A 111,912-nucleotide genomic window follows, 5' to 3' on the forward strand; every position below is an offset into this window, starting at 1 on the left:
CTTGTAGACTTAATATTTTGAACCCCACCCCCCTGCCATACTAGTTTAAACTCTTATTTTTGGTGGGGACAGTCTATACATTTAGGATCTAGCTTTTTAGTGCTTTCCACTGGTTTTCCATAGATTTATCCTCTAGTATGCTGTCCAACCCACCTCAGCCAAATCCTTTCTTATTCCTGCAAAATTTGCCTCCCCCCAGTTCAAAATTTTTATCTCTGCCCTTTTTCATGGTAATGCTAAATCTAAGTGAATTATGATCACTATCCCTGATATGATCGCCAACTGTCACTTCACCCACTCGCCCTTCTTCGTCCCCAAGATTAGGTCTAGAATCTAATTTCCTTTCATTGGGTTTGTCACTAATTGGTTTTAAAAATTCCTAAGCACACTGCATGAATATTTCTCCCTCAGTGCCCCTTACGTTGTTTGAATCTCAGTTGATATCTGGATAATCAAAGTCTCTGACTATTATTGCTTTCTTGTTCTGACAGGCAGAAATTTGCCTACATATTTGTGCTTCTATCTTCCTTTTACTAATTGAGAGTCTGTAGTATACTCCCAGTAGTGTGACTGCCCCTTTTTTATTTCTATGTTCAACCCATAAAGCCTTGTTTGTTGACCCATTTAGTACATCATCCCTTCTCACAAATGGAATTGGTTCTTTAACCATCAGTGCTACTCCACCTCCTTTTTTCCTCCCACTCTGTTGTGTCTGAAGACTATATTGAGGGATATTGAGCTGCCAATTTTATTCCTCCTTTAGCCAAGTTTGCGTTATAGCAATAACATTCTGCTGCCATGTGTCAACCTGTGCCCTTAACCTGTTTACCTTGTTTGTAATACTCCTTGCACTGAAGTATAAACAGTTTAACCCCATCAATTTCCCTTGCTGGACACTTTTTAAACTTTGCTTCTCCTGTAACTCAAAATCTATCGCTACATCTTCTACATCACTTGCTAATCTTCTATCTCAATTGTTCTGAACCTGACCTATCTAATCCTATTCTTGGGATCCCAGCCCCTGGCACACTGGTTTAAATACTCCTCAACAGAACTAGCAAAAGCCCCCACAAGGATATTGGTCCCAGCTCTACCTGGGGACAACCCGTCCAGTTTGTATAGGTCCCACCTTCCCCAGAACCAGTCCCAGTGCCTTAAGAATCTAAACCCTTAAACCCTTCCCTGGTACACCATTTCTGCAGCCAAACATTCATCTGATCTATCCTCTTATTCCTGCGCCCAATAGCTAATGACACTGGGAGTAATCCTGAGATTACTCCCTGTGTCATGAGGTATCGGGCGGCATGGTGGCACAGTGGTTAGCACTGCTGCCTCAGCAGCAGGGATCTGGGTTCAATTCCCGGTTTGGGTCACTGTCTGTGCGGAGTCTGCAAGTTCTCCCCGTGTCTGCATGCATTTCCTCGGTGCTCAGGTTTCCTCCCACAGTCCAAAGATGTGCAGGTTGGGTTGATTGGCTATGCTAAACTGTCCCTTAGTGTCAGGGGGTTGAGCAGGGTAAATGAGGGTTAGGGGAACAGGGCCTGCGTGGGATTGTAGTTGGTACAGGTAGAGGCCCAAATGGCCTCCTTCTGTACTGTAGGGATTCTATGATTCCACTACATTTGAGGTCCTGCTTTTCAATTTATCTCCTAACTTCCTGTACTCAGCTTGAAGGTTCTCATCCCCTAGTGTACCTATATCATTGGTACCAATGTGTACCACAACCACTGGCTATTCACCTTCCTTCCCCAGAATGCCATGCAGCTGCTCCATGACCCACTGGACCCTGGCACCATGGAGGCAACAAACCATCCTTGATTCACGTTTGTGGCCACAGAAGCGTCTGTCTGTGCCTCTAACTATTGAATCCCCAATCATCCTATAGCCCTGCTACTCGTTTTCCTCTCACCCTCTGAGCAGCAGAGCCACCCACTGTGCCGTGAACTTGACTGCTGCCGGGTTGTATATTCTTCTTAAAGCATGTATTTTAAGATATGGTTGAGATTCCAATTATAGATAGGAGCTGCTTGTGAGCTGCAGGACTGGTTTTAATTTACGTTCATGTTCGAGTCATTGTTTTACATGGATCCTAATCTTCTATTTTGTACCTCCTAGGTTAGCTTGACTCACTCTGTCCTGCTGAGTATGAGTTGCGTAAATTAACAGATGGAAATAGCAATGCGCTGCAGGTGTTGGCTGAGGCTGTGCAGAACAACCTGAGTTCTAATCAATATGTGGATGTGCGAGGAAAACACCTACTGGAGTACCTGCTGCTGATCGCTATCCAGTGACGGTGCTGGAGCCTGTGCACAAGGATGACAAGTGAGGACAGATTTGTACTGTCTGTCTTGTCTTGAAAACAAACAATGGTTGCAAGAGCCAAAATTGAAGCACACACAGGCTGCAAGTCAGTTACTGGCTGAAGAAAAATTACAAAAGAAAAGCACACACAGGCTGCAAGTGAACTCACTGGCTGCAGTGAACTGGGAACACAGACAATGGATGCAAGTAAATTATTCTAACTTGAACATTTTGCTACTCTTTAGGCCTCATGTATTTCCTTTTATCTTTATATACAAGTGAAAGGATAAAGGATTTACATAAACTTCCCATTGCAAACCTATTTTACTTATTTTTACATTTCATGAACAGGGCTGTATTTGAATTCTTAATTTTTTTTGAAGCTGTGCCAGCTTCCTTGAAGCAGGTAATGTCTGTTGGTGGCACAGTGATTAGCACTGGTGCCTCACAGCGCCAAGGACCCGGGTTTGATTCCTGGCATGGGTTACTGTCCGTGTGGATTTTGCACATTCTCCCCATGTCTGTGTGGGTTTCCTCCGGGTGCTCCGGTTTCCTCCACAGTCCAAAAATATGCGGGTTAGCTGGATTGGCCATGGTAAATTGTCTGTTAGTGTCAGAGGGATTAGCAGGGTAAATATGTGAGGTTATGGGGAAAGGGCCTGGGTGGGATCGTTGTCGGTGCAGACTCAATTACTTATGCACTGTATGGATTCTATCACTTCTACCACATGTGAGGGGTGAGGAGGCATAATTGAAAGGATAGAGTCATTCTGAAAATGATTGTAGGGCTTCTGTTAAACAGCTGAAGGCTGTCAAGGTGCAGGTAAGGGCCCAGGAGAAAGAAAGAGAGAATTTTCCATTACTGCCCCTTTTGGCCTAACAAGGACCTCCTTCCACTCCAAATTCTTGGCAGCCCATGGCAGCAGTGGGAAAGAAATCATGTGAGCTGCCTGCCCCTACTTTCCTTTTATAATTCACAAACAGGAGGGTGTTTGCAGGGCAGTTAGCAGCATTCCTGCCTAGGGTAGGACAAGGGAAATCTGGGTAGGAGTACAGATGCAGTGGTATAGTGGAGGAAACTCAAGTTTAGATAGTCTTACTCTAGTATCCCTGATGGCATTGCGAGTATCTTGTCCCCAATACTTCTGACAAAGGTAAATTGATACTTGAATGAATGGTAATCATGAATTTGTAATTCAGACTTATCCCATCTGTCAAGGCTTTCTTCTTCATGAACCATTCACAGCTCTATCCAGATCATTTTAAAGCTGTGTATTGATACAGCATGAACTGCTTCATTTGAGAGTTTATTCTATGTATCAGTTACACTAAGGTATTTTTTTCCCCTGATTTCTTGTCTCGATCCAGGCATGTTAATTTTATCCTGAGTCATCAAGTCCACTCAAAGTCCAAATAAATAATGACATATCTATATTGGCTAATTGCTGGTCAGAGTTCAGCAGGAATATGCTGTTTTGTTACCTGAGGAACAAACTGCAAGTCTTTCTCAGGCAGTTTATGATGCTTCTCAATTTGATCTGAAAGATCAATATAGAGAGAACCTATAGAGAAGATATGTTTCCTCAGTGCTGAAGCTCTGCCTCTCTGGTAGGGCATGTGATTGGGCATGTGATTGAAAAACTGGAAACTAACTTGGTCATGAAATTCATTCACATTCAATTACAAACATACAAATATCAAGCAGGCCAATACAAAAAATAAATATGTGACCAGAATTCAGTCATAACAATATATCAGAATAAACTACAATGAAGTACAAAAATAATTTGCTATGATGTAAAATGGTTTCTCAAGTCTTTTTTGTAATATGCAAATTCTCAACAGCTTTAGAGTTAAGAGTTTAAAACTATTAAAATCCTTGAGAATAATGAAGATATCCACAGCTGAGTTAATTTACAAATGGGATAACATTATTAATGGTAGGGAGGCTTAGGGATAGCTAGGACTATACAAATAAGATTGATCTACTGCTACATTTTGGTCTCATTTTAATCGTCTGAATTTTCTATCCTTTGCTTTACTGCGGAGTTACTTGTATTCGATAGGAAAGTAGTTGGAAATGACTGTTTTCCCAAAAAATGTTCTTTGGGCAGCAGCCTTATGTATAGGAGAGAGTCTTTCCAATGGAATTGAATCCCTATCAATACCACAAGTTTGTCAGAATGAGGAATTCATACACAGCTGAGTATCTTCAATATGAATACAGACTCCGGGAATTTCAAGGTTAAACTTTTTCCGTCTCTTATCCCACCTATCAAAGTCCAAATAGGAAGGGCCTATTTTGTCGAGCAATCAATTGCCCCAAAGTGGGTTCCTGAGAATTGTTTTGTCCAGAAGAATCAGATAACTGGAGGGGTACAACAATAGTGGGATGGGCAGGAAAATCTACTGAAAAGTATAAGCATTGACTGAGGGTACAGGACAATCTGGAAGTCATGGACAGGGAAAATGGAATACGAGAATGGAAAATAGAAATAGAAACATAGCAAATAGATACAGGAGTAGGCCGTTCAACCCTTTAAGCCTGCACCAGCATTCATTATGATCATGCATTTTCATTTTCCCACTCGCTTTCTGATGCGCTATTCAAACACGAGGCTTGAAGCTCAGTAAATGAAAGGCTTTTATTTACTATAACGAAGCTACCAGAACTTATATACACTATCCCAGACTGAAGGGGTCCCGGCCAGAGCAGGGACTCTTATACCTCTCCCAGGAGGCGGAGCCCGACTGGGATGTGCCACAACACTACAACCCCACCCTAACCCCAACAGCAACAATAGCACAACCCAACAGTAACATATGTACATCCTTGTAGTACTGGCCAGCCCCTGGCTCAGCACTATCCAGTGGGAACCAACGATGGTTCACCACATTCACCCCTCCTTTGAGAACAAAGGCCGGCGGGGTACAAAAAACAGAATAAAGTGTCAGCAGTCTATACGTTCAGACGGTCAGGGGGACCGCACCGTCGTTGTGACCTCCTCAATACCGGCGGTGACACCGGAGTAGGCACTTGCGGTGGCGTTCTCCCCAAGGCGGCGTCCAGCTGTTCTTCCACGGACTCACAGGCCGGTTGACCCTGAGGTGACGGTAGTCCAGGGGATCCTGACACGCCCTGCGGTGGCAACCATCTTCTGGGCTCAGGCAAGCTGTACATGGGAGTAAAATGGTTAAGCAATGGTCCCGATGCTGCCCGCGCCGTGTCCGGGGAAGAAACAAGAGATAAAGGGTTTGTTACAGGGGGTATGGGAGCGACAGGGGTTGCTACGTCCCCTGCTGGCGCCAGGTCTCGGATCGAGACCGTGTCCTCTCGCCCGTCAGGGTATGCCACATAGGCATACTGAGGGTTGGCGTGGAGGAGATGGACCTGTTCGACCAACGGGTCGGACTTGCGGGCCCTTACATGTCGCCGCAGGAGGACGGGTCCTGAGTACGTCAACCAAGACGGTAATGAGGTCCCCGAGGAAGACTTCGGAGGGAATGAGAACATCCTCTCGTGGGGAGTAGCATTGGTTGCCGTACACAGGAGGGAGCGAATAGAATGGAACGCATCAGGGAGCACCTCTTGCCAACGGGAGACTGGAAGACCTTTTGACTTCAACGCCAGTAAGACAGCCTTCCAGACAGTAGCATTCTCGCGTTCCACCTGTCCATTACCCCTAGGGTTGTAGCTCGTGGCCCTACTAGAGGCAATCCCGTAGGAGAGCAGGAATTGCCTCAAGTCATCGCTCATGAACGACGAGCCCCTGTCGCTATGGATGTAGCCGGGGTACCCGAACAGGGTAAAGAGATCACAGAATGACTTGATAACCGTGGCAGCGGATGTATCAGAGCAGGGAACAACAAAAGGGAACCGAGAGTACTCGTCAATGATATTGAGGAAGTACACATTCCGATCTGTTGAGGGAAGGGGGCCCTTAAAATCGACACTCAGTCTCTCGAAGGGACGAGTGGCCTTGACTAAATGTGCCCGGTCAGGTCGGTAAAAGTGCGGTTTGCATTCCGCGCAAACCCGACAGCTCCTTGTTACTGACCTGACGTCCTCCACCGAGTAAGGCAGGTTGCGGGCTTTTATAAAGTGGTAGAGCCGAGTGACCCCAGGATGGCACAGGTCATTATGGAGGGCGTGCAAACGGTCCTCCTGTATACTAGCGCATGTTCCACGCGAGAGGGCATCCGAGGGCTCATTGAGTTTCCCTGGACGATACATGATGTCGTAGTTATAGGTGGAGAGTTCAATTCTCCACCGCAAGATCTTGTCATTCTTGATCTTGCCCCTCTGCGTGTTGTTAAACATGAATGCCACGGACCGCTGGTCCGTGATCAGGGTGAACCGTTTTCCCACCAAGTAATGGCGCCAGTGCCTGACGGCCTCCACAATGGCCTGGGCCTCCTTTTCCACCGCTGAATGCCGAATTTCGGGGCCTTGGAGGGTGCGGGAAAAAAATGCGACGGGCCTGCCCGCCTGGTTAAGTGTGGCGGCCAGGGCGAAATCAGATGCATCGCTCTCCACCTGAAAGGGGATGGACTCGTCTACAGCGTGCATCGTAGCTTTCGCGATGTCGGCTTTCAATTTATTGAAGGCCAATCGGGCCTCTGGCGTTAAGGGAAAAGTCGTGGACTTAATGAGCGGACGGGCTTTATCCGCGTAGTTGGGAACCCACTGCGCATAATAAGAGAAGAAGCCTAAGCATCTTCTCAGTGCTTTTGCACTAGCAGGTAAGGGAAGTTCAGAAAGGGGGCGCATACGGTCTGGATCAGGGCCAATGACCCCGTTTTCCACCACGTATCCTAGGATGGCTAAACGGCGCGTAAGAAACACACACTTCTCCCTAGGTCAAGTTCAGGCGAGATGCAGTGCGTAGGAAGTTTAGGAGGTTCGTGTCGTGGTCCTGCTGGTCATGGCCGCAGATGGTGACATTATCCAGGTACGGGAAGGTAGCCCGCAGCCCGTTCTGGTCCACTATTCGGTCCATAGCACGCTGGAAGACCGAGACCCCATTGGTGACACCAAAGGGAACCCTGAGAAAGTGATACAAGCGACCATCCGCCTCAAAAGCCGTGTATTGTCGGTCCTCTGGGCGAATGGGGAGTTGGTGGTAGGCAGACTTGAGGTCTATGGTGGAGAACACCCGGTACTGCGCAATCTGATTGACCATATCAGATATGCACGGGAGGGGATACGCATCCAGCTGCGTATATCGGTTAATGGTCTGACTGTAGTCAATGACCATCCGGGGTTTGTTCCTGCTCTTGACCACCACGACCTGCGCTCTCCACGGACTAGCACTGGGTTGTATGATCCTTTCTTTGAGGAGCCGCTGAACCTCAGATCTAATGAAGATCCGATCCTCAGTGATGTAACGCCTACTTTTAGTCGCGATGGGCTTGCAGCCTGGCACAAGATTCTGGAACAAGGAGGGTGTGGTGATCTTCAGCGTCGAGAGGCTGCAGGCGGGGCGCGTTGGGCAATTTGGAGGCTGCTGCTGTTTTCCCACTGCCAGTGAAGGGAGTGGCCCACCGTACTGTAGGATTACACTCCTCAAGTGGACCATGAAGTTTAGTCCGAGAAGTATTGGCGCGCAAAGATACGGCAACACAAGGAGCTTGAAACGCTCGTAAACTGTGCCTTGCACCTTCAAGGTTACCACGCAACTCCCTAGCACGGCAACAGACCAGGACCTTGATGCCATAGAGATTGTCTGTTTGGCAGGTTGAATCTGGAGTCCACACCGCTTCACAGTGTCTGGGTGGATAAAGCTCTCAGTGCTCCCGCTGTCAAACAGACAATAAATCACGTGGTCATTTACCTGGATATTTGTCAAGTCTATGAGGCTTGGCCTGGTCCAGGATAATCGACGCCACCGTTGGTTCATGAGCGCCACTGCAGGCAGCTGAAGTCGATGAGGAGGACCCCTGCTGGTCGTTCGTGGTCAGTGTCGACCAACATGGCTGCCCCCATGAGTCGCACGTGGGTGAGGGCGCCAAACTCAGCGACCCCTGGTGGTCATACTCCTCCGACTCCGTCGACCGTAATGGTGTCGTCCTGGTCTCGCACGTGGACGAACCCCGCGACGACTTCGACGACGAAGACCCGAGCTCTGAAGAATCGCAGGCCGCACTGCCGTTCCTGGGTTTAGATCGGCACACTTTTGAATAATGCCCTTTTTTACCGCATGCGGCGCACAACACAGCTTTAGCGGGACACTTTTGCCGCGTATGCTTCACTCCTCCACAGAAATAGCACCGCGGGCCGCCCGGGGCTGCTGCCGTCGTCTGGCCCGAATGGGAGCACGCCATTACACAGCATTTCGAACCCGAGGGACGAGGAGGGATTTGCGACTGCTCCTGCTACGTTGTCTCCACATGGTCCTCCGGATATAATACTAAGCTTTTGGAGGCCGTCTCGAGCATCTCTGCTAACTCGATGGCCTGGGTAAGATTAAGGTTACCCTTCTCCAACAGTTTAAGTCGAATGTACGACGATCCGACCCCGGCCACAAACGCATCTCAGGCGAGGTCGTACATGCTCTGCTCAGCCGACACAGCTTTGCAGTCACAGCCCCTGGCTAGCTGTAGGAGCTCGTTCGCATAGTCCTCCATCGTTTCGCCAGACTGCCGTCGTCGAGTGGCTAGGAGCTAACGAGCGTGTATCTCATTAGGTGGTTTGGTATAGCGCTTCTTCAGAAGCTCGAGGGCCTTAGGATAATCGGTGGCCGCACGGATCGCGAGGTAGACAGTGTCGCTTACCCTCGCATGGAGGACCCGGAGTCTGTCATCATCTGTGGTGACCGCTGCGGAGGCTGCCAGGTAGTCTTCGAAACACTTCAGCCAGTGGTCGAAGGTGTTAGAAGCGCCCACCGCACGTGGATCTAGCGTAAGGCGTTCCGGCTTCAGAATTTGCTCCATACTCTTTTTTTTTTCTTGACGAGAGTTTAACGATAGTAAATAAAATTGATGCGCTATTCAAACACGAGGCTTGAAGCTCAGTAAATGAAAGGCTTTTATTTACTATAACGAAGCTACCAGAACTTATATACACTATCCCAGACTGAAGGGGTCCCGGCCAGAGCAGGGACTCTTATACCTCTCCCAGGAGGCGGAGCCCGACTGGGATGTGCCACAACACTACAGTACAAAGGTGTAACAACCCCACCCTAACCCCAACAGCAACAATAGCACAACCCAACAGTAACATATGTACATCCTTGTAGTACTGGCCAGCCCCTGGCTCAGCACTATCCAGTGGGAACCAACGATGGTTCACCACACTTTCTCTACCTATGCCTTGATCCCTTTAGCCGCATGGGCCACGTCCAGCTCCTTCTTGAACATATCTAACGAACTGGCCCCAACAGCTTTCTGTGGTAGAGAATTCCACAGGTTCGCAACTCTGAGTGAAGAAGTTCTTCCTCATCTCAGTCCTAAATGGCTTACCCCTTATTCTTATAGCTCATGAGTCGACTGATGAAGCTTGGGTTAGAAACCATTCACGTACACACAGTTGATAGGACTTCTGATGGTGTAAGCAGGGATTCTGACCCAGTAAGAGCTTGCCAAAACTTAAAAAGGGAAGTAGGCATCGCAGCCTGACTCGGCAGCTGAGTAGAGCGCAGAGTGCTGAATTATTACGACAAAATAGCAGAAGCAGGAGTCCCCACGACCAAAAGATTTTTGTAATGGCTGACAAGTTAGGAGATAAAGCTATATGGGAGGCTAAACAAAGGGAATTGGACAGTTGAAGGGAGTTTGGTATGTAATTCAGAAGTCCCAAATAGGGGTCAGTCAACATTATCAAATAAGTGGGTCTGCGCGGAATAAGTTCTATCGGATGGTACTTATGAGACCACGGCTAGGTTAATTGCCCAGGAATATGAAGAGTGCACAGCAGATAAAGAAATTAGAGTGGACTTTTCCAAAGCAGTTAAGGTAATTTAGAATTTTCTCATGGTCTTTTGGTGATGTTTTTGTGGGAATGTAAATCATTAGATATAAAAGCTGCAATCCTGGTCATCCCAGTTGTAAGAGTACATCAATGTTTTCACTAATTAGTTCATCTTTTTGTAATTCATCAACACACATTTTCCTCCAAAGAAAAGGAGTACTGAGAATTTGGAAATTGAGTAAGTGCATATATGGTTTAAGCATTGCTTCTAGAGTCGTACTTTTCAGTTAGATTGGGTTGTCTGCAACTGAAGGCAAATTCTGCCATGCTTTACTGGTATCATGGTGTGAACCTGGCAGGTATCTTCTAGATGGATTTGAAGACTTCCTGTAGGGTGGCACTAGCGAGTTTCAAAACAGAGTTGTTGACAAGATTAAGACAGACTTTAATGTTGGTTAAATTGACTACTGGGGCCTTGTAATGTCCTAATAATGTTAGGGGTTGTGGGTTTTAACAGAAAGAAAATATGTGGTTTGCACACATAGATTCGAACTAACCCATGTTTTGTTGACAGAGCTGCTCTCTGCACTGCACAGAATGAAAAACTGAAAGTAAAACAGCAGACTCTGCAAATACTCAAATTGCATCACCGTCAAATGATGTGATCATCTCTTAAAGCAACCTGCAAGCCTTTTAAATATATAACATCACTCCCCCCCCTTTACCTCTGTGGTCATGATAACAAATTACTGCAATGTCATACATACAATCAATACTGTAGATACAGTACTCTGCATCATTAATCATTACACATAGTCAATAAGAAAGTCGATCAGGTGGATGTTTTTCCTCTTTGGTTATATATGTTCTGGAATTTGGCTGTCCTTGACCCTAGAAGTATGATTTGGAACTTCAGGAGATACCACTTCTGTTCAAACTCATTTTACATCGTTCTCACTCGGCATAGCAGCTGCGACGTAATCATCAGGGAAAACAGATTCAACTAAGTAATCCATAGGAGTATTCACAACATTATGGATTAAAGAAGTTGAGAAATCATTTCAACATGACAATAGTTGGTCAGCATGGCATCGCCAAACTAGATCATCTTCAGTTTGAACTGTAAGAAATTGGGCCTGTTCTTGCTAAAACTAAGACTGGTACCCATTTCTCACTTGTGGCATAATTACATACTAACATTCGATCTCCCTGTTGAAATGAGCGTTGTTTTGCCCTCACGAGAATCACTCAGTTTTTCGCACTAGACACTGCAATATTTTGGTAAGATTCTGCCCAATGACTATCAATATCACAGATCAGTAGCAAGAGTGAATGAGCCTTGATGAAAGCCCATCTCCTTCTTAAACACTTAAAAATAAAGAATAAATGGGACAGCAAAATGAATGTGACTTCTGACATATGCTTTATTTTACTTGCAATGGCACAGCATGCTCTAGGATGATGGGATTTCATACATGACATGGTCTGTGGACAGAGTCAATAAGAAGGCAAGTTGCCAAAAATAGTTTTGGATACTCCGAGGATATCAGCTCTATTATAAATCTATTTTCCATCTGACAATATATTTTAAAACATTTTAAAGTTTATTTTAATATCTAAAAGGGGATGTGATGAATCTCTTGTCTTAAAGGGTCCTTTTCAGGATTAATAGTGTACAAAGAACAAAGAAAATTACAGCACAGGAATGCCCTTCAGCCCTCCAAGCCTGCACCGACCATGATGCCTGACGGAACTAAAACCCCCTACCCTTCCGGGGACCATATCCCTCTATTTCCATCCTATTCATGTATTTGTCAAGATGCCCCTTAAAAGTCACTATCGGATCTGCTTCCACTACCTCCACCGGCAGCGAATTACAGGCACTCTCCATCCTCTGTTTAAAAACCTTGCCTTGTACATCTTCTTTAAACCTTGCCCCTCACACCTTAAACCTATGCCCCCTAGTAATTGACTCTTCCAGCCTGGGAAAAAGCTTCTGACTATCCACTCTGTCCATGCCTCTCACAATCTTGTAGACTTCTATCAAGTCACTCCTCAACCTCCGTTGTTCCAGTGAGAACAAACCAACTTTCTCATAGCTAATGCCCTCCATACCAGGCAACATCCTGGTAAATATTTTCTGTACCCTCTCCAAAGCATCCACATCCTTCTGGTAGTATGGCGACCAGAATTGAACACTATATTCCAAGTGCGGCCTAACTAAGGTTCTATAAAGCTGCAACATGACTTGCCAATTTTTAAACTCAATGTCCCAGCCGATGAAGGCAAGCATGCTGTATGCTTTCTTGACTACCTTCTCCGCCTGCGTTGCCACTTTCAGTGACTTGTGTACATATACATCCAGATCCCTCTGCCTATCAATATTCTTAAGGGTTCTGCCATTTACTGTATACTTCCTATCTGTATTAGACCTTCCAAAATGCATTACCTCACATTTGTCCGGATTAAACTCCATCTGCCATTTCTCCATCCATGTCTCCAACCGATCTATATCCTGCTGTATCCTCTGATGGTCCTCATCGCTATCCGCAAATCCACCAACCTTTGTGTCATCCGCAAATTTACTAATCAAACCAGTTACGTTTTCCTCCAAATCATTTATGTATATTACAAACAGCAAAGGTCACAGCACTGATTCCTGAGGAATGCCACTTGTCACAGCCCTCCATTCAGAAACGCACCCTTCTACTGCAACCCTCTGCCTTCTATGACCAAGCCAGTTCTGTATCCAACTTACCAGTTCACCTCTGATCCCTTGTGACTTCACCTTCTGCCATGAGGGACCTTTTCAAAGGCCTTACTGAAGTCCATGTAGACAACATTCACTGCCCTTCCCTCATCAATCATCCTCGTCACTTCCTTGAAAAACTCGATCAAGTTAGTGAGACACGACCTCCTCTTCACATAACCATGTTGCCTCTCGCTAATATGTCCACTTATTTCCAAGTGGGAGTAAATCCTGTCCTGAAGAATCCTCTCCAATAATTTCCCGATCACTGACGTAAGGCTCACCGGCCTGTAATTACTTGGATTATCCTTGCTACCCTTCTTAAACAAAGGAACGACATTGGCTACTCTCAAATTCTCTGGGACCTCCCCTGTAGCCAGTGAGGATACAAAGATTTTTCTCAAGGCCCCAGCAACTTCCTCTCTTGCCTCTCTCAGTATTTTGGGGTATATCCCATCAGGCCCTGGAGCCTTGAAGTGTATTTAAGAACTTCTACAAATCAACAAAAATATTAAACTCTGATCAGTTTAATCTTTATTGAATATTATCTTTACATTGCTGATAAGGAACTCACAGTTAATCACTGTTTACAAAAGCCCTGCAAATCCTTTGTTATGGAGGTCCATATGTGTATCAATGTTTGCTTGGATCTCCAACTCCTGATCTCCCTTCTTGGCCACACAATGGCTTCTGCACCAGTTTTCAGAGTCTTTTGAAGCGTAATTTTTAAAATGGGAGTAACAGGAGAATGGAACTAGTCAGTATTGGTGCAGTTAGCCCACATGACACAATCAAGTATCCAAATGCTCAAAGTGAAAGTTTGCCAGATTACAACGTTACAAATAGATCTCTTTGGGGCTCGTAATAAACTTTCAGGTTGAGTCAAGTGTACTAGTTGATATAAGGTGGATACTGGTGGGTGTTGTGCACTAGAGGTCAGTTGGTCTACATTGTATAGCTTCCAATAATGGGTTAAGGTGCACCATGGGGATTGATGGGTGCAGGATATACAGTGGATGTGTTCTGTGTAGGATGCACAGTGGATATCAACAACTGTGGTGCGCAGTGATTATTGGTCAGTGTAAGTTGCACAAAGAATACTGATCACATCACATACTGAGAATGAATGAGTCGAGGAGTTAATGATTCTGACCCTCTGTGAGCATTAACAGGTGTAATGGGCACAGCTGTAATGGCCACAGGTATATAGTGCACATTGAGTATCAGTGGGTGTAGATCACCCTTGAGGGACAGTATGTATATGGTGCATTTGCGTATTAGTACTATTGGGTGTACAGCACATATCAATGCAAGCATGGTACACAGTGGGTAATAGTGCATGTAAGGTGAACAGCAAAGATTAAGGATGAGTAGATATCGAGTATACAGACAGTGTCGGTGGCTATAGGGTGTACAGTGAGGATGAGTAGATATAGGATGCAAAGTGGGCATTGGTGAATTAAAGAAAGATAAACCAGTTAGTGAATACATTGATGTAATTTTATCACAGGGTTGACTTCAAACATTTTCCTGTAACACCTTTACTGCCAACAATAATAGGGAGCTCAAGCAAGAAACACACACATACAAAAAAGTCTTCCCTGCCCCACACAGCTCTTCATTCCTGCTCTTCTGGAGGAGGTTGTTCAAGAGCTGTCAAGATGGCCTTCAAAATGGCAGCACAAGCAACAGCTCCTGGGTCAGGTCTTGTGAACTGAGCTGAAGAGATGTAACTTGCCCGTCCTGCCTTTGCTATCATATCCTTGGTAGCTTCTGCGCCTGCTTCAGCTTTCTGGAAACAGAGACAAGGGATGAAATTACATTCATTTCTCAATCCCACAAAGCTGTCTCAACCCATACTGCTCATTCTGGTCCGGAGATCCACATTCAGCAAGTCTCACATCATGTGCTGTATTAATTTGCGATCCAACTAGTTTCACTCAATTATTAGCCATGAGGCAAACATATGTACACCAAGGAACATCGTATTTGAGTATTTAATTTTATTCAGACAGAGGACATTAACAGCAGATTCTTTTATGTTCCGATGTATAAGAAGAGACTGAACCTGTGGTGGTTGGGTTTGCAAGTGCGCGTTTCATTTCTGTTGATAAAGTGTGTAAAGATTAGGCTGCAGTTCTATCCTTCACTACTTGGCTTTCTAAAGGTGAAGTTTGGAAACTAAGAAAATACTTTGTAGGTATAAAACTAAACTCCAAATGGAAAATGGCAGAAAGCAAGTAAAATGTATTGGGTATGATTACCTAGTTGGCTAGAAGGTGGTGCAGAATAACACCAACAGTGCAGGTTCAATTCTGGCTGAGATAGACTTAGAGTGGGATTTTACGGCCTTGCTCAGGTGAGACTGGAAACGACGATTTACATTGTCGGACCCTCGCCCACTCCAGTTCCGTGGCGGGCGAGGTGGTAGAGTTCCGGCCTAAGGATCTGCCTCCTTGCTGTGCTTGAGAGTAGAAGGCAATGGCAAAACCACCACTGACATAAACTGCCAATAGCTTAGGATGAAGTATCAGCAGACAATGAGCTAATAACCTGCCTTTGGCAGAGCACGTATATCATACCATACCATGATTACCCTCCGATGATCTTGGAGTCTGTACCAAGTGCATGTGGAAAAAATGAAGTGAATACGTGGACACAGGTCACTACTCTGCTAAGGTTACACAAGGGACATTGTCACTCTCCACAAAAAGTAAAATTTGAAGTAAAGTACTTTGTGAGATGGTTGCTCACCAGTTGCTTAGTGATGAAGGTTTGGACCTTTATTAAAAAGTTCATGAATGAAAACTACTGTTATATGCCGAAACAAAATACACAGGTTCACCTTAACTATAACCCAGACGCTCAGGAGTATTCTCTCCCAATGTGGGTGCTTTTGCTGAGTAATGTTCACTGGAGCCTGAAGACAATTTTGGACTTGTAGCTGAAAGTGAGTAGACTTCAACTTAAGTCGAGCTCGGTGAGACTGGGTTCAGCATTCGTTGACGTGGAGAAGGCTCATTTAAAGTGGTGAAATCTTTTGGAGAGTCAATGCAGACTCGATGGGCCAAATGGTCTCCTGCACTGTATGGATTCTGTGGTTCTTTGGAAGTCCGGAGAAGAGTTGCCATACATCACAAAGTCCAAGACTTTGGACAATGTTAGGCCCACTCGAGTCACATTCTTGATTTGCACTGAAGTGATATGTGTGTTCTCCACATGTGCAAAGTAGATGATGTCTTTTTGAGCAGTGTTCCTATGGCTGACTGGTAGGGGCAGCCTTGAAAGACCATCTGTATTGCCCTGCAAGGTAGATTTTCGATATTTGATGTCATATACATGAGCATTCAACATCAATGCCTAATATGGAATCCTGTTTGCAGCTAAAGAAGGGATACTTGAGTGTGGACTGAACATTGAGGTGAATGGTCGATGATCAGTCAGGAGTGTGAATTTCAACAGGCACTGGCGAAATTTCTGGATTCCGAAAATGATCCCCAGTACTTTACGTTCAATTTGAGCATATTGGCTCTCTGCTTTAAAGTCTGTGAAGCAAATGCTATGGGCCTCTCCACACCAGAGGAAATTATATGTAAGAGAACGGTCCCAACTCTATATGGCAATGCATCACATGCACGTTGTAGAGGTAAGAAGGAATCAAAGGGTGTCAATACCTCAGAATCTGTCAGCACTGCTTTAGCTTTGAATGCAGCATCACAGACTTCTGTCCATTTTCAGGTTTTGTTCTGACATGGAGGCTGCAATCTTCCCAAAAACTAACTAAATGTCATAACGAAGTGAAAACTGGAGCAATACCGACGCATACTGGACCCCAATCACAGAATCTACAGTGCAGAAGGAGACCATTTGGTCCGTCGTCCCCCTTTTAGTTGTTTTGTGGGAGAGTGCTGGCTCTGGGGGGGGCGCAGGGTCTAAACACACTGGTGAGCTCGGCTGCAAAATGATCAGGTGCCATTTTGAAAGGTGCCCGATTTCAGTGCACAGGGAGAACACCCCCACCCCCAACGCCCCCAAACATCAGCGTTATGTATCCCCTCCCTGACACAAATTGCTGGCATTGGAGCCCTCCCAATGGGTCCCTCATGATTCCCAACATGCCTCCCTTCACGACCCCCAACACGCACCCTCCCCTCATGACTCGTGACAAACCCCTTTTCATGGTCCACTCCTGTGCGACCTCCCCCTCCGCCCCCCCCCCGCACGATCCCACCTGCATAGCCCCACCCCCTTGGCATTGCCCCTGGCACTGCCAGTATGCCAGGTTGGAACTGCCAGATGGGCACTGCCCAGTCATGTCCCTGACCACCGAGAGGTTTCAATGGCCAGCCATGTCCATGAGCTCCCAGTGTGGCCATCACACCTGGTCTTCACTAGTGGAGATCGGTAGTGATTCCCGCCAGGTTTGCACTGTACCTGAGGGTTGGAAGATCCTGGGAGCTGGGAGAATCTAGCTTTGAACAGGCTATGCATATTTAAATGCTACTGTTGTAGGGAAATATCCCTTACCAGTGCAGAATAGAAGTTGAGTCGCAAATCAAGGTTCAAAGCGTGTCTTTATTGTACAATTACTGGGATCCCAGGGAGACCCCCGTAGCCAGCTCAGAAACAGTGGCTTGGCCACGTTGATCTCAATTAAATCACATCAGCTCTGGATCTTTATAGGGATCCAAATTCGCGCGGGAACATTTGATTATGCTTTTTTACACAATGTATAAAGTGGTCTGTCAGTTTCAAAAGTCCCTAGGAAGTTTCATCGATTAGCATTTGTATGGTGTGTGTTCGTGTTAATGGGATTACTTGGTCCTGCCCCGGTGTCTAAATGCGTTTCCCATTATCATCTCTATGTGTCCTCTTATTTGAATTGATCCTATTGTTCCGTGTCTGTGTTTCCTGCTTGTGAGATTGAGTGTTAATGTCATCCTGTCCTGTTGGGTGTCTGGAGTATTTCATTCTTAACCTTTTATCCTTATCTCTTAGTTTATCAGATTTTTATGTCTGCCTTGGCCGAATTGGTAATATTTCAGTGATAGCTTGGTTTTGATAACCCACTCTATGTCTCGTTTCATAGGGATCTTGATCGTCCTTGGCCAGTTTAAAATGCAGCTGCGCGCTGTTGCTAGGCAGATTAGGGATCTTCCGTAGTTTCTGAAATTCGTGAGTCTCTCAGCTGTGCAGGGGGGGACCCGATTGAATATCCATCCGGGGGTGCCCCTCTGCATTGTTGGCCCGTTATGAGTGGTGCCAATTAGTCCAATATGTAAATATGTTTGATGATACAAATATGGTTTTCTGGAAAATTTCCTCCTTCACTACTTTAAATATCATAATCAACTTGCGCCCTTTTTGCTCCATGGCCCACTGAAACAAGGCTGCAACTGACGCTATTAAAAAAGGCACATGGCAATATCTGTACATTCCCTGGTGAGTTATGATGGTAAGATATTCTTGTGACTTCGTGTCAATTTGCATAGTAAGCCTGGCATAGGTCCATGGATTGTTGAGCACACAACACAGGGTTAACAGTAACTTTGAAATCTCCACAGATGCTTAATAGAGCCATCTTTCTAGAGCACTGGAATAATATGTTGCCCATTCATATGGGGGACAGGTACCAAGACATAACTAGCATAAGGTCACTTTATCTGAATGCTCGTAGCATTCAAAATAAGTTAAATGAGTTGACGGCACAAATCATTGCGAACCAGTATGATTTGGTGGCCATTACAGAGACATGGTTGCAGGATGGTCAGGACTGGGAGTTAAATATCCAGGGGTATCAGACTGTTTGGAGGGACCGACAGGAAGCTAAGGGAGGTGGTGTAGCTCTGATATTTAAGGATGACATCAGGACGAGAGTGAGAGATGATATAGGTTCTATGGAAAAAACGATTGAATCCATTTTTGTGGAAATTAGAAATAGTAAGGAGAAAAAGTCACCCATAGGCGTAGTCTATAGGCCACCAAATAATAACATCATGGTGGGGCAAGAAATAAACAAAGAAATAACTGATGCATCTAAAAATGGTACAGCAATTACCATGGGGGATTTTAATCTACATATCAATTGGTCAAACCAGGTTGGTCAAGGCAGCCTTGAGGAGGAGTTCATAAATGTATCCGTGATAGCTTCCTTGAACAGTACGTAATGGAACCTACGAGGGAGCAAGCTATTCTAGAATTGTCCTGTGTAATGAGACAGGAAAAATTAATGATCTTACAGTTAGGGATCCTCTCGGAAGAAGTGATCACAGTACGGTTGAATTTAAAATACAGATGGTAAAATTCAAAACCAGTATCTTGTGCTTAAACAAAGGAGACTACAAAGGGATGAGAGAGATTTTGGCTAAGGTAGACTGGGAGCAAAACCTTTATGGTGGGACAATTGAGGAACAGTGGAGGACTTTCAAAGCGATGTTTCACCGTGCTCAGCAAAGTTATATACCAGTGATAAGGAAGGACTGTAGAAAAAGAGATAATCAGCCACGGATATCTAAAGAAATAAAGGAGGGTATCAAATTGAAAGAAAAGGCATACAAAGCGGCCAAGATTAGTGGGAAACTGGAGGATTGGGAAATCTTTAAAAGTCAACAGAAAGCCATGAAAAAGACTATAAAGAAAAGTAAAATGGATTATGAGAGTAAACTAGCTCAGAATATAAAAACAGATAGCAAAAGTTTCTACAAATATATAAAACGAAAAAGACTGGCTAAAGTATATATTGGTCTTTTAGAGGATGAGAAGGGGGATGTGATAACTGGAAATGGCTGAGGCATTGAACAGGTATTTTGTGTCAGTCTTCACAATGGAAGACACAAATAACATGCCAAAAATTGATGACAGGAAGGCTATGGCAGATGGGGACCTAGAAACTATCATCATCATGAAAGAGGTAGTGTTGGGCAAGCTAATAGGGCTAAAGGTAGACAAGTCTCCTGGCCCTGATGGAATGCATCCCAGGGTACTAAAAGAGATGGCAGGGGAAATAGCAAATGCACTAGTGGTAATTTACCAAAATTCACTGGACTCTGGGGTGGTTCCCACAGATTGGAAAACAGCAAATGTGATGCCACTGTTTAAAAAAGGAGGTAGACAAAAGGTGGGTAACTATAGGCCGGTTAGCTTAACTTCTGTAGTAGGGAAAATGCTTGAATCTATCATCAAGGAAGAAATAGCGAAACATCTGGATATAAATTTTCCCATTGGGAAGACACAGCATGGGTTCATGAAGGGCAGGTCATGTTTCACTAATTTGGGGGAATTCTTTGAGAATATTACATGCGCAGTGGACAATGGGGAACCTGTGGATGTGGTGTATCTGGATTTTCAGAAGGCATTTGACAAAGTGCCACACCAAAGACTGCTGCATAAGATAAAGGTGCACGGTGTTACGGGTAATGTATTAGCATGGATAGAGGATTGGTTAACTAACAGAAAGCAAAGAGTGGGGGTAAATGGATGTTTTTCTGGTTGGCGATCAGTGACTAGTGGTGTGCCTCAGGGATCAGTGTTGGGACCGCAATTGTTTACAATTTACATAGATGATTTGGAGTTGGGGACCAAGTGTTGTGTCAAAATTTACAGATGACACTAAGATGAGTGGCAGAGCAAAGTTTGCAGAGGACGCTGAAAGTCTGCAAAGGGATATGATAGTCTAAGTGAGTGGGTGAGGGTCTGGCAGATGGAGTACAATGTTTGTAAATGTGAGGTCATCCATTTTGGTAGGAATAACAGCAAAATGGACTATTATTTAAATGGTAAAAAATTGCAGCATGCTGCTGTGCAGAAGGACCTGGGTGTCCTTGTGCAAGAATCATAAGGAGTTGGTTTGCAGGAGCAGCAAATAATTAAGGAGGCAAATGGAATTTTGTCCTTCATTGCTAGAGGGATGGAGTTTAAAAACAGTGAGGTTATGTTGCAGCTGTATAAGGTGCTGGTGAGGCCACACCTGGAGTACTGTGTACAGTTTTGGTCTCCTTACTTTTTATACTGGCACTGGAGGGGGTGCAGAGGAGATTCACTAGGTTGATTCCGGAGTTGAGAGGGTTGTTTTATGATGAGAGACAGAGTAGACTGGGGCTATTCTCATTGGAATTCAGAAGAATGAGGGGAGATCTTATAGAAACATATAAGATTATGAAGGGAATAGATAAGATAGAAGCAGGGAAGTTATTTCCACTGGCGGGTGAAACTAGAACTAGGGGCATATCCTCAAAATAAGGGGGAGCAGATTTAGGACTAAGTTAAGGAGGAACTTCTTCACACAAAGGGTTGTGAATCTGTGGAATTCCCTGTCCAGTGAAGCAGTTGAGGCTACCTCATTGAATGTTTTTAAGGCAAGGATAGATATATTTTTGAACAGTAAAGGAATTAAGGGTTATGGTGAGCGGGCGGGTAAGTGGAGCTGAGTCCACGAAAAGATCAGCCATGATCTCATTGAATGGTGGAGCAGACTCGAGGGGCCAGATGGCCTACTCCTGCTCCTAGTTCTTATGTTCTTATAATCTATCATGATCAGATGCCCCAGGTCAGCTTTGACTTTTGGTCATGTGGCATAAGGCATGGTTCTGGCCTTTAGAAATTTTAGTTGAGTCAGCTTTGATATTCAATTTTATGGCAATTCCCTCATGCTCCAAATCTTTGAAAACAACAGCATGTTTTTTTTAATAACAGTTCACAGTGATTCGAAAGGGTGTTTATCGTTCTCTTTTTTACTCGTCAGGGACTTTCACTCTCTATGTTTTCTGTGCTTCGGAAGTCCCGGTGGGCTCATGGTGCGATCAGGCCCCTTTATTTCCATTAATAATTTTGTTTCATTAGCTCTTCAGGTTGTTTTGTGAGTGACCTTTTAAAAAAACTTAAAGCAACAGCGCTTCTTATTGTCTTTTTTTTAATCTTCCAAACAGCTGCAATTTTTAAAAACTTGTACTTTACAGTTTCCTTTTATTTTTGAAATCTGCAGGTTTCTTTTTGTTGCCATCTCTGCAGGTCCCCTGCCAGCCTTTATCTGCAGGCCAGTACAAATCCAACATGTGGTTCAGTTGAAAAATAAAGTCTCTTTCTTTAGTTTCGTTTTTCGACTGGTATTACCGCAAAAGTCTGTCGTTCTCATTACCAGTCTGTTATGTTTTAATCCTGGGATCATTTAAGATCAATCAATACACATGTAGACACAGGAGGTGATTAACACTGCAACTGTGGTATATTACTTCAGCAATTGAACTAACGAGAAAACATGGATCCTACAATCCCATAATGAGCTGGCTTTCAAAGTACAGCAAACCAGATAACACCTGTCCTCACTTATCATCCTTGTGCACAGGCTCCCGCACTGTCACTGGATAGTGATCAGCAGCAGGTGTCCTAGTAAGTGTTTGCCTCTCACACCCACATATTGATTAGAACTCAGGATGTTCCTTACCTGCACAGCCTCAGCCAACACCTGCAGTGCATTGCCATTTCCATCTGTTAATTTACGTAACTCATACTCAGCAGGACAGAGTGAGTCAAGCTAGCATAGGAGGTACAAAATAGTACAGATTAAGATCCATGTAAACAATCGAACATGAACGTAAATTGAAAGCAGTCCTGCAGCTCACAAGCAGCTCCTATCTGTAATTGGGATCTCAATCATATTGTTTAAGAAGGACATACAACCCGGCATTTATCTAGCCACTTTAACACAGGAACTGTCACAAGGGCTGGAATTTTACCAGCCCGCCTGCCACAGGACTCGGAGCATGGGAACGACTGTTGACCTTGGGCGGGATTTTAAGGTTTTGGGATGAGCAAGGCCATAAAATCCCGCCCAAGGTGTTTCACAGGTGTGATTCAGACATAATTGGCCATGCTAAATTGCCCCTTAATGTCAGAACGACTAACAGGGTAAATAAGTGGGGCTATGGGGATAGGGCCTGGGTGGGATTGTCGTCAGTGCAGACTTGATGGGCCAAATGACGACCTTCTGCACTGTGGGACTCTATGATACACTTATTTGGCGATAAACCACTTTGGGATGTTCAATGGTAGTAAATGGCACTGTATAGATGCAAGTCTTTCTTGTATTTGTAATATTATTTTTCTTGGTATTGAGAGACAAGTGAGACTACTCAATTCAAGCAGCAGGACTCACCATGGTTCTGTCTCCAAGCTCTGCACCTCCATATCTGTGGAACAAAAATGAAGCAAATTAAATAACAGGTGGCAAACACCAAGTCACATTAAACACACTTGAGAGAAAGAAGCAGCGAAAATTTGAAGCAAACTTCTTAAAAATATTTCTTCCTGCAAGAAAGTATGATAGAATATTGGGGTCAACGTGGTGTTTGGAGATTCTGAGATCAAAATTCTGAGAATGAGACAATAATGTAGTGGTTATGTCACTGGATTAGTAATGCAGAGGCCCAAGTTATGCTCTGGGGACATGGGTTCGAATCCCACCATGGCAGCCAGTGAAAGTCAAATTAAGTGGTGAATTGATAACTAGTCTCAGTGATGGTGACGTGAAACTATCACTGATTTTTGTAAAAACCCATCTGGTTCACTAATGTCCTTCAGGAAAGGAAATCTGCTATCTTCATCTGGTCTGGCATATTTCTGACTCTGGACCCACAGCAATGTTGTTGATTTTTAACTTCCTGCTGAAATGGCCGAGCCAAACCACTCAGTTCAAGGACAATTAGGAATGGGCAATAAATGCTGGCCTTATCAGTGATACCTACATCCTCAGAGTTCTGGAATGAATGTGGATCAGGCAGAGGTTGGAAACTCCTATAGATAAGATTTCTGGGTTCAGGCGAATTTTGAAGTTTGTAAGTTCCAGAATAGATAGAGTAGAACCAGCCTACCCAGCCATTCCTGTTGGCTGTACGATTACATCTTTTGGTACAATGGGGACATAACATTTGTAGTAAATTCCCTGCTTTACATGTTTGGATACAGAGGACCTGTGAACTTCACTTGCTCATCCTTGTCAAGAAGATTTTAAATACCTTTCAAAACCTACCTATTAGTGTTCTTGCACGCAAAAAATCCAGCTAATCTTTGGAGATTCCTCAAAAGTCTGTAAATGTGCACAATTAGCACAAAGCTTCAATGAGGATCAATTTATTCTGGAGGGATTTGATTTATTATTGTCACATGTATTAACATACAGTGAAAAGTATTGTTTCTTGCGCGCTATACAGACAAAACATACCGTTCATAGAGAAGGAAACGAGAGAGTGCAGAATGTAGTGTTACAGTCAGAGCTAGGGTGTAGAGAAAGATCAACTTATTGCAAGGTAAGTCCATTCAAAAGTCTGACAGCAGGGAAGAAGCTGTTCTTGAGTCGGTTGGTACATGACCTCAGATTTTTGTATCTTTTGCCTGAAGAAGGTGGAAGAGAGAATGTCCGGGGTGCATGGAGTTCTTAATTATGCTGGCTGCTTTGCTGAGGCAATGGGAAGTGTAAACAGAGTCAATGGATGGGAGGCTAGTTTGCGTGATGGATTGGGCTACATTCATGACCTTTTGTAGTTCCTTGCGATCTTGGGCAGAGCAGGAGCTATACCAAGCTATGATACAACCAGAAAGAATGCTTTCAATGGTGCATCTGTAAAAGTTGGTGAGAGTCGTAGCTGATATGCCAAATTTCCTTAGTCTTCTGAGAAAGTAGAGGCGTTTGTGGGCTTTCTTAACTATAGTGTCAGCATGGGGGGAACCAGGACAGGTTGTTGGTGACCTGGACACCTAAAAACCTGAAGCTCTTGACCCTTTCTACTTCATCCCCATTGATGTAGACAGGGGCATGTTCTCCTTTACGTTTCCTGAAATCAATGACAATCTCCTTCGTTTTGTTGACATTGAGGGAGAGATTATTGTTGCCGCACCAATTTACCAGGTTCTCTATCTCATTCCTGTACTCTGTCTCATCATTGTTTGAGATCCGACCCACTACAGTGGTGTTGTCAGCAAACTTGAAAATCGAATTGGAGGGGAATTTGGCCACACAGTCATAGGTGTATAAGGAGTAGAGTAGGGGGCTGAGAACATAGCCTTGTCGGGCACCGGTGTTGAGGATGATTGTGGAGGAGGTGTTGTTGCCAATCCTTACTGATTGTGGTCTGTGGGTTAGGAAGTTCAGGATCCAGTTGCAGAGGGAGGTGCCGAGGCCCAGGCCTCGGAGTGTGACCAGTTATCCGGGCAGGGCCTGCTTCTAACGTAATGTTCTTAAATCATTAGGTTGTGGAAACTTGATATGCACAATGTAATTTGCACTTCATATTTAACAGTCCAAAGATGTGCGGGTTAGGTTGATTGGCCAGGTTAAAAATTGCCCCTTAGAGTCCTGGGATGCGTAGGTTAGAGGGATTAGTGGGTAAATATGTGGGGGTAGGGCCTGGGTGGGATTGTGGTCCGTGCAGACTCGATGGGCCGAATGGCCTCCTTCTGCACTGTAGGGTTTCTATGATTTCTTCTATGAACAATCTTTTGTGGTGGTTATGCTGATAACAGGGTGTGGAATTCGCTTTCGGATGTCGGATCAAAAACTGATGAGACACAGGTTTCTCCGCAAACCTTCTTTATTGCATCGGAGGAGAGATCGCTAGACCATGCGCATCAAGCATGGGTTCGTGAGTCTCTGTCTGGCTTACAAAATAGTAAGAAGTTTAACAACACCAGGTTAAAGTCCAACAGGTTTATTTGGTAGCAAAAGCCACACAAGCTTTCGAAGCTCTAAGCCCCTTCTTCAGGTGAGTGGGAATTCTGTTCACAAACAGAGCTTATAAAGACACAGACTCAATTTACATGAATAATGGTTGGAATGCGAATACTTACAACTAATCAAGTCTTTAAGAAACAAAACAATGGGAGTGGAGAGAGCATCAAGACAGGCTAAAAAGATGTGTATTGTCTCCAGACAAGACAGCCAGTGAAACTCTGCAGGTCCACACAACTGTGGGAGTTACAAATAGTGTGACATGAACCCAATATCCCGGTTGAGGCCGTCTTCGTGTGTGCGGAACTTGGCTATCAGTTTCTGCTCCAAGTTCCGCACACACGAAGATGGCCTCAACCGGGATATTGGGTTCATGTCACACTATTTGTAACTCCCACAGTTGCGTGGACCTGCAGAGTTTCACTGGATGTCTTGTCTGGAGACAATACACATCTTTTTAGCCTGTCTTGATGCTCTCTCCACTCCCATTGTTTTGTTTCTTAAAGACTTGATTAGTTGTAAGTATTCGCATTCCAACCATTATTCATGTAAATTGAGTCTGTGTCTTTATAAGCTCTGTTTGTGAACAGAATTCCCACTCACCTGAAGAAGGGGCTTAGAGCTTCGAAAGCTTGTGTGGCTTTTGCTACCAAATAAACCTGTTGGACTTTAACCTGGTGTTGTTAAACTTCTTACTGTGTTTACCCCAGTCCAACGCCGGCATCTCCACATCATTACAAAATAGTTTCAGTTATACACGACGGAGATACATCCACATACTTCTGTTAGCCAATAAGGGCATAGCTGTATTGTTACATTTTGATTAGATTACTTTCAAGAACAAAAGGCGATAGCCACGTAAGGACATGGCTATTAAAGTTTCTGATTAGATTACTTTCAAGAACAAAAGGCCAATCGATAAGGCCCTGCCCTCCGAAGCCAGAACCACAATTACCTATTAGCAGTTTCTTTAACGTGATCATTAGTTTTGGTGAGCCTTGTCGCCCTCGCCTCAGGCCCTTTCCATAACCAGTTTATCCCTCAACTGATTCCTAGTTACGCATCCCAATTTTAACCCATTCCTCTTCTCAATCTACCTTATACACATTCTCAGGGGAACAGTGCTAAGACAGAAGATCCAGGTCAGCATCTACTGGCTAATGGAAAGATATGAGAAGTCAAATTCACAGGAGTACAAGGAGACCTGCTCCTTTCACAGTTCATGCATAAAAATCTTAATTCTCCACCCAAAATGTCCATATTCCCTCAAACTAATATAGTGATATCATTATAAAATGCCTTTTTTGCTAATTCTTCGTATATGAGCAGCCATTGACAAAGCTTGTTGTTGTTTATTGGTCACTGAGTGTTTTCGGTAGTGATAGATCTTCCTCATGAACTATTGCTGCCTATGTCGTGAAGATGCTCCCACGATGCTATTGGGTGGGGGCTTCTAAGATTTTGACCCAGTGACATGAAGAAATGATGATATATGTCGAAGTCGGGATGCTGTGTGACTTGAAGGGAAACATGGACCTGACGGCATTTCCTTTCATCAAACTGTCGCTAATTTTGAAAGTGCTGCCAGAGAAGCTTTGAAAAGTAGATGCAGTATATTGTGTAGATGTAATTTTCTGCAGCCATGAGATGATGGAGGCAAAGGCAGTGGATATTTAGATGAAATGACAATCAAATAGACTCCTTTGTCCTGGATGGTGTTGAGTTTTGTTGGAATTGTTCACATTCAGGCAAGTGAAAAGTATTGCATGAGTTTTGTTGGAATTGTTCACATTCAGGCAAGTGAAAAGTATTGCATCATTGTGTCTTGCAAGTGGTAGAAAACACTCAGGAGTTAGCAAGTGAGTAGTTCTCAAGTTTTTGCTGCACTTGTATAGTGCTCACTGTTTTGTGATTTAGGACTATAATTTAAAATGCATAATTAGGTACATAATTCAAAAATTTCTCTGCTCATGGAAGAAGATATGAATGACTACTTTCAGTGGATTCAAGACGACAGATTTTCCTGTCAGGTGAAACATGGGGGAATTTTACCTGAACCAGTGGAATCACAAACTTTCAGAGCGCTGCTTTTTCCTCAGGTGAGTGGAGAGTTGGGTTCACAAACATGGCATATATAGACAGACGCAATTTCAAGATAATGGTTGGAATGCGAGTATTTACAAGTAATCAAGTCTTTACAGGTACAGACAATGCGAGTGGAGAGAGGGGTAATCACAGGTTAAAGAGGTGTGAATTGTCTCAAGCCAAGACAGTTAGTAGGATTTTGCAAGCCTCGGCCAAATGATGGGGGTTACATATATTGTGACATGATCCTGGTTGAGGCCGTCCTCATGCGTGCAGAACTTGGCTATCACCCACATCATAAATTCAATGGTGCATCCATAGGTTTCACTGGTTTCTGAAACTTGCTACTGAAACTTGAAACTCACCAATTTTCTAAGCTCACCATTGAAACCAAGTCTAAAAGTGAATGGCAATTCACAAACCCATTAAAAGTCAGGCAAATATATTCATGAATCATGCTCACAGCTTCTTTCTTACTGACCGTAGAGGAAGGATTTGTTGTAGCTCAAAGTTAATTTCTACACTTTGGAGGTATTGAGACTCAGATCAGAATGAAGGTGCTTTGGTTGTCTTAGATTGAATTTTGAACTAAGAGCAAAATGACTATCAGCAGCAATAACAGCCTACTATGGGAAGACCTTCAGGTGATGAGCAGAGGAGAGTGGCACAGGGGTCGAGCTTGCAGGAAGCACTAGCATAACAGAGCTCACAGGCAAAGGGTCAGCTTCCTTGACTTCCCTGAGATTGTAGTATCAGGTGCTGGACATCTGCAGAAGACCTGCTGGACAAACTACTGAAGCCTATGGTGTGGTAGAGTGAAATTTATATTACAATTGGATGCATAATGCAAAAAGCAGTCATCATGTTCAAGTTCAACTTACGGTGCCTGGACATCAGGAGGCAACCTTCAGTACACAGATGGAGTTTAATCCAGACAAATGTGAGGTAATGCATTTTGGAAGGCCTAATACAGATAGGAAATATACAGTAAATGGCAGAACCCTTAAGAGTATTGATAGGCAAAGGGATCTGGGTGTACAGGTACACAGGTCACTGAAAGTGGCAATGCAGGTGGAGAAGGTAGTCAAGAAAGCATATGGCATGCTTGCCTTCACCGGCCGGGGCATTGAGTTTAAAAATTGGCAAGTCATGTTGCAGCTTTATAGAACCTTAGTTAGGCTGCACTTGGAATATAGTGTTCAATTCTGGTCGCCACACTACCAGAAGGATGTGGAGGCTTTGGAGAGGGTACAGAAAAGATTTACCAGGATGTTGTCTGGTATGGAGGGCATTAGCTATGAGGAGAGGTTGGAGAAACTTGGTTTGTTCTCACTGGAACGACGGAGGTTGAGGGGCGACCTGATAGAAGTCTACAAGATTATGAGGGGCATGGACAGAGTGGATAGTCAGAAGCTTTTTCCCAGGGTGAAAGAGTCAATTACTAGGGGGCACAGCTTTAAGGTGCGAGGGGCAAGGTTTAAAGGAGATGTACGAGGCAGATGTTTTACACACAGAGTAGTGGGTGCCTGGAACTCGTTGCCGGGGGAGGTAGTGGAAGCGGATGCGGTAGTGACTTTTAAGGGGCGTCTTGACAAATACATGAATAGGATGGGAATAGAGGGATATGGTCCCCGGAAGGGTAGGGGGTTTTAGTTCAGTCGGGCAGCATGGTCGTTGCAGGCTTGGAGGGCTGAAGAGCCTGTTCCTGTGCTGTAATTTTCTTTGTTCTTTGTTCTTTTGTTCACACTAACTTGGGTTTCCAGAATGATCATGATAAGCTGCAACATTGCACAATAGTGAGATTGCAGCTACAAGAGTAAGAAGGCACTGATAACACATTATCTCCAGACAAATCTGTAGGAAATGGGTAAGATGGCCACTTTAATGCAGCATCAGCCACTTATATTGCCCCAAGGATGCCAGTGATTCCCTTTTAGCTATAAGATTCAATTAATTACCACCACATCCTTACTAATTGCTTGTTTACAATGGATCATCATTAAGCAGTGTTTCAGTATTTTACATTGTACTGAAATAAGACAAATGGTATGTGTTGACTAATATCTGCTTTGTCAACCATTTTGAAACTGGATGCCATATCAGCCTTCTTCGAGTGACCAATTATTCCTTTATAATGATTACCAACACCTTGAAATGTCTTCCTTAATCATTCTTCATATTCTTGGGTAAATACAGCAAGCACACTTTTTACCATCTTTAATGTAATAAAACATCTCAAAGGGTTGCACAAGGGCAGTAAAAAACAAAATTTGACACCAAGCCACGTAAGGAGAAATTAGGGCAGGTGATCTAAAGTTAGATCAAAGAAGTAGGTTTTAAGGAATGTCTTTAAGGCTGAAAGTGAAATTGAGAAGTGGAAGGGTTTGGGGAGGGAATTTCGCAACTTAGAGCCCAGGCAGCTGAAGGCACAACTACCTAAAGTGGAATGATTAAAATCAGGGATGCTCAAGAAGCCAGAATTACAGAAGCCCAGATATCCTAGAGGTTTGTGCAGCTGAAGGAGATTAGAAAGTTAGGGAGGGACAAGGACATGGAGGGATTTGAAAGCAAGGATAAGAATTTTGAAATCAAGGTGTTGTTTAACTGGGAACCAGTGAAAGTCACTGAGATAGAGGTGATAGATGAATAGGATTTGGGACACAAACAACATAGTTTGGTTGACCTCAAGTTAGGAATGGTACACTATGGGAAGCCAGCCAGGGGTGTGTTAGAATAAGTCCAGCAGTAATAATGGCATTGATGGGAGATTTGGGAGATGTGTTGGTGGAAATATCATTGTAAAATAGTGAAAGCACAGATGTGAAGTTGGAAGTCCATCGCGGGCTTAAATATGACTCAAAGGTTGCAAAAAGTCTAATTCAGCCTCAGCTGTGCAGAGAGGGAAATAGCAAGAAACAATCAAACAGAATTGCAGCCTACTCCATGGCATTTATTTGTTTTAAACCATTTTAACCTCACTATGACAGAGCGTGCACACACTGACCTCTTTAATGCTTCAATTCCAGAATTCAAAGCCACTGCCCAGTCAGAGGCATTGTTGTTATCTTTCAGCCTTTGTGCTGCTGTCATCAAAGCAATACTGTACAGCTACAATAGAAAGGGCATGACATTATAGATAGAGTGCTCCTAACCACTAAAACAATATCAGACTACAGGAAATTCACAATTCATTCTCACTGTGTGAAGTGGAATGACTCTTTTGAGGTGAAATGGAAAATAACTTATTAAATAGTGTTAATTTCAGACTGATGAGAGGTATTCCATATGACCGAGGCCAGAATTGTGCCACCAACAGCTGTCTCATTAGTTCCAAAATTTATCCCATTAGTATTGTTCAGACAGCTGCTTTATCCATTGAGACTTATTACACAGTAGAGAAGATGCTTGCATTCATTCTTGATAGTTCAACCAGAGATGGGCTTTCCCACTTCAAATAATTAATATATGACAATAACCGCTTTTCTTTGTGCTGTATATGACATCAGCCAATGGAGATTTTTCTTGCTGATTCCCATTTACTTCAATTTCCTAGGGCTCCTTAATGCCACACTTAGTTGGATGCTGCTTGGCAAGGCAGTCACTCCTATTTCAGCTCTTGAATTCAGCTGTTTTGTACATGTAATGATATGTGAATCCAAGTGGTCCTGGCACCCAAACTGATCATTATTGGGTAGTTAAGTGCCACTTGATAGCAGTGTGGACAAGAGCTTCCATTACTTTGCTGATGATTGAGAATAGGCTGAAAGGATGATAATTGGTTGGATTGGATTTGCCTGATGTTTGTGGACAGGACATATCTGAATAAATTTCTACTTTGTGGCTAAAACCAGTATTGTAGCTGTACTGGAACAACTTGACTGGAGGCATGACTGGTTCTGGAGCACAAATCTTCAGCCTTCAGCACCTCAGCCAGGATATTGTCAGGCCCTTTGCTGAACCCAGTATTCTCAGCTGTTTCTTCATTTCACTTGCAGAGATGTAAAAACTGACTTCTGGGATGATGGCGATCTCTCGGTGAGGCCAAGTGGATCATTCACTCTGAATGAGGATGTTTGCAAGCACTTCACCCTTGTCTTTGGCACTCACCTGCTAGACTTGGCCTAAATTGTTACTCCTGCAATATTAAGAATTCCCATCCATAGTGTGCAGCAGAGTCAATCAGTGTCAGTACAGGCAAGTAAGAGAGCACAGTCATTAGAAATACTGTGGATGAGAGAGATAAAAAGGAAAGTTCTAATTAACTGAAGCAGCAGGAAAAGGGTGCTAGATTGAATTTGGGAGATAGAGGGAATGAAGAATAGTGCCAGCTTGAAACCGAGGTGACAGAAGTAATGCCAGGTTAAATTGTGGGGAAAGGAAGAAAAGTACCAGCTAGAATTGGGAGTGGGTGAAGAAAGATTTAGAGAAAAAGAATCTTCACTAAAACAGAAGCAATCCTTTGTTACTGTTAGGTAATGCTTAACATTGGGTTTAGTACCCAGGCACTGCTGGTAAGAACTATGCCAAATTCACTTTACATAAGACCATTCCAGCTGAAAAAGAATGTTCACTTCATAAGCTGGAGTTAACATGAGCTGAGATTAGGTGTCTTGATGGGTTCCTGCACAACTGAGCTTTATGTAATTCAAAAATTTCTCAACCAAGTATGTTTTTCTATATGTTGAAGTAAAAAAGTGTTTTCTTCCTTTCATTTCAAGGACCCCTATCAGTTTGCCTCTGAAACTGTCAAGCAGCAGGCTGCTTCTCAGACTCTGAAAATATTGTATCAGTCTTAGCTATGAGAAAGAGAACAAGAGCGGTCCAATTTAGACTGCAGTTTTTCTTTTGAAGTGAGTAAGAAACAGTCCTTAATGGAAGTTGGCATGTGGAGAATAGCATGTTTGATTTCATACCCCACCAATATAATGCCATATTTGTATCGTGTAATACTGTTGCCATTTCTTAATCACTGATATTGTTGATATCATGGCGCACAGCTACTCATGTTTGAGAAATCGAAAGGAAAATCCGGAAGCAATATGACAAGCATAATGTTTATATAGACCTTCCTATGTTGCTCAGAAACTTCTCCATGCACTCCACATAGAAGTGCAGTTATGCAGACAAAAGGAAGTAGGACGTACAAACAGCAGTCAGATGATAAAAAAAAGTTAACTTGTTCTGGTGGTAAGGGAAAGAATCTTGGCTGTGTCACTGGGTAAAATTTCTGATGCCCTACAATTCACACGTCATACTAACTTGGACATATACCGGTGCTCTGTCACAGTCACTGGATCAATCTCCTCGAACTTTTAAAAATAATAAGATGAAGTGTTTATGGCAGTGGTTCCCAAAGGGTGCGGCGCGCTACACTGGTGCGGCAAGAGAGGATGGCAAGTGTGGCAGGAAGATTCAAGGACAATCAAAGAAACATTTAAACATGGATTAGATATTTTTCCAAAGTGATTTTTTTATACTTTCTGGATGATCCATGATCATATTATAAAGAAGTTGCGTTCTATGTTATGAATCAAGCACTGCTAGGAGTTGGTTTTTTTTTGTTTTTGAATGTATTTCTTATCAATAAAAAATTTGGTGTGGCGCGAGCAAATTTTTATTCTGAAAGTGCGGCCCAGTGAAAAAAGTTTGGGAACCACTGCTCTAGAGGGTTGTGGATAATCCATCAATTAATACATTTAAGGCTGAGATGAACAGATTTCTGGTCTCACAGAATCAAAGGATATAGAGAGCAGTTGAAGTTGAAACCCAAGATCGGCCATGATTGCACGGAAAGGCGGAACAGGCTCGATGGGTCATGTCATCTACTTCTGCTTCTATTTCTTGTGTTCTCATATGATGCATTTTTAGCATTACACATTTTGAATGACCAAAAATTTGACTGAGTTACCTGATTTACTGATTGTCCACAAAAAAAATTATAGTTCTTTGAGCACAACCATAGGGTCATTTGTTGCTACTGTACTTCATGTTTTACTCTACATGCTGATTGGAAATAGAATTATCATTTAGACTTACCGCACCTGATGTCCCACCCATATGGTCTCGTGTCAACTTGCCTAGGCATAAAAGAAGCTGATGACCATTTCCAGGAACTGCATCAGATGTCAATAAGTTCTTAATGGCTGTAAAAAGGAAAGATTCTCAGATGTCAAAACGTTTTACAAACAAGTCTACAACTCCTTAATGTGAAATAAATATGTCACACAACTTATTATAGCATAATTTAGATACACCTGAACTTTCTCAATTTCACACTGCATGTTCACTGTAACAATGATATTTACCATCCCTCTTCTGTAAACCTTCCTTGCTTCTGATTTCATTTATTACTTTTCATTCTTTTTGGTAACTTCCAAATCTGTCTGTTCCATTTTACATGTGGTGATAAAATAGGCATACAGCCCTTCAACTGAGGGCTGAAATTGCATCACATTGCTACAGTCTGATAAATTTAATCATTCACATTCCCACATTGAGCTTTCTCTGCAGGAATTGCACAATGGGAATTCAAGCATCAAAACTGGAAGATCTTGTAGGATTGTTAATCCATTAGAAACCCTCATGGCCCGTTGAGCTCTCCACCCAAAGCATCACTATGTATTCCGAGCAGCAAAGCTTTTTGCCAGGAGCACAAGTTTCTAAAAATGCTTCCATACTCCAACAGATTGCATTGGGAGGAGAACTAGGCAATTAAGAAAATGTGTAGGAAATGTTGTATCATGATGTTGGTAAGCGTTAAATAAAATGCATTAGAAGCAGTCACTGTTGCCTTTCTTAAAACCTTCTTAAACAGCCTCGCTGACTCTGTTGGTAAATGCAATGCCCATTATACTGAAACATACTGAAAAAAGGCTAAAATTTCAATTCCCATTCCATGCTGACTAGACTAAATTCAGTGGTAGCATTCATTGTAATTGGCTGGATGAAATAATAAACATTCCTGCACTTGATTGCTTTCCACTGATTTCTGCTGGAAAGTGGGTATGTACATGGATGTCAGCTGAGGATAGAATCTGCAACAGCTCACAGGTTGAATAGGTTGCTTGCTGTCTGCACTCACACATTAAAGTTTATTTATTAGCGTCGCAAGTAGGCTTACATTAACACCGCAATGAAGTTACTGTGAAAATTCCCTAGTCGCCACACTCCGGCGCCTGTTCGGGTACACTGAGGGAGAATTTAGCATGGCCAATGTACCGAACCATAAACAGTAATTGCTTGAATGAGGTACTGGAGAACACCCAGCTTCTGTAGATCTGTACTCAACAAAAGGAAAAAATAACTTTTGAAAAAGAGCTTGATGTTTGAATACAGAATTTAGTGTATAATGTACAATGTTCCTGATGGGCAGCAGTCTGCAGGCTTTGTGTGATAAATTAACACACTTACATGACCATGGAAAAATAATTAAAATGGGCAGCATAATGAAGGGGGTACAAACAAAAAATGAAATTTAAAGGGAACATTGATAAGAGATGTTCAAATATTGTGTATAAAATTATGTTCTAGAGACTTTAGAAACATGTGACCATAAAAATTAAGAAAAGGAAGTTGTCAGTGGATTAAATGGGTTGCACACACTGTATAATGCAGGTGGTAGGCCTTCTATGAATCAAATTGCCTTAATTCCAATTCCTCATTTGCACAGCAATGTAAAAACTTTCTGTGCTTTGCAATGTCCATTTGAAAACAATTCAATGACTAAGGAAGCAAAACATGAAACTCACAGGTTACGTTATTTTATTTTTGAGGGAAGGATAGGAGGGCATTAACATTTAGAGACCTTTCTGAGTAAGTTGCTTGGAGCCACTAGTCAGTGTACAGATATTTCTCAAAGGAAGGGACTGAGTTGATAATTTGGCACGGTTTAAATATATTTGAAGGTTCACATTGTTGGCGTTTTAGTTCTTCATTACTGAATCATCCACTAATATTGCTAACTTTCTGTCATCATTTGTTCCCAAATGCCCAGAGTAACATTTTTTCAGTAACTGACCTTGTGCTGCCTTTGCATGTGTGATACCACAGTCACCATCTCCTGCTTCCCTATCCAGTTCATTCAATAGTTCTTCTTTTTGAAGCAGACTGGTGGAGATCATGTCCAAGACTGATCGCACCTTATCCATGAAAGGACCTGTGAAGCATTTGAAATTGAATATAAGACGTGGGCTTTAAACGTGGTTCACTGTAACTTTCCATATGTTAAAATAGATGGCAGTATGCTTTCATGAAGGACATTACAGTGGAAAGGCTTTGGGGAGTCAGGAGATAAATTGCTTGCCACAGGATTCCTAGCTTCTGAACTGCTTGTGTAGCCATGATATTTGTATGGCAGTCCAGCTCAGTTTCTGATCAATGGTAACATCCAGGATGTTGATAGTGGAGGATTCAGTGATGGTTATGTCATTGAATATAAAGGGGTGATGGCTAGATTCTCTCTCCTTGGAGACGGTCATTGCCTGGCACTTGTGTGTCGCATAAATGTTGCTCAGCACTTGTTAGCCCAAAACCAGATATTGTCCAAATCTTGCTGCATTTGGACATAGACTGCTTCAATATGAGAGGAGCTGTGAATGGTGTTGAACAATATTCTGGCATTTAGTACTGTGATGGCTGCTGTACTTCAACTCTCCACAAATAAACATGATTGTATGACTTTATTTGAGAGGGTAGAACTTTGTATGAGTGCTATTAGCCACATTTGAGTCAACTTCCTATGCTATTTTCAATTTGGAACAATCCAGGTACATAGAGAACTATAGCATATTGGTAATGCTTGTGGAGTATTGATTCAGAGACCTAGCATAATGTTCTAGGATCATGAGTTTAAATCCCATCAGGTTAGTAAACAAGTGTTAACTAGTGCAGAGCACCCTTGTCTTTGTTAGTGGGGCCTGAGGTGGGATGTCTGCAGTCACCCATAGAGCCTGTCCAGCAGAGAGATGATGTGGAGATGCCGGCGTTGGACTGGGGTAAACACAGTAAGAAGTTTAACAACACCAGGTTAAAGTCCAACAGGTTTATTTGGTAGCAAAAGCCACACAAGCTTTCGAAGCTCTAAGCCCCTTCTTCAGGTGAGTGGGAATTCTGTTCACAAACAGAGCTTATAAAGACACAGACTCAATTTACGTGAATAATGGTTGGAATGCGAATACTTACAACTAATCAAGTCTTTAAGAAACAAAACAATGGGAGTGGAGAGAGCATCAAGACAGGCTAAAAAGATGTGTATTGTCTCCAGACAAGACATCCAGTGAAACTCTGCAGGTCCACGCAACTGTGGGAGTTACAAACAGTGTGACATGAACCCAATATCCCGGTTGAGGCCGTCCTCGTGTGTGCGGAACTTGGCTATCAGTTTCTGCTCAGCGACTCTGCGCTGTCGTGTGTCGCGAAGGCCGCCTTGGAGAACGCTTACCCGAATATCAGAGGCCGAATGCCCGTGACCGCTGAAGTGCTCCCCAACAGGAAGAGAACAGTCTTGCCTGGTGATTGTCGAGCGGTGTTCATTCATCCATTGTCGCAGCGTCTGCATAGTTTCCCCAATGTACCATGCCTCGGGACATCCTTTCTTGCAGCGTATCAGGTAGACAACGTTGGCCGAGTTGCAAGAGTATGTACCGTGTACCTGGTGGATGGTGTTCTCACGTGAGATGATGGCATCTGTGTCGATGATCCGGCACGTCTTGCAGAGGTTGCTGTGGCAGGGTTGTGTGGTGTCTTGGTCACTGTTCTCCTGAAGGCTGGGTAGTTTGCTGCGGACAATGGTCTGTTTGAGGTTGTGCGGTTGTTTGAAGGCAAGAAGTGGGGGTGTGGGGATGGCCTTGGCGAGATGTTCGTCTTCATCAATGACATGTTGAAGGCTCCGGAGGAGATGCCGTAGCTTCTCCGCTCCGGGGAAGTACTGGACAACGAAGGGTACTCTGTCCACTGTGTCCCGTGTTTGTCTTCTGAGGAGGTCGGTGCGGTTTTTCGCTGTGGCGCGTTGGAACTGTTGATCAATGAGTCTAGCGCCATATCCTGTTCTTATGAGGGCATCTTTCAGCGTCTGGAGGTGTCTGTTGCGATCCTCCTCATCCGAGCAGATCCTGTGTATACGGAGGGCTTGTCCGTAGGGGATGGCTTCTTTAACGTGTTTAGGGTGGAAGCTGGAGAAGTGGAGCATCGTGAGGTTATCCGTGGGCTTGCGGTACAGTGAGGTGCTGAGGTGACCGTCCTTAATGGAGATGCGCGTGTCCAAGAATGCAACTGATTCCGGAGAGTAGTCTATGGTGAGCCTGATGGTGGGATGGAACTTGTTGATGTCATCATAGAGTTGTTTCAGTGATTGTTCACCATGAGTCCAAAGGAAGAAAATGTCATCGATGTATCTAGTGTATAGCATCGGTTGAAGGTCCCGTGCGGTGAAGAAGTCTTGTTCGAACCTGTGCATGAAGATGTTGGCATATTGAGGTGCAAATTTGGTCCCCATGGCTGTTCCATGTGTCTGGATGAAGAACTGGTTGTTGAAGGTGAAGATATTGTGGTCCAGGATGAAGTGGATGAGATGTAAAATTGCATCTGGAAACTGGCAGTTGTTGGCGCTGAGCACTGAGGCCGTTGCAGCAATGCCATCGTCATGGGGGATGCTGGTGTAGAGTGCCGAGACATCCATTGTGACGAGGAGCGCTCCTGGTTCAACTGCTCCATGTGTGCCAAGTTTCTGTAGGAAGTCCGTCGTGTCGCGACAAAAGCTGGGGGTTCTTTGTACAATGGGTTTCAGGATGCCCTCGACATAGCCGGAGAGGTTCTCGCACAGGGTCCCATTGCCCGATACGATGGGACGGCCGGGTGTGTTTGCCTTGTGTATCTTCGGGAGGCAGTAGAGATCTCCAACGCGGGGAGTACGTGGGATGAGAGCACGGAGGGTGTTCTGAAGGTCCGGATCAAAGGTCTTGATCAGAGTGTTGAGTTGACGGGTGTGTTCTTTGGTCGGATCTGCAGGTAACTGTCTGTAGTGTTCCTCGTTGTTGAGTTGTCGGTACACTTCTTTGCAGTAATCCGTTCTGTTCAGTATGACGATGGCCCCTCCTTTGGCTGCTGGTTTGATGACAATGTTGCGGTTGGTCTTGAGAGCGTGGATGGCGTTACGTTGTGCTTGGGTGATGTTCGGGGCTGTCTTGTGAGTGCGGCTGATGAATTTGGTGTTGACGCACCTCCTGACGGCTTGGGCATACATGTCAAGTCGAGGGCAGCGGCCTTCCGGAGGAGTCCAATTCGACTCTTTCCTCTTCGGATGCACTGCGGATCTCTCTGTCGGCTGTTCCGGTTCATTGGCTGTCTCATTGTGTTCGTTGTTGGCCTCTTGGGGTTTGTGGAAGAACTCCCTCAGCCTCATTCGCCTGATGAATTCCTCTGTGTCTGCTGCGAGACTGATGGGGTCTATTTTGGTGGTGGGGCAAAAATTAAGCCCTCGGCTGAGAACTTCGATTTCATCTGGTTGAAGTGTGTAGTCGGACAAGTTGACAATGGACTTCCCTGCAGTGGTACTGTTTTCTACTGTGGTACCAGGGGAGGCTTGGTTGCTGCTGGTGGTGATGCCGAGTTTCTCAAGTTTCCTGTTCTTGGTAAATCGAAGTACCCCCTCCAAAGCTAATATATCCTTTCTTAAATAAGGGGACCAAAATTGTACACAGTACTCTAGGTGCGGCGTCACCAGTACCCTGTACAGTTGCAGCATGACCTCCCTGCTTTTATACTCCATCCCTCTCGCGATAAAGTCGTGGGTTTGAAAGTTGCTATCAAAAGATCCTTGGTGAATTACTGCAGACATTTTGTGGATTATAGAAACTGCTGACACTGTTCACCAGTCGTGAAGGGAATGTTTCAAGCTGATGGATAGGGTACCTAATCAAGCATGCTGCTTTGTCTCGGATGGTATCTAACTTCTGGAATGCAGTTGGAGTTTCATTCATTCAGACTGTCTGAGAGTATGCTACCACACTCCTTACATGCACCTTGTAGATGGTGGACAAACCTTGGGAGTCATGAGGTGAATTACCCCTCAGCTGTGTTAAACTGATGAACAATCACTAGATTATCTTTGAAGTGTAGCCACTGCTATTTTCAAGAGAAATGTGGCAGCTAGCTTGTGTACAAGACCTCATAAACAGAAAATAATATAAATGACCAGATAATCTATTTTACCAGTGTTAGATGAGGCAGGAATCTTGAGAGGACTGTGATTATAACCCTCTCTCCTTTTTCTTTTGACTCTATTCGCTCTTGCTCTTATTCTAACTATTATCTCTTTTGTTGTCTATTGGAACTTTTCTCACCCACCACACTTGCTCGTGTATGGTACAGTCATATTTCATTCTGCACGAACACTCTCACAAACCACATGAACAATGTGACCAGCATCTACCTGACCCGGGAAGTGTATCTATGTTCTCAGGTTCCAAAGATGGGGCATTCAGAGTCTTGCATTTCCTTGTCAAACGATGTTTCCCTGCATTGGGCCAGCCAGGAGCTGAAGTATGTGAGTCTATGACAAATAAAGAGCAGAATTTTGTTGCAGAAAAATATATCTGAACAGGCACATCAGAATGATGCATTTCGCATCACTCACTGACACTATAAAATTGTACCTAGTAACTTAAAAATTGCCCTTCTGCTTCCTTTATGATGACTTTTTTAATTTTCTCATTCAAAGGATGTGGGCATCGCTGGCTAGGGCAGTATTTCATTGCCTATCCCCAAGACCTGGGTGTCCTTGTGCACCAGTCGCTGAAGGTAAGCATGCAGGTGCAGCAGGCAGTAAAGAAAGCAAATGATATGTTGGCCTTCATTGCGAGAGGTTTCAAGTACAGGAACAGGGATGTGTTGTTGCAATTATACAGGGCCTTGGTGAGGCCACACCTAGAATATTGTGTGCAGTTTTGGTCTCCTTTTCTGAGGAAGGATGTTCTTGCTCTCGAGGGAAGGTTTAGCAGCTGGTTCTGGGGATGGCAAGACTGATGTATGAGGAGAGATTGACAAGGTTAGGATTGTTTTCGCTGGAGTTCAGATGAATGAGGGGGGATCTCATAGAGACTTATAAAATTCTAACAGGACTAGACAGGGTAGATGCAGGGGGGATGTTCCCGATGGTGGGGAAGTCCAGAACCAGGGGTCACAGTCTGAGGATTCGGGGTAGACTATTTAGGATAGAGATGAGGAGACATTTCTTCACCCAAAAGTGGTGAGTTTGTGGAATTCATTACCACAGGAAGTAGTTGATGCTAAAACACTAAATGTATTCAAGAGACGGCTATATATAGCACTTGGGGCGAATGGGATCAAAGGTTATGAGGAAAGAGCAGGATTAGGCTATTGAGTTAGACGATCAGCCATGATCGTGATGAATAGCAGAGCAGGCTCAAAGGGCTAAATGGCCTCCTCCTACTCCTATCTTCTATGTTTCTATGACCCTTTAGAAGTGGTGGTAAGCTGCTTTCTAGACTGCTGCTGTCTGCAATGTAGGTGCAATCACAGTGCTGTCAGGGAAGGAGTTCTAGGATTTTAACCTGGCGATGGTGAAGTAACAGTGATAATTTCCAAGTCAGGATGGTGAGTGGCTTGGAGGTGAATCTCCACGTGATGGTGTTCCATTCCCATGTATCTACATGTCCTTCTAGATGGTAGTGGTCATGGGTTTGGAAGGTGCTGTCTAAGGAGCCTTGGTGATTTCCTCCGTGCATGTTGTAGATGGTACACACTGCTGCTACTGTTCATTGGTGGTGGAGGGAGTGAATGTTTGTGGAAGGGATGCCAAACCAGCGGCTGGATTGTCCTGCGTGGTCTCAAGTTCCACGAGTGTTTTTGGAGCAGCACTCACGCAGGCAAGGGGTGAATATTATATGACTTGTGCATTGTAGATTATCAACAGGCTTTGAGAAGTCAGGAGATGAGTTACTCATCATAGGATTTCAAGCCTCTGACCTGCTCTTGTAGCCACAGTATTTGTATGATTAGTCCAGTTGAGTCTTTGGTCAATGGTAAGCCCCAGGATGTGGTAGTGTGGGATTCAGTGATGGTAATGTCATTGAAGTTCAAGGGGCTTAATGAATGTTATCATAGACCATAGAGACTAATAAAGTCCTGTGTCTCACTTTTGATCTTATATGAGGTACCATGGAGGTACTATAGAAACAGCTCGAATCTCTTAACCATTACTAGTTGACATATAAGATTATGAAGGGAATAGATAGGCACTTATGTAGAAAACTGGTGACAAAGGATTAAGCTCAGCTATAGTACCATCCCTACAGCTGAATGCCCTCAGACCCTCAAAAGACACTGACAAATCAGTCTCAAAGCATAGTGAGCCACTACTCAACCAACCATACTGCATGAGTTAGTGCCTTCAAGAGAATATGAACAATAGGTAAAATTCAATTGAAAGAACAAAGGTGGAAAAGCTAAACAGCAGCTGAAACTCACCATGGGGATTGAAATGCGTGAGCAATCCATAGCTATTGCTTCTGATGCAGACAGCATACCAACTTCACACTGGCTATTAATTTTTATGTGTTAAGCATACTGTTGAGTGACTACACATCTCAGCAGGAGCTACACATTTGTTTGAGGCTAGCAACACTTTAAGATCACCTGCTGTACTTAAAAACATATGAAAATAAGGACATAAGAATGAGGAGCAGGAGCAGGCTATCTGGCCCCTCGAGCCTGCTCCGCCATTCAATAAGATCATGGCTGATCTTTTCGTGGACTCAGCCCTACTTACCCGCCTGCTCACCATAACCCTTAATTCCTTTACTGTTCAAAAAATGATCTATCCTTGCCTTAAAAGCATTCAGTGAGGTAGCCTCAAAACTGCTTCATTGGACAGGGAATTCCAGAGATTCACAACCCTCCTCAACTCAGTCCTAAATCTGTCCCCCCGTATTTTGAGGCCATGCCCCCTAGTTCTACTTTCACTTGCCAGTGGAAACAACTTCCCTGCTTCTATCTTATCTATTCCCTTCATAATCTTATATGTCAGCTATTTTCTCTTACAAGTAAGCCTGGCTGCAGCAGGTGCTTGAACTGTTCGCAGAAGAGAATTTGAACAGGAAGAGGACTGAATTGTGGTGCAACAGGAGCCAGAACATGCTCCAAGGTGCTCTGACACTGGAGAGATAGAGAACAGGATAGAGGTGATCCAGCCATAGGGGACCAGGCAACTCTTTAGAAAAACTTTGCAAAAGGCAGTAGGACCAGATAGCCGTGATGGTTGCTGCCAGGAAACAAACCTGGAGGATTTAGATTGAGTGCTGCAAAAAGGTCGATGACCTCACATCAGTGTTTAAGGTCAGTGAATGCATCTTCAATGCTATATTACAACACGTGCTTCACTAGCCTCACACAATTACACCCCACCCTATTCACCCACCACCAATCTCTATGAATCATGAACAATATACCATTAATAATTTCACTTCACCTTCACACACTTAGCACTACTGCAAGCCTCACACCCTACCAGCTACACAACTGGAGCAGCCACATTCTCCAAACAGATTACACCACACTCACTGACACACTTTCCTCTCTGTTGCAGGACAAGCTGGTACATAGCTGGAGGCAGCAGGATCTAACCGGCAGGGGATAGGCATAGTTATTTGTCCTTAATCCACAGGAGATGACAATGGTTGCCATCATTGCTGTGGCTGTCAATTAAGTTGTGTCTAGTGATGATGCTGAAACTATCAAAGATGATACCAAATAGTCCTTCTCACAGTTCGCTTTCCCCTCAACCCACAATCTCTCCTGATTTACAAATGGGTGTTAGCATGCACCACCTGATTTTTCCCACCTCCTCTAATGCCCAACTTACCCATGTTCCTTTCAGATATCCAACAACTTCAACCAAGCCAGGCAGTGATACATAAGCAACAAGACAGTGATGAAGAATAAACGGCACCATTTGCTCTCACAATCAGTATACTAGCATTGCATGTATTCTCGTGTATAGCTCGGAGGCATGATCCACATGTGATGAGACATTGGGCATAAGGGATCCATACCCAAGGCAGGGGACAGGAGTAGCACAGGTGCCAGCTTACTTAAGTTCTGCTGCAGAGGGGTCAGATGAGTACATTGATGGGATGGGCTACAGAAGGAGTCTGATGGATATGCGTACTGAAATTCTTGGTACATTGGCAGGACTGGCCAGAAAACATACGCATAGTGTCAAAGGGCATAGCAGAATTCAGCACCAATGTAGCACAGGATTTTGTGCAAAAGTTGAAGCCCATCCTTTCCAGAGTGTAAGTGGTGACTTACTCTATTAGGGCACTTATGAAGCCACACATGATGCAGGGTGAGATGGTCAATTCTCAGCTCCCATTGCAGCATAAGTGGAAGCTATCCAATATCTGGATACTTTGGTGGAAGCTCAGACATCTAGAACACATTGTCAACTTGCTGCCAGGGAAAGCACAGGGTATCTCAGCTATTACAGGGGAGACAGTGGTGTAGTAGTAATGACACTAGTCTAGTAACCCAGGCTAATAGTCTGGGAACATGCGTTCCTATCCCACCTAGTGGAATTTAAATTCAATTAATTAATTTTAAAAATCTGGAATTGAAAGCTAGTCTCAGTAATAGTGCCATGAAACTGTTATCAATTTTGTAAAAGCTCATCTAGTTTATTAATGCCTTTAGGGAAGGAATTCTGTCATCTTTACCTAGTTTAATTTGCATGTGACTTCAGATCCACACCATTGTGGCTGACTTTTAACTGATCTTTGAAATAGCCTAGCAAGCCATTCAGTTCAAGGGTTATTAGGATGGACAACAAATGCCAGTGACACCGATTTCGCATGAAAAGAATAAAAGAAAGTAGAGGCCATAGTTTGACTCGGCTATGTGATCGAGCAAGGACTTCAGAACAATCTAGGAACACTACTGGAAGTAGAAGCTCTTACGATCAGCAAGTTTTAGTGGCTGCAAACGAATTAGAAGTTAATTTAATAAGAAAGGCAAAACAAAAGAATTGGATAGTTGGAAGGAACATGGTACTTACTGTGAAATACCAGATAATAGCCAGATGGCACAGATGGATATGTATGGAAAAAGGATTTTCAGGTGGAACATATCAGGCTAAAGAGACTAGTAGCTCAGGATTTTGAACACAGACTTGGAGATCAAGATCCCCATGGTAGGAAAAGTGATCTTGAAAACTTTCTTAGTCTTTTAGCCAGATATTTGTGAAAATGTAGACCAATCAATATAAAAGCCACATTTTTGCAAGATGAAAATTTTCAAAGGTAAGTATTTATGAAACCACCTTTAAAGGGAAGTAAACATACGCATTTATGGTTTGCATGATACGCTGGGGATATGGTACTACTTAGGTCTGTTTTTCTGAAAGGAAGTTGTATTCAACTGAAGGCAGATCCAATCATATTCTCCGAGTATAAAGAAAAACTCTCAGGTATCGTTATGATGAATGTTGACAATTTTCTGTGGGAAGTATCTGTGGAATTTGAGCAATTAGTTATAGATAAGATCAAAGGAGGATTTAAAATTGGAAGTCAGGCTTTGAGAGCTTTTAAATTTATAGGCTTAGGTGTTAATAAAATAGGTTGGAAGTAACCTCAAATCAATCAGGTCAACTGACTTTGTAAGCAAATATCAACGATAACCCACTACCATCAGATCTATAGTATAAATTGTTTGCCAATAAATTAGGCTAGGTCATCACAGAACAATGATCTTACATTCAAAGACAAAACAGCTTGATGGGATAGTTACAAAATTTTGGATCTTAGTATTATGATGAACACACTACAATTGAGGAAATTTTGAGGATAAATAAAAATTAAAGCAACTAAATTCAGAGAAAAGTGTTCTCAAGGTTTCAGTATTGGTTGTCCTGAATGATGTTGTGCTTCTTGTGTATTGTTAGAGTTACACTATTCTTAGTAACTGGGGAGTACCCCACCACATTATTGTCGGATAATAACAGCCACAACCTCCATTTATATCGTCCCTAACATGGTAAAATGTCCCAAGGTGTTGGGACATTTTACTATGTTAGAGTCGATATAAATGGAGGTTGTAGCTGTTATTATCCAACAATAATAGACTCAGGAATATCATACAAACATTTTAAATCTTTGTTCCACATTTCTATTCACTCTCAAGCTTTCAGTCAGGAACAGATCCCAGTTTGAGTCATAGTTTAAGGATAAGGGGATAAAGGAACTGAGGTGAGGAGAAATTTCTTCACCCAGAGGGTGGTGCATGTGTGGACTTCTGCCTTGTATATCGTGAACAGGCTCTGGGGAGTCAGGAGGTGAATTACTTAGAATTCCCAGACTGACTTCCTCTTGTAGCCAGAGTATTTATATGGTTAATCCTGTTAATTTCTGGTTAATGGTGAGAGGAAAAATACTGTCATCATCAGGGCACAATCACAGAATCATAGTTTTCATAGAACTGCCACATTCCTTTTGTTGTAGTTGCATCAAACTCTACTTCTATGTTCAATATTTCTTTCTTATTGTTATATTTATTAGAAAATTCTCCTGAATTGCTAACTTGTTCCAACCGTCATGTTCTCTCTTTGGGTTTGTCCATTTCTATTCCTCCCCAGCACCCTCAACCACCAGTCAGCTTGTGCCTCTCTGCAGAATGTCAATTTCTCAAGTTCATTTGTATTTTCCACACAACGAGTAATTTGATCATTCAATTGGATCTCTAAAGAATTCCCAATAATAGCTCTGGTCTAACTTCTGCTTCAACAGCATGGTGACCCCTGTAGTAGATGATGCAGGATGTTCTACACGAGCGTTGTCTTTGATGTATTTTACTCTCAGTCTAGCAGTTCTCTCACCCATTACAATTATGTTAACATCCATTACATGGGATTTCCTTGATTTTTCTCAAGTTCCATGCAATGCTGACTTCTGCTTGTGCTTTTTCTCTCAATCCTTTTGTACCCTTTATTCATATCTTCTTGTTCTAACTCAAATTTCTTCACTGGTGAATGTGATACAATTTCTTACTGGCCCTAATAGATTTCCTCGCAACTTCCACATTTTTCATAATACAGGCACTTGTTTCTTCTTCCCTTTCGCTTTGATATAGCTGGGCCGCTTCTAGGGTCACGAACTTTTAAGACTGTCAACTTTTTTTTTAACTGCCACAGCTGCTGTTTCTTTCTGTGCCTGTGTTTTTCCCATGGTTTTGGACTTTTGGTGGGAAACTACAGCGTCTTCTTTTTGGAACCTTTATTAGACTGTTTAACTTTTTTTTTAGCAGGTGGAAGACTTCTACAATGAGTTCTGCAGCTTTCTTATTTCTCATGGCTGGCTGGAGTGTCTGTTTATCTCTCCTTCTCCTGGTGCCATTCTTTTGTTAATTTCATTAGTAGCTGCCACGCTGTCCAGTCCAGACAATTATCTTCTTTTTAAGAAGCTTCTTAGTTTACTTTATTTTCTTTTTAGCATGTAGAGAACTTTTTTTGCTCCCAAACTGCCAATCTTCACTGCCTGCAGTCCCTCAGTGCAGGGATCACTACCCGGACATCCTGCAGGTTCTGTTCAGATAGGGAGATCTGCAAATCACACCTTCTCACTTTCCTGTGTTTCGGGGATAAGTTCCCAAACTCCCTAAGGCTTTTCTTCCCTTTTTTCTCTTTTTAGCCTCTGAACTATCTAACTGAAGCAAATCTTTGTCTTCTGGATCACAGCTCCCTTCGAGCTTATATCTTCTTTTTACTTCAAACACTCCTGTCCTTTTCTCTTTAGGTCAAGTTTTACTTCTCTTACTTCTGAAGGCTAATTTCTCAACATTTGAATTTTCTCTATCTTTCCAAACCTTTTGACTCACTGGTCAGACCAAGTTTGTCACTTCATCTGCCCTCAGAGTCTGGCACTACCCCAACAACTCTCTCTGAGTCTATTCCCCACAACAGGCATTCAGGTGGGCATCCCTCTTTTCCAAACTTCAATTAAATCAGGAACTCCCAGATAGGCTGTGTCATCCAATTGATCCACCTCATCAGAAATATGTTTTGTAATGTGACACACTTCTGGTGTCATCAAGAGATTTCAGACTTGGTTAGGAACAAGAAGGTATTTATTGATAAAAGAGAAACTATGTTCAGGGTTTGGTCATCCTTCTCTAATGTGCTAAATACCATCATTAATGATACTCCTCCACCTGTTCTTAACTTCCCATCCTTCCTAAATATCACATAACTTCCAATATCCAGATGTCCAATCAGTGTCTTGCCCATGTTATAATTAAGAGTTGTACCTTCTTTAACAATTCTCACAAAGCACTCACCCAGGAGCTTCAATTGTTCATTATCCACATGCATCAAAGTTAGAGAAGTTCCTCGCATTTCCAAGGATGTCATAAAGGAACCGATGTACACTCTTTCAATAATGACCTGCTTACTCTCTGAAAGAGATGTCCAGAAAAGATGATCTACATTATTAATTCAGCAAAAATGAGCTATTATTTCAGTCTACCTAACATTTAACAAATTCAATTTTAAAAGGCTTCAAACTGATACTGCATAACAAAGAACATATTCACATCTGCAAAGAATGAATAAGGAGACAGCATGAGACAAAATTGAATTGGGAGCAGGTGTCATGCCTCTATGAACCTAACATTTACATCAACACAAACTGAAATGTTATTGCTTTCGTTCTGCGGACTGAAATATTATTATGGGTTAGGACATGTCCAACAAGCTGGAGACTGAAAAATCCATGCCATTGTGAATGAACTTATGAGCATTGCAGGCCAAGTGTACACAAAAGTGTTTTAAGAAGGAACTGAAATGCAAAAGTGCAAGCTAGCAAGACAAGTGAAAGTGTGAATGCAGAAGTAAATAAATGTTCACACTAGAGAGCACAATGGAGCTGAGACCTCCTATTGCCCCAACATGCAATTTAAGATGACTGGTATTGAAGAGCACAGCAATTGTGGTTGGATGAAAAAAGTTTGGATCTACTAATTTTGAGCCTGTGTTAGCCATCAGCATAAAGGGTGACACGGGCGCAAAATCCCACAAGTCAGGAAGCACCATTCTCGCCAACGAGATCCCATTTTGCAATGTTCCATGCCCCTCGATCATGACGTAACAAGGTTTCTGCCCAGGAAGGTTGGGAACTTTGTTTAAATGTATTAGCATCTCATTTGCAGGCTGTCCAGCCAGGGCTTTCGCTCTCATTAAATATTCATTATGTGACATTGTGCCTGCACAATTTACAATAGCTGTATGAAAACGAGAACCTTGCGACCTCACCTCTGAAGGGGAAGGTTAGCGATCATGACACCATTATCTATCAGGGTGTCCAATGGACAGAGGACATCGGAGAGGATGTGGGAGAACCAGCTAAGTGAATATCGGGGCTACTGGAGGTTTGAGTCTTGGCATGTAGGGGTGGGGGAAGTGTGGGGGGGGGGGCGCTGGGCGTATGCACGTAGGCCTTCACTGTTGTTGACTGTAGGTCCCCAAGGGGTTTGATGTCTGGTGTGTAGTTAGCGCTTCTCAGGTACACCTTGCTGGGGTTTAAGCGATCTTTTCTTGGAAGGATTCTCCTTCTGGAGTGGCAGCTGGAAGTGAGTGGGGGCGGTAAACATCACAGGGTCAACACAGGGAGTGACTGTGGGGTCCCATGAGAAGCCAGGCTGCATTGATAATGTCAGGGGCTCTGACATTGGATGGTGAGTAGCTCCATCAGGGCAAAGGGACCCTTGGATGTCAAATACCACTGGTCAAGGAGGCCAGGCTATCAGGGATGTAATTATGGGAGGCTGGCTGCTCAAGTTGGGAGAAATATTTGATCCACAACCTGGGGAAATTTTATTATGGAGCATTAAATAATACAGACATGCGTGACCAGAAATATTACAGGCAAAGACCTACATCTCCCAGCTTTCCAGCATTCACAGTCAGTTATTTAGAATAATGTTGGTCAGCATTAAACATATTTGGTGTTTCTTCTGTTGTTGGATTAATGCAGTGAACAACTGCAGATATTGCCAGTATTGTCACAACTCTTTAAACCTTCAGGTTTGTTCGATTATGGTACATCTGGTATGGATAACACACATACCAGTTTCACCTTTTCCAGAAATCCGTTGACATTTTGTCCAACATTTGCTTTGGGTTCTGTTGCAGAAAACATGTTGTCAAAATTGATGTACTCTTGCAGCTCTTTTCTTCTAAAGTCTTTTCTTGTAACCTGTCTTTCTCTGTACCCAGAGACCATAGTGCAGCCATTGGTACCTTTTGACAACAGACTTCATGGTCTTCCGTTTTCCTTTATGCAATCAGCAATAAATCCGAGATCTCACTGGTTGTTGAAAACTAAGACCATGATGAGGCACGCCTTTGAGCACAGAGAGTTTATGCGCACAACTAATGTTAATGTCTACAGTTTGGTTACTATGGATATAGTTGGAGATTGGACATGTCAGAGGTTGAGGGTGGCAAACCTGGAGACTCGTTGTATAACAGAATAACCTCTTGAAGCATTTTTCTGGACCAAAGGAAGGAAGTACTTCAATGTCCCGGCCGCGCTTCTCAGCGCCACCATCTTCAGCTTAAATCTAAGGATGAAGCTGACTGTAAATTGCAGTCTTGACATGAATCAGGTGTACCTCACCTGCCAGACGGGGAAGCCAGTTCCCTAATCCGTCCTTGACAAGTCAACCATGCCAATTGAGTCAGTATTGCAATGCATGACTGTGCCAATGATTTGTGCCCAATAGTTAACCCTTTGGTAGCTGCTGTGGTTTCGTTTAATGTTTTAAGTTTCATTTGTGATTTGTTTTGTTTTGGGCAGTTTCTCTTTAAGGGGCTGCCCCTTATATTTTGTCCCTCAGTTTATTTAATTTAGTTTAATTGTTTAACTCAAAAGAGTTGGAAGCTGCTGTGGCACAGTTGTGATCACCCCTCTTGCAAATCATAGGATCCTGGGTTCAGACCCCAATTCCAAAGGTCAAGGCTGCTGCTTATGAGGGAACACTGCACTTATAGGTGCTGTCTTCCAGATTAAACGTTACACTGATGCTTCATCTACCTGTTCTGGTGGATCTGAAAAAGCTCCCATTATAGACTGCACTCCCTTTTTAGTTATTTAAAAAACTTTTTGTTGTAGTTTTGTTTGCACTTCAGCCCCACGCTTCTGATGTACTTGCACCTGGCTGGGGAAGGAGGAGGATCTTCTCGTGAACCTGCTCCTGCACCTGTCTATCGCCATCAACAAGTCCAGGCAGCGGGCATTCAAGCCGGACATCTGACCTAACTGTCTGCCCCTCTACTGTGGCTACATTTGCTGCCATGTGTCCCTGGAGAGGTGGCATGTGGTGTCTACTGGCACCATCGAGGCCTTCCACTTCAGGGACTGGGGTACCTTATTGACCCTTCTGATCACATTTTAGTTTGATTTTTAAGTTCAATTTGTGATTTGTTTTTGTTTCCCTTTAAGAGGCTGGCCTTTTTACTTTGTCCCTCAGTTTGTTTGATTTAACCTAATTGGTTTATACAAAATAGTTGGAAGCTGAGCCCCCAAGCATTGAAGCATTGAACTCCATCGCTTACAGACACCTCTCCATAACTGAAAGATGTTGCCTGCAATGCAAGGCGCAATGGTAACTGAGCCCATCACTCAGCCATATCAGGACGTGACAAGTGGCAGCACTTGTACCCTCGGGAACTCAATATACAGGTCAAGTGAATGCACTCTTGTGCCTTCGTGGGGGGTCACGCGGGCCACTGAGGCTCTGCAAGGTGGAAGCACATCTGTCAAGTGGAGTTGGGAGAGGCAAGTGTGGGGAACTGGCCATTATGAAAGAGGAGGGAGTGAGGTTCATTGGAAAGGCACTAACGTGGGAATGTGCATGGGTGAATGTCCCAAATCCTGAAAGGGCTATGGGTCAGAGCACTGTCAGGATTTCTCATTGCTCACATTTAGTTTCTCTCCTTATGGTTTTCAGATTAAGAGGATGATGGTGCCAGTCGAGCTGGCAGTGCTATTGATTGCTGTAGAGCAACAGCAATGACTTCAACGTGTGGCTGCAAATGGGCAAGAGCAGCGCCTTACAGAGGAGGGGGTGGCAGGGCCTGAGCAACTGGGTGCAGGGTCAATCATGGACGTTGCTCGGAGAAGACACCACCAGCCACAGGTCTACCAGAGGAGAGAATTGTGCTTCCAGATATCAGAGATCCAATGCAGGAGAAGACTGCATCTGTCTCAAGGAATGGTAGACCACCTGTGCTGGGTGATGCAGGAGTTGGCGCCACATGGAAGGTCACGCATTCCTTGTGGGCTCTGAAAGTTACAGTTGCACTGAACTTCAATGCCAGCAGCTCATTTTAGGGCTGCACGGGTGACCTTTGTGGCATCTCCCAGTCTGCTGCGCATAAGGGAGGTGACTGATGGGCTATTTGCGAGGACTCACCTATACATCAACTTTGACTCGGAGCATGCGAGCCAGGACATCAGAGCCATGGGCTTCACCCTCAGAGCTGGCCTGCCCCAAGCGCAGGGTGTCATAGACTGCATGCATGTGGCTTTACTCTCCCCTTGGAGCATGGGGCACCGTTTATCAACTGCAAATGATTCCACTCTCCCAACATGCAGATCGTCTGTGACTACTCCATGTGCATAATGCAGGTGTGTGTCCATTTCCCAGGGAGTGCCCATGACACAACATACTTGGAATCTCTTAGATCCCAGCTGTATTCAAGGAAGATCAGCAGCTGGAGGGATGGCTCCTCGGGACAAAGGGTACCCCCACTCAGGAGGTGGCTGATGCCGCCAGTGCGGATACCCCAAACACCCACTGAAAATGATACAATGAGATTCATGCATCTACGCATGCTCCAGTTGAGCAGGTGCTTGGCCTCCTAAAGATGCAGTTCCAGTGCCAGGGCCAGTCGGGGGAGCCCTACAGTGCAGCTCCAGAGGATGTCCTGCATCACCATGGTGCTCTGCGCTCTGCAAAACCTGGAACTGCAACAGGGCGAGGTGGTGGATGAGGAGGAGATGTAGGAGCAGGTAAGGAGGAAGTCAAGGAGGGCAGCGGGGGGCAATCTGTGGAGGAGGAGATGGAGGAAGGACCTCGGGCCAGGGCCCAAATGGGGCTTGGGCTATGGATGCCCTTACTGCCTCCTGCTTTGGGGACTAGCGGGAGCAGGTGGCCAAATTTGTTTCTCCATGGGGTATGAGACCATTAGACTTGTGCTCTGCCAGCGGGATACATCTTTTTGATCATCCTTTCATGGGCAGTGTGCACAAATGGTGTGACTGAACAATGCAGGAGAGTGATGATGACTTGCAGTGAGGACCGAGCAATCCTGCCCTTCTCCGTAGTGAATGTCTGACTCCTGCCTGACAGACAACTGAGCATGACCTGCCACTGAACAGGGTGATCTGGGGGCGATGAGATGTTGAATGACACATCTTAGCTGCCATTGTCTCCTCCAAGGTCAGGAGTCTCGATGTATTTCTCCACCTACGGAGAAGGTGGACAGACTCTCACAAACTTTCAGCCAATGATTTCCTCATGATGAAAGAATGCTGGTAGATATGAGAAGCCTGAGCATTCCTTGAGGAAGAGAGGGGCCTGGGGTGGGGGGGGGGGGGGGGGGGTGGTCAGTGCGAGGATCATCTTGGTATTACAGCATCATCACCGCGGGAGAGGTGAGAACGATTGAGCTTCCATCGTCTTAGTGTAAATGGAAGATGCACCATTGTGCACCAAAATTAATTTGCTCCTCCACAGCTTTTTTCTATCTTTCTCCAATCCCAAGTGGATAACTTCACATCTCCCCATATTGAACCCGACCTCCCATACCTTTACCCTCTCGCTAAATCCATCTCAGTCACCTTGTAACTTCTTGTTGCCATCTACATTATTATTGTGCCTTCTAAATCAGTATCATTTGAAAACTTAGATGTACATCGCAATTGCTTCATCCATGTACAGAGAGAGAGAGATAATGTGTATATTGTACAGGGCACTTTGGAGTATGTTACAACATTAAAGGCATTAAAGTGCAAGTTTTTTATATAAAAGGTTGACATCAGACTCCATACTTCCAGCTTTTTTATGATACCCTGAAAATAGTGTTGGGCAAAGCTCCAAAATGCAGATAATGCTGCTGGCTGATGTTGTATTCTACCCTGTGGAAATTTAGGCCCCAAATGCTGTCCATATTTGGCTTAGCTCTCTCAAATGTCTTTACATTGAATTAAGAGCACATAAACAGGCCATTTGACCTATATAGTCTGTGTCAAGAATCCTTCCTTCCACCCACTAACCATTTTTGCACATTGTTTCATTTATTTCTCTCTCATGTACTTATCCTGCTTCCCCTTAAAGCTATCAATCGTATTCTCCTCAATAATCCATGTGGTAGTAAGTTTCATATTCTAATCATTCTTTTCTCCTGAATTCTTTTAGGATTTATTAGTGACAATTGTATATCTATGGCCCCTAATCTTGGGCTCCCAACAAGTGAAAATCTTTAGTCTATCAAATCCCTTCATAATTTTAAAATCCTCCATCAGATCACTCCTCAATCTGCTCTTTCCTAGGGAAAATTGGCCCAGCCTGTTCAGTCTTTCCTGGTAGTTGTAACCTTTCAAGTTCTAGTATCATCATTATAAATTTTTTTCACATCTTTGCAAATGTTTTTCTCGACTTTGTTGTAACATAGGCGGCACGGTAGCACAGTCGTTAGCACTGCTGTTTCACAGCTCCAGGGACCTGGGTTTGATTCCCGGCCATTGTCACTGTCTGCGTGGAGTTTGCACATTCTCCTCGTGTCTGCGTGGGTTTCCTCCGGATGCTCCGGTTTCCTCCCACAGTCCAAAGATGTGCGGGTTAGGTTGATTGGCCATGCTAAAATTTGCCCTTAGTGTCCTGAGATGTGTAGGTTAGAGGGATTAGTGGGTAAATATGTAGGGATATGGGGGTAGGGCCTGGGTGGGATTGTGGTCGGTGCAGACTCGATGGGCCGAATGGCCTCTTTCTGTACTGTAGGGTTTCTATGATTTCTATGATAGAGACCAGAATTTAACACTACTTTTAACTGAGATTTACTGAAAGTTCTTAAACCGGTTTAACATCCTGCTTTTCAATTTGGTTTTTCTAGAAAGGAATTACCATTCCATTTTAATTTTATGGCCATGTTAATGTGTTTCTAGTTTTAATAAATTTTACAATTGTACCTCTGGATTCGTTTCCTTAACAACTCCATTTAGACTGAACTTCAAAGGAGTATGAGCCCTCCTTATTACTCCTATCAAAATGTACCATCTCAGATCTATCTATATTAAAATATATTCCCCACTTAAATATTAGTTTATTAATTCATTTCTCAGCATTAACTATATCTCTCAATTGTCCTGCAAATGTTATAATAGTACTTAATTTCCTGAGTCCAAATTGTTTATATATAGTGAACAGCAATGGTGCCAGCTCAAAATTGTCACCACTTTTCTAATCTGAGCAATTTGCTCCAACCTACACTGTATGCTTCACTGTTTTGTAGCTAGCTTTCTATCCGTTATACTAACACTGGCATCCCCTGACTTCATATGTTCTGATCTTAAGTCATGATTCTCAAATGAAAATCCTTATTAGCTTACCCAGATATTTAACTGCAGATTTGGCGACAATGCTCAGTTCCAGACAGGACAACCCTCCAAGGTTGTTCACAATCAACACAATATGATCTCCTGGAGGTGGAGAATAAAATTCAAGTCAGTAATTAGAACTAGTAACCAACACATCCCACCTGAAATCTGAGGTGTGAGTGAATATTATTAAAGTTTTCCACCATGATCCAGTCAGGGGCACCAATTTGAAAGCACTACATCACCACAATGAGTGGGACTGTAATCTCACATTTCAGAACTGAGATATTAATTCTCTATGTTTCTCGGCCAGCACCCAATAATTAGATGCTAACCTTATTTCTGGTCTCAACTGCCCAGTACCCTCTTGAAGTTTTGATTGAGAAATGATGCTTTCGAAGAGATCTGTGTCCCAAGCAATTAGCAAAGATCTATTCTAGCGTTTGTGAAGTATTCAGAAATGCACGTGACTTCTAAAAATAATCTAACACACAGTGAACACAGCATACCGGGGGATCTCTTGACACTCCCCTCCCAACCCTATCACGGACATTGCAACCCACCCACCCCCCCAATTGCTGTCTTGGACATCCACTCCCCCCCCCCCCCCCCCCCCCCGCCCCCCCCCACCACTCCCACCGCTAACTAGCCGATTGCCACCCTGGCCGGTCAGCACCCCCCTGCTGAGTTCCCCCCTTCCGCTCCCCACGGAGCTTCCCCAGCCTCCCCCCGTCATGCTCCACCCTTTTCTCAGGCCCTACCCCTTCAGGCCTCACTCCATTGTCACTGCCAGGGTGCTAGGCAGACAGTGCTAGGTTGACACTATCCCATGGGCACCACCTGGCCCTGTCCCTGACCACACAGGGGCTTCAATGGCCCCTGGTCCCATTGGCAAGGCCATAACATCTGGTCCCTGTTGGTGGGGACCATCTATGATTCTCAGTGGTCAGGGTGTTAAGATAAGTCAGCCCAGACAACAGCGTCTGGGACTCATTAATGACATGTAAATCAGTGCCGGTAAGATCACAAGAAGCGAGAGACCGGGTGCAAACCCGACTTTTTGCCTCTCACCCCATCATTGTGGCTCGCCACACCAATCAACCTACAACTTTCATTCTGGGCTGTGAGTAATTATGCTTATTGCTTGAAAACACTTGGCCTGGGAGAAGTATTCTTTGAACCTTTTATACGTTTTAAATTCAGTCAAAGAGTATGCTTTGAAGAGTAGGTTGCAAAAAAAAACTCTCTCCTTTGTGTTACATGCAGACCAGAATGAGTTCACCTTCTCAATAGAATAACATCTATATCTCTGAAAATCTGTGAAGTTGTGACAACAAAGAATTATCAAAGACATTGGGGGCGATTCTCCCATCGCGACCTGCAAAGTTTCTGGCGGGTCGGGTCAGGAGATGCGCGTGCCGGCCATTTCATGGGATTCGCGCATGCGTTCCCGATGCATGTGCGTCTCCCAGAGCCGGAGAACAATCACAGTCGGAACCGCACTGGAAACCAGCAGGAAACAAGGTAAGTGATTGAAATCTTTTTAAAATGAATTTTAAATCTATCTTAGATCTTACATTGGGCCCGGCAAATATTTCACTCCGGCGGGGTTTAGAATAGCTCCCCACATTCAGGGAACTAGCGGGAGACCCTGCCGGAGTGAAGGGGGGGGGCAATCAGGGCTCCCCAGGGGGTGGGGTGGCGGGGGATGATGCCTGCTGGGTATGGGCACTCTGGCAGTGCCAGCCTGTGCCCCCTGGCACTGCCCAATGGGCAAAGTGCCCATGCCCAGGGGGCATCAGGGCTGGCCCGGGAATTGTCGTGGGGGCTGCGATCGGGGTGGGGAGGGGCAGCATTGCAATGGTCCCGGGCTGGCCAGCGATTGAGCTGGCCAGCAAACGGGGAGACTGACAGCTCGGGGCCACTGTGCATGCGCAGAGTTCTGGAGCTGTCAGACTCTGGCGAGGATAACCCCCCACCCCAGGGTTTTTAATGATATTCACAATTGTGACCTCTGCATTGCACAAAGTGGGGAGATTCGGGTCTGAAGTTACACTGAAAAAACAGTTGTGATCTAGACCAGTTTTCTCGCCAATTCAACACTTTTGGGAGAATCGCCCCCATTGTTTCATCAAAGATCCATCTGAAAGGACTTCCAGATGAACTGTGGCCAGAATTCTGTTATATCAACAGCAACAAGACCTTGTTAAACTTTAGCCTTTAAAAGAAATTGTCCCATACCCCAGCCTCTGCAGAGCCTCTTTGTTTTGTCCTGTTTTGTGTTTGTATGTAAGTAAATGGGTGGTCAGATATCGATTTTAAGAAGAGAGGGGGAAATCATTATTCTTACAAATAATAAATTGCAACTTGATTTTTTAACAAAAGTTTGTTTTATACTAAACCAATTATTGTGTGTTTATTGAAAGGTACTTGGTTAACGTCATTTTATATTGGGTACAGTCGCAACAAAGATAAATAATTGGCCACTGGTTAATGAATAAAACATTTATAGCTATTATTGTGACCTGTGAAGAAGTGGGGCTAGAATTAACTGTGCATTTCTTCCACTGCACTCAATGCTATACTTACCCGCTTTCACACTCAGCTGGGACTCATTAGAAGGATTTGTCATGTGATCAATTATTTTTTGTATCAGTTCATCAGCTGAAATCATCTGGAGGAAAAAAGATAAACAATCAGCTGTGCAATTAGTAACATAGGATTCCTTTTTTTGTAAACAAATGTCAACTTTACATAGCAGGTATTTAACTTATTTGGCAGAAAATGCATCCCAAATAAAAACTGACAAGTAAACTTGCAACAAGCTATGGTGGAGGATGAGTGGCCTAAAATATGCTGAAAAAGATACGATATGAGAAGAGATTTATGGGAGAATTTTTATGGTCCTGTGGTAGTGGGCTTGAAGGTGCAATGATGAGGTGGCTGATAAGATGGGAAGGAACCATGAATGGAAGACTCCCCAACACATTTCTGCTGCCAGGGAATTTTCCAGAGATGGGAAGGAATGTCAAGTCCATGGCAGAGACAACCAATTTACCTACTTAAGGCCACAATTAGGGGTGATTTTCAGCTTTACCCTCATTTTGCCAGCAACAGAGCAGCAGTCTCTCTGTGGCAATCAGGGAGTGGAGAAATATCAATCGCCACCAGAGGCTCCATCCCTGACAGAGTGAGCCATGGGCATCAAAGGACACACTAGTGGTCCCAAAGAATCACTGTGACAGGGTTTACCCACCAATCCAATGGGCCTAGCACGTTCCCAATCTCTTAAATATTTATTAATTTTGACAGCTTCAAGGATGCTTAGATTTTGAGGCCCTTTCACAGCTTCATACCTGTTGAAGCAACACCCACCTGCCCCAATCAGGCTGTCAAAACTCTGGAGCTACTGGTCCTCTGATTGGATCAGCAGCATCAAGAGCTGCCCTTCTGATAAATAGCTCTGCCAGTCAGGCTCCTGGCAAATGGAGGCTGGGGATATCCTTTAGATCCGGATGACCATTTCTCCAAGCCTGTAGGAAAATACTACCCTTGGGAAGGAGAAAGTGGAGTGTCGCAGGGCATGAATTTCAGAAAATAGGAATGGTCTGCCATCAATGATGGGGGCAAAGGAAGGAAGGATTCACAAAAGGTCAGAATTAGAGAATAAAATAGTCCAGGTGGAAATATAAGGCTGGAGAAAATTGCATTGTTTGAATAAATATCTTTGTGCGCAGTGGCTTGCCATAGTCATGTGACCTCTGATATTTTATGTAAAAATAAAATTTTGGGCAGTAGTTATCTTCTACATAACATGAAATATAGGGCCTGACCATTGCGTCGCGCCATTTGCATGCATTTCAATTAACTTAATGAGCTGGACGCCCAATCTTACCTGCATTTCCTCCTTTACCATCATGTTTGCCCGTCCAGATTCGGCACGACACAGACATGCTCGGCAAATAACTGTTTTGGGCGCTCCAGCTTCTGAAGAAATAAGTTCAGAGCTTCCAGCAGCTCACTGACTCAGATCGGTGATCGGCGTGGGGGTGGGGGGGGGGTAGGAGGGCCAGATCGCTCTCTGGTGCGGGGGGGGGGGGGGGGGGAGGAGGGAGGAGGCCAGGTGGCTCTCTGATTGGGGGGGGAGGAGGGCGGGCTGATCATTCTCTGGTTGGTGGGGGTGGGAAGAGGGAGGGTCAGATCGCTCTCTGAGCGGGGGGGGGGGGGGGGACCGCTCCCACTCTGTGGGCGATCGGTCTGGGTAGCAGGGTGGGGGTGTTGGTGGATAAGGGAGACAGTTATGTTGTGGGAGTGGGGCAATATCTGTGAGGGCCATCGCTCCGGGTCGCTTTATCCACTTTTTGCAGCCCGGGTGTGATGTGACAGGGGAGCGTTTTTCAAATTTTTTTTCACTGCGCATGCACAATTGAAGGCTCTGATTGGAGCAGCAGCGTTTCAGGCGCAATAAGCCCCGCCCACAGCACGATTCCGACTCACGGCTTTTTTTTCAGGCTGAGTGCGTATGGGGGCGCCTGAGAACAAGTTTCCAAGTCGGATCTGAATTGTGCCCAGATTCAGCACTTAGAATCAAAATTGTAAAATTGCCCCCATAATGTCTGAAGTTTGCAGCTGAGATTCAGTAGCTTTTGACAGCTGAGAGCCAGCAAATGTTAAAAGCAGTAGAGAATAATTCAAATTACAGTCTGCAACTTTGTATAAGTCGGAGACAGCTGGGTGAGTTATTTTGGCTTAGAATTTCCAGCATCTGCCCCAATGGGCATGAAGGGAGATTTAAGGAGAAGTTGGTAACTTTTCCAATCTTTGTGGAAAAATTATAAGATTGCAAAGATTTGAACAAAAAGCTTCAACAAATAAGAGTAGCAACTCCGTTATCAGTGATAGAGAAGGAGTGTTACAAGCTGTATTGCACCCTAGACCAGACTGAGGAGCAGAAAAACCAGACGTGTGAAATTTTGGAGACCTCACAGACCCATTTTGAATCCTGTGCTAAAGCCATTGTGAATGTTACATGTTTAACATTAGAGCTCAGGAATATTGATCAGTTTATGACTGCACTGAGATGTCTCGCTGAATCTTGTATATTGCGGATGGGATGGAGATCAATCAAAGGTTCACTGACTTTGAGAGGGAAGTTCCAGTCCCGCAGCAGGCAGTTTGTGAAAGCTGCATTGAAGCTGTCAAATCTAAAGGTGACGAAACATGGATGAAGACTTCAGTAGCATCTGCAGTTTGATCTCCCTAATGTTCAGGTGATGGAAATTATAATGCATCCAAGTTTTGATGTCAGACAACCTGTTTCGCAGCAGAGAGCTGGTTATTGAAGGAAGAGTGGTGGTGGAATGATAGAACTGGCAGTCATCAGAACATACAAAATTGTTTACCCAGTTCCTGCAAGTAATGACCTGCAACTTCCTCAGTGGCAATCAGCACTGAATTCAAGGCCCACTTACACACCAGCACAGGTATCTAAGTTATTGATTAAGTGCAGTAACACAAAGCAAGTATTACAATATACTGTATTATCTCAGCTGTAATGAGAGAAATATTTTGACAATACCCTTTTAATTTTTCATTTCTTCTTTTATTTATCTCTTGTATTTCATTGTTTAAAGGTCTCTCACCTTTATCCGCTCGATACCAGCTTCTCCATGGATACCTAAACAAACAATAGATCTCATCTCAAAATAACATAGTTGTTATTGTTTATTTTCAAATGTCTACCCTCCTGTGAAAAAGCTGACACTTGTTTAAGCAGGATTCCATTGCATCTATTCATTTTCTGGTACCATGCTCATGTGAGCATTTTTCATAGGCCTAGATAGTATAGTACTAAAAAAGTGCTATGGCTGAAATTAGGCTGGAGGAGCTGTCAACTTCCTGGTCTTAATAACATTCCTCAGGGAGAGCAATAAACCAAAATAATCATGTAACTTTTACTTTAATATTAATCAGATCCAACACAAACACAAATGAACAAAGTAGCAAATACTACAGAAAAGAGGTAAATTTCATTTTATGTTTTTGTTGCTATGAAGATATGTCTTAAACAACAACTAGCATCTGCATCACTCCCAACAGACATGTGGCACTAAGTAGCTTTTGAATTTCATATGCTGTTCTTTATTCATATAGGGTAGGTCAGGAGTCCTATCTGACAACAGTTTTACCTTTGAGTTATGCGGTGACAATTATCATCATCAAGGCATACTTCTGTAAACCCTTCCTCCCTGGAATTACGACCATCTGATGGTGTAACTTTACAGCGTTCCTTTTCAACCGACCAACCATTAATACCGTGGTTCATGGTTTGGCTACTTCTGGGAAAATACACAGCTCTTTAGCATCTTCAAGCTATTAACACAGCTTTTCAGGTTTTAGACCTTTTTAACCAACTCATACAGTCTCTTCAAGGACTCCTTTTCTGCTAAACTGAAAAAATGACCTCTTCATGAGAGAGATTTGCTTGTTTTCCTTACAAGAATTGGGTGTGTTCTTGCCATCTTTGTTGGATTTCTCTTTGTACCTTTTTCTATGTGCATCCTCCAACTTCTAGGCTTGTAGCTCTTTTTTGTATCTGCCAGCTATACAGCTTCTTTCTTTCTTCCTGTTGTTACTGCTTCCAGGTCATGAGGTCACAAGGACCAAGATTACTTATTATCCAAGAAAATTACAATTGGTCCCTTTATAATTGAAGTAAACTCTTAAATATGTTTCAAAAATTATTTTTTTAAAATTCCACAAAAAACAAATTACAAATTTTCCTTACTGTAATGCTTCAAGGTCAAATGTCATCACAAGCCCAATATGAAAATTTGATCCATATTGACCCATTCAGACAGTCAAAGGTATACATAAGGCAATGAATTTGAACCAAAAGTGTGGTTTGTGGAAAGATGCAAGTTGTGAGGTCAGCACTGAATTTTGCAAATTTAAATGTACAAAAGCGTGGATAAAGACTTTAGCTGCATTTGCAGTTTCATAGAATCCTACAGTGCAGAAGGAGGCCATTTAGCCCATCGAGTCTGCACCGACCACAATCCCACCCAGGCCCTATCCCCATAAGTAGTCTCACAACACCAGGTTAAAGTCCAACAGATTTATTTGGTAGCACCAAATTTTATGCTACCAAATAAACCTGTTGGACTTTAACCTGGTGTTGTGAGACTACTTACTGTGCCTACCCCAGTCCAACGCCGGCATCTCCACATCATGGCTACCCCCATAACCCCATGCTTTTTCCCTAGCTAATCCCTCTGACACTAAGGGGCAATTTAGCATTGCCAATCCACCTAATGTGCACATCTTTGGACTGTGGGTGGAAACCAGAGCACCCGGAGGAAACCCACGCAGACACGGGGAGAAAGTGCAAACTCCACACGGACAGTGACCCAAGCCAGGAATCGAACCTGAGTCCCTGATGCTGTGAGGCAGCAGTGCTAGCCACTGTGCCACCATTTGGTCTCCCCAATGTTCATCTGATGAAAACTGCAACTTTCTGGTCTCGGTACTCGATGGAGTTTAGAAGGATGAGGGGGGGATCTCATTGAAACTTACAGAATACTGAAAGGACCGGATAGAGTGGACGTGAGAAAGACGTCTTCATCAGTAGGTGAGACTAGGATCTGAGGGCACAGCCTCAGAATAAAGGTTCGACCCTTTAGAATTAAGATGAGGAGGAATTTCTTCAGCCAGAGGATGGTGAATCTATGGAATTCATTGCCACAAATGGCTGTGGAGGCCAGGTCATTGAGTATATTTAAGACAGAGATAGAAAAGTTCTTGATTGCTAAGGGGATCAAAGGTTACAGGGAAAAGGCGGGAGAATGGGGTTGAGAATCCTATCAGCCATGATTGAATGGTGGAGCAGACTCGATGGGCCGAATGGCCTAATTCTGCTTCTATATCTTATGGTCTTATAACTCACTATAAGAAGTTGTTGTTCATTGAGAATAAATAAACTCAAGCAGTGGTTTACAGTTTAATGCAGGTTATATGATTCTGAAATTAAGACTGGAATGGAAGTGCACAATGATTTCCTTTTTTGCAGCTTTTGGTCTTTGGGCTCTTCTCTGTTTCTATCTCTTTCTTTGTGTCTCTTGTCACATATTCAGGTTTCTAGTTTTCTCTGCTACAAGAGCCAGATCACAAGGATGTCTTTTATCCTGGCTCTTATCCAATTAACCCCTCCCTCTTCTCCATCATTTTCAGCCCTGTGGTGATCATGCCCTGAGCATGCTAACCAACAAAGTCATGTGGCTTTTGCTCACCTTATATATTGACATAAGGTTCTGCATATTCATCGTTGCTCTTTCAGTCTTATCTCAAGGCTGACACTTTCTGTTGCTCTTTCTCAAAACAAGACCCCTTTTTAGCATACACAGTAGTTTCTAGGTTTAGCTTTCAGCTGCAGCAAACACCTTTATTAAAGCTTGACATTCTTCCCATATTCTTTCTGCCTTGGCATAAATCTGTGCTGTGCACTATTTCTAAGATTTCCCACTCTAATTTGCTACCTAGAAGAGTATCAAAAAAGATTATGGGCGGGATTTTACGGCCTCCCTTGTCTTGAAACTAAAATCGCGCCCGAGGTCAGTGGACCTTTTCATGATCCGCCCCTTGCTGGCTCCGGTTCCTGTGGCGGGTGGGATGATAAAGTTCTGACCTAAATATTAGTTTCTGATAAAGTTAAATGTTAATAACTCAATAGTTTTAATAAGTGACTTATGGTTCCATTGGCTTAATGCTCTTCACTGTCTTACCAAAGTGGTATTTTATTATATCTGAACTTAGTGACTATTTTCATGTTATTTAGATGTAGTGGGTTTTTCAACCAAGCACTGCCCTGCACTTGCCCAATAGCAACACATACATATTCCAATAAGGATCACTGGGTAGTGATTAGGGTGAGGGATTCCAGGTTGTTTAACTCTCTTTATAACACAGAAGCCACATTTTGGTATTTGTTCTCATGAGGATGTTGGCAACAGTAGAACTGCTACAATTCTTGCCCATCCCTAAGTGGCCTTAGGGAGCACTTAGGTGAGTGTACCTTCTTTTTGAACTGCTGCACTTTTGTGCTGACAGTGTTTTCATAATAGTGACAGATAGGGAATTCCATAATATTAACCCATGGTACTAAAGGAGCAGTGCAAAATATGTATGGTAACACTGCTGCCATGGAAGTTGGAGGTGGTGGTCTTTCCATAATGTTGTTGCTGTTGTCCTTCTCAGTGGTAGAGGTTGCAGAGCTTGAAAGAGCTGTTCAAATAGGATATCCTGCAGATTTTACATACTGTGGCCATAGTGCACCAGTGTTGGAAAGTTGGTACATTTAGAGTTTGACTGTGAAACCACCAATTAACTGGACTTTTTGTCCAAGTGAGGTTATGCATCATTTTTATGGTTCTGGCTGAAAAAAATCTAGGGAAGTTATGACTAAATCATCACACTCCTGATTTGAACAGTTGATGGGGAAGAGACACCAAGGGGAAAGGATATCATCCATTTGTCAGAATACCCAATCTCTGTGCTGCTCTTGTCGCCACCGCATTGATCTTTGGTCCTGTTAAACTTCCAGTCATAGGTAAATCCAAGGATACTGATATATCGGGAGTGCTGTCAAGGGTTTGATGGAGGTCATTGGGTCTTGTTAATAATTTTCTATTAACTATGTAGCACAACTATTACCTGTCAACTTGTCAGCCCAAACTTGGACCATGCCCATGTTCTGCTATAGGCTGGCAAGTATGACTTCATTATCCGAAGTTGTGGACAGAGCTGTACATTCAGCCCCTTGATTGTGTTCTGCTATTCAATTATATCTGTGCTGATCTGTACCTCAATACCATTTACCTGTTGTTGCTCCATTTCAACTTATATTCTTATATTTGCAGACAGACAGAAGATGTGCACACATTGCACTTGTTTCAGCTGAACACATTAAGTGACAGCCAGAGTCAATCTGCCTTGTTTAAATTTCAAACAATATTTGCCAATAACTGTGACTGTCATCAACTGATGCATTCTCCATTGCAACACCTCTCCAAATCAGAGTCCATTTGCCAACTAATCAACGCTTTCTTCTCATACAGTATAAATTTGTTGTCTCCCTTAGATTTATATTCTTGCGAGTGCAGGATGAAAAGCTTTGACAAAAAATGTCTCTTTTTCAGCAATTACTATACTTACCTAAAATTTTCAGTTGGCCCAGCCTCAACAATTTTGAGAAAGAATGTTCCAGATTTCCACTATACTTGGTATGAAGATGTACTCTACTCTTCTCCAGAATGGCCAGGTCCTAATGTCAAGATAATGCCCTTTATCATTGTAAACTCATGAGCAAACATGTCCATTTCCTGACAGGCATTCATTATCATTGATAAAGCGGTTGAAGTGTTTGAGTCAACCATATCCAGAACATATCAAGAGACTGGATTGCACAGCTCCATTTACAGAACATAGCATTTACTGAAATATTAGTCAGGTTTTATAACCTGCCTTTTGCCCAACCACCAGAGTCAAAATCCCAGCTGAGTCTTCCAGGAAAATGATATTTTTCTATATCCATACAAGCAACATGTGCTCTGCTACTGTACTGCTAACCAGTTACTATACTGTTCTTTAAGCTCTATTCTTTGAACAGCCTCTTACCCAGTCCAATTTCCAGTTCATCTGCTTCCAGATGGAAGGTTGGCTCAGATCCAGGAACACTGCAGGGTGACAGACAGATTCCCATTGTACCTAAGCAGAAAAATAACAAATTTTGTAATCAAACTAATGTATGGGCCACACTCACCCTGGCCAGTGGAAAACATTACATCACATCCCTGACTTGTGCCTTGTGGATGGTGGACAGGCTTTGAAGAGTCAGGAGATGATTTAGTTGGCACAGAATTCCCACCTCTGAACTGCTCTTGTATTAAAGTATTTATAAAGCTGATCCAGTTAAGTTTCTGGTCAGTGATAACCTCCAGGATGTTGATGGTGAGGAATTCAATGATGGTAATGCCACTGAATGTCAAGGGAAGATGGTTATGTTTTTCTTGTTGGGTATTGTTATTGCTTAGCACTTTTGTGATATGTATGTTACGTCGCACTTATCAACCCAATCCTGAATGTTGTCCAGGTCTTGCTGGATATGAAAATGGACAGTTTCACTATCAGAGGCATTGTGAATGGTGCTGAACATTGTGCAATCTTCAGCGAACATACCCACATCTGATCTAGATGTCCAGTCACAAATATGGATTGAATTCCTCTGAATTGACTTCCTAATATTTCCTTTTGTAAGTGCACTGCACAACAACAATCAACTAGAATATGTTCCATGGTTTGGCTCTGCAATGTGATCACTTACCTAATTTACTTAACGCGATGTTCAGTCTCTCTACAATTTCATCAAGTGGCTTCTTCATTTCAGACATGGCCCCAGCCATCTACCAACAGCAAAGATAAGTCAATAAGTACAGCAGAAGAGCTTAAATTTAGATCTAATTACTCAACAAAGGGTTTATTATAATTTTCTTCCATCTTTTTCTGAAAATATTTGCAGTACAGCTCCCAGGTTCCCTCAACGCCTTTCCCAAGTGGTTATTCATTTGTGAACCTAGAGAATTGTCAGGGTGTTCAACTGTAAAAGGCATCACTTCCAAAGCTAATCATTTATACACTTAAGAGTTATTGTCACATTTCTGAACATTAGCTTATTTTCATGCAGAGAAAGTTATGAAGCTACATGGCAGTATTTTAAGTTAACTTATGTTCACAAAAAAAGTAGGAAAGAGGCAGCTGTGTTTTCAAGCTAAACCAGACTAACCAGTCTGATGAAACATTGAAAACCTTCCGGAAACCATACACTCAAGGCCGGTTCCAAATGCTGCTAGTTCAGGTAGGTCAGAGGTAAACTTCCCTGATGTCAATCTGTCTGGCCTTCAAATATGTTCAGATATCAGAGCGGGGAATATCTGAAAAACTAATTACTTTTGTTCATATTATGATTCAGCTAAGGACCATTAACCTTTAAAGCGAAATCTAAACACCTTTTAACCAATAGAATAACCCTACAAGATCTCGCTTTTTAAAAATAAACAAAACAAATTTTGTACATAAAAGACTAAACTAAACAAGCACTTTAAACTTCACAATATGATTCATAAATAAGCTGTGCACTCAGGCTTACTTACTACTTCCCCCAAGAATTCTCTTATAAGACATATCAATCTCTTCTGTTTCTAACTAGGCATTATTCCAGCTTCTGTTCTCATAAAATTCAAATTGAGGTTAAGCCTCACCTGCATTCCATACAGTCAATGATGAAGCTCGTTTTTTTTTAACCATACTCACAATACAGATCTATGTAACTGTAATTTACTTTGGCTAGCTTTGGTAAGCTGCAATCGACATGAGGTCTAAACTGCATCTAAGTTTCCCAGCAATCACTCAGATAAATTGAAACCAGATATTCTCCCTAAACTCTGTCCATCTCCATTACAATATAGCCTACTCTGGAACATCCTGAAACTTATCTTTTGGTTTAATTGTCCCTCATTTATCATTTCTTCTCTGATCTGATTAAGTAAATGAGTTTTCCAACTCACCAATATTGGCTGAATGCTTTTAAACTGATCAAGCTCCAACTCCCCAGACAAAATATCTCTCTGGAATATACTTCTTGCAAGGTTTGCAGACATTACAGCTGGAATTCTCCCAAAAAAAATTCTAAGTGTCGAATTCACGTGAAAACTGGAGTAAATCACGCTGGTTTTTTCAGCGGGAGTTTCAAAATGAATCTCCCACACTCTGTGCACTGCAGAGTGCACTAGCGTGATTCACTCCAGAATTCAGAGGGCGGGGCCTATTTCTGCCCAGGAGGCCGGCAGCATAGCGCTGGGCAGGCCACTGTGCATGTGTCGATCTATCAGTGCCAAGATCAGCACATGCACAGTGATCCCACCCTGCCAGCCTCCCGATTGCTGGCCAGCCCTGCGACCACTGCGAAGCTGGCCCTCCACCCCCATGGCCCGATCGCTGGCCCCCCGATCATGTCCGTGTGGAGTTTGCACATTTTCCCTGCGTCTGCGTGATTTTTGTATTGATCCTCTTGGCAGAAGGTATTTGCTATAATGAGGCTTTCACTTTGTCAGCAGGGGGACGGAATTTACATTGGCTTTTCCCACCGCATTTATTCCTCTATTTCGATTCCAGATGTTGGAGTCACAGCCAACCCTGGCATTAAAGCCCCCCAATGGATTATTCTTTTTTGTTCTTTTTGGATAACAGAGAGGACTTCATCAAGGTCAGATTGGGACTTCTCTTAACATCCTCAATCAATCAGCAACCAATCTGTTGGTACCTTTAAATAGCACTGCTGGGGAATCCTTCCTAGTGCTGAATGCATTTTCAGATGTCTGCTTTTGAGAAGGCAGGAATGGCAAGGTAAAAAAATGACAGTGCTAGCATCAGATCAGTGTCACAAATTTCTGGTGCATGCTCCTTACGTCCGCACAATCACTCTCACCAAAAGGACTTCCAATGTGGGCTGCACCTGAAGAGCGTCAATACAGCACAAATATCATTTTGGTACCAGAACAGTGCCTATAATATTATTTACCCAAATTTTGTGGCACAGGGTAATGCCTACAACCATGTTCAGAATAACATGCTTAACCTTCATCAAGCTCAGATTAGAACTTTCCTAGCTTAAGTTGTTAAACCTGGTGAATGTTAAACATCTGTTAAACAGAAGTCGAACACTCACTACCCTTCCACTCCTTTGACAATTCCTGTTCCTGAAAAATGATGGTTAGTATCTCTATTATGGGGCGCACGTTGGCACAGTGGTTAGCACTGCTGCCTCTCAGCGCCAGGGACCCGGGTTCAATTCCAGCCTCGAATCACTGTCTGTGTGGAGTTTGCACATTCTCCCTGTGTCTGCGTGGGTTTCCTCTGGGTGCTCCAATTTCCTCCCAGTCCAAAGATGTGTGGGTTAGGTTGATTGGCCATGCTAAATTGACACTAGTGTCAGGGGATTAGCAGGGTAAATATGTGGGGTTACGGGAATAAGGCCTGGGTGGGATTGTGGTTGGTGCAGGCTCGATGGGCCAAATGGCCTCCTTCTGCACTGTAGGGATTCTATGCCTTCTATGATTTCTTCCTGGGTGTTCTTTAGCATTCTGGGGTGCATACCATCTCGGCCTCTTGACTTATTTTACTTCCCGTTCCACTGGTAACTGTAGGACTTATTTCTTTGCAAAGCAACAGGCCTTGAGATCCTTTCTTCAGCACTTTTTATATATCAAACTTACTTTGCTTATGAGTACCGTGCCACATAGACCCCTCCTCCCAGCTTTTTTATATGTGGTGAAGGCACAGTCATCAGCTACAATAATCATCTCCACAGTGATTCCCTCTGCTTTTGTCTCCTCCAGAGCTAAGCCGAAATTTAGTCGATCTCCTGTGTAGTTCGTGACAATCAGTAGTACACCAGCTAGAGAAAGTGGAGATAAAAATTTGAGACATGTGGTCTTATCTTATTCTTCTTAACATACTGGAATGGCTGTATGTACTTAAAGTTGATAAGACAACAGGTCCAAATATGATATATCAAAGAATACTGAGGGAAGTGAGAGTGGAAATTGCAGAGGCATTGGCCATAAGTTTTCAATCTTTTCTCACAGGGGTGGTCCCAAAGACTAAACCTTACACCCTTGTTCAAAAAAAGTGTAAAGATAAATAGTTTAATGTTAGTGTTGGGGAAACTTCTGGAAACAATTATTCAGGATAGAATTAATAGTCACTTGGACAAATGGGAGTTAATTAAAAACAGCAGCATGGATTTCTTAAGGAAAAATCGTGTTTAATTAACTTGATAGAATATTTGAAGAAGTAATAGAGAAGGTTGATGAGAGCAATGCCGCAGATGTGGTATATATGGACTTCCAAAAGGCATTTAATATGTCTCCGCACAACAGACTTCTGAGCAATGTTATAACTCATGAAATAAAAGGGACAGTAGGACCATGGATAGAAATTGGCTGAATGACAGGAAACTGAGAATAGTGATTAATGGATGTTTGTTTTGGAGTTCCCCAGGGGTCAGTATTGGAACTCTTGCTTCTCCTGATATATATTAGTGACCTAGACCTTGAAGTACATACATGGCACAATTTCAGAATTTTCAGATGATACAAAACTTGGAAGCATTGCAAACTGTGAGGAAGATGGTGCAGAACTTCAAAAAGAGGGCAAGTTGGTGGAGTGGCAGGTGGGGGGCGGGGGCAGACAAAGTTCAATGCAGAGAAATGTGAAGGAATTAATTTTGGTTTGAAGAATATGAAGAGACAATATGAAATAAAGGTACAACTCTAAAGGGGGTGCAGGACAGAAGAAGCTAGGTATGTATGTGCATAAGTCATTGAAGTTGGCAGGACAGGTAGGGAGAGCACGGTTCTTAACAGTATCTTAAACTTTATTAATAGTGGCACAGAGTACAAGAACAAGGAGGTCATGTTGAACCACTATAAGACATTAGTTTGGCCTCAGGTGGAATATTATGCCAAGTTCTGGATGCCACACTTTAGGAAGGACGTGAAGTCAGTGGAAAGAGAAGAAAAAATGAGAATGATTCCAGAAAAATGGAACTTCAGTTATGAAGAAAAATTGGAAAAGTTGGGATTGTTTTCCTTGGATATTTGACAGAAGTATTCAATATCATAAGAGGTCTGGACAGAGCAGATAGGGAGAAATTGTTTCCACTCATAAAAGGACCAGAACGAGAGAGCACAGAGTTAAAGAAATTGGCAAAAGATGCAAAGGTGAAATGAGAAAAGAATTTTCATGCAGCGAGAGCTTAAGGTCTGGAATGCAGTAAATTATTCTTTCATGGGGCATAGGTGTTGCTGGCTAGGTCATCATTTATTGCCCATCCTTAATTGCCATTGAGAAGATGGTGGTGAACCACCTTCTTGAACTGCTGCAGGCTATTTGGTGTAGGTACACCCAAAATGCTATTAGGATTTTGATCCAACGACAGTATAGGAATGGTGATGTAGTTCAAAGTCAGGTGTAGCTTGGAGAGAACTTGCAGGTAGTGGTGTTTCCATGCAACTGCTGCCCTTGTCCTTCAAGGTGCTCGAGGTCACAGGGGGTATTGAAGGTATGTTGGAGGTAGGTTCATTTGAAGAATTCAAAGAAAATTATTTTGTTATCTGAAAAGGAAGAACGTACAGGGTTATGGGAAGAGGCAAGAGAAATGGCACCAAGCAATTGCTCATTTGGACAGCCTGTGCAACACAATGGGCTGAATGTCCTCCTTCTTTGTTGTAACAATTATATGATTCTGTGTGACACTGGTCAGAAGAAGATGAGGAAATAAAAATTGAGGGAGGAGATGACCTTGACTGTCATGATTCAAGTTGCCTATTATTGCAGCAGAAGGCAAGATCCACAACTCCATCCGTGTTGAACCTGGTCCCATGAAGCAAGTTCTCCTCTATCATTGCAAGATAAGCATGTTATGGGCTGCAGCTGTAGTTAGCGGCACCTTCCGGCAAACTTTAATTGCAAATTTTTGTGCGTGTGTATGGCTAGCTTTTTGAATGCATGATACCTACTTTTGTTTTGCACAATTGCAATATTTGAAATGGATTAAGGACTGCACAGTATCTTCCAGGCTACACCACGGTTGTGCACATGGTGGTTCAGCAGCAACATTGCTGATTGCCATCCTGGCCTGCTTTCTTTAATTTTGTAACATTTCAAATAGGAAATACAATTCAAACATTTCAAAACTAACTACATGGTGGGTGAATTCTTGGTTGTGGAGAAAAGACGAAATATTGTACGCGCTAGTATGAAAAATTGCTTTCTTTGAAAAGATGCAACAGATATAGAGGAACTGGGAGAATGGAATACAATCCTAACACGAGGATAGTTTGATGATGAGTAGTTAAGGTAGCTGAGGGAGTTGAAGGCTTTTAGTGAATATTGGGTGATAGTCACTGCCTATGTTGAGCGATAAATGGGCATTTTAGTAAGTTTGGAAAAATGGAGCGGAAAGGCGAAGGGTGAGGGGAGAGGGAGAACAACCTTATGACAACTAAATTATATTATAGTGATACTGTACATGTTTCTATTCTGCAAAATATTTCATCCATATGTTAGAATAATGGTCATGTATTCCAATTGGCAGAATATGACTGTGGTATCCCAAAGCAACCTGTATTGGAGACTAAATTATTCACCATTTGTATTGCCAATTATTTGTAAGGGCAATGCAATTTTTCAGGTAACTAAGTTGTGTTTTACTAATATTTGATCACAAGATATAGATATTTGGACAAATATGAGGTGATCAGAGACAGCCATCATAGAATTGTAAGCCAGGTCTATTGAACCTGGTTGATTTTTTGAGGAGGTAACTAACAGGGTAGGGAATGTCTATGGATGTTATCTATTTATTTAAGGGACTGTTAAAAACAATTGACTGCATGGAATTTGGAGATAATTTATTGCATTGAATTGAGAATCAGTTGGGAAGTAGGAGACAAAGAGTAGGTACAATAGATAAGTACAAAGGTTGAGCAGTGGTATTCACATGGGATCTGTAATGGAGCACAGCCTTTCAGGATACTTATAAATGACTTTGATTTTCTTTTATTTGTATGGCTGTCATCAGTTTGTAGCGTACGCAGTGTGTTCCAGTAGGTCTATGGGATTTTAAACGACTGCATTTTTAAAATATCCTATTTCAATGGAAGTACTTCATTAACTCAATGGTTAAATGGCATTCTTTGAGGAGGATGTTTTTTCTGCCAACATCAGGAGCTGTGTTGGTCTCAATATCCGAGAAATAATGGGAGGGAGACAACAGCCTTCACATGGTCCTCCCATTAAAGTAAGTTTTCCAACTTGTAAACCTGCACCTAATGTTGCCAGGAATTGAACCCAATCACTGGGCTCCTGGTCCAAGCAGTAAAAACCCACAAAACAAAATGACTTGGATGATGGTTTACTGAAGTTTGTTGATGACATTAAATTAGGTGGTGCAGCAAAGAGAGCAGATGGGAACAACAAGTTGTTAAAGGACATTAATAGATTAAGTAAGTGGGCAAAATTGTAGCAGATAAAAGCATTGGGAAGTGTGAAGACATCCATTTTGGACCTAAGAAAGATAGATTGCGATATTTTCTAAATGCAAATTGTGGATGAGCAGAGAGACTGTGGAGTCTGACTATAGAAATCACTAATAGCTGGTGGACAGGAGGAAAAAATAATTTGAAAGACAAACGGAATGTTGGCCTTTATATAAATACAGCTGAATATAAAGTTATGTTATAACTGGTACAAATTCATGGTTAGACTCCAACTGAATTACTTCTGGGAAGCACACCTCTGGAAGAGTATATTGGCCTTGGAATGAGAGCAGTACAGGTTCACCAGAAAGGGTTATATTATGAAGACAAATTGCATAAATTAGATTTGAATTCCTTTGAATACTGAAGATTAAAGGGTGATCTAATTGAGGTTTTTGAGATGATTAGAGGATTTTCTAAGGTAGAGAGAAACAATTTCCTTTGGTGTCCAGAACAAGGGGCATAATTTTTATAATTAGAGTTAGTCCTTCCAAAGGAGTTGGCAGAAAAAATGTCTTCAATTTCATACAAATATTACCAGAAATCTGGAAGTCTCTCCCCCCCCCCCCCCCCCCCCCGCCAAAAGGTTGTTGAGCTAGCTCAGCTGAAACTTCCAAAACTGAGATAGATTTGTTTGGCAGCTGTATTAAGAATCAAGGTGAGTAAATGGAGTTAATGTATGGATCAGCCATGGTCTAACTGAATGGCGGAATAGGTTCAAAGCAACTGTCTACTCTTGTACTTATAACCTTAAATAACTTTTTAAAAAAAAATATTGAAAAGAATATTAACAAAGGACAATGTTTCAGAACTGAAAATAAATTCAAATGTTCTGTAAGAACTCCACTGCAGCTGGAAATCTGTTCATAGGAAATGATAGCCCCCAACAGATCTTCTCGGGGGCTGTAGTATTCTGTTCTGTAGTTCTACATTTTCCATAAGGTTGTACCTGCTCCTGCTCTGTCCATAGTTCGGATCGCAGCTGAAATACTTGCAGGTGGTGGAGAAGTGAAAACATCTCCTGCAATGGCACCAGACAACATTCCTACTCCAACATATCCTGAAGAGAAGAGAAAGGAATTTTAGAATGCTCTGACAGTTTCTATGCAGCAATATACCTTGAAGAGTTCACTTCTTTTTTCCTCTAATTTTTCTCTCCTCCAATCCTGAAGATGTTGACTCCTGATGGGGTATACTTTCATGTGCTTAAGTAAACCCCAAATATTTCCTAGATGTTCATTCTTCGCATGTGAGCTAAAACAAAACATATCATGGACATAGAAAGTATTAGTTGGGCCCTTACCCAAAATATCAAAGATGAGGAAATAGCTGAATGAACTGGGTAAAGCTAAAGTATGGGTAGTGAGAGAAAATGGTGAGGAGAGAAAAAAATGTGGTATAACCATGAATGCTATTTTGAGATTTAAATAATGACTCCTGGACACTTAAAATTATTCATACCGTTGTTAAAAATTAATCAGATTTATATGCTTTCATCTGTGCCAGATTGGGGGCAAGTTTTAATGATACTGTGAGTGTACTGATTCCTAGATTTCTGCCCCCATTCCCATTGTGTGGGAGTTTTATGGTCCTACGATTAGGGCGTGAGTAGTGAGCCCACACACAGCAATCATGCCCTTGCCTACTATATTGTGGAAATGGGCATTTTAGACCCCTCACTATTTTCATGAATCAGGCCTGTTTTGTTAGGGTATGTGGCTCATGGCATCTCAGAGGAGTCATGAACCTTGGGGAAAGGCTGTTGTGGATTTGGAAACCATTCAGTAAGTAGATATACGAGATCTTGCTGACTTAAATTGTCATAATTAAAAGCTGGGTGGTAAGTTAAATATGTTTTTAACACAGTGATCAGTTTAGGTCAGTTGGCTAGACAGCTGGTTAATGATGCAGAGTGATGCCAACACTGCGAGGTCAATTCCCGTAACGCCTGCGGTTATCCATGAAGACCTGCCTTCTCAACCTTGCCCCTCGCCTGAGATGTAGTGATCCTCAAGTTAAATCACTGCCATTCAGCTCTTTTCCTCAAAGGTGAGAGCAGTCTATGGTCATTTGGGACTATGGCCACTTATTTCATCACTTATAGAGTACATGCCATTAAATTGATCAGCATTTTATCAATATTCACATGCTTTGGAGTACTTTCTCCAGTGGCTGAATTCTTCTTCCATATTCAACAGTGTTGAGAATCTGAATTTAATGTATCATCTGGACATCTTTCTATTGATTTAGAGTCCAGAGATTTGTTGAACCTTTGAGGCACTCTTCTAGTATTCACTATGAACTCACGAGCCCTATAATATCGAGATGTCTTTGCAATGCTAATGAAACTGTCAAAATAAACATAATCCTGTTAAATGCTCATAAATTTCCAAAATATACAGGCATTCAAAAACCACTTCAAAAACACAAAGTCCTCTCAGAATCTCATAAAACTGTCAATAAAAAAAGTATAGACTCCCCTTCACAGCTGTCTAAAACTTCCACAGAGATTAATCTATTTGTGAGGCTTAGATTTCAGCCAATCGTTTACAATGGGATTCCATCAGACACCTGGATAAACAAAGACACTAGAGCAGAATACATTGTGACCATTGAAACTTGCTGATGGCAAACCTGGCAATCAGAATGGTCAGCCATCAGTTGCGCCAGATGTCATCAGTTCAATTTGCTTCAAAGATTTCCACGGTGAGATAGAATTCTATTATGAATGTTTGGAAGTGGTCTGATTCCCAATTCCCACTCTAGTGGGAAAGTCTGGATCTTAGTATCAGAAAGAATCAATACTTATCAGTAATAGTCTGCAATTTTATTCAAAAAATAAGGAAAGTTCCTGAAGCTTTTGTCACAATCTGCTAAACAGGAAATAAATTATTGGGTATACGTGTGATTTCCTGATATGACAAAGCTATGTCATACTACATTTTCAGAACAACCACATGTCATTGACCTATTTTTGGGACTGTTTGAAGTTGCTAAATTTTCTGAGGTTCTATCAGCTTTTGTCGATTAGCTTTTGCTCATTTTCTTCATAGCATCAGTAGTTGTATTAATCAACTAAGCTACCAGTTTCTACTGAATTCTTTATTTATGCATGGCTAGGTGTTCACATTTCCATAGTGTTTCAATACATTATCGAACTCCATTGTCTCTGTTCAATGGTCCACATCTGAGGACTGCCCTAATTTAGTTCCACTCCTATCGGTCTCAATGTAGCCAGCACGTCTGACAGTAGCTTCTCCTCTCATTCTTAGACCCTTCCTTTTACTCAGTTATTTGTTACTCCTTGATGACATAATACATATGCTTGGAAACTGTTTTCATATTAACGCTGAGAACTACCAGCTCTACCCCCTCACTATCCTCAACCCTCATGTCACCACTGTAAATTCAAATGACCTTATCTTACATAAATTACAGATAAACCAGAATTTTCTCTAGCCGAACAACAGGGACATTGAAGTCACCTGGTTCACAGCCCTAACTCTCTGCTTCTCTCTATCAACATAGTCCTGGGTAAACCTAATGGTTTGTATCTGTAGCCCATTCTGAGTGCTAAGCTAAACTTCAAATCTCAGTGCCTATCCATCACCAAAACTGTTTACTCTTAGCTCTGTAACATTCATCCATATCTTACGGTGGATTTCTATTGTATGCATATTCTTCCATGCTCCTGTCTTAGCAGCCCCCACCTGTGAAATATATCACTTTATAATGTTGGCATTATGTTATGCTGTTATCCTTCTGACAATTCTGCAAACCTACATCCTCCTTTTTTCTGTTCATTCATGGGATGTGGGCATTGCTGACTAAGCCAATATTTATTTCTCATCCCTAATTGCCCTTGAGAAAATAGTGCTGAGTTATCTTCTGGAACCATTGCAATCCATTTGTGTAGCTAAATCCACATTGCTGTTAAGGAATGATTTTGACTCAGTGACAGTGAAAGAACTGCAATATATTTCCAAATCAGGATGATAAGTGGCTTGGAGAGATGGGGGGCATTCAAGCAGTGTGTTTCCATGTGCCTGCTGCCCCTGTCCTTCTAGATGGTCCCTGCTTTGGGTTTAGAAGATGGTGTCAAAGGAGCCTTGGTGAGTTCCTGCAGTGCATCTTGCAGATGGTACACACCGCTGCCATTGTGTTTCAGTAATGGAGGGAGTGAATGTTTGTGCATGGGTTGCCAAACAAGCGGGCTGCTTTGTCCTGAACTAATTTCTTACTTTCCCACTTTGCCAAATAGCCTACTTTTGTGTTGTTAGCAAGTATTAATGTTGAGCTCCCTTGTTCAACTCAAAATAATCAATAAATCGTGGAAATCTGGAATAAAAACAGAAATACTGGAAATGGGTCTGGCAGCATCCTCATAAGACAATCATCTCTAAGCAGGAATCTGTCTAATGAATCTTTGGTGCACGCCCTACAAGGTTGGTGTATCCTTCCTTAGATAAGGACACCAAAATTATACACAGTGCTACAGGTGTGGTCTCACCAAGGCCCCATACACTAGGAGTAAGACTTTTTCACTTTTGGACTAAACCTTTTATAATAGTAATTGCTAATGTACCATTTGCTTTCCAAATTGCTTGACTGTACATGCATGTTAACATTCTGTAATTCATGTGCAAAGATAGCCAAGCCTTTTTTATACCAACATTTTTCAGTCTTAAACCATTTAAACAAATATTCTGTTTTTCTATTTTTGTTTCCAAAGTGGATAACTTAATATTTCACCACATTATATTCCTTCTGTAATGTTCTTGCCCAGTCACCTAATCTGCCTATTTCCCTTCACAGCCTCATTACAACCTTCTCAAAAATTATTTATCGACCTAACTCTATATCAATAGCAAACTTGGATACAGTTGGCTCCATTTCCTCATCTAAACCATTGAAATGGATTGTAAATAGCTAAAGTTGAAGCACTGATCCTTGTGGTACCTCACTAACCTCACTAGTTACAGTCTGGCAACCTGAAAATGGCACATTTAATATCACTGTTTTTATTTTGTTCACTAACCAATTTTCCATCCATGCTGTTTTACTACCTTGATATCATGTGACCTAATTTTGTGAAACAGCCTCTTATCATGAATCACAGAATCCCTACAGTGCAGAAGGTCATTCGGTCAATCGAGTCCACACCAACTATATGACAGAAAGTATCTTACCCAGGACCTTTCCCCCATCCTATCCCCAATACTAAGGGGCACTTACCATGGCAAATCCACCTAACCCACACACCTTTAGACTGTGGGGGGGAAACCGGAGCACTCGGAGGAAGCCCATGCAGATGTGGGGAGAATATGCTAACTCCACAAAGACAGTCACCCAAGGCCGGAATTGAACCCAGGTCCCCATTGCAAACCACTGCTGCGAATGCTTTTGGAAACTGCAGATTCACTATGGCCTGGATTCTCCAGCCGTTCACAGCAGAAGGATTCTCTAGTCCCACTGGCAGCACATTCCTGCTGTGGCAACCAGAGCATCCTGCCACCAGCAAATGGCACACTGCCTCCCATTGCCGAGAAACATACAGCTGGGAGCCCAGAAAATCCCATCTTACATCAACTGGTTTCCCTTTAACTGTTCTTCTTGATTTGTCAAAAATATATGCCCATTCATAAATACACGTTGACTCTGCCTAATCATGTTATGATCCTCCAAGTGCTCTGTCATGTTTGTGTCACAAGGCCATGCCTGTTTACTTTATAAAATACGATTTTCAACTTTCATCTAACTGAAAATTTTCCACTTTGAAATGCGACAGAACAAACTACTTTAAAATGCAAGGCCATCTCCCAAGGTGAAGGTGCAGGTGAAAGAGCAAACAAGATATCCTTGGGGGAATATGAAGCAACAGACATTTTCTGTAATTCAAAGATCCATCAAAATTCATCACTGTATAAGGAAGAGACATTAAAATGCAATATGCTGGCTATTTAAGCAATGGCTGCCACAGACAGCCTCACCCAAAACCCCTCAGAAATACACAATGGGTGAAGTTTAACAGATTTGGCTGCAGCCACTGCAAAGAGATTTGGAAGAAAAACTTCAGCAGAAGAGACAGGCTGAATGCTCTGCTCCTCTCCTCTCTATTTTGGTCCAAGTGCGTGATCCGGTTCAGAAGGCAAACTTACTAGAAATCTACCAACAAACTAAGATCTCATAATTGCAACATCTTCTATATCTGATCGTATTAACGAAACCAACTAAACATTTGAAATCTACGCCTCGAGGGCAATCAAGAGATACTTATTTGTATATTATTTTAACTTTTTATTGGACTATAACTTCCCTTATCTCTGGTACGTGTTTTTCCAATTTAGAACAAACTACTTTAAAATTGGGGCTGGGGTTAGGACGCAAATGACTGCATGCGGGTCGAATGCTTGGTGTTGCGTTTCATTATTTTTGTCTGGTTTAGTGATTAATAAAGTTGCTCTTTATTTATTTTAAGAAAACCTTGTTTGGCTCCTTATTTCTCACTGCATAAATAGTTAAATACATTTTAATTTGGAAAAGGCATATCCTTGTGAAAAATAAAACTTAAACCTTTGTTGTGACCAACCGAGGAGGCTGAATAGAGGGGAGCTAGTTCAACCCTTCTTACCTGGTCTTAACATATATCTTCCATAATAGATTCTAGCACTTTTCCTGTTATTTATGTCAAGCTAACCGGCCTACAGTTCTCTGTTTTCTCTCTTCCTCTTTTGAAGAGTGGATTTAAAATTGTTACCTTCCACTCCATGCAGACTGTACTAGAATCTAAGAAATTTTAGAAGATTAAAATCATTGTATTTCACTATCTCTCTCTCTATATGTGTATATATATATATATATACACCTCTTCTAAAACCCAAGGATACAGGCCAACAGACCTAGGGGACTTGTTAATTATAAGTCACATGAATTTCTCTATTTCTTTACTCATTATATCCCTAAATTCCTCATTTTCACAAGATCCCAAGTTTCCTGTAATGTTTTTGTGTCTTCCTATAGTCAAGACAGATTCAAAGTATTATTTTAATGTCTCTCCCATTTTCTCTTCCCCATTATAATTTCTCTGATCTCTGCCAGTAAAGAATACACCTTTAATTTTGTTAATCTCTTCCTTTTTATGTCCCTTGCTAGTTTGTCATGAAATCAATTTTTCTTTGTCCATGTGCTTTGTAAGATAGCATTGTGAATATTGTAACTTTCAGGACACAGGTTGTTCCAATACTTGTTACATTTGATTCTGCCAAGTGACGAGGGACCCTCTTGGAGCGCTTTGATTGATTACCCATATCATTTCAAGGGTCAGTCAGCTTTAGTCAGAGAGTGAGAGTTAGGCACATGAGATGAAGCTCCAGGCAGCTGAAGTGTTGCTGTTGGCTCTGATGAGCTGGGTTGGAAAGCTTCAAGTAGTGAGGGCTCAGGAGATGCCAGGGAGAGCATAAAATGTAGTGGAAAGTTGATGGTGCTGTGGCCCACTGGGGAAATGGTGACCCTTTGGACCAGTGCTGTTCTGCTCGGCGTACCTTAAGAGCTGGAGTTGTGCTTCTGAGTTGGTGCTGGACTGCAGCTTCTGGAAGCCAGTGGAAGGATCTCAGAAGAGATTAAACCATCAGGAGGTGCGCAGTCATCGAGGCAGTCTGTGTTAGAGTGACTTTTGGAAGGAATGTCACGTGAGGGAGACAGATTTTTTAATGGGATTGTTTAACTCATAGTGGACACTGATGTCTGGGTGGGTTGCTGAGAAATCCATGGGATCTATCTTGGTTGCATCTGCCATTTATGTGTAGTGTGGTATGTTTGACCATAATTTGTCTGTTAATTCACATGTATCTCATGTTGATTCTAAATCTTAGAGTACAGTACAAATATTGCAAATTGTTTTATTTTTCTTACTTTGTATGGAGAATTTATTTTGTTTGTTTAAAAACCATGGAATCTTGGCTTGATTCTCTTAGTAAGTACCGTTTGACAAAGTCCCTCATGGTAGGCTAGTGAAAAAGGTTGGATCCCATGGGATAAAGGGGGAGGTGGCTAGATGGGTGGAGAACTGGCTTGGTCATAGAAGACAGAGGGTGGTAGTGGAAGGGTCTTTTTCCGGCTGGAGGCCTGTGACTAGTGGTGTACCGCAGGGCTCTGTATTGGGACCTCTGCTGTTTGTGATTTATATAAATGATCTGGAAGAAGGAGTAACTGGGGTGATCAGTAAGTTTGCGGACGACACAAAACTGGCAGGACTTGCAGATAGTGAGGAACATTGTCAGAGGCTACAGAAGGATATAGATAGGCTGGAAATTTGGGCAAGGAAATGGCAGATGGAGTTCAATCCTGATAAATGCGAAGTGATGCATTTTGGTGGGAATAATGTAGGGAGGAGCTACACGATAAATGGAAGAACCATAAAGGGTGTAGAGACGCAGAGGGACCTGGGTGTGCAAGTCCACAGATCTTTGAAGGTGACGTCACAGGTGGAGAAGGTGGTGAAGAAGGCATATGGCATGCTTGCCTTTATAGGACGGGGCATAGAGTATAAGAGTTGGGGTCTGATGTTGCAGATGTATAGAACGTTGGTTCGGCCGCATTTGGAATACTGCGTCCAGTTCTGGTCGCCACACTACCAGAGGACGTGGAGGCTTTGGAGAGAGTACAGAGGAGGTTTACCAGGATGTTGCCTGGTATGGAGGGGCTTGGTTATGAGGAGAGATTGGGGAAACTGGGGTTGTTCTCCTTGGAAAGACGGAGGATGAGGGGAGACTTAATAGAGGTGTATAAAATTATGAAAGGCATAGATAGGGTGAACGGTGGGAAGCTTTTCCCCGGGTCGGTGGTGACGTTCACGAGGGGTCATAGGTTCAAGGTGAAGGGGGGGAGGTTTAACACAGATATCAGAAGGACATATTTCACACAGAGGGTCGTGGGGGCCTGGAATGTGTTGCCGGGCAAGGTGGTGGAGGCGGACACACTGGGAACGTTTAAGACTTATCTAGACAGCTATATGAACGGAGTGGGAATGGAGGGATACAAAAGAGTGGTCTAGTCTGGACCAGGGAGCGGCGCGGGCTAATTGTTCCTTGTTTCTCGTTTCAAGGCTTCATTCTATGATCATCTTGCTGGTGCCAGTACAGAGCGAGACTGCGGATAGTTGGGAACCTGTCTCGGGGGCAGGGAATTCATATGGTGTTCGTGGAAGTGGAAATGACTAGGGTTGGGAAGCATTTCCCGATCAGGGCCATTGTGATCTCCTGGACTCGTTTCAATCGCCTCAGGGGGTCGGAGAGGAATTTCACAGATTTTTTTTCCCCATATTGGCCCTGGGGTTTTTCACTCTGGGTTTTCGCCTCTCCCTGGAGATCACATGGTCTGGAATGGGGGGGTGGGGGTGAGTTAATAGCTTGTAATGAACAAAGCATCGTAGCTGTGAGGGACAGCTCGGTGGATAGGATATTGGTATGTAGATAGGCTGGAAAATTGGGCGGGGATCCTGGATTCAGGATTCAATCCTGGACCGGGGAGCGGCGCGGGCTTGGAGGGCCGAAGGGCCTGTTCCTGTGCTGTATTGTTCTTTGTTCTTTGTTCTTAATACTCTGTTTGGGAACATCCTAATCCTTTGATCTCTCCTTAACTTCTCTCCTTAACTTTGATACTCTCCTTAACTTCTGCTGTTAGCTTCGGTTGGACAACTTTTCACAGGCATTTTTATTCTTTATTCTATAAGATAATCAATTTCTCATTGCACAATGCCAGATTCAAACTAGCCTGTTCCCTAGTTGGATACTTTGACATACTGATCTATAGGAAATTGTATTGTATATATTCCATACACTTATTTTCCAAGCTATTGCTGCCAATTTGGTTTGCCCAGTTTGTATGAAAATTAAAGTCACCTCTTTATTGTCTCCATACATGCACCTCTAATTTCATGATATATATCCTGCCCAATACTACAACTACTGTTATGAGGTCGACAAACTCCTCTCACCACTGTTTTCTGCTCCTTGTTGCTTCTTAGCTCCACCCAAAGTGTTTCTGCAACTTTCTTTCTGAAATAAGATCTTTTTCTACTTAATGCCGTTATCCCATCCTTTAATTATTTGATATCATGGTTACCATCCAACACCCCAACCTTTTCCATGTTACCTGCCTCCTCTAAACGTCAAGTATTCTGGAATATTCGGTTCGTAATCTTGGTCATTCTGCAACCACATCTGCTATTAATTCATTTATTTTGTTGCAACTGCTTTGTGCATTCAGATGTAATGGCTGGAATTCTCCAGCCATTCATGCCCTGCCACCGCTGCCAGCAAGAACAGAGAATTTGGCACTGAGCAGGATGGCAGAATCCCGGTTGTGAGCAAGGTCAGAGAATCTGACTCAAAGACTTAGCTTTATCTTTTTTCTCTAATGTTTCTTTGAAGCCAAAGGAAATACACTTGTGGAAAAATGGACTGCATATTAGAATGTGTACTTTATTCAGCATCTCTCCTTTTCAATCCCTGATTCCTAGAGGTTCCTGCACTCTCGAATCGGCTTCTTTATCATACGGAGGATGTACTAGCCTTGGAGGGAGAAGCTCATCAGATTGATTCGGGGATGAGAGCTTGTCCTTTCAGAAGCAATTGAGTAGAATGAAAAGAGACTCGCATTTATATAGCACTTTTCATGACCTCTGAAAATCTTAAAACACTTTACAGCCAATGAAGTACTTTTAAAGTGTAATCACTGCTGTAACAAAGGAAACATGGCAGCAAATTCCCATAACTGCAACGTGATGATAATCAGTTAATATATTCTTTTGCGATGTTGATTGACGGATAAATGTGGACTAGGACGTTAGGGAGAACTCCTGTGCCTTTCTTTGAAATAGTGCAATGGGATCTTTTATGCCTAAGCAGTCAAATGGGGCCTCAGCTTAATGTCTCATCAAAAAGCCAGCACTTCTGATATTGCTGCACTCCCTCATTATGGTACTCATGTGTCAGCCTTGATTTTTGTGCTCAAATCCTGGAGCGGGACCTGAATCTTGTGGCTCAGAGGCAAGAGTGCAACTGAGTCATGACTGACACTGAATGGATCTATATCATAGGCTCCTAACATTTTCCTTTATGCGGACCACTAAATCGTCATCAAAAACTTTTGTGGATCACAATGTAGGCAAGTCATTTTAAACATTCTTTTTACATAGCTTATGGCTGACAGGAGTTAAACTTGTCTATCAATAGGTATTAAAAACACAGCTATTTATAATAATTTATGATGCACACTCATAAATACATTCATTGCACTCTTCACAGCACATTTGCCCACAGTAGGATTACCAGTGGAAGCAGCAATGCTGACCTAATGAAAAGGCTGATGTCTTTTCCCATTGACCACCTGCTGTACCCTTGTGGATCACCAGTGGTCCATAGATTGGGAACAACTGGTCTATACAGTCTACAGCTCATAAGAATGAAAGTTAATTTATAAAGGATTCTATAAAATCCTTTAAGAACTATAAAGGATTCTGAGGGTGCTTGACAAGAAAGATACTGAGAGGCTGTTTCCTCTGGCTGGAAAGTCTAGAACTTGGTGACAGAGCGCAGGACAAGGGAACAACCATTTTAAACTGAAATTAGGAGGAATTTCTTAATTCAGAGAGTGGTGAATCCTTGAATTCTCTACCTCAGAGGGTCATAGATACACAGTCATTGAATATATTCAAGGTCGAGATTGACCAACTTTCTAACGTCAAGGGAATTATGGGATATCGGGATTGGTTGGAAAGTGGAGTTGAGATCAAGGATTAATCACAAACTTTTCAAAAGGAGGAGAGATCTTGAGGGTCATATGGCCCACTCTTGCTTCTATTTCTAATGTTCTAATAAAGAAGAGACAATCAGGATAAAATCACAAGCAGTGCTGATGAAATGGCATAACTATTGAACAATTATTTGCCTTAGCATTTACCAGGACGATGGATCAGGTGGACATGATGTGGGAATAATGAGTTTGAAAATGATATATCTGCCTACAAAAGAAAAGGTGGAAAAATATTGAATAATCTAATCAAACCCAGAGGATAAAGCACTGTTCCAGATGGATTGCATCTACGCATTTTTAAAAATCTAGGGAAGAGAGAACAGAGGCACTATTATACATATTTAATAATTTGTCAAAAAAGATTTCATGTCAGAGGACTGGAGAATAGCTAGCTTCATACCTATATATATAGGGGAAATAAGAACACATCCAGAGAGCTATAGAATAGTCAATGCAACATTGGTAGTAGGAAAATAATGGAATCCCGACTCAAGTATAAATTAAAAACATCTAGAAACTAAAATAAAAATAATTTAAAAATTAACATATATTTCTTGACAAATCTAATTGAAACAAGAATGGGTAGACAAGGGCAATGTAGCAGATGTAATTTCTCTGGCTAGATTTCTACGAGGCCTTTGATAAACTACCACATAATGAAAAAGAGCAGAGCATGTGGAGTCAAGAGTCAATTAGCAGAATGGATATTTGGTGGACTGAATGACAAAAAAAGAGATTAGTGGAAAAGGTAGGTAACAGAGTGGAAGATGCTAGAAAGTGGGGTCATACAAAGATCAGTGTCATTGTTGTTCACAAATATATTAAGGATTTGGACTTCAGAAACAAAAACACAATTCCAAAATATGAGCAAGACACTAAATTGGGAGGGAAAATCAACATTGAGAAGGACTGCAACAAATTGGAAGATATTAATAAACTTGAAGAATCTACATATGATTGGCAAATTAATTTTAACATAAGTGAATGCAATGTACTTTGGTAAGAAAAGTGAAGCTCCATATTAGTTGGGAATTAAGAAGCTGAATAGAGTAGGAGAGCAAAAGGATCTGGAGTACAAATATACAAATCATTAAATGCTGCCATGCAGGTAAACAAGACCAGAACAAAGCAAACCAAACACAATAATTTATTTATAGAGACTGAACTGAAAAATAAAAAGGCAATACTGAACTTCCATAAAACCTCAAACCACACATGGAGAGCTATATGCAGTTCTGGTTGCCATATCATTAAAAAAATAGGAAGGCAGAGATGCAAAACAATTTTGCAAGGATGAATACAAATACAATCAGGGGAGAATGAACAGGCCATCTCACTTTTCTTTCAAAAAGGAAAGGTCTTCAAAATTGTGAAAAGTTTGATTTGATTTATTATTGTCACCTATATTGGTATACAGTGAAAAGTATTGTATTTTCCAGGCTACACAGACAAAGCATACCGTACATAGAGAAGGAAAGGAGAGTGTGCAGAATGTAGTGTTACAGTCATAGCCAGTGTGTAGAGAAAGATCAACTTAATGCGACGTAGGTCAATTCAAAAGTCTGATGGCAATCGGGATGTTCTTGAGTTGGTTGGTAAGTGTCCTCAGACTTTTATATCTTTTTCCTGATGGAAGAAGGTGGAAGAGAGTACGTGGGGTCCTTAATTATGCTGGCTGCTTTTCTGAGGCAGTGGGAAGTGTAGACAGTGTCAATGGTTGGGAGGCTTGTTTGAGTAATGGACTGGGCTTCGTTCATGACCCTTTGTAGTTTATTGCAGTCTTGGACAGAGCAGGAGTCATACCAAGCTGTGATACAACCAGAAAGAATACTCTCTATGGTGCATCTGTAAAAGTTGGTGAGAGTCGTAGCTGACATGCCAAGTTTCCTTAATCTCCTGACAAAATAGAGGCATTGGTGGGCTTTCTTAACTATAGTGTCGGCATGGGGGGGACCAGGACAGGCTGCTGGTGATCTGGACACCTAAAAACATGAAACTCTCTACCCTTTCTACTTTGTCCCGTTGATGTTGACAGGGGCATGTTCTCCTTTACGCTTCCTGAAGTTGATGACAATCTCCTTCATTTTGTTGACATTGAGGGAGAGATTATTGTCATCGCACCAGTTCACCAGATTCTCTATCTCTTTCCTATACTCCGTCTCGTCATTGTTTGAGATCCGACCCACCACGGTGATGTCATCAGCAAACTTGGAAATAGAGTTGGAGGGGAATTTGGCCACACAGTCATAGGTGTATAAGGAGTATAGTAAGGGACTGAGGACACATCCTTGTGGGGCACCGGTGTTGAGGATGATCATGGGAGAGGTGTTGTTCCCTGTCCTTACTGATTGTGGAAGTAGGAAGTTCAGGATCCAGTCGCAGAGGGAGAAGCCGAGCCCCAGGCTATGGAGTTTGGAGATGAGTTTTGCAGGAATAATGGTGTTGAAGGCTGAGCTGTAGTCGATAAATAGGAGTCTGACATAGATGTCTTTGTTATCTAGGTGTTTCAGGGCTGAGTGTAGGGCCAGGGAGATGGCGTCTCTAGTGGGAAATTCGCGTGGATCCAGGCAATCTGGGAGGCCAGAATTGATGCCATGACTAACCTTTCAAAGCACTTCATAATGATGGATGTCAGAGCCACCGGACGATAGTCATTAAGGCTGCTTGGCTTTTCTTTGGTACCGGGATGATGATCACCTTCTTAAAGCAGATAGGGACCTTGGATTATTGTAAAGAGAGCTTAAAGGTGTCTGCGAATACCCCCGCCAGCTTGTCTGCGCAGGATCTGAGTGCTTGTCTCGGTATCCCATCCGGGCCAGTCACTTTCCAGGGTTGACCTTCATGAAGGCTGCTCTGACATCTGCAATGGTTACCTTGGATACAGGTTCATCCGAGGCTCCCCGTGTGGAGGGCGTGCTCTCGTTGACCTCTTGCTCAAAATGGACACTGCGCCAGTGTGCCATGTTTCTCTGGAGAGAAACATGCTGGTTTTCTCGCCGAAAACAACATTCTGCCATTTTTTGATAAGATATAAATTTAGTGAGACAGAGTACAGGAAAGAGATAGAGAATCTGGTGAACTGGTACGATGACAATAATCATTATGATGACATTATGGGCGCGAACCTGAAAGGCAGGGAAGATCTGAAATCGCAAACTTGCCGGCAAGAACTGCAACTTCCAGAACTTGAGCCCCGGCTGGCATTTTCATAGACAGCGAGCGTGGGCTCAAGATCACCCCCAGGGAGTATTTCCATTTCTGAGAAGAAAAAAACCGTTGTCACCAAGAAATCTCAGGGAATTCAGAAGAAATGTAACTACTTTTTTGCTGGTAATGGCTTCAGGGATGGCAGTTCAGGCAGTATGCTGCATCTCCTGTGGGATGTATGTGGTGAGGAAATCCAGTAGTGTTTCAGGAGATTTTAGTTGTAAGAAGTGCATTAGATTGCAGCTTCTGGAGGAGCGTGTAAAGGAGCTGGAAGGGGAGGTAGAGGAACTCCGCATAATTCGGGAGGCGGAGGTGGAAGTTGATAGGAGTTATAGAGAAATAGTAACTCCTAGAAATGAGGCTTGGGTCAATGCCAGGAGGAGGGGTAAGAAGCAATCGGGAAGACAATCCCCTGGGGCGGTTCCCCTCCATAATAGGTTTTCGGTGCTGGAGGCTACAGTTGAGGAGGAATCAACTGAGCATAGAGAGCAGATCTCTGGGGGTGAGCCGAGTGAGAAAGCTCAGGTGGTTAGGGGCTGTAAAAGACTGGGCCTTGTGATTGGGGACTCCACAATTAAGGGGACAGATAGGAGGGTCGGAACTAAAGGTAGGGACTCAGGGTTGGTGTGTTGCCTACCAGGGGCTGGGGTCCGGGATGTGTCTGACAGGGTATTCAGGACTCTTAGGGGGGAGGGAGATAAACCACAAGTTATTGTACATGTGGGGACACACGACATAGGGAGGATAGGGGAAGGGGATATTAGGCAGGGATTTATGGAGTTGGGGTGGAAACTAAAGGCCAAGACTGACAGAGTGGTTATCTCTGGACTCTTGCCTGTACCACGGGATAGTTTAGAGAGGAATAGGGAGAGGGAAGGTTTGAATTCATGGCTGAGGGGATGGTGCAGGAGGGAGGGGTTCAGGTACTTAAGCAATTGGGGCTCGTACTGGGGAAGGTGTGACCTCTATGAGAAGGATGGTCTACACCTTAATCAGAAGGGGACCAATATCCTGGGGGGTAAATTTGCTAAGGCCATGCAAGGAGGTTTAAACTGATTCGGGGGGGGGGAGGGATCCTGAGTAGTGGGGCTGAAAGTGAGGGATGCATGGATGGGGACTGCAATGCACGGCATTGCAGAGGTGGGGTGGAGCAGGGTTTGAAATGTGTATACTTCAATGCCAGGAGTATTCGCAATAAAGTGGGTGAACTTGCAGCGTGGATCAGTACCTGGGACTTCGATGTTGTGGCTATTTCAGAGACATGGATAGAGCAGGGGCAGGAATGGATGCTGCAGGTCCCGGGGTTCAAATGTTTTAGTCGAAGTAGGGAAGGAGGTAGAAGAGGGGGAGGGGTAGCATTATTGGTCAGAGATTGTATCACAGTGTCAGAGAGGAGGTTTGATGAGGACTTATCTGTTGAGGTAGTATGGGCGGAGATTAGAAATAGGAGAGGAGAGGTCACCCTGTTGGGAGTCTTTTATAGACCTCCTAAAAGTTCTAGAGAGGTTGAGGAAAGGATTGCGGAGTCAATCCTGCTTAGGAGTGAAAGTAATAGGGCAATTGTTATGGGGGATTTTAACTTGACTAATATTGACTGGAATTGTTATAGCTCTAGCTCGTTAGAGGGGTCAGTTTTTGTTCAAAGCGTGCAGGAAGGTTTTTTGACTCAGTATGTAGACAGGCCAACTAGAGGTGAGGCTATATTGGATCTGGTGCTGGGAAATGAGCCAGACCAGGTGCTAGACTTGGAAGTTGGTGTGCATTTTGGTGATAGTGACCACAATTCGGTTACGTTCACCTTAGTGATGGAAAGGGATAGGCATGAACCTCGGGCCAGTGGTTTTAGCTGGGGGAAGGGTAATTATGAGGCTATTAGGAGAGAATTAGGAAACATAGGTTGGACTAGGAGATTACAGGGACTGGGAACGTCCGACATGTGGAGTTTTTTCAAGGAGCAGCTACTGCGAGTCTGTGATAGGTATGTCCCTGTCAGGCAAGGAGGAATTGGTAGGGCTAGGGAACCGTGGTGCACCAAAAAAGTTTCTTTGTTGGTTAAAAAGAAAAAGGAGGCTTATGTTCGGATGAGACGTGAGCACTCGGGTAGTGCACTAGAAAGCTTTAGATTGGCTAAGAGGGAGTTGAAGAGCGAGCTTAGAAGGGCTAAAAGGGGACATGAGAAGACTTTGGCGGATAGGGTTAAAGAGAATCCTAAGGCGTTCTATAGGTATGTCAAGAACAGAAGGTTGGTTAGGGCAAGTTTAGGGCCAGTTATAGATGGCAGAGGGAAGTTATGTGTGGAACCGGAGGAGATTGGTGAAGCATTGAACCAATATTTCTCTTCGGTGTTCACGCAAGGGGACATGAATATAGCTGAGGAGGACACTGGGTTGCAAGGGAGTAGAATAGACAGTATTACAGTTGATAAGGAGGATGTGCAGGATATTCTGGAGGGTCTAAAAATAGATAAATCCCCTGGTCCGGATGGGATTTATCCAAGGATTCTCTGGGAGGCAAGAGAAGTGATTGCAGAGCCTCTGGCTCTGATCTTCAGGTCGTCGTTGGCCTCTGGTATAGTACCAGAAGATTGGAGGTTAGCGAATGTTGTCCCATTGTTTAAGAAGGGGAACAGAGACTTCCCCGGGAATTATAGACCGGTGAGTCTCACTTCTGTTGTCGGCAAGATGTTGGAAAAAATTATAAGGGATAGGATTTATAGTTATTTGGAGAGTAATGAATTGATAGGTGATAGTCAGCATGGTTTTGTGGCAGGTAGGTCGTGCCTTACTAACCTTATTGAGTTTTTTGAGAAAGTGACCAAGGAGGTGGATGGGGGCAAGGCAGTGGACGTGGTATATATGGATTTTAGTAAGGCGTTTGATAAGGTTCACCATGGTAGGCTTCTGCAGAAAATGCAGATGTATGGGATTGGGGGTGATCTAGGAAATTGGATCAGGAATTGGCTAGCGGATAGGAAACAGAGGGTGGTGGTTGATAGTAAATATTCATCATGGAGTGCGGTTACAAGTGGTGTACCTCAGGGATCTGTTTTGGGGCCACTGCTGTTTGTAATATTTATTAATGATCTGGATGAGGGTATAGTTGGGTGGATTAGCAAATTTGCTGATGACACCAAAGTCGGTGGTGTGGTAGACAGTGAGGAAGGGTGTCGTAGTTTGCAGGAAGACTTAGACAGGTTGCAAAGTTGGGCCGAGAGGTGGCGGATGGAGTTTAATGCGGATAAGTGTGAGGTAATTCACTTTGGTAGGAATAACAGATGTGTTGAGTATAGGGCTAACGGGAGGACTTTGAATAGTGTGGAGGAGCAGAGGGATCTAGGTGTATGTGTGCATAGATCCCTGAAAGTTGGGAATCAAGTAGATAAGGTTGTTAAGAAGGCATATGGTGTCTTGGCGTTTATTGGTAGGGGGATTGAATTTAGGAGTCGTAGCGTTATGTTGCAACTGTACACAACTCTGGTGCGGCCGCACTTGGAGTACTGTGTGCAGTTCTGGTCCCCACATTACAGGAAGGATGTGGAGGCTTTGGAGAGGGTGCAGAGGAGGTTTACCAGGATGTTGCCTGGTATGGAGGGGAGATCCTATGAGGAGAGGCTGAGGGATTTGGGATTGTTTTCGCTGGAAAGGCGGCGGCTAAGAGGGGATCTTATTGAAACATATAAGATGATTAGAGGTTTAGATAGGGTGGATAGTGATAGCCTTTTTCCTCTGATGGAGAAATCCAGCACGAGGGGGCATGGCTTTAAATTGAGGGGGGGTAGTTATAGAACCGATGTCAGGGGTAGGTTCTTTACCCAGAGGGTGGTGAGGGATTGGAATGCCCTGCCAGCATCAGTAGTAAATGCGCCTAGTTTGGGGGCGTTTAAGAGATCCGTAGATAGGTTCATGGACGAAAAGAAATTGGTTTAGGTTGGAGGGTCACAGTTTTTTTTTAACTGGTCGGTGCAACATCGTGGGCCGAAGGGCCTGTTCTGCGCTGTAATGTTCTATGTTCTACCCAGAGAGCAGTCAGAATGTGGAAATGGCTACCACAGGGAGCAGTTGAGGTGAATAATATATATGTTTGTAAGTAAGCTAGGTAAGTATATGATGAAGGAGGGAATTGAAGATTATGCTGATAGAGTTAGATGAGAGGATGGGAAGAAGCTTAAATGGAGCACAAACACTGGACTGGTTAGGCTTCAAATATTTATGAATAACCACCCTCAGGTCTCTTTGTTTTTGTACTTCCTTTAGGTACCGTTCAGCATGAATTGTCTCTTCTCATTCTTATTTCAAAATACATCACCTCATACTTTTCTGCATTGAGTTTTCATTTGCCATGTGTCCAACCACTCCACTTGCCTGATTATGTCCTTACTTTTTATTATCTTCAATACCTTACACCTTCAGTACTGATGTGGGGGGCGGGGGGAGCAAATTGGGCTAATAAACACATAACCATTGATTTAGGAACACTAACACGACACTAACTTTAGGATGAATGATCTTGGATTATGGGAACATAAGCCAGCCAGGGCTGTTGCCATAGAAGACAGCTCTGCATAATTAACAAATATTTCTCATTTAAAACATGCATTTTGAATTTACAAGATGCATGTGTTTTGCTTTTGGTTACATTTTGTGAAACTTCAGTCAGTGACAAAATACAGGGAGAGGGAAGGAATAATAGATTCACTGAAAGCAGTAACGTTATCAGCAATGGTCGGGAACAAGATGGCTACCAATGCTAGCCTTACGAATAGGGTCATACAACTTCGAGAGATTACGCAGGTGGTGAACAGGGTCGGACGAGAGTCTCGTGGGTTCAATTTGGTGGGAATCACTCTCCCAATTTCACTGTCCAGCGTCCCATATTGCTGGGCAACAGAAGGGAGGTAATGTCCTAATTTTTATAACAAAAAATAGGCCATTAAGTCAAGATGTGTATTGTTATTGGCTGGCTGGAATTAATGACAGGATGATTATTGACTGATTTGTATTAATGTTTATTGGATAATGCCTGCCGGAAAGGTAAGCAATATGATTTTGGGAATGTATAATTGCTTTCACAGGGGCCTTGTTCTTCAGACGGATATCCGGCTGCCCTCATTCTATACCTTGGGTGCAGGGCTTCCTCATATCATTCTCCCATTCGATCATCTGGTTAAATAAAGTCACGTCTTCAACATCAGTACACTGCATTTTGAGTCTTTGTATCTAGCTTAAGTCTGAGCAAATACATAGCCTTGAGAGGAAAACCCCTTCTACAAGTACACTTGCAAATTTTGTGTCATTTGCAAATTTTGAAAATGAGCCCTGTATATTCAAGTCCAAGCCATGAATGTATTTCAAGAAGAGCAGTGGTTGTGGCACTTAAACTTGAGGAACACTATTAGATACCAGCCACGAGTCTGAAAAAAAACCAACTGTTTTCACTCCCTTAGCTAATTTTGCAGCCACACTGTAACTGCTCCTTTTATCTCTTGCACTTCAGTATTGTTAACAGGCTTAATGTGTGGCACAATATTAACATAATTTGAAAGTCCTTTTGAAAGTCTACATACACAACATCAACTGCACTATCCTCACGGACTCTCTCCATTACCTCATCAAAAAATCTGAATCAAAGGGTCTTTGACATTCACAAATAGTCAGATGACTCCTTTGGTGGCATCTTTCATAAAGCACCTGTCTCTTAATGTTTAAGAATCTTGAGGGTGGGACTAAGGCCAAAACCTTCTGACTCAGTAGTCAAAGCATTACCAATGGAATAAACTAAACAGTGCTCTACACAGAAACCTATGATCTATGGTTAGCTAAAAAAATCTGTGAGAAATCCACTATAATCAAGCTTGATCATTGTTACCTGCTTGAGCAGGCTCATGTCCCGATCCTCCTCCACACAGCAAGGCCACTTTCCCTTTGATGTTCTTCAGGTCAGACCTGATTACTATCCGATGTCCCTGTAGCAGTTGCATTCCTACATTGCAGGCCACGAGTCCATCCAATGCATCATCAACACAATTGTGTACAGAGTTTATCAGCTTCTTTGAATGCTGCAGCAAAAACATAATTTAATATTCCTCTCAATAGAATTAAAATCAGTTTATTGATTACTTTAAACTATGTTTTGTGGCTCACAGTGTACCTCAGAATCACAGACTGTTATTCAGTCTGTTACGTCTGTGGTGACTCTCTACAAGAGTACCTCAGAAATTTCACTCTGCTGCCCTTTTTCTATTACCTGGCATTTTCTTTTCACTTCAGGTGTTTTATCCAATTGCCTTTCAAAAGCTACAATTGAACTGCCTCCACCACACTCCAGGCAGCGCATTCCAGATCCCAACCATTCACAGCAGAATAAGTTTTCTTCCTTATGTCATTGTGGTTTTTTTGCCTATCACTTTAAATCAGCATCAGTTTCTCAACGCTTCCATCAGAACATCCAGCTTTTCCAAGCTATCCACATAACTGAATTCTCTCATCCCTGGAACAATTCTCATAAATCTTTTCAGCACCCTCCCTCAGGTTTTCACATTCTACAGTGTAGTGTCCTTTAGGAAAGGAAATCTGTCGTCCTTGCCTGGTCTGGTCTACATGTGACTCAAGATCCACAGCAATGTGGTTGACTCTTAAATGTCCTCAGGGATGGACAATAAATGCTGGCCCAGCCAGCATACCACATCCTATGAATGAATTAAAAAATATATACAATACTCCAATTAAGACCAAACCAGTGTTTTATAAAGGTGTATTATAACTTCCTTGTTTTGTGTTCTATGGTCAGAATTTGCAAGATGGCGGGGGCTAAGCCGAAGAGTGGGCAGGCAGGCCCAATACCATTTCATGCTCTGAGTGTTGACTGGCAGAAGGCAGGGCTTTCACCCATCACCAAGTGGAAGTCTGCCTTGGATCTCTCTTGTCATTCCAGGAATAGTGCTGCAGTGGCCAGAAGAGACACTGCAGTGAGTTGCTGGAACAAAGTGCTGGGCACCAGAGAACAGGTAAGTGGCAGAGGTCGGGGTTGGGGGATATAGGGGAAGTCGCGAGGGGGGAGATTGGGATCTCGGGAGATAGTTTAGATGGAGGTCCAGAGGTCACCAGGTCCTCCTGCTCTGGATAAAATCATGACCAACTCGGGGTGGGGGGGTTCCCGGAGGAAATCCCATCCAAACTCTCCTTACTCCTCCTCACTCTCCAACAGTCAGTTTTAACTAGAAAATGTGATATTTTAAAATAAAGACTGTGCATTTAGGTGTCCTTCATAAAGCATTCATAAAGCACCTCAGAACCACTGATTGCTTCTGAAGTGTTGTTACTGTTGTTATATGGCAAGATATATACTATACGTCCATCTGGATGCAAGGAGAACTCCCTGATCTTTATCAAATTGCACCATAAGGTCTTCTTCATCACCCGAACAGGCAGATGGGGCCTCACTTTACCACTTCCTCTAATAAGCAGAACCTCAGAAAATGCAGCACTCCTTCTGGACAGCATTGAAATATGAGCTGCATATGTCCTTGAGTCCTTTTTTAAAAAATTGTCAATGGGTTGTGAATATTGGGCGGCACGGTAGCACAGTGGTTAGCACTGCTGCTTCACAGCTCCAGGGACCCGGGTTCGATTCCCGGCTCGGGTCACTGTCTGTGTGGAGTTTGCACATTCTCCTCGTGTTTGCGTGGGTTTCCTCCGGGTGCTCCGGTTTCCTCCCACAGTCCAAAGATGTGCGGGTTAGGTTGATTGGCCAGGTTAAAAATTGCCCCTTAGAGTCCTGGGATGCATAGGTTAGAGGGATTAGCGGGTAAATATGTGGGGTAGGGCCTGGGTGGGATTGTGGTCGGTGCAGACTCGATGGGCCGAATGGCCTCCTTCTGCACTGTAGGGTTTCTAGGGTTTCTAATATTGCGAGTAAACAATTACTGCCCCGTTATAGTGTAGAAATGATCACTGTGCTGTTTGAATGGGAGTTCCACGAATTCAATCCAATAACAGTGAAGGAACAGCAATGCAGTTCCAGGTTAGGATGGTTTGTGACTTGGAGGGGAACTTTCATGTTCCATGCTCCTGCTACCTTAGCTCTTCTAGGTAGTAGAGGTCATAGATTTAGAAGGTGCTGTTTAAGAAGTCTTGGCGAGTTGGTGCTGTGCATCTTGTAGATGATACACATTATTACCTCTGTGCACCAGTCCTGGAGGGAGTGAGTACTTAAGGATCTTGATTGGGTTCCAATGTGTGTTATCGGAGATGCATTCATTTGGGCAAGTAGCGAATATTCCATCACACCCGACTTCCAAATGATGGACAGACTTTGAAGAGTCAGGATGCAAGTTACTCATTGCAGAATTTCCATCCTCTGACCTTTACTTGCAGCCATTGTATTTAAATGGCTGTGTCAGTTATGTTTCTGGTCAATGGTGGGAGATTCAATGATGCTAATCCTATTATCAAAGGGAGGTGGTTCAATTCTTTCCAGTTGGAGATTTTCGTTGCCTGGCACTTGTGTGGTACGAATGTTACTTGCCACTTATCGGCCCAAGCCTGAATGTCATCAAGGGCAATATGGGCATGGACTGATTCATTAACTGAGGAATTACAACAGAACAGTCTGTAATCATCAGCGAACATCCCACTTCTGATGTTGTGATGGAAAAGAACATGGATGAAGTAACAGAAAATGGTAAAGCCAAGCACACTGTCGTCTGAAATTCCTGCAGCTGACATGATTGGCTTCCAACAAGTACAACCATCTTATTTTGTGCTAGCTATGACTCCAGTCAATGGAGAGGTTTCCCCAGTTTTCATTGACTTTGGTTTTACTAGGGTTCTTTGATGCTATGCTCAATTGATAGCTGCCTTGGGGTCAAGGGCAGTTACTTGTATCTCACTGATGGAACTCAGCTCTTTTTGGACTAAGGCTGTCATGAAGTCTGGAGCTAAAGGATTCTGATATAACCCAAACTGAGCCTCCCTGAACAGGATATTGGTGAGGCCCTTTGATACCACTGGTTTTTTTTCACATTCCTTCATTTTGGGGATGATTGACGGTAGATTAATAGGGCAGTTTTCTCGACCATTCGACAGTTAGAATTTTTCTGAGAGAACTCCGCCTGACGTCTCACACACATATCACTCACCCACACAAAAACTAGGTATAGCTGAAGGTAAAACAATAATTATAAAAATTGAATTTAACTTGTGCTCAACTCCAGTGTAGTGTTGTAGTCGAGTTGCTGCTTTGGTTGAAACGAAGATCTCCAAAAGGCGGTGAGTTCTCAGTAGTTGCGATGGTTCCTAGAATTAAACTGTGCAAGGGTTGTGTTCACAGGTAGACTTGAAGATGGAACAGATTAGAGGAGAGAGAGAGAGGTTCAGTTCCTCTTTCAAGGTATTTGCTGCTTAACTGGATACAGTAGTGATGACTTTGCCTGTTAAACTCCTAACCCCCCCCCGGCTCTTTCCAATGAAAGTCATCTGGACTCGAAACATCAGCTCTTTTCTCTCCTTACAGATGTTGTCAGACCTGCTGAGATTTTCCAGCATTTTCTCTTTTGGTTTCAGATTCCAGTATCCGCAGTAATTTGCTTTTATCAAAGTATCTTTGTCCTCTTCAGAAATAAGATAGTTTAATACACAAAACTGTCAGGTAATACTGAGGAGTTATCTGAAGTTCTAGTTTTACTTATTTTGTAGTCTTTAAAAAACGTGCATTTATGTAGGTACTGTGTCATGATGCAATAAAGATCCTCTCAGATTTGCAATTAGTCTGTGTTGAGCCATCTGGTTTAACAGCAGCACACTAATAAATATAGCATGTGGTCACTAACAATTCCACATCAATGGAGTGTTTCACTGAGCTGCACATTTTATCTAAAATTATAAAAATTCAAATTCACACAGAAATTCTAATCAACTTGAACTTTTTGATCTACCAGAAAAGTTGGACTGGATTTTTCCAAGTGATGCAAAGTTCTGACACTGGGGTCATCAGTGGATTGTGCAGCCAAACGACAGATGTTGGATCATCCACAGTGATCTTCTACTATCAGATAATTAGCATATGAACAGCAGGGTAGCTGGCCAATAAGTGGTGGTGAACTGGAGATAGTGTCCACAGGTAGGTTAACAATAAGGGCGGGGGGGTGGCGGGTGCTGCGCTGATCGAGTGATCGAGCAGCGCAACAGGCTGGGAGATGTCAGTAGAGGCCGTTTAACTGGTGCCCCACTGGCCACCAAGGTCACTGCGCGTCTCCGGGCCTACATTTCCAGCGTCGTCAGCTCCATGCTGGAAATCGACACGGAGCTGATTTGAATAATAAAATCTTCATTTTAATATCATTAACAGGCTAGGGACTGAAGTCTCCAGGCCTGCAAGCTTCTTCCCCCCACGCCAGGCGTAGTTCATTCCAGCGGGTTTTACAACAGTTCCCCACTAAGAGAGAGCTGGCTGCCTGACCCTGCTGGGGTGAAGGAAGGCTATGGAGGCCCTCCAAGAGGTTGGAGTAAGGGGGAGGTGACCCCTGGGCATTGCCAGCCTGGCACCCTGGCACTGCCCAAGGGACAAAATGGCAATGCCCAAGGAGCACCTTGGCACTGCCCACCAAGCATCAGGCAGTGCCAAAGGGGCAGAGCCAAAGGGGGTGGGGTATATTGGGGGCAGGGTGGGGGGTTCCCGCTGCCACACTGCAGTCGGAGTCAGTGACAGAGGTAGGGAAGGGGCTGATCGTGGGGGGGTGGTGGTGTTTGGGGCTTCGGGGGGTGGGGGGGCGGAGATCGGGATTTCCGGGGGATGGGTGGGGTTGCTCGGGGGATTGAGATTGGGGCGGGGGGGGGGGTTCGATACTGGCCTTGAGACGTCCAGGAGGCCAGCGATCGAGGGGTGGGGGGGATCAGAGGGGCAGACATGCGGGGTTGCTGTGTTGGCCAGCAATCAAGCTGGCCAGGGATTGGGAAGCCGGCAGTGTGGGGCCACTATGCATGTGCCAATCTCCGCTCTGACAGATGCTGCCAGCCTCTTCAGCGGGAATAGGCCCCACCCACAGATTTTCAGCGTGAACCTCCCTGAGGCACTCTACAGTGCACAGAATGTGGGAGATTCATTTTGAAAATCCCGCTAAAAAGTCAGCAGGGTTACTCCCATTTCTATACGAATTTGGCACTTACAATTTTTTTGGGAGAATCCTGATTAACATTTCTAAAGACTGGAATGCAGTTTTCATGCTGGCTGCACATAAAAAGGCAGGGAAGTGTTGCAACATAAGCAAACTCTGCAGGTGACGAAGGAACAAAAAATGACCTCCTGAGGTCCAGCAAGGTGAATGGCATGAATGATGGCAAGTGGCAGTGTTGCATGTCTTGTATAGCATCCACAGGCAATGGGTGCCTAGCATATCTCAGTACCCTCAATTCCTCCTCTTCATAGGTCAGGAATCACTTGTCTAGACAGATGCAGTGTCTGGAGACACTCCATGAAGCTAAACATTTGTACATAGTTTCCACTGGGTACCATCTTCTTTGAACATTCCTTCCTGCTCCTATGTAGCCTCCTCAACCACATCTCATTTGAGCAATGGTTCCCAGCCTTTTATATGTCATGGCACATCTCTATACTATTAAAAAAAATTGAGACATACCTCCTATTTTCTCTGAACTGCCCTCTAGCAAAATACTTTTTTGCAGTGATTTTCAGTTCAGAGAGAATGGCGACACGGGCAGAAAATCGGGAGAAAATCAGGAACTGCAGGTTTCCATGTTTTACTGAACATGTGTGGATGCCAAAAATCATATTTCCACCATAATAATGCTGAGCACTGATAGCTTCATTTCTAGCTATTGCAAAACCTAGGCCATTGACTTGGAAAAATGTAAACAAATCAATATAAATGTAAACAGTATAAAGGGAACCGTTCACAAATAATTTATCCAGACCATAGAAGATTTAATATTTTGAAATGGTCATCAGCGGAGTGGCACCTGAACAGAGTAGTTTAATTGGGAATTTGGAGATAGTAGGAAGTTCTGGTAAGTATTGGTAAGTGGAATCTGTAAAAACTGAAGCCTAGTTTAGGAGTTCAACTAAAATTAGAACTTTAGAAATTCTGGGAGCAGAACTTGCCTTCCAGTGGCAGTTAACTATCAATCAGCTGCAGGTAGTTGTTTTTGAACAGTTGTTAATCACCAGGTGTAGGGTAATTGGGAACTTGGAAATAGTATAAAGAACAAGAGGGCCTGAGCAGAGTGGTTCTGAAAATGGAATGGCACTTGAACAGAGTGGCTTAATTGGAAATTTGGAAACAGTGGGAATTTGGAGAAAAGGAGGGCAGGGGGGGGGTTTGATCTAATAAAGAGTTAAATTACAGCTACAGAAGCAGACTTGGCAGGGAGCAGCAGGGTACTCCGTACACAGTAGGTAGTGGGTAAGTTGTTTTCCCCACTTAATTGCTACATTAAAATAAGAGTTACAGCTCTTTTTAAAAAAGAACCTTAAATAAATTTCTACTGGGCATACATTTAACGTAAGAGTCTTTAAAGTTATGGCAGGGGAGCTCAATCCTGTGTGTTGCACCACCTGCAGCATGTGGGAATTCATAGAAGCTCCTTGCAGTCTGGATGACCATATGTGTGGCAAGTGCCACAGGTTTGATCAACTTGAGCTCCATATTTCGGAGCTTGAACTTTGCTCAAGGCACTGATTTACATCTGTGAGGCTGAGAGTTACGTGGATAGCACATTTTTTGATCTGGTAACCCCGTAGCTTAAGGAAGTGCAGTCAGAGTGGGAATGGATGAGTACCAGTCAGAAGAAGGGATCCAGGCAGGTAGTTAGGAAGGCCCCAGAGTTCATCTTACTCAAGAACCATTTTTCTGTGTTGGAAAATGGTGAGAATGACAGTTCCTCTGGGAGTGTGGCCAGAGTCAAGTTTACGGCACTGTGGGTGGCTCAGCTGCACAAGTGGGGAGGAGTAAGAGTAGAAGAGCAATATTGATAGGAGACTCTATAGTAAGGGGTGCAGATAGGCATTTCTGTGGCTGCCCATGTAACTCCAGGCTGGTGTGTTGCCTCCCTGGTGCCAGGGTCAGGGATGTTATTGTATGGCTGAAGGGCATTCAGAAGGGAGAGGGTGAAAAGATAGAGGTTGTGGTTCACATTGATACCAGCGACATAGGTAGGAAGAGGGATGAGGTCCTGCAACATTTAGGGAGCTAGGTGACAGACTGAAAAGCAGGACCTCAAAGGTTGTAATCTCTGCATTACTCCCAGTGCCATGTGTCAGTGAGTATAGGAATAGGAGGATAGAGCAGATCAATGTGTGGCTGAAGAGATGGTGTAGGAGGGAGGGTTCTAGATTCCTGGATCACTGGGTCTGTTACTGGGGAAGGTAGGACCCGTACAAGTTGGATGGGTTGCAAATATACAGTGGCATTGTATATCTAGCCTTGCCATGCTACTCCCTCGTGTCTTAATCTGTCTATAATGACTCTGCCTTTCAGACAGACTAGTGTTTTCTTCTATATTTGGCTGTGCATCACCTCCTACTTTACCTCCATGCCATATCGCATCCCCCTGCCAAATTAGTTTAAACCACCATTCCCCCATATCCCCCACCCCGCAAACAGCAGTAGTAAACTCCCAGCAAAGATGTTAGTCCCATTCTAGTTTAGGACTGACATGGCAATTTGTGTGTGGAGCCAGATATTGTAGGTGAAGTTTTAAATGAGTACTTTGCATTTGCATTCGCTGTGGAGAAGGGTGATGTAGATAAAGAAATCTAGGAGGGTCAGGGAGGGAGGATGTATTAATGGGCCAAAAAGTGGATAAATCTCCAGGCTCAGATGAAATGTATCCCAGGCTCTGTGGGAGGTAAGGGAAGAGATTGCAGGGGCAATTTTCAAATCCTCTCTGACCACAGGACTGCCAGAGGACTGGAGGACAGCCAATGTGGCAGCCAGTTCTTATTCAAGAAGCAAAGTAGGGAAGAACCAAGAAATTACAGGCCAGTGGGTCTGGCTTCAGTGGTAGGGAAACTATTGGAAAAAATTCTGAGGGAATTAATCTCTACTTGGCGAGGCAAGGATTAATCAAGGATAGTCAGCATGGTTTTGTCAACGGAAGATTATGTCTTACAAATTTGACTGAATTTTTTGAGGAGGTGACGAGGTGTGTAGATGAGGGTAGAGCAAATGATGTAGTCTACATGGACTTCAGTAAGGCTTTTGACAAAGGCTGATGAAGAAGATGAGAGCCCATGAGTTCCAGGGTAATTTGGCAAATTGTATCCAAAATTGGGTGAGTGGCAAGAGGCAGAGGGTGATGGTCAAAGGTTGTTTATGTGACTAAGCCGATGTCCAGTGGTGTTCCGCAGCATTCGGTTCTGGGTCCCTTCTTGTTTGTAGTGTGCATTAATGATCTGGATGTGAATGTAGGCGCTCTGATAAGTTCACAGATGACACAAAAATTGGTGGCGTGGTAAATAGTGAGGAGCAAAGCCTTGGATTACAGCACGATACTAATCAACTGGGCTGAACAGTGCAAATGGAACTTAACCCTGGAAAGGGTTTTTGGGAGGACTAACAGGCAAGGTAATACACAATGAATGGTCAGACCCTAGGAAGTATAGAGGATCAGAAGGACCTTGGTGCGCATGTCCACACATCTCTGAAGACAGCAGGATAGGTAGGTAAGGTGGTTAAGACATATGGGATACTTGCCTTTATTAACTGAGGCATTGAATATAAGAGCAGGGAGGTTATGATGGAGCTGTATAAAATGCTGGTTAAGCCACAGCTGGAGTACTGTGTACTGTTCTGCTCGCCACACTATAGAAAGGAAATGATTGCACTAGAAAAGGTGCAGAGATTCACCAGGGTGTTGCCTGGGCTGGAGCGTTTCAGCTATCAAGGGAGACTGGATAGGCTGAGATTGTTTTGCTTGCAGCCGAGAAAGTTGAGGTGATTGAGGTGTGTAAACCTGATTGAGGTGTGTAAAATTATGAGGGGCATAGATAGGGTGGATAGGAAGGAACTTTTCCCCTTAGCAGAGGTGTCAATAAGCAGGAATCATAGATTTAAGTTAAGGAGCAGGAGGTTTATAGGAGATGTGAGGAAAAGCTTTTTCACCCAGAGGGTAGTGGGAATCTGGAACTCACTGCCTGAAAGGGTGGTAGAGGTAGGAACCCTCACAACATTTAAGAAGTATTTAGATGAGCATTTGAAATGCCATAGCAAACAAGGTTACAGGCCAAGTGTTGAAAAATGGGATTAGAATAGATGCTTGATGGCCTGTGCTAACATGATGGGCCTAAGGGCCTCTTTCCATGTTGTAAACCTCTATGACAATATAGGAAAGACATTGATAAACTGGAAAGAGTGCAGAGAAGATTTACGAGGATGTTGCCAGGACTAATGGGCCTGAGTTATAAGGAGAGGTTGGCTAGGCTAGGGCTTAATTCCTCGGAACATAGGAGAATGAGAGGTGACCTTATTGAGGTGTATAAAATTATAACGGGCATTGATAGGATGAACACACAGTCTTTTTCCCAGGGTAGAGGAATTGAAAACTAGACGACATAGGTTTAAGGTGAGAGGGGAAAGATTTAAATGGCACCTGAGGGGCAACTTCTTCATGCAGAGGGTGGTGCTTATATGGAATGAGCTGCCAGAGAAAGTGGTTGAGGCAGGTTTAACAGCAACATTTAAAAAGCATTTGGATAAGTACATGGATGGAAAAGAATTAGAGGGATATGGGCCAAATGTGGGCAATTGGGACTAGCAGGGAGGGCACCATGGTCGGCATGGACTGGTTGGGCCGAAGGACCTGTTTCCATGCTGTATTGCTCTATGACTCTATGGTTCAACTTGAATGTTGACCGTTTTTTTCCACAGATTATCTGAGTTTTTCCAACACCTTTTCTTTTTATGTCAAATTTCCAGCATCTGCAGTATTTTAAGTATTATTTTTTAAGGTAGGAAAATGAAGTATGAAAAAAATAGGGTAACATTATTAAAAAAGAGGAGAAAGCTGAAGTGCAAGACAGAAATCTCAACACAATGCTAATCCCATATCTAGGCATTAGCTAAACATAACTTGATACAAGTTATTGGTATGGTATCAATATTGTGATTTTCAGAACAGCATATTCTATTTTTATCTCTCTCACTTCTCCCATGGTTTTTTGCACCCTGTTTGAGTTTTTGCTTTTTGTGCAGGTGCATGGGACCTTTACCTTCAGCTCCAAGTTCCATTGGTCATGTGCATGGCCCTAACCAATGTAAAAAATCTAAACTGTGCATGTGCAGCTCTATCCTGGCCGTCATATGCACAGAAGGCCTGAGGTTTATCAGGTTTTGGAGATGCCGACCAAGGAGCTGAAAACAAAAGTTGGTTTTAATTTAATCATGAATTTTTAATCATTTTGCAATTTTTTTTTCACATCACACTGGGTGGCATGGTGATACAGTGGTAAGCACTGCTGCCTCACAGCACCAGGGGCACAGGTTTAATTCCAGCCTTGTGTGACTGTGGAGTTTGCACATTCTCCCCATGTCTGCATGGTTTCCTTCCACAGTCCAAAGATGTGCAGCTCAGGTGGATTGGCCATGCTAAATTGCTCGTTATTGATGTGTAGGTTAGATGGATTAGCCATGGTAAATGTGTGGGGTTACAGGGATAGGGTGGGGGATGGGCCAGGGTAAGGTGCTCTTTCAGAGAGTCGGTGCAGACTTGATGGGATAAATGGTCTCCTTCTGAATTGAAGATATTCTATGGATCTTCACGGCTCATTGGTTGGGAACCAATGCCATAGACTGTTAAGATGCTGATGCTCCTCTGCTGCCCTCTCCATGTGGTTCATACAATCTTTTCAACACTTCTAGTCATGAAGAGGTTATGCAGGGCACCCATCTACATGAAGCTTTCACAGCATAATGGCTCTCCCAACACCGCCACCCCTTACATCGCCTGTACTCCCAATGAAAAACACTGGCTACTTAAAAAGTTCAATTTCAGTGCTTGCGTGTGCGGTCCAGATCTGGTTCCCTGACCGTCCATATGAAATTTGGCCAGCAGCAGGAAAACTAATGGATACATTCTGTATTCGCCCTCCATTTTCCTGCCCACCAATTCCATCGCTACAGGACTAGTGAAGTCCCAAGCCCAAGATGAGCCTTATCTCGTCAGCTTGGATCTTGTTTATCTCTCTTGTGGGGACCTTGAATTAGATTAAATTGGAATTTGAATTTGGTTTTTGGAGCAAGCAAGGAATGGGTTTGCCCGATCCATTTTGAGAATTGGCTTTGTAACTTTAAGAATGGAGTGAAAATATTTTTTCAAAACTAGTAAAATTCCACCCATTCAGTTTTCTTTTTCTAAATAAGCAGTGGACTTGAGTATTTCCAGCATTTTTCCGTTTTTATTATTCATTTTTTTTGCTTTAAGTCCATGGTAAACCATGGCAAAGTCAGTAACTAAAATTTGTCCAAGTCAGTGTTCTCAACTGAAGACTTTCATTCCAGATCAGCGGTTGCTGAACTTCTCTCTCAACCATTGCACGGGTCCATCTTTTCCAAACTATTTCCAACCCCGGGCGCCCCAGCCTGTTTATACCGTGTTTTTTCCCATCAGGTTGACAGCCCCGCTTGAAGCTGGGCTCAGTTAAACCCCAATAATTACTCGCCCCGCCCCCGGCTCTTACGTGCATCCTTCAACCAGACAGTGAAACCAAGCGCAGGCGAATCAACAGTGCGGGCGATCTGCGAGTTTCTGCTCTTTCTCCGGGGGAGGAGAATGAGATAACACAGAGTGGGAGGCAAAAAGAACCGGGTTCAGGGGGCGGAGCCATCCGGTGTATGGGCGGGGCTATCCGGTTGTGGGCGGGACCCATCGAGGCTAGTCGGGGTGTGGGCGGAGTCTCTGCCTGGAAGGTCGGGCCGGTTGACGGTTGGCGCTGGAATTCTGGAACCAGTTTGAAAATGTCCCGAGCGCCAGGAGGAGCCCAGCGAGCGTCCAGCTGCACGTGGGCTTTCAGCTCGAGCAGAGCTGACAATCTCCCAGGAAGAAAAAGTCACAAATTATGCTGCATTTATAGATTTACAGTGGTGTGAGAAATAATTGTTCAATAGTCTTTGTAGCCTAAGCTGAAAGTATTCACAACATTTCTGTCCTTGTGTTCGAGGGCAATGATATAAATCTTTGGTAAATTTTCAAGCAAATTCGTTGAGGGCACGAAGTGGCTTGTATATTTTGGGGGGTTTGAAAAGGCACAATCCGCTCGATTTTTTTTAGATTTTGAATTAAAATTATGCTTTTGATCATTTAAAATACTTTATCCAGCATTAATGGTTTGGTTTTGAATTTTAAGAACATAGAAATAGGAACGGGAGTCAAATATTCGACTCCTGAATGTGCTCTGCCAATTACTACAATCATCACTAATCCAGCTCAATTCCACATTCCTGCCTGCATCCCAATGCTCTTGATTCGAAGAGAGTTCAAAAATCTCAGTGGCACAGTGGTTAGCACCGGGGACAAAGGTTCAATTCCAGCCTCAGGTATCTGTGTGCAGTTTGCATGTTCTCCCCGTGTGTCGGTGGGTTTCCTCCTGGTGCCCTGGTTTCATCCCACAATCAAAAAATGTGCAGTTTAGATGGATTGACCATCTTGGCCCTGTTTGACAATCTCAGCGTGAGGACGTGTTCAAAAGGAGTATCAAAAGTATACATGTACTTAGAATCATAGAATCCCTACAGTGCAGAAGGAGGCCATTCGGCCCATCAAGTCTGCACCGACCACAATCCCACCCAGGCCCTACCCCCACATATTTACCCGCTAATCCCTCTAACCTACGCATTTTAGGATTCTAAGGGGCAATTTTTTTAACCTGGCCAATCAACCTAACCCGCACATCTTTGGACTGTGGGAGGAAACCGGAGCACCCAGAGGAAACCCATGCAGACACAAGGAGAACGTGCAAACTCCACACAGACAGTGACCCGAGCCGGGAATCGAACCCGGGACCCTGGAGCTGTGAAGCAGCAGTGCTAACCACTGTGCTACCGTGCCACCCCACTTGTGTGGCAATCAACATTTGATCATTCCAGAACCAGCAAATACAGGGTGCCTACAGAATGGACAGCAATGAGCAGATGTATTACTGATGTAATAGTCCTAATAATCAGAGAGGAGATCTGGTACAGCTTTAAGTACTTGACAAGAAGGAGCCAAAGAAGATTAATGTATTCCTTGTACAACAATACCAAAACTACATGAGCACATTTGGCCATACTTGCCCAGCTGAAACACTTTTCAACACTTCCCCTCCATATTATAATAAAGTGTTCTCATTTAAGGTTTACGCACCTAAGTGGATTCATTCATGTGTTGGAAACAGGCCCTTGGTTCATTGTCTGCTGATGCTTCATCCTGAACTATTATTTTGGCAGTTTTTAATCGGTGGTGGTTTGCCTTTGCTTTCCATTCTCAAGGGCATGGTGAGGAAACAAGTGCCAAGTCTCCCTTAGACAGAAAGGGAATTAAACCTGCACTACTGATGTTCCTGAATCACAATGTTTGCCAACTGAGGTAACCGGTTCTCACTTACATGGATTGAGTCATAGAATTCCATCCTTAGAATGATACAAAATAAAAGAAAAACATAATTTGCTTTATTTGGTTATTTTAGCCCTGATTGTACATTATATGCCATGTAGCATAACTGTTGCTGCTATAAATCTGCAAGTCCTCCAACACACCATGAAGGACATCACAAGTGACTTACGAGGGATTGATGAGAAAGAACCCCTTTACTCTGTGGTGTCTTATTACTTTCTTCTACCCATCCATTGTTATAAAACTGACCTTTTCTTCAAATCACTCGAAGATCCTGTGCCAGACCAGAATGCAGTTCCAATGCAACAACATGCTTTTATATAGCCTCTTTAATATAGTAAAATCATTCCAAGATGCTTCAAAGGAGTTAAAATGTGACAGCGAGCCACATAAAGATGAAAAGGCCATAGAGAGAATTTAACATAAGGATGAGAATATTAAAGTCGAGGTTTGTTAGACAGGAAACTAATGTAAGTCAGCAATCACACTGTAAATATGTAAAAGGGACTTGAGTGAAAATTAGTAAACATAACAGAGTTTTGGATGAAATACAATACGGAAATATGGAATGAAAAGGAGGTATAAGTAGATACATAGATGTTAGAAATAGAACATTGTACTCAAACAAGGTGCAGGAGAGAGCAGTTTTCCTCTTCTACTGAAATAGTCTTGTCTGTTTATTATAGCTACAAAGTTGAACATTTGGGCAACTTCTGAGTCACTAATGAAATAAAATGTTGGAAACTGGGTAAGTCAATGAATTCTTTATTTTTATTAAAATTCTTAAACACCTCCAACACGTTTTGTTAAAAAGTTACATTAAACCATTTGACACTGCATCATATTGAACAAGGTTCTTAGAAATGTCAACATCCTCTTGGTCTTTTGTAAACTAAGCTTGTAAAAGTGAGACTGAGACTTTATTTCTATTAAACATTTAACATGCCATATACTAAATGCATCCCTCGGTCAAATAATTTCATGTTTTTCAGTCCAGTGTAAAACATGAGATTTCAATTTGTGTAAATTTTCTGATGAATGTGTCCTAGGGCATACAGGGTAGACAATGGCAGGGGCATATCAGGCACTCCATGCCACCCACGCCCTGTTTATTTTTACATTTTACAGACTTTTAAGCAGTGCTTTCTTTGAATTTTTAACCTTGTTTCAGGTTGTGAAACAAGGAGGGAAAGTCTACACTGCTGCGCAACATAATTTGGCTGCGAAGGAGCAGGAGCCCTCATTAGAAGGGCAAAGGTATCCTGAAAATGTGGAACTTCTGTTAAAGAACTGCAGGCCACAAAAATACAGTTAAGGGCCCTGTAGAAAGTGAGAGAGAAATTCCCATCACTGGGCCTTCTTGCTCTAAAAAGGGACATCACTGGACCTTCTGCTATTGACTCAGGGACTACCATCACTTTGCAGGTGATAGGATCAGCAGGATCAATGACATATGCCAAGAAAGCCATTTCAGTTGAGTGGCTCCACTTCCCTATTTTAATTTTCAAATAGTAGGGTGGTGAATGGGCAGCTCGCAACTTTCCCTGCTGGAGTAGGGAGGGGAAAATTTGGGTCAGGGCACAGATGTGGTGGTGTTCGGGAGAAAACCCAGTCTGGAGAGTCTTAGTCTATTGCAAGTACATTGTCCCCAGTATTTCTGCAAAAAGTAAATTGATACTTCCATGAAGGGTAATTATGAACTAATCATAGAATCCCTACAGTGCAGAAGGAGGCCATTCGGCCCATAGAGCCAGCACCGACAGCAATTCCACCCAGACCCCATCCCTGCAACTCCACATATTTACCCTCCTAATCCCCCTACCTAAGGGATTGATCAAGCGCACTCTTCATGAACTATTCACAGCTCTAACCAAATCATTTAAAAAATATTTATTGATACAGTATGGACTACTTTATCTGAGAGTTTGTTCTATGTATCCGTTAGTCTGGAGTAAAAAACATTTTCCAAATCTCTTGCCTCACTCCAGGCTTGTTCATGTTATACTGAGTCATCAAGTTCTGTGCTCAAAGTCTAAATAATTGACTAACTGCTGGTCAGAGTTCAGCAGGCATCTGCTGTTGTTATCTGATGAACATACTCACTGCAGCCCCTTTCTCAAGTGTTTCATGTTTTCCCAAGAACAGAGAAGACCCATAGTGGGCTGCAGTTCTGCCTCCCCTGTAGGACAAGGGACTGAAAAACTGGAAATTAACCTGGTCAGACTAAATTTTCTGCTCACGAATAATCACAAACAGACCATACAAATGACAAGCAGGACACAGTAAATACTACAAGAATAAATATGTGACCAGAGTTCAGTAGTAACAATGCAGCTGAATAAACTACGGCAGAGTACAAAAATAATTTGCTACAATGTAAAATAGTTTCTCAAGTCTTTTTTGTAATTGTGAAAATTGAAATATGCAGTTTCAACAGCTTTAGGAGTAAGAGTTCAAAAAGATTCAAACTCTTGAAGTGAAAATTTCAGCAGGTGAGTTCATACACAAACTGAACATCATAACAAATGGCAGGGAGGCTTAGTGATATCTAGGACTGTACAAATAAGATTGGTCTGCTGCTACCTATTGGTAATCAGAATCTGGCTTCCCCTTCAACCCTTTCAGCAAAGGAAAAATTGGCTTGACACCAGCAACTATTTTTATGCAAGCAAAATCATGCATTTACCTAGTATTTTGTCACCTCCATCGAGCGTCTGAATGTATGACACAACCAATTAATATTGAACTTTAAAGTGTACTGTTTTTAAGAAAGGGCGAACACAACCGAAATTCTGTGCACAGAGATGCCACACAGCAAACTTGATAAATGCTTAGTTAATCTGCTTTTGTCTGAAAGAAAAATATTGGCCAGAACTTCAGGACAACTCACTACTTCTCTTTATGTGGGATCTTTTTATCCATCTGAACATGAAGAGTGGCCTCAGTTTCAATTCTTCTCTAAAAGACAATGGATGAAAGCCCCACTCGCTGACAAGGCTTTGCAATCCCACCAAAGTCAATGGAGTTTTAAATGTCTTGCTGTATTTTCCAGCTACACCCTTGCCATGGCAGGTCCGTAAGATTCTGCCCAATATGTATCTAAGTACTGCACCGAGTCTGTCTAGATTGTATTTTTACATTTGATGTAGATTTTTAAGATGCTGGGTGATGGGCATGAGTGGCACAGGTTGATAAATAATGACTATGAGTGACACTGAATAGGTGATGGATGTCACTATTGCAGAGAGATACTAACAAGTGTGAATGGCACACATTAATTGGTGGTGGGTTTAAATGCAGCAGATTAGTAGTAATTGGTGAAAATGCACAGGTTAGTTGGTATAAGTATATTTTGCACAATGACTTTTTTTAGGTGTCATTAGTAGATGGAGCACATGTTAATGGCGCAAGTTGGTAAGTGATAAATGTGAGTAGCACGAACTAATTGGAGGCAGATGTGATTGATACACAGTGTGTAAATGATATAAAGTAGTACTTGGGTGTGCATGACCCAACAATATTACATCATGGATGTTTTGTTTTATTCTTTCATGGGATTTAAATGGCATGGGCAAGGCAAGCATTCATTGCCCATCCCACTGACATGGACTAGATGCAAGAATGAGTGCTAAAGGTTGGATGATGGTATGCTTTTTTACTCTCTCAGGAAAAATCTTGCAATGTACTTCATCATCTCATGAAGTATCTAACTAG

General features: G+C 43.1%; 1 protein-coding gene and 1 pseudogene across 3 annotated transcripts; both read right to left on the reverse strand.

Annotated features, from left to right (window-relative positions):
* Nucleotides 1–13,130: 13,130 nt before the first annotated feature.
* Nucleotides 13,131–94,636, reverse strand: LOC144499158 (triokinase/FMN cyclase-like). 3 transcript variants are annotated; one of them, XM_078221237.1, is made up of 16 exons: nucleotides 94,463–94,636; nucleotides 74,526–74,636; nucleotides 69,749–69,930; nucleotides 66,802–66,880; nucleotides 66,096–66,185; nucleotides 61,067–61,101; nucleotides 58,014–58,098; nucleotides 55,437–55,526; nucleotides 48,103–48,219; nucleotides 40,190–40,309; nucleotides 35,780–35,917; nucleotides 33,799–33,905; nucleotides 30,767–30,870; nucleotides 23,110–23,143; nucleotides 22,399–22,488; nucleotides 13,131–14,751 (listed from the first exon to the last, which is right to left on the reverse strand). In XM_078221237.1, exons 1-16 carry the CDS (start codon nucleotides 94,572–94,574, stop codon nucleotides 14,578–14,580), a joined length of 1,668 nt encoding a protein of 555 aa, XP_078077363.1. In that variant the 5' UTR covers nucleotides 94,575–94,636; the 3' UTR covers nucleotides 13,131–14,577. The 3 variants fall into 3 exon arrangements, with proteins under 3 accessions (XP_078077363.1, XP_078077364.1, XP_078077365.1); XM_078221238.1 differs by lacking the exons at nucleotides 74,526–74,636; nucleotides 94,463–94,636 and adding an exon at nucleotides 71,838–71,930; XM_078221239.1 differs by lacking the exons at nucleotides 35,780–35,917; nucleotides 40,190–40,309.
* LOC144499159 (large ribosomal subunit protein bL35m pseudogene) lies at nucleotides 49,835–50,372 on the reverse strand (annotated as a pseudogene).
* Nucleotides 94,637–111,912: the final 17,276 nt, after the last annotated feature.

This window comes from Mustelus asterias, chromosome 9, assembly GCF_964213995.1.
Source record: "Mustelus asterias chromosome 9, sMusAst1.hap1.1, whole genome shotgun sequence".
Classification (NCBI taxonomy): domain Eukaryota; kingdom Metazoa; phylum Chordata; class Chondrichthyes; order Carcharhiniformes; family Triakidae; genus Mustelus; species Mustelus asterias.

Bases quoted from the DNA above. Each gene is read 5' to 3' on its own strand.
- LOC144499158 (XM_078221237.1), bottom strand. From the start codon at position 94,574: ATGCAACTGCTACAGGGACATCGGATAGTAATCAGGTCTGACCTGAAG. The intron at 66,881-69,748 runs GTAAGTTTGATA...TGCTGTTGGTAG, and splicing joins GCACGGTACTCATAAGCAAA to ATGGCTGGGGCCATGTCTGA. The intron at 40,310-48,102 runs GTGAGTGCTTTG...TATTTGTCATAG, and splicing joins TGAACAATTGAAGCTCCTGG to ACTCACATACTTCAGCTCCT.